Here is a 144,179-nt window from a genome sequence, read left to right as displayed (position 1 = left end):
GGATGTTTCATTCTGTTTTTCCTGCAGTTTCAGCTCTTTGGAGACATTGACTGCTGCTGTAAATCAGAGTAGTCTTGGGATTGAAGAAAAAGGACAGTTGTCATGTGAAATAGGGATAGAGATATTTGTTTTATTCTGTGTGGCTCCACTTTCTAGTCATAATGACAATACTTTGAATCATAATAACATGATAATCATAATATCATTATGATAACATGAATCATCATAATGAGTAGTAGAGTACTTCATAGTAAAAATGCTTTGAATAAAACCTTGCTGCTCAGCGTGCATAAAAAAAATCCCTAAAAATGGATTCCAATATATTTGAAAGTAAGAACTTTCATTTAGAAGCATGTAGAGTTCTAGCATTATTTATAATTTGGCTTCTCTTAATCATAGCTTTACTTTCATGTGGTGGTTTTAAAGGAGAAACTTGTTATCTAGAAGGACACAGTTCTTCTTAAAAAAAAGTAGATGGATGCAAACTTTTGACATGAAAAGAAGTTCTGAGAAAGGGATTTTCTGTGGTTCAGCTACTCTGGAATGAAACACAGGAATTCATTTTAACAGAAAAAGTAACTGCAGTCCAACCTAACATTTATGCCTATTAGTCTTTATAGTACAAAATTGTTAAATATTAGTATATCCTATATATCAACTTCCTTTCTTAACATTATATTGGCTCTTATTACAGTACATGTGTTAAGTACCTGCTGGCCCCAAAATATTCAATTCCACTGACTCACAGGTTTTGTTACTGCAGCTGCAAAACATTGCTTGACCTGTAGCTAAGGCACAAACATAAAATTACAGGCAGAATACTGAAGAGAATTTAGGGTTAATAATACACTGCTACTGAAGCTAAAAGGGAGTTTGTCTTCTATTTCAGCTGAAATGTAGAAAGTGTATTGTCAACAGCTTTTGAAAATCTCTCTGAAAAGATGAAAAGAAAATTATTTAAAAGAAATGGAATTGTATGTTCTGTCAACCCCTCGTTTTTTCCTTTGCAACTTGAAAAACTTATTAAACTTGATGAAAACCAGCAAAAGCTTTGGTTCATTAAGTGCCTTCAGTTCAAGGTCTTTCACTGACTGCCTAGGCACTGTTGCAGGCTCCTACTAATTAAGCATATAAAGAACACGTGATTTGTGCTTAGAAAGTATTTTTTACAATTAATTAAGGCAATCTTATAAAAAAAGTGTAATTTTTCTAGGAGGAGTTCTCACTTTTTGAAATTTTGGATAATGAAGGGAAATGAGTAGTGTTTGATAAATCTAATTCTTATCCATTTGTGTAAAAAGAATGTAAAAAATATACCTCTTTCTTTAACTTCTCTTGTAACACTTGATTTGGTGTAAGCCAAGTTTATGTTGAAGTAAGAGGTGGTGTTTGTTTTAAGGCTATGAAAGCTTCATTTCTTGTAATGACAGTGTAGAGAACTAAAGAGGCTAAAAATGAGCAATTACCTACTGCTTAAGATGCTGTGCCATGGCAGCCGCTGCACCAAGGGATAATCCAAACAAAGGCTTCCTCATCATTCCCGGAAACTGCTCCCATTGTTCTTGCTCTGGTTCTGCTGCTGCTGTCAGGTGATCATTGGCACTGAGGCTTGCCATTCTGAACATTTTCAAGAGCCCCACATTTGTGAAAGAGACTGAAAGGTCGTAAGAAAATCTGAAGAAGTTTTGAGGATTGCCTCACCCAGTCCCCAGCATGGCTGAGCACATGTTTTGGACAATCAGAATTAAGACTAGGTTTGATCTCTGTAGCAGACATAAATACAGAGCCTAAGTAAAGTGGGCTGGACATTTACAGCTGTGAGACCTCAGAGTAATTTCCTTTAAGTGAGTGGGCTGTAAAAATATGTCTTACTCCTACACAGACTGATTTTGTTTTCATGAAAGCATTTATTTTTAATATTTAACAAAAAGAAGTTTATTCCCTATAAAATATTAATGTTTTGTTCAAGTTTCTATCTTTTTTAATGCTCAGTTCAGCCAGCTGCAACAGAAATGAAGAAGCTGCTCAAACCCCAGCAGTCAGGGGCACTTCCTTCTGTCTTCAACATGGTACACAAGTGGTTGATGGGATGGTTGGGGTGCTTGAGATTTGGTGTCTGCATTAATGCTCCTGCTTTCATTCTTTTGTGTAATGAATGTATTTTCATTTTATGTAAAATAGAACAATTTCTGCAGGAGGGATTGCTTCTTTTAATGTGTACTGCAGAGTAGAAGAATCTCCTGTAGGAGACCAGAAGTTCAAGAGGATTATTTTATTGAAATATTTGTTCTGACACCTATGCTGAGAAGCACTGACCTGAGGTCCCAAATATTCTGGCTGTGCCATTTGATCTTTGAATTGCAATTTGCAAGGTGAACAGCAACACTTTGCTTTCATTTTTTAAAAGTAGTTTTGTGAATTTTAGTTCCTCAAAATGAGACACATTTCAACACTTTCCCTCCACTTCTCCTCTCCTTTCTTCCCTCCTTTCCTCTATCTTGTTTTCTTTACATCTTTCTCTGTATTCAGCAAATAAAAATCAAACACATGAATATTTTCAGTTAAATTTTTGGCCTTTTAGCATTTTTACTCAGCTGTAAAATTATTGTGAGAAGCTGGGTATAAGAAATATTTATGAGTATATTATACATACCTGTAGTGAATAGTTAATTTAATAAAGACAGGCATTATAGGCAGAGTTACCCATCTCTTTTATTACTTCATTTATATTTTTATGTTATTTTGCAGTTTATTTCCACCAATAAAAGTGTTTGCTGCTACACAGTACAAATTGTCTATTGTTCAGATTTCAGGCACTACAAGTTTTAATTGATTAGTTTAATTGAAATGCATGAAACTAACAACATAAAAATGTTGTTTGCCTTTCAGCATTAGATGCTTAATTAATGATTTGGCAGATAGGACAAGTAGGGAGGGTACTTCCTGATGGTGGATAATTCATTAAGCTGAGTGCCAACAGAAAATCTAAAATCCCTTAACTGCCATTAATTAATTACCAGGAAATACCTGGCTCGGGTGGAGGGGGTCATTAGGCTTGTATTCCACGTAAAACTGTGAAAGGTGAAAAGAAATCAAAATAACACAGGCAGTGCATTGTGCAAAGCCAGTAGAGAGCCCCAGCTGTGTCCAGTCACTGGGGCTGTGCAGTGACACAAATGGGCCACCACAGCTGTCCTAGTGACCAGCACAGCTCACAGACACAGAACCAGAACCTTTGGGTTTAGTGCACACTGCTGTAACCAGATTGGTGTTTGCAGCAGGGCAGTGCTTTTCTATTCATATTTGAGAACAGTTTGGCTCGTTAATACCTCAAAGCAAAGGCCTCTTGAATGGTCTAAGAATGTTTAGGCAGTGGCTTCTCCCCTAACACCCATTCACACAGGAAAAAATTAGCTTACAAAACATGTTACAAGATATCAGATTGCTAAAGTGTGTCTCTGAGTTTCTTCTTTTATGTTGCAGTCTACAGTTGCTCATTTATTACTGTAAATTGCTTTACTAATGGAGGCAAAATAATAGGTAGTCCTTGGTAACAAATCATGTATATTTCTCTCTGATTATACCATATTTTCCAATATATCAAAGGAAAAGGGAGGAAAACCTGATTTCCTCCCACCCCCCAACAATCCCTTTCCTGAGATGTGTATGTAATTAACCAAGAGAAGTCTTGGTTTTGATTGAAATAGAATCTTTAGTCTGAGGTGTGGTGAACATGTGATTTGGTAAGTTCATTATTCTAAAATACATTCATTTCTGCTCACACAAGTCCATGTGAGAGGAGGACCAAGCCCAGAGAGGCAGCTTTAGTTTCCTTCTAATGAGCATAGCCATCCTTCAGGTGACAATAAACACAGGTAACGAAAATTGGGAACTTGAGCTATTTTACGATATGTAAAGATTTTTCTGTAAATACTGTAAAGATTTTTCTTTTCTTTTGTGGATTGTTTGTGTAAAATTGGGAACTTGTGCTATTTTATGATATGTAAAGATTTTTCTTTTCTTTTGTGGATTGTTTGTGGACTACCTGAGCATTTTGAAGTAGGTTACAATTTGCTATTTTTTAAAAAAAAATTATTGGTTAATGTTGTAATTGTCAGAGGAGATTTCCTCTCCCTTCTTCCCTCCTTCAACAGCAATTGAAAGTTTTATTTGGAATGTACTCACATGCACATAATTAAAGTTCAGTATTTCAGGTGCTTTGGGAGACCAAACTTATTTCAAATTAAAGTAATAAAGGTTATTAAAGAGAAGAAACCTAATCCCTAAAATATTTCATATCAGAAGTGAGTATATATGCAGTTATACTGATAAATGCCTTTCCAATTTTTAAACTTCCCATTAGTCTGTACAAATTTGTCTTAAATACAACAAATCCTGGAGTGTAATTAAGACAACAGGAACATTCTAAATACTCAGGATTTTCACCTAAATTTTTAATTAATAAAGCTGAAGTTTGGTGAGGGTTTTGTGAGATCAGTTTATGTACACAAAGACTCTTCATACTGTTCAGAAGTAGATTTGACAGAATATTTGAATTTGCTTTACCCAAGGAACATTTCCACCACTTTTCTTCACCAGGCTGTGCAATAATTTTTTTCCACATCCTGACAGCATCAACACCTGGTGGGTGAGCCCTGCAGTTTTTCCATCATTGGATTTTCAAGAGAATGTGTGTGCAGAGATAGGAAAATCCCTTTAGGCGGTGGTGCAGAAGGTGGAGACTCAAATGGGACCAAGAAAGAAAGGGGGAACTGTAGGAAGTGTACAGCAAAGTAGTTCATTTCCTTATATTTGTTAAATGAGTGAGTTCCCACACATTAGTTTAGGCCAGACTTGTGTTAAAATTTTAAGTACCCTTGAGGATCAGCTGATACCAGGCTTAGATAACTTAGGGCCACTTTGCCTTTTCTTTAATAAAATAAATCAGATTTTTTTTTCCAGGATGCTGTGTCTCAGCAAAATTTTAATGCCTTTAAGAAGAATAGGAATTCTAATATATCTTAAAAACCCCTGCCATGGTTATTCAATGGCTAGTTGTTTAAATTTAAGCAGTGTTCCCATGGGACAGGAAAAAAACTGCAGATAAGAAACAATGCAGTCTAATGGTAAAGATCTTATGATTGTGAGCTTTTCAGTGATCAGTCGAATCATTCATGTACTTTCATAACAGAACAAGATATCTTGTACTTATAAATGAAGGGTGGATATTACTGCATAAACTACACACAATGCCTTTCAAGCTCTTTGTTTAGAGGCTGTCTAAATAAACAGCTCAGATCCCTCCATCACAGAGATGAGTGGTAGAACTTCAAAGGCAGAAGGAACCTGCCCACTTTATCTCATCTAGCAGAGATACAATGGGACAATGAATACAAGAACATTTCTATTTTTTTTCAGATGTAAACCTAAGGATAAGAAAAGAATGTATTTTATTGTTTTGTTTTCCCTGTAGGGCACAGCTAGGAAATATTATAGTGTACTTATTTTTTTAAAGTGAAGATGAAATTGCAGATTTTGTCTGCAACCAGATCCCATTCAGAAGATACAGCCATATTTCTTTCCAGCTAAATTATATTATATTATGACAACTAAATTATATTTCTGCTGAAAAAGCTAATATCATATGGCTTAAAACTCAGAGCTGCTGATAGCCTTGTCCTAATCTTAAAATCACCAAAGCAAGTGACATAATGCAGTTATTAGGAAACCTGATTTTTTGACGGAAACTACCTTTAGAAGTTCGTATGGAGAGTAACTGCAATAAATTCTTAATGAGGAAAACTGACCAAATGTTTGAAATTCTTTTTTTTCTAGAAAATGTAGAGAGGGTTTGAATGTCACTGGAAATCAAAAATAATGAATTGTTCAACTTAAAGCAATGTATTATGCTATGCATTACAGAAAATAAGTCCCCCAAGTTTCTTATAGGCAGTAAATTTTTTAAAAATAATTCCTTGTTCAAAGTTGCTTTGGCTCTAGTCACAATAGTATGTTATGCCCTTATTACTTGGTTCTAGCAAAAATGGCCTTCAGGTTTGCCAGCAGAAGTTCTGATTAGAAGATGTCCTTAAATTTGCAAATAATGATTTTACTGTGACGTAAAAAAACCCTATTTTGAGCATATGAGGCTCTGGGGATGGAAAAGGTGTGTAGAAAGACACACTTTGTAACTTACAGCTACTGTTAGAGCAGGAAGAGTTCTTGCTGAGGCAATAAACTGCAGAAGGCCCTCAAATTGCTAATGGGAATCTTGGAATTTGAGTTCTTACAGATTCCTTTGGTTGTCTTAGCATTTTATTTCATTATTGCACACTGAAGCTTACTAGGAAATTAGATAATATGTGGATTTTATTTATTATACTCATTGTAATGCAATTAAGTCTTTATGATTCAGCTGGCAAATATAATGTGGGGAGGGATTATAGGAAATTTCAGTTCAGCTTCCCATGTATGTGTGTGGGAGAAATATGAGAACATTATTTCATTTTTATACCTATTATTCAGTACATTTCCCATCATACTGATTTTGTACATTCAATTGTACATTTGGTGCAAATTGCCCTGGCATTTAAATGAGTCTGTGGGTATGAAGTTTTTAAGCCCTTTTTTCTTTAAACATACCTTTGCTAAGAATCTTTACTAAGACTTTTCAGCTTTAACTTTCTCTTCACCAGTATCACATGCTTTTGTATAAGTATTTATTTTCTAGCATAAATGATAATAAATGCAGTAAAATACTTATTTTTTTCTTTTAATAGTTGGTAAAGAACACAGAGTATATCTTTCAAATAAAAGCATTGTTATGAAACTTAATTTTATGCCAGTGCTTTAATGTCTGCCTAACACTGGGAGTTCCTACAACTATCAAAGACCAGAGAACAAGAATAATTATACTTTTAAAATAATTGGCTTCCCATCTCAGGCCTTCAAATGTACCCATTCTCTCTTCTCCACTGTAGGACTGTGCTGTTTTATATATATAAATATATATATATACACACACACATATTTATATAAAATAATGCTGTTACACAGAGCACTGTGTGTTATGTATATCCAAGGTAATGCAGGGTGGAGCAAATGTGAAGTTTGTTCTAGTGTATCTCACTCTAGTGCCAAATTTCAGCTGATAGCTGTTCTTCAGATTTTGTAATTTTTAATGGAATCTACAGTGTTAGCAGTCAGAACACATTGGGGATATCTGGGTATATTTCTGTGAAAAACATTTCTATTTTCAGCACCTTTACTGGTGCTGAATGATGTGAGACTGCACACAGCTGGAGTTTCAGATCTTGGGGTGCTTGCAGGGTTGGAACTGATGGGTTGTGTTGTTTTTTATCAGAAAACCAGATAACCTGGACAAACATATCATTTGCACATGTTGTCAAGACAATGTCAAGGCATAGTTCCATATACTAAAAGAAAATAATATAATACTTTATTAAATTCAATTCAGCCAACTATTTTTAATGAATGTTACTATTTGTATACATTTTTAATGTATAAATACTAATAATTAGATGAAAGGTTTCTGTGGCTTGAAGTAATTTGCTGTTCTGTAAATTAAATATGTTTTTCATTACTCTGGCTTTTTTGCTGACTTCCAATTCCACCGTTTTTTTCATCTACTATCCTTAACTCTTGTCTTGAAGGAACTCTGCTTGCTTTAAAGACAATTGCAATTGTCTGGTATTACTTCTGACTTTTAAACAAAGCCAAGCAGTAGCCTTTCTCCTTCCAAAACACCATTGTATTTATTGTACGACAAATGATATGTATTAACAAAATTTCAGGACTAATCTTGAGCTCTATTACACAGGATTATGGGGATGCATATGCATGTCAAAGTTAATCTCACTGGACATAAAACAAGCAGAAGCAAGTCTTCACATCTCTAAATTAGCCTTTTAGTTCCAAGTGAAAAATTTACAATGATATTTCTGAGAAGATAAAAAGATTGAGGCTTGCTTTTAGTACTAGCTTACATATGTAAGGGCTAAAGTGATCATGGCACTAGTTCTGCCTGAGAATTTAGTTCTCAAAGTAGACTCTAGCCATAAGGACAATTTACCACAAAATACAAACATCTTGCAAAAGTGACAGAATGAAAGCCAAATGTCAGAGGTTAAGGAACAAACATTTAATTTCTGATTCTTAATTTTCATTAGTGACCACTGTGTTGGAAGTGAAGAGGAAGCTGCTCTGAACTGTGGATATTCTGGAGCTGGATACAGAAACCTGTGACTGGTGTCAATGTATAAACCCCTCTGGTTCCAGCAACAAAAGTGAGTATTTCCTACCTCAACTTGAAATTTGAATGACTTGACTCCATACAGCTCTTCACAGGGTTCACAGAGCTATTTTTAAATAGCATAGACGCTGTCATGTTCTTTATGTTATTTAGTTTGTTCTGGCTTTATAAAACATGAGTGTCAGCTCTTCATCACAAACTAGGTCCTAAACTTTTCCTCCTTGATGATATTTCTGTTTCTAAATAACTAATCACTTATTCAGAATGCAGAGACTTCCATTAAGGTATGGCAATTTTCATGTAATTGGAGAGCACCACTTCTCGGGTATTTTGACAAATACATACAATGTATGTGACTGAACTTAAATGCGAATCTGTGGAAATCTTTGCTTTTGGGGCAGGTTCCTTCTTGCTATGATCTGCAGCGTTCACTGATGATCTCACAGCTGACATGTGTCCCATCCTATTGCCCATGTTTTCTTGTTTTACTTCATCAGTTATGTCACTCTTCGACGCTTTTCCTATTGCATTCTCATCACTTTTCTTATCTCTTTCCACATTTGTTTCCTTGTGGCATTGCCTCATTCAGTACATTACATTCTCAAAGTTCCTTGACAGCTTCTAGATTGATTTCTTTTTCTTCTTCTATGTAAAGGTTTTGTTTGAAGCCCTTGATTTATTTTCCTCTTGTGCCAGTTCCTTTCCTGCAATTTCAGCTGTACAGCCCTCTTGCAGTAGTATTAACAATTCCCTGCCTTTAATGGCTTGCACACAATTTGGATTTTTCAGTCACTTTCTGGGATGTTGTATTCCTCAGTTTCTAGCATTTCTTATTATATCTGGACTTAAATTCATGTTAACCTCAGCTCCAATTGATTCACGACAAGTATGAGTTTTAAGTACACTGAGTTTTAAATATACCAAGGGAATCAATCTAATCAAAACTTATTTTTCAAATTATTTCTCCAGCAAAGCTTTTCCATATCCTGCTCCAGCCTCTCTATCTTTCTCCATCAACACACCCCCATACATGATTTGCCCATCTTAAACTGCTTTTTAAAAATTTCTGTACTTCATACAGAAAAAGAGGAGAGTTTCCCATGCTATGTGTACTTTTAGCATAAATTATTGTCACAGGGTAGTTTTTGAGATTGCCCAAAGTATGTAAAGATCTTGTGCTAAAAACAAGGGAAGAAATATTTCCTCCATGAAATTCTGTTGATCTCTAGAGATTTTCTTTGAACTTTTGTTTCAGAAAATCTTTCTTTCCACTGTTCTAAGTTATATATATACATTGTAATTTTTCTAGGCTTACTAGAAGTTCATTTGCTTATTTGCATCATTTCAATGTTAAAGGCATTTTTCACATTCAAGATTAGGAAAAAATCATATTTGGTCCAACCAAATATGTGAAAATATAGCAATATTTGTCTTTATTTTTGCTATTGTGAAAATCCTATTTGAGCAAAAGTTTCATGAAGTTAATTAATTTATTCAAAGTAAATACAACTTTCAGAGAATGCAGGTTTGGTCTGACTTGTGACCAAAATAGCGGGAAATGTTTTTAATACAGAACTTCTTATTACAGCAGTTCATTGTCAGTTAAGTAAATATTTTACATTTTCTACAGCCTTAAAAATAACATAGCATGATTAATATAGTGTGCTTTTCCATTAAAATAGCATTTATCAAGAAAATGACACCTTCCCCTTCATTAGGAAGGCTGAGCAAATAATTTAGAATTTATAATGTAGGTTTAAATTAAAATAATATTGTCAACTTATGACGGATACAAACTTACATTTTAAACTGGAATTCCAGGGAGAAGTGAATTTTCAGAAGTGAGTGGTGCTGCACATTAAGCCAATCTGTACATACTGCCTGAAACTTCCTGAGTAGAACAGACCAAGTTTTATGAATATCTTTTGTTTCTTTAATTTTTTTAAATATTGTGGCATTTTTTCCAATATATTTTTTTAATCTAAATGTAGGGCAGATGAAAAGGCAATGCAGAAGCTGGGAGAGAGTTAAATCTTCTTTCTAATTGTAGACACAGAATTTAATCTGTGGAAGGAACAGTTCCTTCCTTTGCCTTTTCATGCTCTGTTTCCTCACTCTGGAGACTTACTAGACCAGACCAGTTATGGTCTAAAAATGACATTAAATTTGGAATCCCTGCTAGAGTTCACCAAGCTGTCCTGAGGTACAGCTGTTAGAAAATGTGCTGCTCTCAAATTCTTCATTGCATTAGGTAGAATTAATTTTTTTTTTCCCAGGATTACATTTTTCTTCTGTAGTATTTATTGCACTCTGGTTTTGTGGTTTTTGGTTTGTACTCTAAGTTTTGGAAGAGGAGCTAATGATTTTATTGCTACAGAAAACAAATTCCAACAATTTTTATGCAACCGTTATTTTTGGATTTGTGGCTGATTTTAGCTTCTGTCATTTTTTCCTTTCTCATTGAGTTTTCCCAGTGTGGGACACACACTATACGGCAAACTATAACTGCAAATCCCAGGGAAAGGCAGGGGTAATAAGGGATAAACACAGCATCCTGTTAGGAAACAGTGCTGCATAGACAAAAACCTCCTTCTCCTAGATTCATATTGGTCAGAGAAAATATGTTGCGCTCATATTTAAATCTAGTTTCTAGCAGGCCTGTTCACTTGTTCCTGCACTGGGCTGTATCTTGTCATTTTATGTGCTGATCTCTTCTCAATTCCTATTTAATGTTTTATATGTGTTAATGTTTTAATATATTGTGCCAATGCAGTGAAGCTGCATTGGCAATGCTTAAATTGGCACGAGAGGGCAAAAGTCAGATTTCCCTGCTCCAAGCTGTAGTTCCTACAGACTACAGGAAGTTTGTGCCCTGTGAGGCAGGAACCTTGCTCAGTCATAGAGGTGCAGGTAAGAAAGCTGCTGGCTCAGTAGGACAGCAGGGCAAGCAGTAAAATATAAACTAAAGTCAGTCCATCTACAACCTGAGAATCCCAGTTGTGAAGGTGGACTGACCCCATTTTCTTCATCAAAATTTAAACTTGCCTACATGCTTGTGCAGTCTGAGAAACTGAATTAATAGTCTCACAACAGAGAGACCAACATGAGCCCTTTTTCCTGCCTGCAATCCACAATCTTGTGTGAGTGGCTTTGCGCTGAAGCCTTGCGGGGCTAATCCTTGATGGCAGTGTCTGGCCCAGAATACAGATCAGGTGCTGCTCCACTGCTTTGGCTTTGGTTGTGAACAGTGTGTCAGCTGTAAAAAAGCTGATGTATACACCTCTACTAATCTCCCGAACAAGGCTCTGATGAAATATGTCAATTGGAGCTTCCGCTAATTTTAATTAGATTTCCCACTGGGAGTGTTAGCATGAAGGCACCAGTATTTTTTGTGTGCTCTGTCTAATGTTTCTTAAGGCTACTGACAGGATCCACAGTGGAGATAAATTAACTGCAAGCAGAATTAGGATTGCCATGTATCCTGAGGGGTCCTCAGTTCTTTACAGGTTCTCAGTGTAGGCAGGAAGGCTTTACAAGGGTTCACATGAAGCTCAAGTAGGCATGCTCTGAAGAAAACCAGATGATGAGGACAATTCTGAGAATGTGTTCTTGAGTGAATACAACTTTGTGTTTGTTTGTAATATGTGTAACCATGAAGGGATTAAAAAAAGAGGCCTGAATGAGTGCTATTGTTAGCAAAAGCAAAACTCACTGCAGAATAGGAAAAAACAACTAATGAACAAAAACAAACTAAGAAACAAAGGCTAAGCAGGTGCAGAAAAAGAAAAAAAAACCCTGAAGTTTATTTAGACATTTTAAATTTTGAAAGTAAATATGTTTCCTCATTGCTCTGAAGAACCAGATCATAATGACACTGATTTGCTGTCCTTCTCTTTGATGCTTTTGGCTGCCAAGTTGCAACAGCAATTGAGTAATTTTGCTGATGAGAGGGCCATTTTCCTCTAAGTTTGAATTCTCCCCTTTTTCTTTTACCTATTTTTATGGGTACTTCTTTCTTATTTAGGTAGCTGTAGGGACTTTATTGTAAGTTTTAGCCTTAAAAATGAATTATGTGATGAATTCCACTGTCATTAGTAAAACTAAGAATCATTTAGGAAACCCAAACAAAATGCAAGGCACAGGGGAGTTAGACATATATAATAGGAATGGGCTTCTGTCATGGTCAACTTATACTTGGAAGGGACCAAATAATAAGAGAAATGTTATTATCTCATTTAAGAATGTGGGATGAAGAGCAGACCAATGATGTGACTTGACTAATGGTGTAGGTCTGAGCTGGGAACAGAATCCAGACTGCCTGACTCCCCAGGCAGGGCATTAAACAGATTGCCTTTCCCTCCTCCTTGAGAAATAAGTGAGGGCTACCTGTTTAACAGCCTGGATTTGGTGAAATACACACTGTATATTTGATTTAGTGAATTGTCTTTTACCACGATGATGGTATTTTCTAAAAGAATCTATAGTGAAACTCACTGATTATAAATTATTTTTAGGTTCAGTGTGTCACTACTGTAATGATATTTCTTTCTAATCAAAGTGACTGCATCATGTCAGAAGACATTGGTGTTTATCTTTCAGGCAATAAGCACCAGAAAATGCTGCACAGGATTTCTGTTTTTCTAAGCAGCCCTTGTTAACATTTAACCCCGAAACACATGGTTTAAGTCTGAAGGAGCAAAAATAAATCTGTTGCCTCTGAAATGGTTTTAAATATATATGCAAAAGTCTGTCTTTTTGGACTCAGCATTATCTAGTGTGTACTGCAGAAAACTCCTTTAAAACCAATCACGATATAGCAGCACATGTCCTAAAGAAATGTTCTTACAGTTTAGCTCTATAAAATCCATTCTTCATTTGTGAATTAGAATTCCAGCCCTGCTGGAGGCTGAACTGGGTAGACTTTAGCCTGAGAGATACATAACTTGGTAAAAAGAAATTGCCTAAAATTAAACCAATCAATGTTTAGAGCAAACTAGGGCTCACAAAGGAAAAAAAATATGTTGCTTAACTCCATGGAAGGTGTATAGGAGGGTGAACAGTACAATCTGTAGAAATGGGGCTGAAGTGGAACTTTCTTTACTTAGTACAGTAACTGTGACAAAAGCTGGAGCTTGCACATTATGCATTCCCAGACATGTCCCTGAGCTATCTTTAATGAATGCTTTCTCATTAATTTAAATGCTGCTAACATGCAGCTAGCAATAAGATAATTGAAGAAGTTCTTAATTTAGAAGCAGGCTCTCTGGTTATTCCACATGAAGTAGCAGAGCTATAAATTGTTAAATTCAAGGCAGAGATATGAATTTTCAGAGATGCATTTAACAGCACTAGGGAGGGGGGGGTAGGGGAAGAAAAGAGAAATGCTCACTGCTCTTTAAAGGAGGAAAGTGACCATGGGTTTGAAGGACTATAAATTTATTTTCCTAAGGCCTACTGTCTTCCAGCAGAGACTTCATCATCATGGCAATTAAAGCTTTTGGGGCAGGAGCTCTCCTTTTGTTTTGTCCTTGCACAGCACTAAGGGTGACAAAGTTCTGGAGCATTAAATTGAGGGACCACAGTAATTCACTAGGAAGAACATTGGGAAGACTATAACATGAATGCAGGTAATACATCATTTCAAGGACATTATATCAAAGGAGATAAATTCCTTCTTTCTTCTGCCAGTGAATTCAGGAACTTTCTACATCTGTTGCTAGGACACCTGCCATCCAAAACTTGGCTTTGTGCAGAGGGTTACCTCTCTTCCCATTCATTTGAATGTTTTCCCTGGATTCAATCCTGAATTTGCTGTCAGTTACCTGTAATTTCTATTTTAGCAGACATGTGAGAGTGAGCCAACATTGTAAAGCAGCTCATGTTGAAATATTTTACTGTAAAAACTTTCAGATGTAGGGAAGTTGAGAGGCTTTAATCTGAAACCATAAAACCTGTCTGCTTCCTTACTGGAGGTTGCTCCAAAGCATTAAGAACTGAAGATTAGAACTTCTACCTCTATGAAAGCTGAATTTAGCTGGCTTTGCTTTTGTGGCACTTTATATCAATCTTGTAGAGAAATGATTCAATAGGAATTACTTTTGAAACATTTTGAAATATTTTAGCAGAATATTTTATCACTTATTCTTCTTTAAAATATCTTTATCACATATCTTTTCACTTATCTTTATCACTTATCTTTTTCTTAGAATATCTTTATCACTTATTCTTCTTTAGAATATTCTTTATCACTTATTTTTCTTTAGAAGAATAAGTGATGTGAATATGTAACATCTACCTTTTTTTACCTCTGCAGCAAAATCAAGAGTGTAGTGACCTCTCTAAAAATGTTTAAAATTGGAACAACTCTGGATTTTCTTTGGTTTTAAAACAAGAAAAATCCCCATAATTCTGCAGTTTGTTTTTGTAATAAACCAGGAAAAAGAGTTCAATCTAAATACTGTGTGATGTAAAATAACTGAATTTCAGCAAATCTGGCTTCTAGCCTGGCTTTGTATGACCATATTTGTCTAACACAAATAATGCAAAATTTAATATTGTACTGGAACTACATTCTTAATTGTATAGTTCTTTGTGTCTAAGAAAAAATCCCAAATAAAAAAAAATTACATTGAAAAGGCAAAGCTTAATGTCATTAGTTTAATATCCAAGTGTAACAAGCCTATGGATAATGAACTGATATTTTAACATACTGGGATATGTAAGGAAGCTGTTACCCTGGCCATCTGTACCTAAATCTGTTTCAGAATGTTCTGTTTTTCCTTTAGGAGTCTGCTTTCTCAGCTGCTGTCAGGCAGGCACTGCTGGCTGAACTCTGTGTGTGCCGGGGGATACAGCTCTGACCATTTCAACACAGCTCGAAAGGTTTCCTCAAATTGTGAGGGTAAGGAATAGAAGAGAGATTCTTCTGTGCTCTTTAATGTTCCTGCCATAAAGCAATCCACTTCAAGCATCCTTCTGACCATTTCTCATGTGCTGGCTGGCACTGAGAGAGGAGAAGTCATCCTGTGGCAGCAGGAGTTGCACTCAGTTCTTAGCTGGAGGCTTGGCTGTGGAGCCCACGAAAAAAGGAGATGTGGAATGAGGTTCTCAACAGGTAACAGAAGGGAGAAGACAAATCAGGGTGTTAAAGATGAGTCCTTGATGTGCTGCCTGGTTTGAAGAGGGAAGACGAGGGGGCACCTCTTTGAAAAACAGATGTAAAGGCTATTTTGCAAACCACTCTCTGTGGTTTGAGCCAGGGCACTGCCAGTTTGGAGCTCTCCCTCCTGCCTGCCCACTAGAAATGAGACCACAGTAGGAATCTGTTTGCAGTCGATGAATTTTGATGAAGTTTCTTATGTTCAATTTTTCTTCTGTTGCATCAGCTCCTTCTCAAAGATATTTTATCTGTAATTTAAGAATAGATGTTTTCATTGTTTAGGATTATTCACTAAAGACTTATGTTGATTTACATTTCTTGAAAATTATAAAAATGATAAAAATAAAACCTCAGGGTTCAAGTCTGCTGTTCCAAGTTAGATTAATCTCTTATACATATACATATACATATATATACTTAACATGAGCAGGAGACAGCTGTGAATTTTTTTCTTTCCTTCTTTTTTATTTATAAACAATACTCTTGATTTCAGCAGCATATAAATGACTATAAATGTTATAATTTTAACTTGTCTTGAAGACTGAACTTTTCTTGGAGATTATTTGAAAAAGCCTGCTGGATTTACACAACTCATGCAGTGGGACATTGAGCTGCTGCTGTAAAAGTTAAAGAACAGAAGAAATCACAACAGCCATCGAATTCCCAGTCTTTTTGATGAATGATTCAAAGGAATTCATTGTGCTTACAGTTCAAAACCACAGTGATTAATTCTCAGATTTTTTTGGAGATAACATTGTTAGCAATTTTCTCATTTTGGGGTGTCAAAATGTCTGACAATGGGTAACATAAACAGCAATACAAGAAATAACCCACTGTAGGTTTTTCGGGTGTATTTGAGAGCACAATTCATGTCCAAAATCTCTTGTTTTCCACTGAGGTTTTCTAAACAAATCTGCTCCTTTTTTTCCAGTATTTGATGTCAATTTCATCAGCTACTCCAACACTCAGGTTCCTCATCTGAGTCCTGTTCTCCCCAAATCTATAGTAACTATTTAAAAAGTAAATTAACACATATATTAATGGATTACATGCCTTGATAACACTGCATGAGATGCTGTAATTCTTTTGTTGTACCTTATTTCTTCTTCCCTTTTTATTAATTGGATCAATTAAGATTATGAATTCTTCTTTGATTGTTATCAGGACAAATAAATTGATATGTGGAATTTGTTGCTTAATAAGTACTCATGAGAATCAGTGAAAAGATTTTTTTTTTTCCTGAGAATTCTATGTTGGACAGTTTTGAGTTTCCAAAAACATAAGTATCATCTGGTTCCTGGAAAAAAAATTTGAAGCCTTGCAAATTTCTTCTTCAGCAAACAGGCAAAGTTTTCACATAATAAAAACACTTTTGACAAAGAGAAATGAGTCCCAAAGTTAAATTGCAATATTTGAGAAGTGCATATTTTTAATATAACAATTGTGGTGTGAAAGCAAGTGGTGAAATTGGAGTTTAGAAACCATGGGTTTTTTTCACAGCATTCCTGGCTTCCCTTTGACTTTACAGCTGGCTTCCAGTTGATTTAGTGTTTCACATCAAGTATATTTCTAAATGAATTCTGAAGAAAGACTTGGGAATTGTCAGATGATGGAAGATCAGTCTTGATCACATAAAATTACATTTTCCTCTTTAATTAGGAGAGCAAATGAAAATTCACCTTGGCATTTGTTCAGTTAGACCTATGACTAGGGAAAAATTCACCTAAAGTACTTGGTCTTTAAAAATCCATGATTCAGATGCTAAAAGGTTCATCTAGCAACCCTACTGGTTTTTGTCCAAAAATGGGCTGAGAGCTTTATATGGCACATAAAGCCCTGTTTTTCTGTGGGATAACTTGGTGAGTTCCCCACAGTCACTAAGAGCTCATGCATGTTCAGCAGGTTCATCCCCATCCTTCAGCAAGGGAGAGACTTTTCAAACATTGCTCAGAGCTATGTGTACATTCTTGGTCGTCCTTTGACAGAAACAGTTCATGCTTATTTTGGGTCTCATGACATATTGAGCAGTACATCTATTTAGAATTAAACCCTTTGTAATTCCCATGTAAATATAACAGGGTTAATGTAAAGGCACTAACTCTGGCCTTCCACATGCCAGTTGGTAAAATCCAGTGATCAGTACCTTTGATCCAAACCTTTTACAGATGCTTCCCTGAACATTCCAAAGCAACCTATTTTTGCACTGGCATTCTACACCAAAGAAGGTATTTTGGTGTGTTTCATGTCCTGATGCTTATACACACTGTGATAATTTCTGCCACAAACAATGTTTCCACTAACTGTGAAAGAAATGTGCGATTTTTGCTTTATACATCCTGGATGGAACATCAGAGTGCTCCATCACAAAATCCAGTTGCTGAAGGTTGAGCATCCTAACCGAGGAGAGTTTTTTTCCCTCTCCCCAGCACTGAGTGCTGTTGCTTTGTGCTGCTGTGGGGCTCCAAGGCTCTGTGCTGGCTGCTTTTTATTTTTTATTTTCTTTTTTTTTAAGAGAGAGGGCAGTGTTTGGGGGAAGTTTGTTTTCTGATAAAATTGTAAACCCTTCAGTGTAGCAGCAATGCCTCTCCAGATTGCTCCATCGGTTATTCCTGTTCCTTTCTGGAGTTTTGAACTTTGCAGAATAAAAAGAAATCATCATATTAAAAAATCTACTTATTTAAGCACCGGTTATCACTCTTAAGGTGGAGTTTTGTGTGAAAGTTCAGTCTGGGTGAAAAAAGATGGAACAATGCAAAGCACATCATCTCTTACTGCAGCCAAATATTTGTAAACTGAAGTTGCTGAGAGTGTAAGTGGTAACAGTCATCTTGCAAACAGATGGGACAGTCCTGTGTTTGTGAACTTTTGCCCCAGGAAGAAAGAGGGTAAGGGAAAGATGAGAAAGTACAAGAAATGCTTAGTAATTATTACTTATTGCACAGCATTACCTTGAAATTATTGTTTTGCTCAGGCATATGTGTATAATATTCATCAAAATAATCTCAGAGTAATTCAGATATCACATGTAGGTGTAATTTTGGAAATTGCCACTGGATGTTTGTATCATTTTTGGGTTGGTTCCTTTTTCTTAGTCACAGTACACAGTGTGACAGAGTGGTCACTAGACTATTAATGATGTCATAGATCAAATTGCATTCTATAAACAGAAATTTACACCCTGTACTTTCAACTGAATGGAAAAATAATTTAAAATTTGCCATAAAGAGACTGCACTTTCTATATGTTAAAATCTGCTTTGAGGTCTTAATAAATTAAATTCATAGAGTTTGTGAAGGTGTCTTAGAGTGATCTAAAATTTAGATGAGAAAGTAATATATTTAAGGGTAATCATTTTTCTGTGCAGTGATGTTAAATGCTCATCTACTTTGAAGCCTGAACTTGGTTACAGAATATTTTAACTTTTGATGGTTTAGAATTCCCTGTGCACCTTGGCTGCCATTAATGAAAGATGTTGGTTTTCATTGATAGGCTTTTTCATATCCTGTTTCATAACTGGCAATATCCCACTGTTTCATACACAGTGAATCATTAAGACTTCCACATGTGGTTAGGAAGGAAATACTTTCTACAGAGGTTTGTGCATGAAACCTATTGGTGGGTTTGTTCATTCCCTTATGTTCTTTGAAATATGCTTTATTACTTTGCAGCACCCTAACAGGGTCATCCTCTGTCTGAAACTCCCTTGACACCATTCCCCAACCACTGCAAGCTGCCCACAGGCTCTCACCAGAACCCCTGAGACACAGCCAGCACAAGGCAGCTGGGATGACCTGAAATTGGTGCTGAAGGCAGAGACACTTCTACATTCAAAGCTCCTGCTTCCAGTACAGAGCTGGTCAGAGCCAGGACACAGCCCATGAAGAAGCTGGGAACAGCCTTTCCATCCTTCAAAGTACTCACCAAAAGTAAGTGCTGTTTTAGGATAAGGCTTAACTAACTTAACTTTGGATGCTGCTGCCTCTTTCAAAGTCCAGTTTCCAGTACCAAACTCGGTGCTTGTGTTTGTTTCCATGCACAATTTAATATCAGATCCACTATACCAAATACCATGAATACTTTAGCTTTTCCAAGAGCTTTACACCTAAAATTTTTTATGTTAGTGAAACCAGCTCCTTCATGGAGTATCAGTTCTTTAGTTCATGAAAACACTTGTATAGCAGGGAATAACTTGTATAAAAACTGTTGAGTCATAATCATTTAGGGGCTTTGGTGACCAACAACCCCTCACTGTTTTCCCTGCAGCCGGGTCAATGTGCCTGATGCTATGGAGAGGCCCCTTCATATTTGTATTTTCATAAAAATTTTAACAAAACCCCACATTTACACTGTGAAGATTTCCAGCATTGCAGATTGCAATGAGAATGAAATATGTTGTTACTGTACTGTCTCAAACACACAGTTACTGCTGTTACAGCCCCTCCATGGAGCACTCTGCCCATGTGGATACCCTCTTCAAGAACTTCATGGCAAAGTCTGGTCAGCTATTCAACAAAGGTAAATTTAAAGAAATTTAATTTGTGTAACCAGCCTCAGACTTTGTGACAAAGTGAGTCAGGTAACCACTGAAACATTCTCAGCAGGAAAGGGCCAAGAGGGTGGGAAGTTTGGTAAAGACCATTTGTAAATCTTATTACTTCCACTCTACAATTCATAAATTCCAGCAGCACAAAAGTTGTTAATTTAAAGGTACTCCCAATAAAGGATAGACTATTTTTAAGCATTAGATTAATTATCAGTCCTAATTGTGTAGCTAAGAGCTCTAATAGGCAGAAAAAGAACAATTTCTTGCTAGCAGAACTTCTGAAAAAGTTTTCAAGCTTGTTACTCTAAATTAAATGAGCATTTTTCAAATGCAACCAAATGTTCTGAATTAAGGTCATAACACTGAAAAAAGTAGTTACTAGAACAGTGGAAAAAAGCAAGCTGCTTTCTGTGGCTTGGTTTCTTATAGAAGACAAAGCACTGATTACAAAGGGTCGTTGACATGGTGGCAGAACATGAAAGAACTGCATTGGGGATTGGAGCTACTTTCAATAACACAGCTGGAATGACTTTAATAGAACTCTCAAAAAAGCTTTTTGGGATATTTGGAACTTGCATGTTCTCTTGATTTAAGGTATATTAAAAAGTTCTGCAAATATATTCAGTGTTACTTAGCCTTATAGTCTGTAGATAGCATAACAGAACTATTTTTAATTTCCATGGGAATATTCTTATGCTTATTTCATTGTGAGTTTCAGATGAATGTTTGTGTTTCTTGTGGTTTTCATGTATATACATGTGGTTTTAATGAAAATACAGTGTAAAAGCTGCTCATGTGAGCACTTGATGCTGGGAAAGAAAATAAAAAAAAGGTTGAGGTTAAAGATAGTGTCAAGATCTTTGACAGTGCTTTCTTGTAAAAGTCTTTACCTTTTTGAATGTAGAAATATGAATGCTACAAGAAATTCATAATGGTTTTATTGGGCTGCTATTTATTGTTTAGAAGTAAATAATGTATGTTGCCTTAGTATAACACTGCACCAGTTGTGACTGGCCATGACTGGGTTATTCAAGCTCTCATTCATTTTAGCCAATTAGTTTGGCTGCTTATCAGGAAGTGACTTCAGTAAGGAAGCACAGTAATTCAATTATCAAGCACTCCCTTTCTTACCCTTCCAAGAAAATGCATATGAACTCAATGTAAGAAAAACATTTATTTGCAGCTTCTTGTCTGTGGTAACTCATTATGCTACATACAGTATGATTCACCCCAGAATGCTTATCTGTCATGGAGGGTGGGAGGAGGAGAATGAAGAATTCTAACACCACCTAAAATATATCATTGCCTTGTAGGAAGTGAGACCATTTCCAGGAGGAATAGCTCAGTTATCTGTTTGGAGGAAATTCCTCCAGCCCCTGAGCCTTGTACCCTTTGTTCCTGATCACCTTGAGACATGCAATTAGAAAATCTCCAGCTTGGGAACCATATTGTCCTCAGGGCAGCTCCTGCTCCTTGTGAAAAACTCATTTGGGATTGCTGAAATAGTAATTGTGCCCTCTGAATATTATTGTTAATACATTTTAAGAAACTGAAATAACGACAAGGATTGGAGTGTTCAGAGCATTTCACAGTTACTGGTCAAAGTTCACAATCCCTTGCTGTCAGTGAGAAGGAAAAAATTAATATAAGACTAAATTCACAAGATTGAGTGACAGGCAACAGAATTATCACTCCTAAGAAAATCTATAGAGAAAATCTAGCTTTGGAGAAAATTTCAAATGTCTGTGAGTAATTTTTGATGGTCTTTACTGGTTTTATTTCACACAATTAAATTCACAAAAAAGAACTATCCATACTTTGGGTTGGAAAAGACCAGTGTCAAAATCAGCTGTATTTTTATTCAGGAAGACAAGATATCTTCACTCTGAGTGTTGTGCATGGCTTCAACATGCAACAACCTGATGGAAGATCACCATTTTTATTGCAGAAGTTGGAAAGAACTCCTTATTTTTTTTAATATCAGCTTATAGCAGAGGGACCCTCTAGTTGTTTTGTGGCTAAGAGTACATAACCTCTCAAATGTGCTTGTCATGTGTGCTCAACAACGGGCCAGCAAGGTCTGTGAAATAGCCATGCTGCAGGTAACATGAAGAAAGCTGTAAGCTGAGCCTAGAACTCCTGAATCCAAAGCTGGACATTGATCATTCTGGGCAGAAATACAGAGAAACAAGAATAGGCACTTAGCTGTAGGACAGAACAAGTTCATCCAAAGGGCTGTGTTGTATGAACAGACTCAAAATAATTAAATAAGTAAGAAAGAGACAATTTTCCCTTCTTTAAAAATAGGATTTGAAAGATGCTATATCAGATATCTTTCCAATAGTTGATGTTTTTCTGTACTAATTTAAAGAAACAGGCAGAATACCAACTTATGGCCCTTTGGGCTCTCTCTTGCAGCAAGCTAGGATTTTCCAGCTTCTCCACTTCAGATACATTTGCCCTGTGTTCAGCACCATAAGAGTGTGGGGATTTATTTAGGAACCTAAAGGAGGAAAGAGATCATTGCAGAGGCTCGGGGCAACATTGGAAGGAAACAGGAATGTCAGCCCATAGTGTGGGTTCTCTGCTTGCTTTTTCTACCTCTGTTGGGGTCAGGACTGAAGGCACTCAAGATGATAGCTGGCATTCAGACTCAGGTGTTTATTGTTTCTTACCAGTGTCACAGCCTCACAGCCCTGAGTTCTGCAGTCTTTCATTAGCAAGGCACAAATTAGCTAACTATCTCTTGTTACAAGGACTTTTAAGGCTCAACTATCCAATAGAGCAATGATACTTAAATTATTTCCTCTTTTAACCCAATAACTGATCCCAAAGAGCCTGCAATGTGGACTTTTCTGTCCAATTACAAAATATCACCCAAACCCAGGAAGAAGAAGGAAAAAGAAGGTAAAGAACAACATGTCTCCACCCTAAAACCTCCATCTTGCTTCATATTTATTACTATATTCTAAACCCCCAAACTCTAAGTTTTCCACCCTGTGATATTACACACTTCTAACCAACTACACAACCGTAATCCCAGTGCTATTAAACAATTTTGGCAACCCTCTCCACAGCCCCAGGTCAAATGCAGTGCTCTCCTGCGAGTCTGAACCTCTCAGCGCAGAAAGCCCAAAATTCTCAGCATCCAGGATTCCAACACGTAGCTAAAGGATAGTGGAATTGGTGCTACTAAATATCAGGATCTGGGGAAAGAGGTGGCTGTGCAGGTGTCTGAGTGTGCAGATTTGCAGATTTCTGAGCATGCAGATTTTCAGATTTCTGAACATGCAGGTTTGCAGATCTCTGAGCATGCAGACTCGTGAGCATGGAGATTTGCAGATTCCTGTATGTGCAGATGTCTGAGTGTGCAGATTTGGAGATTTCTCAGCCTGCAGGTTTCTGAGCATGCAGATTTGTGAATGTGCAGATTTCTCAGCATGCAGATTTGCAGATTTCTGCAGATTTGTGGTGGGTCCCAGCAGTGTTGCTGCCCCAGCTGTTGGTTCCCTTGGAAGGGAGCCCTGGTGGAGGTTTGTGCCCAAGGGAGCTGCATGAATCAGCAATCTGCCACTGCTGTTTGCGAGGGATGAGAGCTGGGCTGAGCTCCTGGTGAGCAGGCTGAGTGGTTTTGTTACTGGGACAACAGGGGTAAACTTCAGCTGTGTGGAGACCTTTCCAAGGAGAATACTGGCACGGTCCAGCTGTGAGCAGAACTGGACTCGTGCAGCTTGTGCATCACAGGCACGAACAAATCCTAGTGCTGTTGTGATCAGATGGAGAAAAATATTTGTCATCTAATTGGGCTGGGCTAGGGGAAAGAAAGTCTGGAGTGACAGGCCACATTGTTAGAAATTGTCTGAAGAGACGAAAAAAATTCTTTTGCAAAAATTATCTTGGCAAATTCTCATTTCCAAGAGCAGACAGATGAGTGTTTTAGATATAAGGCATGACTCACAAATTGAATATAAACCTGGTATGTTTTAAGGATTTCAATGTACTGACTAAAAGGACAAAGCCCAAAGCATATCTCTGCTTTGAGTGACATCAGAAAATATGAAAAAACCCTACAGCTTTCTTATTTTGCCCCAAATATGAATACCATATTCATGAATTTTTAAAAAATCTAGGATTATTATTCAAGGAAATAAGATGCAAAATAACATTAAAGATATTACATCAGTGTGCTGTTATTCCTTGAAGGGAATTTAAGCTGAGAGAAGGCAAATTTAGATTGGATATTAGGAAGAAATATCTAATCTGTAGATTAAATATTAGGAAGAGAAGCTGTGGCTGCCCCATCCCCGTGGGCAGCACAGGAGCCACTGAGGCACAGCTCCTCAGAGCTGACTCAACACTGCTGTTCCAGGCTGCTCCTAAAGCTCCACCAGGCTGCTGGAAGGGAGGGCAGGAAACAGCTCCAGGCAGAGCCTCTGGAAGCTGAAGGAGGCAGCTGGAGTTTGTGTTGGAGCAGATCTGACTTCTAGACAGGACTGTGTTGTTTATCAGGGAGAGCAACACTGCAAGGAAGGGATCTGAAAACTGGGATATGCACCACTGTTTGGTGATGAGAGTAGGTTTAATCCACTGTGCTTGAAATGATGAAAGGAAAATCTTAGGGATGAATAAACCCTATATATATAGGTCTAAATGACTTATGACTTATATTGGGCCAAATGACAACATACCAGAGAGAAAAGAATATGATAAATTTTAGCATTTTAGAGTTTTGCTTTTCATAGTCTATATTTTTGATGTGCAAAATATTTTGATATCCCGTTCTGTATTTTATCATAGCCTTTTAAAAATAATGAGCTTTTTCCTTACAAAATAATTTTTTAAAGAATAATTTCAACTTGTTGTAAAAGTAAACAATTATTTCCTTCACTATATCCTTAATACTTGGAAACTATAATTTGGTAAATAACTTAAAAAAATAGTAGTTGATTGATTTTCTTAGGGGGGAGTTTAGTTACTGTATTTCATGGTGGAAATGGAGTTTAGTCTGTAGCATTTGTTTTATTGCCAGTGTCTGTGCTTTTGTCCATTTGCAAAATAGACATTAACCCACATACACAGATTTCAAGTGACACAGTTCTTGAAGGCTTACAAGCTTGCTGTGGCACTTTTGTTTTTTTTTCATTCTTTCAAGCAACCCAGATATCTTCACCGGTTTTGCCTATAAAAATTCTATTTGTGACTCTTTGCTGAATGGTGGGCCATACCAGATATGGAGGCATGTCGTAAGTGGACAAGAACACTTTAACACTTTTTTTTTTTACCATAAAATTATTAAACAAGGACCTAATACTAGAAGATGCTGCTTTACAGATTCAAAATATGCCCTGGGCTGCTGGAGATCTTTGTTTTACTTTCCCATTTGCTACTGATGGGACAACTGTGCTTGGACATCTGCCAGAGTAGATATTCCAGAAAAAAATACTTCATGGTTTAAAATATTTTCTTCCAACAGAAATAAAGCAATTTAAGTAAAAAACTCCACAAACCTGTTTTTTTCTGGAGGAAGAGTGTTCTCAGTGGGAGCTCTGGAATAGCTATTGTGCTAAACTGCCAGTGTATGAAGGGAGCACTTGCTGGTGGGTACTGCTACAGATTTAAAAAACAAGCAAAACATTGAAAATTATATTAGCTGTGGAAAAGGACATCTTGGCTCATAGAACAGACCCAAGATAGACTCAAAGGAGGCTAAATAAATGAAATATTTAAACAACAAAAGATCAGAATGTGTTTGACCCTGTTCAAATTTGCAGGAGAGGTGAAGGTCTCAAGGAGCTTTTCTCTTGCAGATGTTCCTGTATGGCTTGCAGGAAAGAAGAGAATAATCCAGTGTCAGCTAAAAAAGGACCCCTGAGCAAGTTTACTCCCAGGATGGCTGGGTGCTCAGAGACCTGCACTGAAGCGACAGGTGAAAATGGCTCTTGTCATGATTGTTTATGGCTGAGAGCTCAGCTCCTGCTCTCTGAGCTCTGCAGGGCTGGCTGGGTCTGGGGCTCACAGCTCCTTGGGAGCACAGCCTTCTGAGGCACTCAGCCTCATCTGCAGGTGAATTAACTGAGCCTCAAAGCAGAGTGCTGTGATTTTACTGACACATAGTTAGAGAGGCTAAAATATTGTCATTTCTTATGTGTGACATGCTAAGTATTTACAGATAAGGAAGGGAGCTTGCAAAAATATAGTGACAAGCTCAAAGCAAATGGGGAAAAGCAAAATTTTTCTTTGCTGAATTTTCTGTCATCACTAAAATGAGAACATATTGCCCTCACCATGCATTTGTTAGTGAGAGGATCTCCTGTTCTCAATTTTTAAACAGTTATTTACATTTCACATGAGGAAAAGTCTGTTGGGCCTTTCTCTGCATTCAAAAGAACATACTAGATGATATTTCATGTATCTTTAGTATGTCCTTTGAGCTGCCTTGTTTGAAAAATGGAGTATGAAAATGGCAATATAGAAATGCCTGCCAGCATCCTCCTTTAAATTTAAACATCTCTCTTATGCAAGGAAGTGTAATTTTGGACCTGCAATTATTGAGCCAGTGCATTATCTGCAATGCAACTATCCAAAATCACACTGGGTCTAGAAAAGGAGATTCACTGCAGCACCCTGATGATGAAGGCAGTGAGGCAGCAGTGATAAAAACCCTCTGATCTTATCAGCAAGGGAACCCATTTTTGTCAGGTACCCCTCTGTTCTTTCCTATTGTGTCCCGAAGTCAGATGTACATGTAGTGATTTCAGTACATCACATCTTGCAGTTCATTGTGGGCCTGAGAACATAACACAAAGGCCAGGGAAAGGTAATAATTTCAGTGTCAGTTTTCTGAAGGCACCATTAACTTGATTCCTTCATTGTGTATTTTAATGTACTTCAGAGCATCTTTTCTCCCTTTGTTGTAACTTACATTCTCCTGTAGATGTCAATTATTTGTGACTTGAAGAAAATTTTGATTCTCTAGGTGCTCCTTGCTAAACACACAGCATGTCCATCAGAGTGCACAGCTACCTTGCCCTTGATTAGAGGATACGCACCTATCAAGAGTTTTAAAACCTGATGTTTTTCCTGCCTGTAGGTGATAAAGCACTTTCAGAGGCTGCTTCAAATTGCAGCAGCCTCTGAATAATAAGCGTTGTAAAATAAATGTATAGGACTTCAGCAAAGGTAGCACAGAGCCCATACAGGAGATTTAGAATGAACAGTCAGCTGGTCGAATGCAAAATGAGTTGGAATCTGTGGTCTCTCAGTGGATTTTAAGAAGCTGGTGAATGGAACATGACAAAAAGGTGTTCCATGGGCAGACTGCATGGATGCTGCTGGTTTGTATAAATGACAACAGTGCTAGTTCAAGGAGTAGGTGGAAGCAAGCAGAGAAAAGTTGCTTTCTTAAGTTTTATTTATTTAATGGTGCACACCCACCTGTATTTAACCCAAACTCACACTAGTCCTCTACAATTTAGCTAGTTCCAGTTCAGAAGGAAGCACTACTAGGCTAATCATTCTATAGATTGTTGCTTTCAGATGCAACCAAGGGAGACATTTTTAAGAAAGAAAGAATTTTCAACCTTTAAAAAGGTCCTGCTCAGTTCAGTACTTTTAGGATAGTCTGGATGTTTTATCCAAACTGCTTCACTTAAGCACTACGGGAACTTTCCTATCTAGCCTAGACAAAGGAGATAGTATTTAATTCTACAGTAAATACCTCAGACAGTAAGTATTGCTTTAACAGAAATAAGAATTATTTCTTTGTCTTGGCACACATTGTTAGGAACTGGGCTGGATGGCTAAGGAATTCATCATGTAGAATCACTGTAGATAAGGCCAGATGATATCATGTTGTGCATAAAAGAAGGGAAAACTGGGGAAACAAAAGGCAAAAGAGATGTGTGGAGTTGCTGCCCCTTCCTTTCTGCTAAGTGGAGGAAGCCCCAGGCCCCCTCTTAATTTTTTAATTTTTTTTCCCCTCTCACCAGCATGTCTGTGTCTGGAAAATGAGTGGGAAATGTCTTCAAATAGATGGATGTGCAATTTTTCTTTATTCTAAAGTGCAATTCTTTTACAAGGACAGAAGAGAGATTGTTTTTGGAATTCTTCAATCAGAGACACTCCCTTTCTGTACAAGGCATCTCTTTTATTCACTTTCTCTTCAGTTTGTGCTTTTTTTGTTCACTTTGTTTGTTTTTGTAAGACTGCTCTATAAGCTTTGCATGCTAATGTTGTCTCTGGTCAGAATCACAGAATGTTCTGAGCTGGAAGGGACCCACAAGGACCATTGGGTCCAACTCCAAAGGGAACAGTCTGTCCAGGGATTGAGCCCATGACCTTGGTGTTATTTGCTCTCAGCATGCTCTGTATGTTCAGTAATTCTATGCTTTATTTATTTTATGCTTCTGCTGGATTGGGAATAGGATAAATTCTTAGATTTATCTGGCTTTTAATTTGCAGCCACCACTGCATGTAGGAACTGATGGGGATTCCTGCTGCCATCAGTTGTTTCAACAGCACAAAAAGGCACAAACAAGGAGTGCTTGAGGAGAAAGTCAGAGATTCCACAGCTCAGCAGGGAGAGTTCCGCCAGACACCAGCTCTGTGCATCCTTCCTTGCAGGAAGGAGCAATGCCAGTTATCCCCCAGTGCCAGAACAACTTTGCCTAGGAAATGAGTGAGGTAAAGGTTCTCTGAGGCTGCACTTTGTTCATCCCTGTGCCACGAAACTTGGGGACTGCTGCTGACTGCCCTCCTGCCCTGCTCCTGCAGAGCTGGGAAAGGATGCTGGGCTGGAGCAGCACTGCTTCCAGCTTCCATCTTTGGAGAGGGCTGGTGGAAAAGAAAGCATCTTGCAGAGCATAGGGAACTGCTAAGCCCTGGCCTTTGGTGAATACTAAGAAATGGGAGGAAGATTTTATTGGAAATAATAAAAAACATGCCAGGGCTGGAGAAATACTGAGACCTGAGGTGATGGGATGGACAGTAAGGTGTAAAACTCAAAATATTTTGCTGAAATTTAAATAGAAAGTATATTCTACCATTTAAAATGCTTGTACTTCTAAAAAAGCCCTCACTTTACATGGCTTAAAAGATAAAAATATTTTTCCATTATATAATGAAAACATAATTATATAATGAAAACATAATTATAAGTAGTGCTGTTGTTGTCTGCAACAAAAATACATTTAGAGAGTTTTGCTACTAGCATGTTTCTATTTTTGCTTTCAATATTTTCATTATTTCTGTGAAAGCTTCTGATTGAACCTTCTTCTCTCAGAATTTTTTACACATGAATTACAGATCATTCTAATAAGCTTCTTAATTACAGCTAGAGAAGACTATTCAGAGCACTCCTGACTGTTAGAAATGAGCCCATGTGGGGAAAAATAAGAGGTAATTAGCTTTACATGAAAAACAGCTGCTGTCATTTTCCACTGACAAGAGGAAAGGGAAATAATTTCTACACCTCACAGCAAATGCAGACTTGGACTGGAAAGGACTGTTTGGCTCAGAGTCCATACGTTGAATTTATCTGAAATTTTACTAGTTTTACCACAGGTATTTGCTGCAAAGATTTTGAAGGCATTGATATTCAGACTTTCTAAATTCTTGTAGCATTCCATTGCATCATCTGGATTAAGAGTATTCCTGTTATGTTAAATGAAGATGCTTTTTGTAAGAGGGCTGGGAATATGAAGAACAAGGGGCTGTCACTGCAGTGTGCTGTAACCCATTGAACAGTGTAATAAACTAGTAAACTAGAAAAATACTACAATAAACTAGTAAAATAATAAACCAGAAAAATAAATAGTAAAAATTAAAAAAAAAAAAGTGAAATAGTATAAATTAATAAATTAATAATAAACTTGAGCAATCTTCAGGTCAGCTCAGACCGAGAGCTCTTGCTGTGAATTTTTTTGTTGCAGATCGTGAAGTATCTCTGATGGCTGAATGCCTGCAGGCTCTGGAAGCAAACCCTGGAGTAAGGAAACCCTTACTGCAATCATCTGCCCAAACTGTGCCAGAAGGAGCCAGTGCTTGAGGACAGCTGCTGGAGCCCAGCTGGCATCCCAGGATGGGAGTTCTGCTCCGTGTGAGTAACAGGAGCAGGTTGGGTATGGGCCCTGCTCTGTGGCTGCAGAGCCCTCCAGGAAACCTGCCAAATGCACTTTGGGGATCTCTACTAAATTTGCACGTATCTGGCTCCTGTTCAAGGTTAGCTAAGGAAAATGTGATTAAGTATTTGTGTTCCTAGCTCTTCTCTGATGTTTCAGGTCTACATCCATGGGAGTGTAAGGGACAAAATACTTGTAATTTCTCTGAGTCTATATATATGTGGTTTGAAAGGTAGCAATGCTCTGTTCTGAAAACTTTTTATACCACATTAAAAAAAAAAGGCACAGAACAGTTCATTCTACTCATTGTCCCCTTTGCTCTAATTCCCTCATATCTAGCAATGGTTTTTTATCATCATGTTTATTGTGTTAACTCTCTGATGGCTATTTCTGTTTAGTGCAACCTACTTTTTGTACCATCTAAATATTGTTCCCTACTAATTCAGTATTTTGTTGTCTTAATTATTTATATGAAAAGCTGTCACAAAATGGAGCAGCTGTCTATGGACTTCACTGTGCCAGACACCACTTTACAGTGATCCCTGTCCAAGGCATAGAGAACCTTTGGGAGGAGTTTCTCTGCTACAGGCAAACATTTGTCACCTTTCATTTGCAAGTATCAAGGTAAGGAGCTCAGCAAATACATGAATACTTGTGTTCAAGGCTGTTTTCTCCTTTGATAATTTGTGCATGGCTGATGATTATGTATTTGCTGTACAGCTCAGGGATTCCCTGCTGGACTCTGCCCCAACCACTGGCCATGGGCCTACTGGCTCCAAACCAGTTCTCTGCATAGAAGGGTTTGCTCTTGGCTCCTTCACCAGGAAGAACTTGCTTTAAATTGCCTGAATCCACCAATAAAACTTGGATTCACCAGACAGCACCAGCACCTCTGGGCACTTTTTCCCTTATGGCAATTTTTCATTTTGATACTGATTGTGAAATCTGAATTGCCAGGAAAGATCATTCATCTTAAGTCAGGAATTAACAATAGTGTGTAAGCACTTTTCAGAAAACAGGCTTTGATTTTTTTTTTGCTGTTTGTACTTTGTTAAATTCACATAAAACAATGTATTAAGCTTCAAAGGAATCAGCAATAATAATATGATCTTTCCTCTTTGTAAGAGTTTTTATTTATAGTGGTGAATCTTGTTGAGGGGAAGAAAACTTTGAAATAGTCATTAGAAGTACCGGCTGAAAACATATTTAAAATTTAGGGGGCAGTGATGAAGCTGAGTTTAATTTAAAAAGAATCTTGCATGTCATTTGCCTGAAATGAAGCTTGACCTCCATGAGGATTAATTGGAATTGTTAATTTAGGGAGTATGGTTTAAAAGACATTAAAGAGCTGTAGGGTGATTTGATAGACAATTGTGATTATAAACAGGGGCCTGTCACTGCTGCAGTTGCAGTCAGACTCACTTTGGAATGGATTTCATCTAGCTCAAAATGAATTTTGTATTTTCTTGGCACATAGATGTTTAGAGTCAGATCATTAGAGTTTAGAACTTTAACTTCAATGGTGACTGCCAGGACAGGAACGTGCAAGATACACTATTGGAGTAATCTTTGTATCCTGCAGAGAGTGGAACAGGGTTCTGTGCCAATATTGATGGGATATTGATAAGTTTGTTTCAGTATCTTGTGCTATAAGATGATTTCCACTTTAAAAATTATATATAAAGTGTAAGGATCACAGTTTAGTCTGAGGGGGTTAGCATGCTGGGTTTCATTTTGCTATTTAATTGCTTTTTGTGCATCAGTACTGCACTGGAAAATGCTACTTTAGCTATCATTTGTGCTCCTTTTCTACTGCTGGGTGTGAGTTACAAGCAAGGAGCAACTTTTGGATTTCAGGGATTGGATTTACTTCTTCTCTATAGTTACTTGTATAACAGTAGAAATTGTTAAATGGACCAGTTTTAACTCTGTAACAAGGGGGAGTATTGGTAAAGAACTGAAGGAACAGACATACCTTAGAGTCTGTAACAATTTCCGCTGCCTGACACTGGTCCTAGGAGCTGGAGTTCAAAAAAACCTACCTGGAATTACAGGCTGCTGCTTAGAAGTCATGAAGAGAGGCAGCAGATTTTTTTGGATGCATTTTTTTGGTGGATATTCACACACTTTAAATAGGGGTAACAGGCAGAGAGCAGTATTAACACCCAATATTTAAGATCCCCTGGTGTGGTTAAATATTCCTTGGGTTTATTTGAGCTCAAGTTTGCTTATCTACCTCCACCTCAACTGATGGGATAAAGAAGATAGATACACTCAATTTAGTCTCTGCTGTTAGTTCCTGATGAAACAGACATTTTTGGCTTAATGTAAGTATTAATAACTTATTAAAAGGTGGATTCAGAAGACAAGAAATAGGAATATGAAACTTTCAGGTAAATAATTTTGTGTCCAGTCATCTCATATTATCTGTACGAACTTCCTCCAGAAATTCAGCACTCTAGTATTAAATGTAAGTATTGAAAAACACTGAAAACCAGACTAATTGTTAGTAACTCTATGTAATTACTTTCTCCCTGGGTTAATATTTAACTAGCACAGAGTTAAGACATCTGTGAAAGCCAGTTTAGATTGGCTTTGTTATATTACAGCACAAGAGAGATGAATAAATTGAGTAATATTTTATTGATCAGAAACAATACTTTTCTCAGCAATTAAAATGCATGATTCATTTGAACAAGGTGAAAATGAAACAACCAAAAAAATAACTTCACATTTTTTCCATTTTCTTCTTAGTGTAAGCAATAAATACAATGCCATAGCTTCTATTAATCTTATTTACATAGTACAATAAATGAATGTTGCCTGGTTGCCAGCCCAAATGTTTCTTGACATCAAAAGGAGTACATGTTGCAGCATTTCTGCAGAAAAATACTCTTGTAGATCACCACCATGAAAAACCGAATAACATAAATGCCAACATTAAACAACCAACCAAGGGACCCTGCAATGCAGCCATTTATTAATTGTAGACAGTAGCATTAAAAATAGACATTTTCTCTCATTGAATCATAACATGCTGGTGTTACCAATAACAAATATGAGACAACTATTGCTGTAACCCCTGTAGATTGATACAATAAATCCTCACTAAATTAAAAAAAAAAGGAAACAGCAAATAATAACAGGTACTAAACAAATAATAATCTGCATGTTCAAAGGAATCTCACAGCCCCACCAAAAGAGAGTTTACTTCCATTCTAGAGAATATGGACTACAACATTCTGTAAAGTAGAAGAGAGCTGTGAGAAATCAGCATAAAAATTTGCTTTTAACTTATGGTGACAGAAAAACATTTGGAGAAGCAGATCCTTCTCTTAGCTATGTAGAAACTGAAAAAAAGGTGAGGTAGGAAGACAAAATAAGGAATTGGTATTTTCCAATGTAAATAAGAAAACAGATTATCTAACCTCAGCAGGAGAGGGGAAATACAGCTCTGCTATACCATGTGATCCTTCACAGCCAGAAAGATTTTGTTGCACATCCAGCTGACTGTGTTTTATATCCAAAGGGAAGATGGGAGTGGGGAGGTTGTGCCTAGAAGGAAGCTGTGATGTCCACCTAGAAGTAGAGTAATTTCTGTATAAAAACAGTTTTCCCTCCTAAATTAGAATTACACATTTCTCTAATAGAAATATATATTAAATGACAAAATCTGTAGTCTGTTAAATTTGAACTGCCTCTCTGAGAATGAAGCTTAGTTAAAGTCTAATACTGTAGCACACTCTAAATCAACATATATGTGTTAATTACAGCAACAATCCACCAGGTACCATGACGTAATTGTCTAATAATATGCCATAAATGGTTTACAGCATGTTTAAATGGACAGACACCTGTCTGGGCTTTGAGTCTCAGTGGTACCTGAAGATTGTGCAAAGGGAACTCAAGACAGATTTATACCAGCTGATGATCTGGTCCCACAAATGTAAAGCTGCTGCACTGGAGCAGGGATTCTCTGCACCAGTGATATCTTCAGAACAAATGGCACAAATGTTAAGGAACACTACAAAGACCAGCAAACAGAGTTGTAAATAACCTCTAGTCATGTTTTAGCAGACATTGTTACTGCCACTCTTAAATTTTAAGAGACTGTGACATCTGATTGCCAGATCTCGCACTGCTCTACACAATCCAACAGTCTTCAAATCATCCCCATCAACTCACCAGACAGGCCTGCAGAAAAGGAGAAATCTTCATTTGTGCATCCTAGCTGAAATTCTACATTGTGAAATGATATCATTCATAAAACACTTCCCATGTTTACTCTCCAGACATAAGAACTGTAAAAAAACCCAAAAACTAAAGAAAGGTGCAAGTGGCAGGACCTTGCCATATCCTCCTAATGTTTTCTCTGTAAGTACAAAGCATTAAACACCTTATGAAGTCACAAAGTAATAAACACTGAAAATTACCTAGACACTATTGAAGCATAGAGAAAAGCTACTGACAAAAATGTTTATATGTCAAAGTCAAGGTGGTTTGTATACAATAATTTTGTATGCAAAATTATGTCAAGCTAGTCTTCCAATTTTTTGACTGGACTACATGCATCAGAAATATGTCCATTGGCAAAACAGTCTGTCACAATTCCAGCACCTACTTTTTCTTCTGCCTAATTTTGATTTTTCCCCACTTCAAGTAGACTTATCTGCAAATGAAATGTATAAAATTTTTTCTTACATTTTTAATTTTCAGTGAACTCACCTCGTTTCATGCCCTCATTCTTGAGCATTTTTGTCATTTCACTTAACAAAACTACTATTTCTTTAAAGCGTAAAGATTTAAGAAAAATATAAGTTTCTATACAGGCACATTTTCTCAAGACCTTCCTGACAACCTCTTGGTTTTCAGTGAGACCTTTATGCACCAGAAGAACCAAAGAAACAACATATAAAGTACTGCTCTAATTAACTGAGACAGAGATTCAGAATTAACCAATCCAAAATAATATTGAAATTCTCAATCCATAAAGTTTTGAACCTTTGTAATACAAAACTTATACTGGATTTTCCAAATAATGAGAATTACTAACATCAGTTTGCTTGGTTAGTCTGGGTCTCTTATACTGGCTTTAAAGGTAGTGTATCATGTGCACTGTGTTCAGTCTTGCACACTCACCTCAGACAACAAAAACAGCCACAAAATTAACCAAAACTTTGCCCCAAGAACGAAGGAATAAGTTACTAATCATATGGCCAGGGAAATACATAAAAGCAAAATCAGAACAATGCCACAAGGAATTCTGTACATGATCTTCTCCAGCTGAGTAAATTCCTTAAGCACAGTGAAGTTCCACCAGCTGCAGCTACTACAAGTGTCTGGAGAGACTTACAGTGACTCAGGTTACTCCTTCGCTCTCTGGCAGTGAGGCCTCATCAGTCTTGTCTTTGTTAAATCCAGAAGAAACTTCCATACAATTCAGGAGAAGGAGACACTTCTGAATATCCTGAAATAGCTTCAATAAAATTGCTCAAATCTTGGTGCAAGACAGTACATTGCAGTACAGAAGTACATGAAGGCTCACACTGGAAGTGGTGTCTCTGTGCTTGGTGTAAAACAGTGGGAAGAAAACAAACTGGCCAAACCAAAGCAAAACATCAGTCTCTTTAACCAAAACAGCAGTATCTATCTATCTATCTTTGAATTTGTTACCTCAGCTTACCTGTCACGCTTTTTTGACACCCAAATGAATGCTGGACCAAAGAAAGAACCTGGAAAACTTCTTGCTATTATTGCACCTACTTAAACCATTTTGCTTTGCTCTATTTTAGGTTGAATTAAGACAACAGAGTATAGTATTTACACTCTAAGATTCTATAGGCAAATGAAGTGGTTTCAACACAGCACAGTCTTATACAAACTTCCAAGAAAATAAGAAATCCTTCATTGATTCCCTTTGTAGAAAAATTTGCCAACTTTGTCTACACAGTAGAAACTGAAGAGGCAAAGTTTGTATCCTTATATAAATGCACATACATATATAGATATATATGCACAGATGTCCATACTGTATAGATACACAAACACGTGTGTATTTATACACACACACACATAAATGAGAAACGTGTTGGTTTAGGTTGCATCATCCAGGAGAACGACATATCCCAAGGTAGATGAGATCTTCTGGCCATGAAGTCACTGGATCAGCTGTGCACTGGGGGCAGCCCCTCAGCCGTAGAGCTTCTCAGTCTTGAGTGCCAGGCTGTCCATGTCGTGGTAGCCCTTGCCGTTGAGGTGCTCTCCGGCGCAGTCGTGGCCGTAGCCGTAGCCCTGCACGTCGCTGATGGTGGACACGGTGTAGGAGGCCGTGCGCACGGCGTCCGAGTGGCTGAAGCTGTGCTCAAACTGGATCTTGTACTGGTTCCAGTGCCTCCTCAGCACAGCCTGCACCTGTGCCCCCAGACAAAGCAAAATGCATGTAAACCACGGCTCAGGGGCTTCAGTTTTTGTCTCTTTGTTCTTTGTCAAGGCTCAGAAATCCTGGGCAAGGATACCTACCTAACTGCCATTTAGCACTTGAGGCGTTCTGAATTCATCACCACTTAGGTAAGCATCATTTTTCAGCAAATTTGGTGTGAAGTATTTTACAATTGTAAATTTTTTTTTTGTGTGGTATTTTACAATTGTAGTGTACTAGCTGCTCAGACAAAGCACAGGTTACAGGAGGAACAGCAGCCACACAATTTTCTGCTTCCTGCCCTGTGAACTACAGTCCAGCGTAGGACAGATCAGAAACAGAGGTGAAAAAGGTAATTTCTGTTCATCCTTATTTTCAAAAGGCCACATCCTCAGCATCTGTAAATTCATTTACTCTCAACAAACCATAATTTACATTTGCTATGATTTTGGCACAAGTCAGTCTTTTCCAATTTCTAGCCATACCTTAAGCAAAAGACTAGAAGGACAAATTCCTGAACTCCACATTTCTAGCAGAGTTAAAAATAAAGCTAATAAAATAGCTGAAGGCCCCACTGGTTTACATGTCTCCACTGAAAGGATGTGATGTTTGTCACGGCCTTCCTCCCCTCCAATATGGTTCAACACCTGGGCAGAGTGGAGCGATGAAGTGTCACATTCATGAAATCCACACAGAATTAGTCTTTCAGGCCAGATGCCAAGTGGGGAATGCTAACAATGGTTTTAGCTCCTGTTGCTTTTTCAAACATATTTCTACTTAAAAAACCCCTGCCTACAGGTCATTAATATTTAATTTCCTTTTCAGCCAAACTTTGTACAGAAAGCAGTCCTAACTGCTAACCAGTGAACAGTGACTGCCCCAGTTAATTGTTTATATTGTGGGTAAATATTTTTAGGATTTTCCATATGTCTTCAGGGTTTATGTTTGCTTTCCATTTCCCTCACAGAATAGCTCCTTTTGTCTAATTTTACTCTGGCTTTAATAATGAAAAATAAAAATAAATACAAGAAAAGGGATGTAGTTTTTAGACTTCCTGCAGTCTGGTATCAGAAACCTCTGTTGAAAGGAGAACTTCATCTTTCTCAAATCCTTCACAAGGAAATGTTAGAGTAAGGAAAGTAGTATCAACCAATTAACATAACAAATTAGCACTTTGAGGAAAAGGAAGTTCTTTCTTACTGTTCATAAAAACTTTCTAATCCACTCCAAACATCAAAACACAAATTTTCAAACACTGAGAAATCAATTATGTTAATACTTTTGAGTTTCAGATCTTCTTGCTTTTCATATCAAAATTGTGTACTTCTTCAGAGCCTAAAGGCAGAGTTCTTGTTTCAGCATGGGAAGTTTTTGATTAATTAGTATATGCATTGCATAGAACCTTAGAATAGAGCCAATACAGAACCTTAAGTCTTTGCACAATTTGAATCCATCTCCTGTAGTCTATCCTAAAGGCAAGATGAGGATCGTATTCAAAATTCCAGCTTTTCCAAGAGGCAAGCTTGGAATTTAGTTTGGACTCAATCAATCTGTGTTCATCACTAAGCTATGTTATGTTCTATTTGTTCTCCTTTCACAGTCAGTTACTTCAATAAGCTCAGAGTTTGAATGTAGACACACATGCAAAAAATTACACGTTGAGCAATTTTCACTTTAGACAAGACAGGCTGGAAGTGGGGAAAATGCCAGCAACTGGAACTAAATGGCTTAACAAGGTCAAAGGAGTCTCTTGGCAGAGCTGGGAGATTAACTAGGCTTGCCAAATTACACACTCCACTCCTCTCCCACACTTCTCCTGATTCCTTCAGTAACAAATGTTCATCTTATTTTTGCTTGTTAATAGCTTTTTTTAACCAATCCTAACGGATTCCATAGCTCCTGAGAGCCACCAGCATCCCTGCAAGACAAGTGTCTTGGGGCTACTGCCAGGGGAAAGCAGACCAGCTGCTCCATGGCAGGGACAGAGAGCGAAAGGGTTTCCTGTACGGGCAAAGAGCATTTCCTCTCTGCCTGCCCCATGCCCATCACGCTCTCTCCATGCATTTCTGACTGAACCACTATTCCTGGCATTCTTCCCAAAGCCTCTCCAGTACTGCTGACTCAGGACTGCACCCCTGTCCTGCTGTGTGTCTCTTCTTGTAGGGTCTTATATCTTTCATCTGTTCTGTCTTTCAGTCTTCTCTAACGTTCCAATCATTTATAGAAAAAGATGAGAAAAATCAATTACACTCTGTTTAACAATAAGTGTGTCTGCCCACAAAGTGAGAATAGAACTTTCACCACTTTCTCCTCAGCTTTGAGCAGTCTTATGGAGCTGTAAATTCAGCTCAGGAGGGATAGAACTTTGTAACTTCGTTTCAAGAAAGGATGTTAAGGAAAGCATTGAATGAAAAATACTGTAATAATATAATTGTGTTTCTCAGTCATTAACAGAGATGCTGGAAGAATCTTTCTTTCACACCTTATAACTCAATAATGGTTGGTTTTGATGAGTTTGCAGGAAGGACTCCTTCCTGTCAGCCCTACAACACTGCTAGCTTGATTTTGGATATCAGACAAATTAAACAGCTCAGCAGTCAACCAGGAGAAAAAAAACACCAAACCAAACCACAACACAAGCTCATCTATCTCATCTATTGCACAACAGATGGTATAACCTTGCAAACCTGACACTATGCTCTTCATGGCAACATTTCTGTGGAGCAGTGAAATGAAGGAGGAAAAGCAGATGAACCCCACAAGGCTTACACAGATCATGTAGGTCATTATAGCACCTGCTATTAAAATTTCAACAGTAATCTTCTTACTGGTTTATCAGAGATCTGGGACAAGCTTCTCCTCTGACCACAGCCTGTACGACCCCAAAAGCCACTCCAGGCCATCTGAAGCTGGCAAACCTGATGTGTTGAGAGCATCTTACTCTGTGGGCTGCTGGCCCACGAGCAGACTGGCTGTGAGTGTCCTTGGGGAAGCCCTGCCACAGAGGATCCAAGCTGAAGGCTTGCACATCCACCCTGTCTGGAGGAGCTCTGTGAGCAGCAGCTGCAGTGCCTGTAAGAACTGGATTTGACAGGCCAGCCCTGGCTGCTCTGCTCAGCAGACTGGAGATGTTCCTTGGCTACAGTCAACAGCACAGAGCAGCTATTTTTCTTACATTTCTTAATTCATCTTCACTGAAGTGCTATCCTAGCAGATCACTTTTGTTCATTTTTGGCCAGAAGTTGTTTTGCTTGAACAGGATTTGGCTCCTGTTATTTGGTGCAGAACACACTAAAATGTACAGTAATAGGCTAAGACTTAGAAATTAGTGCTTTTAGCATTTTTTAATTGCTAATATCCCTGGCCTGCAGCCCCATTTGCTGGGGCTGGAACCTTTTAGAAGACAAGGAAAGACATTTTGTCTGTGCTGGCATTTTTCCCTACCTACATGCTCCCCTTGCATTTCCTCACTGATACAGTTGTTTATAAAGCAGTGAGTCCTTTCTTGAGCAAGGTGTACTGAAAATAATTAAAATAAATACAAATAGTGATCACTGAACCCAAAAGTGGTTTAAAAGGATAAATTTCCACTCTCTAGAAAGCAAATACAGACATGTATGTTTAACTAAGTCAAGGTCTATGGTCTAAAAATTGAACTCCTTAATTAATAGATATTAAATACCTGTGTCCTCCTTTAAATATTATTCTACCAGTAGACATTCAAGCAGTGATTCACTTATTAGCATTTGTGGGAGTTGTGGAAGAGCTCATCTTTTACCACTGATGAGCCCATGGTGAATTTAGGGGATGACTCAGGTTTGATTTTTCTTACACAGCAGAAGAGGATATGTTAAAAAAATATGAGTTTGTAACAATGAAATATTAACAAATAACAGGAATAGATCTCAAAATCAGTAATAATTTAAAATTAAAAGCAGCCTTGGAAGAGGCACAAGGATGAAGACAGAACTGAGCAGCAGACAGTATTGTTTCATAAAAACTGCAGAAATTTCAAGGGTTTCCACCCCTCGTCCTTAATTTTCCAGTGGAGCAGAACAAACTGATTTTTTCAAAATACCTTTTAGAAGGCATTCTGAACTATGCTATGGCATTGGGAAGGCATCCAGAGCTTTCTGCTCTGTAGAAGGGAAAAGAATGTGTGAGATGTCAATACAGAGTGAGGGCAAGTGATCAGATCCAATCCAGAACACTTAATTATATTCTTGTTTTGAAATAAATGTATGAGCAGGAACTTGAACCTGCATCTACTCTATGCTAAAATCAGATCAAGGCTCCTGCCCCAGCCTATCTTCATCTTTTCTGACTCCTTGGCAAAAAAAAAAAAAAAATCAATGAGACTCATGCATTTGGGTGGGGATACACACAACAAAGACACACAAATAAACCTTCAAAGCCCATGGTAGTTTCATTGCAATTCTGTCAGCTTTGTAGTTGGGAAGAGAAGGAAGGGCAAGATACACTAATCAATTCCAGCATTAGTGGATATTTACCTTTGAGTAAAAATTACTGCCCAATAACACTACAGAAACACACTGGCACAATTTTAGATAAAAACCCCTAAGGGTTCAGTCTTAGGAAAACATCTGGTTACTCCCAAATTTCTGCTTACAGCCTACACTGTAACCAAACTAAATGTAGAACAAATGAACAAACAGATGTGTAGGAATAAGTATAGCATTGTAATTGTTCCTCTGCCAGAAGTGTTGGCAAATTACCAGTTAGTTTTTTGGTGGGGGTAGTTTTGTTCATTTGTTTTGGGGTTGCTGGGATTTTTTTTTTTTTTTTTGCAAGCAAGAGCAACATTAACAATTTTAGATGTTTTTTTAGCCTTCCTACTACTTTGATCTCTGACACTAAGCCTCTGGAAGTGTACTCTCTACATCCTGGGGCAAGAGTTTCTACATGAAAGTTACCCTGTGCACGCCAGGGACCTTGACCTAGCCAAGATAACAGAAAAGCTTTTTAATGCAACAGATCAATACCATCTATTGCTGAAACCTGGCACAATCCTCTAATGTCAGGGTAAGGTCTGTCCTTGGAACTGGCTGATCATGGTGCTTTAAACATGCACTTGTGACCCACACAAATTCCTGCTACAAGTGCACCAAGCTGTTAAGGGCTGACTGCTGAAATGCTGCTTTTCGCTTGTGCTAAAAAAACACTTTTGCAAACCTCAGCCTAAAATTTTCCAAGAGAGCTTCATAAAACAATCCCAGACTCATAGAAAGGGTTTGCTTGGAAGAGACCTTAGTGACCATCTAATTCCAGCCCCCTACTGTGGGGTACAGCCATACCCCAGTCCAGCAACACCTGCTCCTGCTACAGAAGGACCAAGCAGTGAGTCTCCAGGATAACATCTTACACAGCTTCCAACACAGTCAAAAAAACCTTCTGGGTGTTGAACTGCTTTTCAGTGTTATAATATTTATCTGGACTTTATAGCAAAGTGGCAACTCTCTTCAATTTCTTAATCAAGACAAATGTGTATAGCTCAGCACCCAAGAATCAGTCCTAACACACTTAATGGTGCCATGAATGATCCCACAGTCCTTTCCAAGCTCTGCTTTTGGCATCCTGATACTTTGTTTCCTTCTTTTAACTTATACAAATTTATACATAAAATTAAAAATAAAAAATTACCTCACCCTCCTTAATTGCTGAAACAAAAGCATATAAAAAAGAAAAATTATTATAGATATAGTAAAAGCTGTTACTCTACCTCACCATTGAAGAAGCAGAAAATTGTAGCCACCAGTAGACCCTGTAAAATAAAAACAAAGATTCTGCTTTAATTCATATGCTGTTTCAGGTGTGAGATAATTAAATGTTTCTGATAAAATTCAGATATAGATAGCACAGAAAATGATGAACTACTTCAAAAAATAGATCCCTAAAAACATGGGCCAGCTTTCTGCCACCATGTTTCCTTCTCTGAAAATTGGAAGGCAAGTAAATGAAAATCCAGCATACTGAGAAATCAAAGACTACTGGATGAAGATCTCTAAAAAAATGCAGTAACACAGAGACTATTTCTCTTTTATTTGATTGCCATGGCAAGTACTCTGAGCTCAGGTGAGGCAGGGCTGCGTGCTGCTTCCCACCTGGTAGTGCATGAGGATGTGCATCACGTAGTCGTACACCTCCTCTGCGATCCGGCCCTCGGGTCGCCATGGGAACAGCACGAACTCGATGCCAAGGAGAGGGACAAGAATCAGGGTGGCTCTCACTGCTTTCATGTACAGGTTGGACTCAGCCTTGTGGGTGTCTTTCAGCTTGGTTATGAGAACACGAACGATGTTCAGCAGGAAGAAAAGGTTCACCTGTTGGAAAAGGAAATGACACTGAGAAAGAGGTCTGGAAAATAATCCCACACACTGATTTGTGGGACTGGAAACCAGACAACACAAACTCACACGACAACACAAACGCACACTGCTTTCATAATCACCCTGTGATTATACAAGAGATATCAGATAAATATCTTTGAAAGCACCTTAAAGTAACTGAGATGTGGCTCTAACTTCCAGTATCCACACCCATTCCTCACACTCTCTAAGCAAAGTACCTGCCAGTGGCAACAACCCACACACCTTTCTCTTGCTGCCAGTAACAGTGCATGGGTGAAGGACTGATTCTTTTCAAGTTAGTCAAGAGAGAGGATGATGCTTTTCCCTCCTTGCATATAAATATGTTTCTTCAAAAAGCTACTTCTTGTTTTCCAAATGTGAATTCGGCAGACTTACAGAGAAGGTAAAATCAGAGTAATAATAAAAAAATCACCAAAATGCTAGTACAAGGAACTGTGTATGCCTCTAGAAAAACAGTGGATTTGGCTTTCTTACAGTAGCCAACGGTTGGATCTTTTATTCTTTCAGCAGAGCTGCCAATGGGGCAAGCACTGAGATGATGCTTTATGTCATTCCCTTGCACTACTGAACTTGCTTATTTCCGTAGTTAATAAGGCTTTTTCTAGATAGAAACGGTCTATCTCTGTTCCTTCTGTTTGACCAGAAAAAAAATCCTAAACTGTCATTGTGAGCAAGCACAAAACTGATACACACACACAGATCTGTGTATGGGGATACACACACAGAGATATGTGTATGGATGCACACACACACATGTGTATGGATGCACACACACGCCAGGGATTTGGAACCAGAGCCACAGCACCCTAGGGATGATCCCAGCCCACCCTCACCTCCCGTGCAGCCCCTGGTGGAAGCTGCAGCCAGTCCCTGTTCTTATCCCAGGCACAGACAGGACAGAGATGCTCTGGGGAGCCTCTGTGGAAGGGACAGAGGCTCTGCTCCTATCTCTGCCCCCACAGGATTGTCTGCTTTTGCCAACAACTAGAGACAAAAGAGGGGTAGGGGAAGAAGCTGGCAGATAGACAGACAGACAACTCCCTTCTAAGACCTCAGAATTCCTGGTCTAGGAAGAGGCTCTGTCTTTCTGTAGCTCAAGTGCAAGCAGGGGAGGCATTTCAGACCATGGCTGTCACGCTCCACAGCCCTGGCAGAATTCTTTCTGTCAGTTCAGGCTTTCAGAATAAATAGCTGTGCTATTATAGCAACATGGCCCTTTACAGATATGGGATGTTATTTATATTCTACTTACATGCTATTTAAATAACTCCAACAGGAAGCTGTTTTACATAGGAAACTACTGCATGGAGTTCTCCTGGAAGCCTCCAGCTACCTTTAAGCTTTGTTTAAACAGCCAAGGTCTCCTGATTCTTTCTCGAGGGATTTATTTAGATTTTATGTAGCCCACGATCCCTATCCAACTTCCTATGGTACGTGCAGACAATGAGTCCTTCCTCCATTTCTAAATTTAATCTTTCTCAAATCTACTTGTTCAACATTAACACGTCTCAAACCCTGAGTTTTCTGTCCTCTCGTGTTTTGGTAGCGTGACCAATTCCTGTAACACTGTCCTTAAGTGCTAACTGAAGATGAAAGTTGCAGCAGCCAGGCATAAATAGCAGCATCCAATGAGCTGTTTATTTTACAATATGCACAGAGTTTTTCTATTTGTTTCACCCACCAAAACCAAAATGCACAAAATGCAGCATGCAAAGAGTTTGTAAACAGCAAAAAGGGCAAACAGAAAACTGGAGGAGGCAAAGCAGAGGACAGAGCTGAGTAGAACAGGAGGAGTGTCAGTACAAGTATGTAGCACCAATTTTTGATGAATATCTCTTCTGTCAGAAAATAAGAGTGAGATTGGGATGGACTGAACTTTTAATTACAGTGATGAAAGCAGGTCCTGGTTTTAAGTAAGGTGCTGAGTAGATTTTTACATTTAAGAAAAAGTAGGGCAGTGGAACTCCTTGCATGCACATTATCATCAAATTGACTGTGATGGTTTGGAAAAGCCCAAAGGAGCTCTGTTGTGTTATCTGCACAATGAACACAGAGTGAAACAGCAATAGCCCCACAGTGACCTGAAAATTGAACAGGGCAACTGAGCAAAAACAGAAACAAAGGCAGAGAAGGCAATCCTAGACACACACACATACAAAAGGTGTTGGTGCCTATACTAGAAACTCAGGAGCATTTAGGTTTTGGCTTGACAGAGGCAATGAACTGAAGCCAAGTTCCTGAGTCAATAGGGGCTGCAGTTTTTGAATTAAACTCTCCTCATGTTCCTCATATTTCTACTTTTCTCCATGCTGAGTTTGCACTAAGTAATTATAGTAATCCTTTTAGTTTAAATTGTGTTTCAGTTCTTCCTTAGGATGATATAAACAGGCCCTTCTCACTCGAGGCACTCAGATATTTTTAGATATGGGTTGGTAGCCACTGTCTGGCTTTTAGTACAGTTATGCAGGTCCATATCTTTGCCTTCTTGGACAAAACTGAGCTTTTAACTTCTAAACTAAGCCTAGCACTGAGTTCAGCTTAAAGTCATTAAACACAAGGACATGAAAGACAAAGAGGGGAGCACCTGAACTTCCTTCTAGCACATCTTCACTCAGGACCTGCATCTCTAGTGGTCTGTCAGATTGCAACACCAATACATAACATTATTGCAGGGAGAAAGGAACACCCCTGGGATAATATTTGTGTAAGAAATGGCATAGCTAAATAATCCAGAGGCATCCAAACAAAACCAAAAGAGCATTGGCACATCTGAAGTCTACATGGAAATCACTACTGCTTTCACTCAAGTGCAAACCAATTCCTTTTCCCTCCCCCCTCAATTTTGATCAATATTTGTCTAGCATGCAAACTAACATCACCCTCTACTGTCTCATTCCCACTCTGTTTCTTTAATTGTGAATGCTTGGGCAGACAGTTGTAATTTAATGGTCAGTTGAAGACAATTCCAATCAAAGTGCAACCTGTGTCTGCTCCTGTTTCTTTGGCAGAAGAACTGACCACAGTTATGTAACAACAGGGACCATAAAAGCAGCGTTGTTTTTAACTTTATGTAATTGTAGGATTCTCAGTGGTGTACAAGAGTTAAATTCCCATTGGTTTCTGCCAATTCTCCCTGGCATCCACTTGACAGTCCCCTTCACGTTCTTTGAGATCTGCTCCTGCAAATAGAAACAGTGTCTTCCCCCTCGTTATCTAATTTGCAGTTTAATGTTGTTGCTTAAATGTCTACTAAAGCAGGTCATGCTTAGTAAAGTGTGGAAATTGTATCTGGCAAGCAAGCTGCTTAGGCAAATGAGGGTTCTGTTCACAAAGCCTAAACACATGCATTTAATCTAACATCTTTAGCCTTGCCTTGTCTGAATTGAAACAAAAAAAATCTTTTTTTTTTTTTGCTTCCAGAAAGGAAAGCAACTCCTTTAAAGTACTTTCACATCACAGGCAAGATGTACAATTTAATCTGTTATTCCTGCATGTTTCTGTACTTTCACATCACAGGCAAGATGTTCAATTTAATATCACAGGCAAGATGTACAATTTAATCTGTTATTCCTGCATGTTTCTCAAATAAATTTACTCGTTGTACTGAGGCAAGAAAAATACAAGAGAAACACTTTTAGCTGGGTCATAAAACATATAGGAATATCAGGTGATCAAAGCTGTAAATTGCAAAGAGGATGGACAAAGACACTGCCCAGACCAACCCCACAGAGATGATTATTATGCCTTCAGTAAAATCAAAGAACATTCTGAATGTGGCCTTGAATAGAAACAAGACTTGGTCATTTGGGATGGATCCAGAGCATTTGAATCCCACAGGAGTCTGGCCACTTGCAGTGTGATTCTGTGGAGGCCACTGCTTAGAAGGCTGAAAAAATGACCTTGCATCCTAAAATGAGATCACTTCATGGAAGACAGTACAGTCTTATAGCTTTTACACAAATTATTACGTTGCTATTTAGAGCAAATTCTAATACAAATTGTCATTGAAAGAGTTTTACTTAAGTGATATATCTCTGAAGAGACGCCAGAAGAATGGAAGTAACAACCCATGAAGAACCCTATACTTTTCTGTGAAAACAGTGTTTCATCTTCTGTGTAAAGCAGAGAGAACAAAAACTGAAAGGATTTAGATCTGGGTTTAAGCTTACAGATTAAAGCACAGCAGATCCTTATATGAACAGATAGAGCAGACCTGTCTGACAGGATAAGAATTACCAGCAATAATTCACACCCCAAGGGTCACAGCCCTCCATAACTTCATGGGCATTGCTCTGGCTGCTCACACACAGGGGCTCAGGTGTGTCATGGTATCATCACAGTCTTCAAAATTTAAGTTCACTAGTTAATTTCACTGTGAATGAAAAAGGGAGTCACAAGAATCCCAGGATTTATGCAATGGTCTTCTGAGAGAATTCTCTATTCACTGAATGCTCTCCACAGGCATTCATCAACAAGCTAACAGAAGGGGAAAGTGTATATCAGAAACTGAAATTATTTCCATAAAGTAGGAAGGAATTTCCATAAAGGATTTTACTCCTAATGAACTTCCTTTTGTGAACTGAAAAGTGGGAAGGAAAGCCAGCAGCCATGGACTCAGAGGTTTGGCCAGATCAGCTCGAGGTTTCTGCTACAATAAAACAAATTACTGTCATACACAGTCAGGGGCTAATCATATATGGAATGCTTCTATGCTAATTTTGTTAATTATGGCAATAGTTGTTTAAGTGCACACCTATTTCTATTTAGCAATAATCTACTGCCTGAATTCCATAGGGTAAAGCCAGTCCTAGTGCAACTGACATACAAGATTGATTTTTATATGCAGAAATGTCCTCAGTTACTCACCCAGAATTTCATTTAGTAGTAAACAGTGAACAGAGCTGGCATTGACTTAGGGTATCAGACAGAACATCAAGATTTCATGAGCACTCTAGAAACAGAGGAGCTGCAATACCCCAGTGGCCAAAGCAGGCACTGCTAAATTAGTACCACAGCAGGGGCAGACACAGGTACTGGCAGAACCATTTGCACTGGTTTTCTCACAATCACCTGCTGTGATTTCTCTCCATCCCATATTCCCACCCACAGTCAGTCCTGGATCCAAAGCCCCTCTCCCTGAACCTCAGTCAGTCTGTGGCTGCTTGGCCACAGCACAGTGACACAGTGAGGCTCCTAGCAGGGTCCACCTGGCAATTAGTCTGGCCATGAGAGGCATTCTCAGCTAAAGGAAGGATTTTAAATTCCCCTCCAGTACTCCGGGTAAGGTTTAGTCCTTCCTTGTTGCTAGCATTTAAGTGGAATGAAAATCAACATTGTAAACCCTGAGTTTCTCAAAGGAACACAGGCACAGATCCTTAATAAGGCCAAGACTTGTATCTTGTGTGTCTGAGGCACCTGCTGGGTCAAGCTGTAGACTCACAAGTGATATTGACCTCTAAATGTTAGCTTAAGGCTCTTACCTTTGTAAGCTCATCGAGAGCAGCCAGAAAAAAAGGGAGAAAACAAAAATGTTATTTGAAAAATGCTTACCAAGAGAGCAGCACAAATAGGGCCATGGATGATATAAAGCAGATGAGTATCAGAGCTGATCCAACAACTACAGAAAACAAACAAGAAAAGAAAAAAAAAGGCATTTATTAGCTTTGGTGGTTTTTTTTACCTTAAAAAAAAAAAAAAAAAGAAGTTTTGCAAAAGAAGCAGAAGCTACTTACTTGTCATTATAGTATAAGCTTCTTGCAACAGCATGTATGCAGGCAGGGATCAGTGGAAAACCTGTGGAGAAAAAAAACCAGTATTTTCTTCATTATTTTTTCTTTGTTATTTTCTTCATTAGTAAAACCTGGTTAATAACTAAGTAAACTTGCATATTTTGCAGGAATCTTCTGTATTGAAAAAACACAGTATTTTCTTCATTATTTTCTTCATTATTTTTTCTTTGTTATTTTCTTCATTAGTAAAACCTGGTTAATAACTAAGTAAACTTGCATATTTTGCAGGAATCTTCTGTATTTTCACCTCACCCAAACTACATACCTGCAGAGAAAATAAACTAACACGGACCAATTTAAACTTTCTTTTCTTAGACTTCTTTCTGAGGGCTGAAACCTTATTCCCACTGACTTGATAAGAAATCCACAGCAACACACAGAAAAGGCAAATCAGCTTTTTAGAATATAACAAGTCCCTTCATTAACAGATCTTTTCAGGCTGCAATCTGCAGTAACAGCAAATAGGAAGGCAATATTAAAATGGTGGTTGCATGCATGAGCACAGCTTTAACAGTATGGCCAGTGGAGAGCATGTTCTCACTGGTACGAGGACAAAGTGTCAACACCTTGCTGTGTTGAGAAAACAATTTTGAAATTAGACTCAGAAAATTAAGCCAAATGAAAAAAATTAAAATAATAAGCAAATTAGTCATGCGGGGCCCTTGACACCCTGGTGGTGCCTGATCTTCAGGAGCTGCTCAGTGCCTGTGACATTCCAGCTGTGCCTGCAGTGGGACAGTGACCCAGGTACCCAGCCACCTTGGAGCTGAGTGTGCCAGTGCAGGGAGGCACAGAGCCTGCGCTTTCACTCTGTGAACAAACCCTTGGGCATTATCTGAAGTGAGCAGGCTTGGCTTGTTGGTTTTGGTACTGATACCACTTGAGATCTTCAGTTACAGCTATTCTGTGTCTGCTTAGTGAACAATACAGGTCAAATGGAAGTGCTGGAAAAATAAATCCTCAGCCATCTCTAACTCACTTCTGACCCTCCACCCTCAGCACGGCGAGACTTCTCTGAAAACAAACATTCATTCCTGAATAAACATCTTCGAGGTGAGGAACAATGAATAATTACTTCTTAAGGTCTTTTTTATAATAGGAGACTATTTTCTCTATACAAAGGAGGAGTCACTTCCTGACTCCAGAAATGCATAATCTCTCTCTCAGCAGAGGTACACACAGCTTCCTACATTAATATTTCTAAGCTTGTTAAAACACTACAGACAAAGAATTGGGGTGTGCCATGGTCACTCAACGCTACAGCTCAGAGAGGCAAAGGTAGGAGTGCTTGGAGGAGGAAGGGGCTGCATTGAGCTGAAAATGCACAAGGTGAAATCACATACCCCAGCCAAGAAGGTAATACCACATCAAGTGCTGCTTCTCCGCAAAAACAGCCACCACAATCAGTGTGTGCAGGTAAATGCCTTCACACAGCATCCAAAAGTAGTTGCAACCCATCAGGTACAGGTAGATGAACTGTGACACTTTGCAACTAACCTACAGGGGAAGGAAAAGCAAAGTATAACATAAATTTTAAATTTCCAGAAATCTCAGAGCTTTATATGCAAAGTGGAAAAAATACCACTCCAAATAATGTTTATTCTGTTTTACACTACAATTGCATATTTACTTACTTTTAAAAATAGAATTTTCATGACATTGTGATCCCCTACTTTATGGTGACATAAAACTAATAACTGAGTCTGGATTTTTATTATTCAAACACGAGGACCCTGAGATCCTCCAGCCTGGTGGAATGCTATTATGGCATTTTACCTTATTGCAAACCTTACCACACTTAACCATTCCAAATCCTTAAATTCTCTGATAGCAATCCCCTCTCAGTTTTCACCCACCACAACATATAACTACCCCAGAGAACAATTAATGTTTTTTAAATGCTTACAGTATTTCCAGTTTTAACTTACTCATAACTGCACATAGGGATTGAGAGCTTGGTAAATTCTGGAAGAGCCTGGCATTTATTTGTATTTAGCTTCATTCAAAATATATTCTACAGTTCAAATGCTATAAAATAATTTATTGGGAAGTCTAAAATGTGAGGTTGTGAACAAGGAGCAACAGCTAACTTGCAGATTCGGTCACATTAAATCCTTTTTTTTCCCCCTCCTTCCAATATTCCTGGCTGTTTGATTGTTCTATTTCTGCCACTTGGCTTAAAACAAACCAAAACCCGATACTGTTTTACCATTTTCTGCTACCTAACTCACTTGATGATGATTATTAGCAGCTATCTCAGGTATGTTTTCCAGCACACTGATGACTGCTTCTACAGGAGAAAAGGAAATTATCTTTTTACTCGATTCAGTTTCTGGAGTTTTTACCCTAACTTCCACAGAATTAAGATTTCTCTTCCATGTCTAAATAACAATAAAGCCAGAGGTAGGGATTTGTTTATGTATTTCATCTTTAGAATACTGTGTTGCAAAAATAAATTGTTCTTATTTTAACTGAAGATGGCCGAGTTAAAGCCATAAGAAACTAGAAGACAGATCCAAAATACCTTGCAAAACCTTTTTTCCTGCCCTTCCTTGGTGAATTCATTTATCAGCCTCCCTGACACCACCTAGAATAGGCTTTCCTGCAGTTGTTTCAGGGCAAAAACCATTCTGTGGAGCTGGGAAGAAGCATTCAGTGAGCTCAGTCCCACTTTCACTGTTTCACAGGCTGGAGAGTGCAGTGTGCCAGGCACTGTGAGACATCTGCTGTCACAGGGACACGGTGTCAGGAATGCTGCTCACAGCATTTCAGCAGCTCTGCACTCGCACCTCTGCTGAGCCATTCACCTACAAACAAACAGACTCGGCCAAACACTTTCACTTACTGGGTTAGTTGCAACTAATTCCTGGTTGTTGGCAACGGCCGTCAGTGAAATTATTGTTACAACAGAGTTGCAAACAAAAGAGAAAAACAGATTTTTATGCAGGGTAATCCTTTGGCAACTCAAGCTCCTGGAAAAGAGAAACGAGAACAAATGAGTACATGGGAGGACAGCTATGTGTACTTGGGGACAGCTCTGACATTTGGAAATGTTAGAGCTCTTGATTTTACTAACAAGTCCCACATCAAACCTTTCTTCAGGTCCAGAGCAAATTTAATACACTAAAAGGAGGAAAGCAAGTGCATTTATAGCCAATATGCTTACAGTTATGCTTATAGTGAAAATTACTTAAATACTGACGATAATTTTCACAGTTAGAATTTCCCAATTAGCTATCACAGCTGTGCTTGATGAAGCTGTCTTACCCTGTTTCCATTTACCCAGATCTGTTCAGATCTTTTGAGGCTAATTCCTGTTACTCATACTCTCGTCATTTTTCTTCCTTCAGCCCAAAGCTAGAGAAATATCTAAATAAGCAAAGTAATGCAAATCTCCCCCTGATTGTTGTGTATAACTAAGTTATAAACAATTTATAGGATGTAATTATAAAATCCCTAGAGAACTGTATTTAGTTGTGTTAATTTCTAAAGTTTGCTTTTAATCTTGCAATAAAATTAAAGAGAGAAAATCTTTGGAAGGGCTTAAAAAACAAAACAAACCAGAAATTCAACTATATCAAAGAATGTTAAACTTAGGTGCAGCAACTTTCTGTTTTTCTATCATTCTAGAGGAAGCAGGAATAACTCAGTGTAATCAAGGAGGAGGGACTGCTTCTCATTCAAGTTTTTCAGTGAACTCCTGGGTTGCTTCAGAGACAGCATGGAGTGAAGCTTCTGCTGCAGATTGCCCACCCCTGCCTGTCTCCAGTTAATGGCCAGAGAGATGGAGTGCAGCTGACTGACCCTTGGGAATGACCAACTGGGGGAGAAAATCCACCACTTACACACATGCCACTGAGAGAAATCAGAAACACATTCAAAAGGGCAGCAGGGGACTTGTCTAAAATGTCACCCAAGGAGGGGGGAAAAAAAAATATCAAGTTTTCTGGCCTCTTCAAATAGCATGCCTGGAAGAAAAGACAAAGGAGGGACATCGGTGATTAGTTTTTAATTTGAGAGGATAGAAGGGAGACCTTTACATTTTTTCAGAGAAATGCAGATAGCGAGTCTTCAGAAAGGCTGGAGGAGTATATTGAAAACTGCTGCCAGATGAAACAACAATCAAGGTGACCCAAAGGAAAAAGAGGACAGCCTCAAAAGCCTGGCCACAGGGCAGATCTTGGCTGCATCCTTTGCAGCTCTCACAAGGGCAGTGTACAAAGCACCCACAGATGCCTGCACTGAGCTCACTGTGCAAGCCCTGAGACACTCCAAACCCATGGCACTAAAAACAGGGGAAGGAAAAGGAAACCCCTCTAGAAACTGGCGCTGTCATTTAACAGGGACCTACAGGAAACTTTGGTTGCCACGTGTCATTTGGCTGAAGAAAACACAAAAGAAAAAGTTTCCAAAATATGGAAAACAGGGTTACATATGAATTTGAGGAAAAAATATATTGCATTAGGCTCTTTAAGATTTTATTTGAGTCTTGTTTTAATGTCCCAAAAGGGTAAAATTTAATTACTGTAACATGCAGGGTCTTACATTCTTTGAAAATGTATTTTTCTATTTTTTTTTTTTTCCCCTGTATGTTTTATATATGAAAAGAGACAATGCTAGATTCCAGCGAAGGGCTTTGTGTAAACAAGTCCTGAAAAGCTCTGGAATTCTGTCTGCTTATTGTTAAGACTCAAGGCTCAGGCGAGGAAGAGCACGTACAGCTAATGGGGCCATCTCTCCGGGTCATCCCGCAGCTGTTCCTGTTGAATATTCAAACACACCCATCCACACCCACCTCCGCCCATGCATGAAAGGACTGAAAGGATCACCGGACAAGAAACAGAAAGACTGATGACATTTAAAAACCAAGACTGTTTTTGGTAATAAAAAGATTGTTCCTAAGCTCCCCCACCCTCTCTCTTCTGTTATCCTTCCTATAGTCCTTTTTTCTGTTTTTCTTAATGACATAATATCCTTTAATCACTTAATTCTCATGTTTATGATCTAAGTACATTTGAATGACCAACCCCTCAATTAAACCTCACATAAAAAGAGACTTCCTACTATATTATCTATTTCCCTTCTTTTTTTGACTCCTGTATATCTTGGTTATTAGGGAACAATTAATTTCTCCAAAAGAAAAAAATGGTGACATTTTCAAAAGCCTGTAAGTGGGTTTGAGATCTAAGTTTTTAAGGTATTTCAATACTGCAAAACTCAACACTGAGAGCCACGTAAGCACCTAAGGGGAATTATCTGTTCAGATGACATTAACTGAGTGATTTGGGTAGCTCTGTCTCCATAACACCAAATAATCAGTGCTTTGCCCACTCTCTCTTTAACACACTGCTGCTCTCCTCTGTGAATGCTGTCATGGCATTTGATGTGACACTTGATCAACAACTCCTCTGTTTCACGTGGGTTTGTTTGTTGGTTTGGTTTTTTTTTTTGGTCTGCTTTGATTTTTGTGGGATCACCCACTCCCTCTGTGGGTTTGTTTGTTGGTTTGGTTTTTTTTTTTGGGCTGCTTTGATTTTTGTGGGGAGTGGGGGGGCACCTTTGAAACTGCAGCTTCCCTTTATCCTAAATCACTGCTTCTTAAAGTATTCTCTTGCCTCATTTTTCATTCTTTATGAAAATCATACAATTATTTTAACATTTGCAACACGTGCATGATCCCGAGTATGTAACAATGAGAAAGCAGAGACACTGCAAGAAGCTACTTTTATGTCTCAAAGACGAGTTTTCAGAGATGTTCAGAGTTCCAAGTTTATGATCAATTTCTGTTAAACCAAGAACTCCAATGCACCTGGGGACAAAAAGTCACAAGCTGGACAAGTATTTCTAAGGAGAAAATTTCAGAAAAAAAAACCAAAATTCAAAATGTAAACATAAAATGCAGAAAAATTTTAGTCCTAAAAAATAATTCAACTCCCAAACAGTTGATATTTCCTTTGGGAAAAAGTTGCAAATTTCTAGTCAAATCTAAAGATATCCTAATGATCAGAAATCCAGCAAATGTTGTCTGGAAACTGTCAGTTGACTTACAGATTAAATGTTTTGGAAATGACAAATTCAAAGACACCCCCCACAATAGGAAAAAAAAAGTCCACCTGTTAAAGCTATGAATAATTATCCAAGCCTTAGCTGATACATAATACATCCTGGTATTAATCTAGGTCCTTAAATACCCTTCTACTACTAAAAATACTTTAGAGGAACTGTACATCCCAAGAGAACAGCTTGCAAAGGACTTTCTTTAGCTTCCTTTGAATTTTGTAATTTCCTTTTATATCCCAACATAACCACAGTTAGAAAATGTGGTTTGTGGGTCTGGATTCATTCCATGCGGTCTCTGAGGAAGGATGATCCTGCTCCCAGAGAAGGAAATCCCTGGATGGTTAGACAAAGATGACACAGCATGGCAGCACAGCAGATCACCTGATACTGCAGGAAGTGCCACAAGCAAAGATGAAATTACTTTGGTTTTCATATTATGGTATAGAAAAGTCATGCTTAACTCTCTGTGGACTTATAAAATCATATCCTACTCCAAAACCCTTTTCTCTTCCCCTGTGTTAAAGCATTTTTCCTGTCCCATGAGATATTTAGTTTGCTAAAATTTGTGACATTTATTGCAAGAGTACTGACCATTTTTATGCAAAATCAAAGTTCTTATAAGGACTTGGAGCCATTTCACACATTGAGTTTGTGGAAGGAAAGTGAATTTGGAAAGGAGAAGCATTGTTTTTACAGATCATACAAAAATAAATGGATTGAAAAACAGTTATATGTGTTTTCCTCATGAAACGAGATCAGAAAAAACTGAAATGTCATCTTGAATAGTGGATTTTCAAAGGAAAGGCTACAAAGTTGAAACACTCCTGTTTGCTGGGGATTTGCAGGAATGCCGTGACAGCCTGGGGAAGCAATGCACAGCTAAAGGGGAAGCACTGCTTTCAGACAGACTAAAAAGTCTGTCTTTTTATTTTAATCAGCTATCAGCTGCCTCCACCTAATCAAAGCCCACAGCATGAGAGGAGCAGCATCCATGGCAGTGTACCTGCTATTGGTATTTAAATGTCAGGAGGAAATGGAGGCTGGAGCCAGGCAGCAGGGTGCAGGGGCAGGAGAGTGTGAGCAGCAGATGTGCAGTGCCAAGGAGAAGGTGTTTATGAAATGATTAAAGCAGGCTGACAAGGGCAGCCTGCTCTGGGCACAGCAGCAGCTGGCACAGGGAACAACTTGTCTTTCTCAGCTCTGCCCATGTGGCAACACTCCTGGGTTCACCTTTTCACCAGGCCTCAGCAGCTTCTTAAAAGAAAAAGGAAAGAAAAGGAGTCTTTCATAGGGAAGCAAAGAAAGTTCACCAAATGTGAAGTAATAAGACTAATTTAAAAGGCCTGTGTATTATATTATGAGCTGTTGGGACAATGGTGACACACTGCTCTAACTTCCTTTCAAGAAGGTGACATAATTGTTAGTTAGCAGATGACAAGCCTGTCATACACAATAGAGTGAATCAAAAAAATGGGATTATTCTTATTATTTCCATTTCTACTGCAGCTCTTAGCCTTACTTCCCTTGCAGTTGTCATATTTTGTGAGCACCACTTGGGAATGTTACTGTACCTATCCAATGTCATCACTATTTTGGTTTCCACTTGCTCTTTAGGTCAGTTGATGCTTGGCATTACACAGAATCATAGAACATCCGGACTTGGAAGAGACCCACAAGGATCACTGAGATCAATTCCCAGCATCATGCTGTAATTTATCACCAAAAAAATCCAGACATCACAAACCCAAAATGAACAAACATTTTATCATTTCCTATTTTCAATATATTCTACAGCTTTTGGGTGGCAGGTTTTTGATTTTAGATTTCTGAGAAAAGAAACCTCCATTTTTGCTACAATATAAAGTCCAGTGGCAAATCTCTGTGTTGGCTTTCTTCACCTTCCTGCTCCATCTAAATTAATTTTGGATGGCTGTTGTTCTAAAGCACTGAAACCAGGATTGTGGCAACCACTGGGATTTGATAAAGGATTTTAAATATACTTACTTAAAATAAAAGAATATGCCAAGAGAGATCAGAAGTGATGCAATTGAAAGTCCATGTCCGATGATGGCCAAGTAATACAAGTTCAGAGCAGTCTGCAACACAAAAGCAAAGCCAAGTGATTCAGACAGAGCTACTGCTGATAAAGCACATATTTATACCTCTCTTCTTGCAGTTAAAGTGATTACAGCACTAATAACGAAAAAAAAAAAAAACCCAAACATTTCAGGTAATGATGGAACAAGTCCTTTCTCAGCATTTAAAGATACTTCCTTCAAAGTGAGCTATGATTATGGTACTGGAAATTCAGTTTTTATTGAGCATTTCAGGAAGGGCATAAAAAAATTGATAATGACTCAAAAATAGTGAAGACTATTATGCTAAATAGTAGTAATTATGTTTCATATTATGTTATGTTAAATAAGCCTACTACCAATTATGGAATTATGAAAATATGTGTAGATACAAAAGGTAAAAAAAAGGAATTGGTAATTTAATATTTTGAATATGGTCATGTTATCATTAATTCTTGTAGCTCAATATATTAATTTACTCATTAGTTTTATAAGAAAGTAACTAACCTTTGCTTTCAGTCACGGAATCTGTCTAGCAAAAAACCCTTGTTGCAACACATATAAGGTTATTATTTGGCACATAAGGAAATGAAGACTTTCAGGTTGAACCTTATACTCTCACAATAAAGCACAATTATTTGGGCTCCATAGGGAGAGTTAGAGAGCATCCAAATGCTCCTCTACTGCAAACTCTGTGTATCCCCTGAACTTACCAGTCCAAGTTAGGACAGAGCAATTGCAGCTTGCTATATTTACTGACTTTTGAGATAATATAAAAGGATTACAGGTAAAGCTTTAAGTAGGTTGTAAGATGACACCAGGGTTAACTCTTGATGTGTGCTACAAATTTTCAAATTATAATTATTTTTTAAAATGAGATAGCTTCCTCAAAAAAAAAATATCAATGCAATAGGTATAAATGGAACTTATTGTGAAATTTGGAAAGTGAACAATTTGTGAGTGAGGAAATCAAGTGTTACCCCACAATGCTAAAATTTGAGATGTATAAATGACAATTCTATGACAGGGCCATATCCTGTATCACTCCCTCACTCAGTGGCCAACCCAGGCAGAGGTGCATTTTAAGGATTTAGAGATTGCCCCACAAATCAGAACGTGCACAAAAGCGTGGTACAGCAGGGAGCACTGCTGAGGGCAGTAAAAACGAGAATTAACAAAGCAGCACAGCCCCAGTTACTGCGCAGTGTCCCACCCACCTTCCAGGCACAGTGAGGAGATAACGCTGCTGAGCAAAACAACACACAACTGCAGCAAGGCTGTCTTTGGAGCTCTTATTCCATACAATGGCTTCAGGTTTGTGACAGAGTTGAAATATGCTGGCAAAACAGCCTGAGGGGAACTACCTCACTGTTCATAAAGAGGGATTGTCATAGATCTGCTCCTTTCTGAATAATATCCTCCATTCCCAGCCAAATATTAGCAAGAATCAATGAATTATGGCAATTCTGCTAATAGAATTAAACTGCCATTACAATCATAAACTCATGATTTGAGAAAAAGCAATAATAAAGTGCCTTATCTTCTGTAACCATCTTTTGGCCAATATGGTTTTTAGGCAAGTACCCACAGGCATTCAAGAGCAATGGTGCAGGTAGTTAGAAACTATTACAAATCAGATTTCTTGACACAGTCTGCAACTACTGAGCCCTTTAACATGAGGTCTAAATTAATTTACAGCCCTGTTCTGGTCTGTATTCCTGGTTCTTGGAAATTTACAGTTTCAATTTACTGTTTCTTCCCATGACTGAATGTTTCATAAACATAAGGAATATTAGTGGACATACAGAGTTGGGGAATGGGGAAAAATGTGCAATTTTGCCCATTGTATCCTCATATATCACAAAGTAACTCTAAGAGTTCATCTAGAGATTTTGGTTTTTCTAAATCTTTTAATGGATGGGCATGTTCAAGATAAACTCAAGTCTAAAAAAATAGTATCCATACATAGACCCACACTAGTACAGAGCCGACTTTTGATATATAGAAACCTGTAAATGTTCCGGATGGGCATGTTCAAGATAAACTGAAGTCTAAAAAAATAGCATCCATACATAGACCCATAGTACAGAGCCGACTTTTGATATATAGAAACCTGTAAATGTTCTCAGGTCAGTTTCTTGACATGGGAATGCACTCATTCCTCTCCTACCTTCACTTTTTCATGAGTATAGATATTGCACTGGGTGTAGTTTGTCCAGGTCCTGTTGCTTTCTGGGTGTCTGAACCAATTCCCATTTGGGTCACAGATCTTCGTAACTTTTTCTGCAATCAAAGTTGACGGAATAAAAAAAACAAAAGGAGAAAAGTGAAAGAAAAACACAACAGTCAGCACTGAAATTCTCTTTCCTGATGCCAAGTATTTAATAAAGATTGGCAAACAAATGACAGCTTTATTAATATGACTAGGGAGACTTTGCTTGTTACTATGAATTCTGAGAAACTTGAGGCCGTTGCTTTTGCTTGGCAAGGGCAACCGATGATGTGATTCTCCTTAAGAAAACAAATAGATTTTCCCTCTCCAATCCATTAAGTATCAAAATACATGGAACTAACTGTTAGAGAACTACCAGATGAAGCAACAAGAATATTTAAATGTCTTGCTTAACATCCAAGATGGAAACTGAAGCCTAATATCCTACCTGTATAAATTAGTATTGGACAGGCAGGAAAACATAAATAGCAAAACTGCTCAAAGAACCAAACTGGAAACACAGTGATTTCTATCATCAAATAGAGACATGGAAAGAGCCTGGGAAATACAAAGAAATCCATGATATTTTCCACATGCTCACAAAGCTTAGCCCACAGAAACAGAAAATGATTCAAAGTGGGAGAAACCCTTTGTCAACTTCAACCGTTAAATTGAGGTAAAGCAGTAAGTCGTATTTCTTCTTGTCTGTCAGAAAAACTCATCTCCAAGAGGAAAAAAGTGCAATCTAACTTAAATTCCTACTGCCTAATCTACAGAATCCCTCAGGGATGCAGGTCAGAAAAGAAAATAACTGACTTGTCAGTTTTCTGTGAGATAAAAGGAAAATGCAAATAACTTGTCCTGAGTTTCTGAAATCCTGGAGCATTAATGACTTGAGTGAGGGAAACAAGAGACATCAAGCCCGCAGACTCTCATTTCAGTGAGAAATATGTTGATGTAGAAGTCCATGCACTCATACCTGATGGGTTGAAGTCCTGAAAGTAGTCAGGACAACGCTGCACGGACACGGTTCCGGCAGCAACGTCACTCCAGCACAACCAGCCATCCCAGGTCCTGTTGCAGTAAGGACCTGCAAAGAGAGAGAGACCTGGGAATAAAATAACTCTTGCTTCAGAATGGTCTTTCAAAGGTAAGATGTAGGACTGGGTAAGGTAGGTTTGCAGCAATGGGGAAAAAAAGAGAAAAGATTTGGCAGTGGTTGATTAAAACTTCACTTAACAGAGACAGTTCCTTATACATACATTTCTTTGAAGACATTTCAAAATCTTTTCTCCTTCAACTTGAAATGGCCTACATCTACAACTGGCAAACCTCAGATCTAGAACATGGTGGGAAAAACAATGTACCTTAGTAAAGAGCCTCACCCTTTCAAAGTCGGCTTTACTGAATTTATTTCTATTCTGGATGTACACCAAGCCTGTACATGTGTTTGCTCATGCACAGAAAACACAGCGGTATCCCAGAAGCCATGAGAAAGCCTGGCTGGGAGGCAGCCCCAGCTGCTGTGCCTCAGGCTGGGCTGAGCCTGCAGCAGCCACTGCGGACAAACACTTCCCTAAGTGCCCCAGGAACAGGGAATCCAGTGTCCCTCAAGAGCCTGTTCCAATGCCTCATTGCTCACACACATTTCAACATCTAAATAAACGTCCCTTGAGAATGAGCTGGCATGTCACAAACAGCTTCTTTCCCAAAAGGCACACAGAATGACTGTGTGCCTCCCTACAAATTTCAAGATGTTTTTATAATCTCGCTTCAGTTTCCTTTTAAAGGCTGATTAATGCCCCCATCTCAAAGGCTGCAGCTCTCAAACATCGTGTAATTCCTCCTCATCTGGATATTTTCCAATTTGCACAGGTCCTTCAGAAGCTGTGAGGCCTCCTTATGCTGTGGGCATGAGCTTACACTGCCATACCTGTACCCATTCCTGATCTCCAGGCACTCACTTCCTCCAAAGAAGCATTTCAGAAGGGAAAAATCTCTTTGTAGAAGAGCACAATCACCTTTCCTTGCCTCAAAAGCCACCCAGCACTTCCAGGAGCTTCCAAGTGAATACAGCAACAGGTAGGGTGGCTGAGGTCAGCCCTGAGTGGCTTATCAGGGAAAGCAGTAATGACACCAGCACAACCCTCAGAGCAGGGAAACCGTGTGGATTAAGATACTTACAATTTTTAAAGGCAGATGTGACCAGGCAGACAGAGGTATAAAAAGAGCATGAAATGAAATAAGGTGGTAAGATTAATTAGTCATGATTTTTTTAATGTAGACATCTACTTAAATTAACGTTTTCTTATTTCATCAGAAAGAAAAGCTTTGTGATATATCTGAAGTGGTGCTATGGGCAGATAGCATAATATATTACTTCATGCATCCTGAAGTGATGTTTACAAATAATTGGGAAAATAATGTTACAACCTAAAAAATGATTGCTAGCAAGATAAGAAATAAATATAACTACAGGACCCTGAATTGCTACAATAATATCTGTTGACCACTTGCATAAGTAAAAGCTCAGGAGAAAGCAATCTCTACCTTCTTTCTTGTGAATAGGGTCCTGCATGATCTTCTGGTAGCATTCATACTGTGCTGTCATGATTTTATTCCGGGTAACGCTCAGCTGGACAAAGTCCATGGTGGAGTTCTGCTGTCCTTCAGCTGGAGAAGCAGTGGCAAAAAACTAAGAGGAGAAACAGTTCTTTTAGCAAACCACAAGTACAAGCTCCAACAAAAACTTTTTCAACATCAATCTTTTCAAATATTGTACTTTAAATGTTTTACTGAAAGAGAGTGACCTTCAAATCTTATTACTGACAATACGATTTAGTGTTTTTATGGCTATTCTTGCTACTGAATCTTGATAAACATCTCCTGAATGAGCATAGGGTAGGAACAATTGGCAATATTTGTAAATAAGAATAGCAACATGCATAGAAAGCACGGAGACAGTCAGAAGCATATGAACAGCTTTTGTAAAACCCAGTGAAATATATCAAAGTTTAGTCTAAAAGACCTTTCAGTCAGGCTCAAAAAGATCCTTTGCAAAAAAAGGCCTTCCATATATTTTATGCACTGAAGCATTTAGCTTGTCCAGAGCTATTTGGTTTCTCTGCAGTCAGGTGAACCATAAAGTCAACCCTCAGAATAGAGAATGTTATTCAAAAGACAAGACATCCACTTTGATAGTTATTAAAATTAAAAATTAAAAAAAATCTTAGGAAAGTTGATCTTGACCAAAACCTGAACCTTTTAAATGCATTTTTAATAGTAGTTAAATATTTTATGGGAACTTTCTAAGCTTCACAGAAAAACAAAGCTGCAGATTGAAATACTGTACCACTGTTGTACAAGGGATGAAATTACAATTTCTGAGGGTGCCTCTGAACCCCAGTTAGTTGTCTTCTCTTCCTCTTCCTGGGGTCTGCAGGGTACTGCCTCTGTGTCACTTGTCCACTGCTACTGTTCTGAGCCAGCAGAGAATAGGCTGGGTTCAGCAGAGGTAAAAACTAATTCTGCTCCTTTGCCAAAGGAATTTAACAGATAACAGAAGATAAAGATCCTGTTATGCAGAAACTACATCTGAACACAAGGTTAGCTCTTTCTGTGCTTCCATATTAATAATTTCTGTGGCACTCTCTATAGGGTTGTTAAAACTGGAAGTGATTTAAAAAATTCATAAGACTCACCATAGTAACCAATAAGAGGAGCAGCAAAAATGTGATCCAGATTTTAGTCATTTTTATAACTGGTGCAGTCAATCTTATGTTGTAGCTGAATGAACTCAAACTGCAACAAGAAAAAAAAAGAAAAAAAATTAGGAATTAATGAAAGCCAACACTGATAAAAGAGTTTCATATTTTATTTCTGAACTAAAATAAATTGATGGAGGTGCTCTCCATTTCTATTCATGCATCGTGATGCCATGTGAAATACACAGGGATGCCCCAAAACAAGGCACTGAGTTCCCCAGCAATGAGCTCCAACAGCAGGGTTTTCCTGCTCTGCTGCCTCCAGTGCCTCAACCAACACCTTCAGAGGGTTTGTACCCTGCTGCCAACCCCACAAGCAGCCCCAGACACAAACTGCACTCTGGCCACCTCTGCCTCTGGGAGCCCACAGCAAACTGCAGGTCAGTTCCCTCAAATACACTCAGACTTTCAAACACACACATTTATTTCCCATTTTCTTCCCACCTCCTGCTATTTAGTTTTGACATTTCTGGAATAACTGATCTAGTGAGAAGCCACTTTGTCCCGAACTTCCAGCCTTGCAAGGATGATAGGAGCAATGCAAGAATTCATTGTGAGCTGTAAATTAGTTTCTGTACAAGCAGAACCCGTAGTTTCTTTATGGGTCATTGGAAGAAAACACAAATACCCAAGCCAGGTATGACCACCTTACACTGCAGACTCTTCTTGGAATTGATTCTTGAAGTGAAAAATTCACCCAAATCATGAAATATACACAATTATTTATGAAGCACGTAGAACATCTATTCAGTGTAACCCTTCTGTGACAAGTGCCTCAAAAGGTAGGGAAATGTTGTCAAGGAGTTTTGTCTTTTAATATTTCAGTGTCCTGAAGTATCCTGAGAAGATCACAAAGCTGAGCCTGGAATTGAGAGAAGACCTTTTCTTCTGATTGCTTTGTGGCAAAAGACCTCTGCATACCGAGTTTAGTTATTACAACTACAGCACATTTCCAAAATCCAGGTATCTCACTGCAGCAGCATTAATGAAGCTATTCTCAGCCAAAATAAAAGCAATAGCATGAGCTTGGCTCCCTGGTACAGATGAATTCACTCCAACTCTCCGAATGTGATTCCAGACACATTCTAGGATTTTCATGCCCAAAATCCTCACCCAGCTCAGAGAGCCCACTGGCAGAGAATCCAGAGGGCTGCGGGTGCTGTGCCGCACACAAACCTGCGTCCTGGCCCAAGCCACACTCCCCTCACATCACACCTGCTCTCATCTCTGCAAGTTTTCCTTTCCAGCAGTGATGTGCTGTGAGAGAATGGGGCATGACAAACAATTGGCTGTACAGAGATTACGGCACAAAAAGCTCATTTCACCCCTGTCCCAGTCACAAAAAGCAAACATTCAACATCCAACTCTTCTGCTGGGACTGGGTCCTCCTAATACAACTACAGTACAATAAACAGCTTCTTGCAGGACATATTAACACTAAATATGAGGTCACTGGTGCTTATTGCACAGCCTGCTGCAAAGACAAGAAATGTGTTGTAAAATCAGCTGTGCCTGTTTAACCCAGACTGAAGTTGTATCCATAACCTTCCTTCTATTTTCACCAGTGGCATGCAGTCCTGGAACACTGCTGCAAATTGCACAGGTGAGGCTCTGAAACTCAAATCTGAAGGATCTTAAAACTCTTAAAGGAAGACCAATTAGCACACATGAAATATATCCTTGGTTTGAGCTGCTAATTGCCTGGAAAATCCACATGATAAGAGCTAAAGTGAATGGATAACTTTAAAAACCTTGATCTGCTAGCTAAAGAAAAATTTAAATATCTTTGTGAAATGACTAAGGCTTGACTAAAACCAGAATTTAAAATATATCTAAATTAACAGAAGGGCAATATGAGCTGAATTCTGCATGACAACTGGGGGCAAGTGTGATTAATTCAAACTTATCACATGTTTCATTCATTTACAGCTGTGTCTGTTTTCCTAGGGGAAAAAACCCTGACCTTGTAAGGAAATTTGAATTAGTAAGTTACTGTAAAGTAATTCCATAATATTTTCTCTCCCAAGTATGACAAAGCACATCTGTGCAGGGTTAAAACCCACAAATGATGCACACAGGAGAGGCCGAGAGATGAACCAAGTAGAAAATAGCAACAATAATTTAGGGTGTATTTTTCCACACATGTACACAAGAGTTCAAAATAATTCTCTACAATAGTTCCAAAAATCATTATGCTAAAACAAATGTTGGATGAAAAATTTAAAATGCACGTTTGTATATTGCTCTCACTTAGCCTTGCTTATTTTAATTTATCTAGAAGATACAACATCATATAAACACAGGCAGAAATTATCTGCTTTGATTCAGAGTCCAAGTTTATTTCTGTTTCACAATATCAAAAGTCATCCCTTAGCTCAGTTCCTTTAGTGGTCCAAGTCCTTTCATACCTCGTAGTTCTGCAGACATTTCCTGTCAACTGCTCCAGTACCTGCTGCTAAATTATTAAGTCTTCCCAGGAGATAAAATGTTAAGTCAAGCCTATAATGCACTTTATGCTTTCTACTCATTTCTCTCAGTTGCTAACATATAGAGAGAAAAAATCCCCAACCACTGCCCTTTTCTAGACATCACTACTTATGGACTTAATTACAAAATGCAGGATGAAGGTCATTCAGATGCCTGTTTGAACTGCAGGAAAGCATTTCTTGCATCACTACATGAATTCATTCACTCAACATTTATTCCAGTTAGTCTGAACAAGACCTTTCCAAGGAAAATTAAGAACTTTCTTAGGGATGGACAGCAATATATTCCATTGACTGAGGCAGAAAGCCAGTACTGCTAAGAAAGTCAAGCTGCTTTTATTAATCATCTGCTCTGATGAGATACAAACCAAAACGAATTCTCTGGAAGTTCCTTCCCTCTCAAAGCTGGGAGGTATTAGGCACACAAGAAATTAATAGTGAAAAGAGACCATTCTTAGGTTTCCTTAAACAATGATGCTTCCCAAGTTGTTCTGCTATTGTAAATCTGACAAGTCCATCATGGGGCAGAGAGAAGACCTGTACTGGATTGAGATTAATCTGAGTGTCCTGAATGAATCCACTCAGTGACAGTGGGAATCTGCACAAAAGCCAGCAGCGTTGGTGTTTACATGGCAGGTATTGACTGAAACTGAGATCTGACAGTCTAAAAGGGAACATCAGAGAGAAAAGAATGGGGAATTCTAACAGGAAATCAGATCTTCCAGGTTTTGAAATATCATTTTTATTTCTGGTGCACGTTTGTGCATTTAGTGAAGACTGGGATAACTTAAACAAAATAAAACAAGAACAAAAAAGGAGCTGCAAGTAATGATACTCCCAAGGCCTGTGTTGTGTTTGTCACTGATAGCAGTGACACCTACTGAAGAACGAGGAATTAAAAAGGAACTGCAAGCTGGACTTAGCCAAAATAGTCACTGATATAGCTTTAACAGATGTTCCCATTTCTCTTCCTCCTGCTTTCTCTACAGAGCCATCCTGCCTCATCAGCTGTTTCTACTTTTAACTTTTCCCCATCCTCCCAGGAGTAAGTGGCACCCTTGGTGATCTCCAGACACTTCCCCTTTCAACCATACAGTAAAAGGGTTAAAAAAAAGGAGTCATTAAAAATAAAAAAAATCATTCTTTGAACTTGAAAACCACATTTTGTAAAAAACAAAAACATAGACAGCTTCCACCTCAAGCAGTTCTCAAATCTGACTTCAAGCGAGAATGCAACTCTGTGGGAGTGGGACAGGAGGGAGAGCTTATGGCACTGCAGGTCCATCCATAAATGCCCAAACATTTTTCATTAATTGGTAATCTTTAATTTGCCCAGAAGCCAACAAAACAACCATTCCCAATGACAACAAAGGGAAAGCCACAAAACTTGTGCAGTGTGAATTATCTACCTTGCAGCGTGCTGTAACCTTGTAACACTGGACTTGAACATGTTTGCATACAGATACACGCCTTCATCTGAAAATGGGGTCATAATGGGTATTTTATTGACACTTTGCTGCTTCTGGTTCTTTTTGGATGGAGGCATACAACTTCAAGTATTTAAAACCTCGGGCAGTGTTTGGTTGTTTCAGCCCAACATAAAGGCAAAACCTTTACTTTTCAAAGTGTCCCTAATTTGAATTTCTGCTCAAACTGCACTGATAATAAAAAACTCCCCCAAACCAACAAAACTAGTAGCCTCAAATGGAATTACAGATAGAGCCTCCACTTGTATCTTCACTCACATAAACTTTCTGGGAACTACATCTCTGACTAAAAAGGCTTCACAAGTGGGCAGCACCAGCCAAGCAACAATACACACCAGATTCACCGAGTCCTGGACATGGACTGCGAAATCCCCACACTTACGTTAGAGAACAATGCAAGGCAGTCTGGAAATCTTCCTATTTGGGTAATCTGCCTTTTTCTGAGGGAATCACTTCTGCCAGGATTTGAACAAACTGCTCAATGGTATCCCATAATTGCTCACAGCTGTATGTGTGGGAATTACTCCATTCTCCTGACAATTACGGAGCTTGAAAGTAAAGGTAAATAAAATACAACATTCTCTCTCATAAAACACAAACGTTCTCTCTCTACCTTTCTTTCCAGAAGTTTCCCTAGGAAGAAGTTTTGGCACAATGGCATTTACTGTCTTCTTGAGGATTAAAAGAAATAGACACAGTGGTATATCCCAATTTATCCCCGAGTTTTCTACAGCACCTTCCTTGTGCAGGTGGCAGGTCAGCCCAGCAGGAGAAAGTCCTCCCTGCTAAATTCCTGGGCCGTGTGCTGTGCTGGTCCCATGGTGCAGGTCTTTGCAAGCAGGAAATTGGGACTGGCTCACCAGGATGTTTCACATCTTGTATCCTCTTTATTAGCACACTTTTTGCTTTTGTTTTTGCACCGCTCTGGCTGCATGTCAGAGGCCTCCCAGAGATTGCAGAACCATCTGCATATGAGATTACAGAGATTAAATTACTCCGGGGTGCTTCTTCCCATGAATAGCTTTTGGCAACCATTCGGATAAGTTTTGTCACCTGCACCCAAGAGAAATTACTAGCAGTAATTGGCAACACTCGTGGCCAGTTCCAATAACACCTAAAGTTGTAAGAACCTATGACAGAGTGATAGTGGTGCTAGTTTTCCTCTATTTTAACTAGCACTTCTTTTGAGCAGTTCACAGGTGTGGATGACATTGCAAGTTATTCTGAGGAGGTCCAGTTAAAATCCAAACCAACAAAAAAAACCAAAAAACAAAACTGAGCAAAAAGTGCCACCACAACAAAGCTCTTTAAATAAGATTTTGGAGGAGGGAATGTCTACAAGGTTCTTCCCCTGGCATATTCTGCAACATCTGCCCTTGGTCAACATTTCTCCTCTCCACACAGCAGACTGCAGAGTAGATTTTTTGTGGTTTTGTCCATCACACCAATTTTGGCTCTATAAAACAGGATTTCCACTGATAAAAATGGTTGAGTATTTTCTCCTTGATTTTACATTGAAAAGTCTTCTCTTGGCCCTTGTGCTTTCCATGCTTCCCCTGTAAATTATGAAGGCTTTGTCCCTCCTTGTCCAGTATGATGAACTTCCTACTGACTTCAGGACACATGAATCCAGGAGTAGAGAGGGTGCAATGCCATGAGGAAGAATGGCAAGGACTCACTGAGGGTTATAGTTACAAGTCAGCAGGGTATCTAACCCTGCCAAAGAAATGCAGCAGAGGAATTTTAAAAATATTGATGCAAAGTAAAATTATTTGTCTCTCCTGAGGAACTAAGTTGTTAAAGGAAGGCAACAGAGATTCTGGCAAAATAAAATCTTTACCAAGAGACTGCTGGGGCTTTGCTGTCAAGAGAAGCAACTGTGATTCCCAACAGTTTATAGTTCCTAATGCCTCCAGAGTTTCCAGTGAGTGTTATTTGACTACTATTGTGTAAGCACATTGTTATTCCTTATTTTACAACCTTAACCCTTTTTACAAGCCCCAACCCAGCTGTATCTTGATGCCTAAAATCCATCAGCACAGCCACATGTGCTGCCAGGCATAATTCCCCATGTTCACTTCAGAGTTCTGTGAGCCACAGCACTGAAATTCCAAAGTAATCACTCAATCACAAAGCAAATTAAAAGGGAGGCTGCTCTGCTGAATGAAGTTATCTGTAAAAATCCACTATCAAACATCCCAGAAACAACTATTAACAGAAAGGAAGGTGATGGCAGAATAGTGAAATATTAAATTCTAATAGCTGATGGGTCAAGGTAGTTTAGTTTTGGTACTTCCCTTTTAAAAAAAATTTAAATTGTATTATATTCCTGTTATAATAATTTTTTAAAGTGGGTTGAAATATATCCAGTAAACTTCCCTGAAATTTTACTTCTTCCAAAACAACTGCTGTGATGTGGCATGGATGTTCCAATTAACATGCTATTTCAAATAAAAGGGAATAGCTCATGACATTTGCTCTTTTCCATGGATTTCATGCTATTAACAAGTTGGAGAGTTCCCACATTGTTACTAGGTATGTAAGTATTGTTACCTAATACATTTATATATGGATGATACTCTTAGCCATAGGATTTAATTTTAGGTAGTCCTGGCAGGAGCAGAGAGATGCACTAATGAGCCTCATGGTCCCTTTCGACCTCAGAAATCCTACAATACATGTGAAAACCTAGTAGAGTCCTCCAAAGAAAATTTCTCCACCTTCAAGCAAAATTAGTTCTGTTTTGAATTAAAGCAAAAGCAGTATGAATTTATGAATTCATCAGACAGACCTTAGGACTTGTGTAACACCCCTGGTTGAGATGCTGAAGTGGGGTTTTTTTCCCAGCCAGTGCTGTTTCAAGGCTGCAGAGTGTACTGCTGCTCTGTGTGCCCCTTCCAGGCAGGGCTTTCTTTATTTGAATGACTCCTTTTGATGCTGTTTACCAAGTAATGACCCAAAAGAGACCCAAAGGTTTCTTTGTGAAAATGTTTACAGCATGAAGCAATTTTCTCAACTGGCTGAGTTTTAAAAGTTTTTTGTTATTTCTTCATTGACACATGCTAATTTTACAAGAACAGTATTTCCACAGTTCAAAGACTTTTCTCAAGGTCAGAACAAGGCAGTGGGAAAATGGGTTAAGCAAAATGTACCAGGACAGTTGTTTTTTTCAGTTTGCCACTCAGGCTTTTTCTCATTGGCCCCAGCCCAGTTTGGCAGCTGAGCACATCCTATGAAACTTACAGGTTTTACACCAATTTTCTTTGGATTCACATTTGGAATCTAAATGTGAATTCAGTACATTTAGAATTTAGAAGTATTTAGAATTTAGAAGTGTGAATATTTATGCACCAATATATTCTCATTCAGTTCTAAATAAAGTGATAAAGATTCAAAATACGATTTTTTAAATGCAATTGTTAATTATCAGGTGGACAGTGGCACAGCAGCAGCTCAGAGCAGGATGGGGAGGGAGCAGGTGGCCAGGAAAGGGAACTGCTTTTGCCAGGATAAACAAAGGGCTGGTGCAGCCACTGCATCAGAACCGGTGTCCCAACTTTGGGTTCACCTTTGGTCAATGACTTGACCAGAACTGATGAACAAAGTGCAGCAACAAACTCTTCATGGAAATGTCAGAAGCACTATAGTCTTCTGGTTTTGTGTTGCACTTTTTTTTTTTTTTTTAACTTAAAAAGCACCCCAAACACCAACCAAACAAAACCCCAAAACGAGAACTAAAATATCCCCAAGGCAGCTTTCACTCGCAATAATTTTAGTCTGGCAAAGGATGAAATTTCAGATGGAATGTTCATGCCAAATATTTGCATTTTCTCTCATTAGATATTTCTGATGCATTTACTAGTCAAAAAAACTTCAGGTAAATTCAAGGCAGCTTTAGAAAAATTAAGCTTGGTGTACTTATATAAAAGAAAATAAACCACCAGCTACTTCAAAGCCTTTACCAGGTCAACCTAAGTCACCACAGTTCAGAACATTTCCTCCTAAATTTAAAATTTCACATGCCAGAAGTCAAAAGTGCAAGCTCTGGAATATTTCACCCTTTGAATATTAGACAATACATGTTATGCTGTGCTAAATTATCAAAACTACTAATCCATCCTGTAGAAAAGCCAAGAAAAAACAGCAGCCAAAACCAAACTTTTGAATTCTACTGGTGTGCAGCTTGCCTCCCTTACTTTAATTAGATGCAGATATTCCCCATCTTTCCTATGTCTTTGCATCACTAAAATGGCACTTTAAGCTGTGCTCACACAGGCTGTAAAGAAGTGAGACTCAAAGTTAAACCAGAGGTAGATAATCTCAACAGTATGGAAGGAAATTACCTTCTGTATCTTTTTCTACACATGCATATTGGTATATGCATTTGTTGAGGTCCACACAGAGGAGGGCAAAGGCTTGGGAATGACCTCTAACAGGAGAAAATCAGGGATGCACATCACCAAAGGGCAGACTAAGAACACAACAACATCAAAGCTTTTCTCTTTACATCTAGAACCAGAGCCTGCCTTTTTATCATATGTACAAGGAGATCCTCTCTGTCTTTCTCCTCACAGACTGGCTGCCTTAAGATGACTTAAGAAGTGATAGAAGGTTTTCCCACCCTCTGCCCACATTTCCTTCAGAAGTCATCTTAAGGCAGCCATAAAGTAGGCAGTGATAGAAGGTTTTCCCACCCTCTGCCCACATTTCCTTCAGATGGTATGTACCAAGATATTGCTAAAGCAAATGGGTATTTTGCATCAATATTATTTTCTGTCAATCTGAGTTAACATTAGCTTTGCCAAACTGAGCAAAGTGTCACCTATGGCTGTTTCTAAGTCTTCTAAATGGGAATTACCTTCAGCTCCATCCACACCACAGGAATACCAACATAAGCAAAACTCTGACATGGGCCAAAGCATCCAGGGAAAAGAAACACTTTGCTAGAGATGTTGTCAGTTTAAAAGTAAATTACAGGATCAGGGAAATTATCTAACCATCTTAACAAAATGAGATCCCTGGAACAGAGGCAAACTGCAACCCAGTGGCTGCAGCAACCCCTCTCAGTATTCCTCATTCTGATCTGAACACAGAGCGCAAAAAATAACTGGCAGCAGTATAAATAAACTTGAGAGTCTCAGCTTGTTTTGCTACATATGATCCCCCAAAGGGCACTTATGACTGTTTGGACAGGCAATGCCATTTTCAACCACCTAGAACATATTTGAGTGCTGATCTTTATGAACTATCATTGCTAATGCGCACTTACTTTTAAAAGAGTAATTTCTTTTTTGCCTGAGCTCAGTCTGAGTATCTAAGTAGAAATCTTTATCACTAAGTAGAAATCTTTATCACTAACTGAAATAATACATTTCTATATCTTTTCTGAAATACCACTTAGGCAAAATTTTTTCCACCTGAAACTGCATATATTCCTTACCTGAAAGTAAGAAGCTAAGCCTTTTCTAATTTTCAAATTTGTCCAGCAACTGCATCTTGAAGCCTTAATTCCCATTTTGAAATACTAGAGAGCAGCAATGCTGAAAACTGGGCAGGCACAAGAGCTTCTGCTGCCGTGAAGAGTTTGAACTAGCAGGAGCAGTGGGTGGGGGAGCTGACAATTTGGCTGGCACAGTCTGACAGCCACACACACACACATTTCTGGGGGTCAGCACAGCCCTTGCTGCCGTGCCCAGAGCCAGGGGCAGTGCCACATCCCTCCCTTGTGCACGCTGGCTCTGTGTGCCTCACTCGCTCTCTGCATCCCACGCTGTCACACAAAGCCCTGTGCTCCCTGCACAGGGAGGCAGAGCTGTCACGGACAGTGCCAGCTGCAATCTGTAGGAAGCAGTGTGAATGTTTCCATGAATTCTGTTGAAGATCATATGCTCAGGGTGTGGCCGTGGGAAAGACCAGTCTATCTTACACGCGGTCCCTGAAGTCCAATTAGTGTTCCTTTAATTACAAACAGACTTTTCCATATCCTTTTGCAGCATCCCGCCCTCTCTTACCTGAATGAAAACCAAAACAAAATACTGTGGATGTTAAAAATGGTACATAAACCAGACACAAAAATCTCTATCTCGATAAACTGGAGTCTCACTTGATCAAGAATATGAAATAGTACATATCAAATATAATAAAACATTACAAACATTATAGCTACAGCAGAGGAATGTGCATCAAGCACAGCTATTCTGGTTATGAATTGCATATATATTTTATTTGCACATAAATTTATTTAAGCACATTTTCTCCCCTCCAGATGTAATATTAACAATAATATAAAAGGCAGGAAATGTAATGGAAAATCTCAGTTTTAAGCTTGTCAAAATTGCAAGCAAATGAAAATTTTCCTTCCAAGCATGGAAAATATTATATGGCTTTAAATAGGTGTCCATCTTTTCTGCATACTCACATCCTGCATTTATTTTCCTTGAGAAAAATAAACCTCACAGAAGCCTCAGACTGATTTCACACTCCAGAAAACAGTCATTGGCAGAAACAAAATGCATGGAATTTGATGGGAAGCTTTTATAAGGATGTCTACCCAAATTAAGTTTAAAAAGAATCATTTGAGTTTGTATTTGCACAGAGCAGATCCTGCCATCCTTAAGTCAGTATCTCAAATGCCAGTGCAGAACTCACAGGCATTAGTTTGGCTTTGATGCACAGCCTGGACATCAAACTTGCAGGCATTACTTCCCTCAGACTGAGGTACCAAAACTCACTAAGTAATGCACTTGGCATGCATTTTTAATTTTTTTCCCCTGTATTCTTTAACTTAAGACACCTCAAAGGCTCATCCATTTCATGCACCTGCAGAAACTCTGAACTTGCACCCCTCAACTGCGACCCTCTCAAAGCTGTATTTGTATATCCTGTCCCACAGAGCATGTGAAAACTCAAATTTCATCTTGCTGAGAAATTCTGTTCACAGCTGCTTGCTTGGCAGAGATTTGGATGGGGAGGGAGGGAGGAGGGAGAGACAATTTTCCAAGCAATGGGGAAAAACAGTACAGAACTTTCATCATCAATGGCCTTGACATGGCTGGAGCCAACGGAAACAACATCGCCCAAGCGGCTCCATGCGAGGGAACCATTCACAAATAAAACATCTCCTGCATTTATTTCTATCATGGTAGCTTATGCCAAGCTTCCTTTGGTGAAATCCAGATTTCTCCTGCATTGGCTTCCTCCTGCTGTTGATAGAGCAGGATATTTGCTGAAACAAGCAGGTGATGAATGAGTATTCTGAATTAATCAGCATTTATGCTGGAGAGAGAATTGTGTTCTCTTCCGAAGCTCTAAGAACAACTGGCTGTGTTTTTCCAAAGGAGAAAACAAACACAGGATTTCTGTACTGAATTCTAACTGGATGCAAGTCCTGCTGGCAGGTGAATTCCATAACGGGTACATGTCTTACTGGCCCTGTCAGTGATTTTATGGAAGCAAAAATGCCTGGCAATTGGTACAGGCCTACACCACACCAAGAACAGGCAACATTTCATGAGGCAACTTCTCATTGCCATAACTCCTCCAGGATTCCAAAAGAAATGCAAATTTGCAGGAATTAAAGCCTGGTTGGTTTCCTCCCCAAGCAGTAAATATATTTCCCTTTCTCAAGAGAGCATTAGAAAACAAGTACTGCACAAGTCTATTTTACTATCACTCAGTGATGAGTATAGCTTACAGAACCCACAAAATCATTTTTATTCTTGGTGTTCCCTTGTGATATCCCAAGCCTTTACTGATTCTGCAGTGCCAAACACTTCCTGCACATCATTACAAGACTAGTGACATTTTACTGATAGCATTAGTTATTCCAGATATCATACCAATGTATTATAGAGCAGGAAGAAAAATACTTTTAGCTTTGTCTAAGCCAAGAATGGATTAGATAAAAACCCTGATCAAGAAGGACACTGAAAACTTTATCTGTATTTTGGGTTTCTATTCTAAAAGACATAATTTCCCAAATATTAATTCAGTAAGATGTTGAGATATCAGAAAGCATCGTTTGCAACCACCAGAATAAGTAAATCCACTCTCTTGTCATTGCCACCAGACAGCTTCTATCTATCTTTGTAATCATTGTTGATCCTCAGGCTGCTTCATTACACCACTTTACAAAGCTTTGGAGAACAGAAAGAAAATTTTGATGAGTGTTTTTAAGGAACAGAGAACTTTAAATCTGGAGTGGCCATCACCCAGAGATCTGAACTCTGAACCCCACTTGGCTGGTGATCTCTGAGGGTCAGACATTACATGAAATATTACATCTGTTGGGAATCAGACTACCAAAGTGATGGGAAGTTCAGTCTAATCCAAATGTGGGAGCCAAGTCAGCTACTGAAAATAAAAATGCTATAAAATGTAGAATCATTACCCTGTGAAGAAAATGGTTTCACTCCTAGCAAGAAAATCATAAAAAATAGCCCTTCAATGCAGTTTTCTTGTAAGGTCACAGAGAAGCACCAAAAAAAAAAAAAAAAAAGAATATGAAGGACAGACAAGAGCAAGAGAATTTAAATAAACTGATTCTAAATCAAAGTTGAGTTGAGAGTCAGTTGATATATTCAGTAAGGGCTTTGTGAAGGAATTCTTAAGGCATGTGTGGCTCTTACAGACATATCTATTGTGGGTGGTATTTTAACCAGCTTCGTGTCTGACAGTCTGTGGAATATAAGTAGATTTCAGCTTCTAATACAGATATAATTTTCCTTCTTTATAGGAGTGAGTACCAGTGAGAAAGTGCAGTGTGTTTAGAACCAGTCCACTTATATTTACAGTTGTTGAGAAGCCTACAAAAACTGGCAGTTTTGAAGGCCATAAGTAATAAAACCTTTAATGTGTTGGAGAAAAAAAAAAAAGAAAGGAATTTAAGCTATTTGCCCACCACCACATTGCACATTGTGTCACAACTGAGGTTTAAATATTCATTCAGCAACTGGCAATTGATTTATCATTCATTTCTGTTGGGATTGTCATCAGAAGGACTGCAAATGGAGAGTAAAATTCCTTGGGTTAAGAGAAAACCCAGAGAAATGAAAAGTCAGGAAAATATAAACCAATATTTCTGCTAGTAAATTAGCAGTCATTTATCATCTGCACCAGCTTTTCACCTGGAGTTGTGAAGTACTGTCTCTGAGAGGGTCTCAGGACAAAAATCCCTTCTAAGGCTGTGGTTTGGATATTAATGCCTCTCACCAGGGACACCTGAGTTTAAAGGAACATCTCCCACAAGGAATTCTAAGTGTGAAATGCTATGTGTGACTCAAGTGAGACAATCTACCTGAACACTCTCTTTGCTCCTAAGAAACACGAAGGAGACTCTTCCCATGCTGAGAAGGCACCACGACCTAAGGTGACCTCCTGCCTCCAGCTCTATCCCCTTCTCATCTCTTTTACACATCATCACAAAGCAATCACAGCTCTTAAGCAGGCCATCCTGACAGAGGACAAGAATATTGAGGAAGGACAGGAACCATGAGAAAATCACTTGTCAGAGAATGTATTCCTAGACAAAAATGTGAAAAACCCTACAATATACCTTAAAATATCTTGTGTAAAATGTTTGTGCTAGGTATCCATTTAACACCACAGCACATTCAAAATCCAACACCTGATAATTACCATTAATGGGGATAAATTTAAAAATCTGCAGACATCAGAGTCAAGCCTTCACTTAGATTTTGAAACACTCCAACTAAAAGTGGTTTTGAAAAACTCTACGGTCCTTTTAGCTGGGAAATTTATTCACAGTGGTCGAAGTACACCAAGGAATTCTCAAATCTCTGCACTCCAAACAAAACAAAGGAACTGAAAGGGTGTTAACTTCGGAAGCTAACTTGAGCTTTTTAAGTACCAACACCATCAGCTATTTTGCTCTCCAAAAAATACCCCAGAGACATCTCCAACCTACTTGCTGGTGGAGTGGAAATGGACCTACCCAGCTAATTAGGATCATCCTTTTAAAACTGACCTTTCACAATAGCAAAAGGTGATCAACACATACAAGTATTGCAGAGAGCACAGAACCATTAGAAATAAACCTCTGTCTCTCATTTTGCCTTCTCCAGCCTGCAGGTGGGGCAATCAGTCTCTAGTCCAGCCTCCATTTACACCGTGGTTGCTCTCAGTTGTAAGTGCACTCAGATCAAGACCAAAGGCTAAATTTAAATTCCCTGCCTCTCACAGAGTTCCTCTGAGATGCCCTGAGGGTGTAAGAGACACTTGCCAAACCTGCCCCTGATGGATCTGCTGCATCCTGCTGGACTGAGCCAGGCCTGCTGGGCTTCCCAGGAAGAAGCAGGTGCATGAGTGCTGGGTCATCCCATCCCACCCCTAACATGGAACACTACGAACCCTTCCCCTGTTAGTGGCTTCCCTATAAACAGCTGAGCTGAAGGAACAGGAATAATAATAAAAAAAAATTAAAAAGAAGGAAAATTAAAATTTGATGGAGAATAGAAACACACACAGCATCCTGTTCAGTTTCACTGAAGTCACTGAGTCATTATATGGCACAACAAAAGCAAACGAGTCAGAAACAAAGGTCCTGAGAAAAGGGGGTACACACACTGGGCCACCTCCAAGGTGCAAATAAAGGGCACACTGCTACTTACAGCTTTTAGAGAAACCCCAACAAGAGCCAAGAGAGAAGGATGAAAATTTTTGGTGATCTCCCACCACAGATCTGACAGCTCACCTCAGCAGGGCTGTCAGCATCTGGAACATGACTGGAGCAGTTTTGCAGTGGCTGCAGTGCCCCAGCCCCAGGACAGATGAGCACTGGGGCTGTCCTTACTTTGTCCTGTTTACACAGCCCTTTCTGCAGGAAATGGCTCCTCCCAGGGCTGAAGGGACCAAAAGAGTCAAGTGATCTTTAAGTGCAGAGAGGAGGTGGAGGAAAGGGTGGTATTCTTTCCCATCAAAGATCATTTTTACTTACATATGATCCTTTGTTGAGCTTAGACTCTTGTTTCTGAGGCTGTAATTGACACTGATGAGCTTTGCCAAGCAGCCCTAAAAACAGCAACTCTGAAGGTATAACCTTACAAAAGTAGTACAGGAGCACCCTTCTCTGCTACCCAAGGGAGCTCCAAGAAATGCATCTTGGTAGAGACAATATTTGGCAAAGAGATTTGTATACTCAAGGGGAAATGCTATTCTGCACTAAGACCAGGCTGTGAATCTAGATAGTCCTTTGAACAATTATTAAACTGGTGCTCTCAAGTATTTTCACCACATCTGGAAGAGCTGAAAAACCCAAAGAGAACATGCACTAAAAATACATAAATAAATAAATAGATAAATAAATGAAGTGCATCCACATTGCTCTGTGAGCTCTAAGTTTTGCTCAAGGACTCTTCCATGGGCCTTCTGGTGACTGTTCAGCTGGAAATTAAGGGTCCAAGAGATTTTTGTGAAGGCAGAAAGGGATATCCTGAGTCCCAGCCACCAGCCTGACAATGCAGCTTCCAAAAGCCAGGACTGTGGGGACCGTGTTAGGAGCACACTGTGGGGAGTGTGTAATCACTCATTACTGCCCTGTGTGCTCATGGAGCCTTCTTATAATTCCACTTTAACTATTAAAAATGTTCTGTTTATGAAAGATCCTACACTTTAAGCAATAGGTTCCTACTCTATAAAAATCAAACGATGACTTTAATTACATCCTGTTTCTCAATATATTCAGGTAGTGAGCTTTGAAAGGTACACTGTGTAATTCTAATATATTTATTGGGAAAAACAATTTGCACAATTTAGGCTGTGGAAAGTCTATTTCTAACTTCACTTTCATTTGTAATTGACCTCTGACTAGCGTAACTTGAAATTTTCTTTATGACAATCTGTTCTAGGCTTCAAGGCACAAAAAACCCAAAAAAAAATCCAAACCAAAATTCAAGGCAAAAAAGACAAAAACCCCACCCAGTTTATGTTAAACTCTCATTGAAAACCTATGCCTCTCCTGCTGTTTTCTACCATAAAATATTTTTTTTATGGTAGAAATGCATTCTCAAATGCATTTCTCTCAGCACCATCCACTCTCCTGCAGGACTGTGACATAGGTGGAGATGATCACCGTGGGACTGGATTAGTTTCTTGGCAAAAGCATTTATGACGTACTTGCTGCTCCATCCTAAGGTTTGTCAGCATTCTCTGTCCTAGCTGGATCTACACCCCAGAGGGACAGCTGAGGAATTATTGCAGAAAGCCAGTGTCTGAGCTCTGGATTTCAGAATTAGCTGCATTTATGTCCAAGGGATGAAATGCTTCAATAATTTCTCATTATTGCATGCTACTTCCTATTTGTACTGAAGCTTATAAAAGTAAGAAAGCAGAGCTGCCTAAATTGTAAAACTCCAAAATTTCTAAAGGCAAATCTTTACACTCTTAAGACAAATTTTCATCCCATGCAAGAGTTAAAGAGCTACAAACTCTTCAAAACTCTGACGTTCTCTAAGCTGTCTCATTTTTTGGTGCACCTAGCAGTTAATTTGAATTAAGGTATTTTAATTTAACTGCAGAGACAGACTTGTTGAGACAACTACAAATGTGAGTCTTCACACATTTATCATTCTCCCTGAGCTACTTCTCACAGCTTGATGGCACATTAGGAACTGACTGCTCCGTGGCATTTCTGCAGGGTTACTCCCCTGAAGTGCCTTGTGCCTTGCCAGCCCTTCCTGCCCAGAAGAAACCTGGGTGTGATCCTGGCTCTTCCCTCATAACCTTCTTCATTACAGAAACTGTGACCTTGTTTCATTTATTCCTTCTATACTTCATTGGCCTTACTATGAGGCAAAACACATTTATTGAAATGTAACTAACTTATCGAGGACATCAAAAATTATTAGAATGCACAATGCTTGATGCTGAAATTATTAATCCAATTTCTTGTGGATGAAGGAAGAAGCAAAATTTTGATCCTGCCCTCAATAACCCAGATGTTCAAATGGTCTTTGTGCACAGCTCCTCACCATTCCTGGAGAAGTGAAGTTGTACTCTGAGCAAATGCTTAGACGGCAAATAAGAATTTTGTCGCTCTGACAAAATCTGACTCTGTTTGACCCACAAGTTTAGTAAAGTAAAAAGGAAAGTTAGGGAGTTGTTGTTGATCAAGGCTTCAAACAAAACACAAGCGTGCCTTCCTTTCTGTGCTAATTCTAGGAGGAGAAGGAAGTAAACACAATTAATGGCTGATAATTATAAAAATACTGTGTTTCTTTATATAGTGCAGCATATAGCTTTCATAAACACTGAAGATGTTACATTCCACTCCTTTCAGTCAAGTCTGGATAATATTACATACTATCATTGTTAGCTAAATGTGTAGTTAGATTAAAGATATGTGAGTCTCAAAGTACTAAGTAGTTCCCAAGACCATTAAGGAGAAATTATTTTTTTTTTTTCTGTAAACAAGTCATTGAAAACAATTAAATTCAGTTTCTTAAGGGGTCATATACTTTTTTTTCCCCCATTTCAGGAATCACCATGCACAAGGCATATACAGAAATTAAAAGCAGGACACTAAAGCTCACTGGTCTATATCTGATTCAGGATGGGAAATTCTATGTTCTGAGTATAAAGGTTTCAATTCAATTACACCTGTGAAACAATATTAAGTATTCTAAAATAAATGAAAAGCATGAATTGCATTGCAAAAATATAATATCCTGACCCCTGAAATATTCTGATCCCTGAAAACAACATGTCACTGCTAACAAATCAAAAACATCTGTTTCCACAACATTAATGGGTCTTAAGAGCAATTTGTTGTGGAGACTAACTTTTAAAAACTTAAGGAAAAAAAAAAAAGGAATCAGCAGGATGGGACAGAAGGTAACAGTGGGGAAAAGAGCTCAATCCCAGTATCTGGAAACAAACTGGCACATTTTCTTCAGCTCATTGGAAACCTGGCACGTTTGTCAGTTTTACAACATTCTCCAGCTGCAAGGTACAAATATGCACAGAACATGGTATGAACATAGAGTATGATCATATACAGACCCCCTGGAACCTTTCAAGCCTGAACATTTCTGGTCCTTGTGTTATAAAAGTTACCTAATAACCACTTAAAATTTGTAAAAGCTAAACTGCTTATTCAGTTAGGTGCAATAGCCAGGAGCCAAATCACAAATTAGGAGCAAAGGAAAACAAAATCAAGTTTATCAACAAATACAACCATCTTTGACTTGAGACCAGATTATTAGTAGCAAGTTCTCTCTGACCTGACTCATTTTGGAGACATGTGGTTTCCATATGCTGTTTCTACAGTTGCAGATCTGCACGTTGGGACATAAAAATTTTGTACAAATTTAGAGTAAGTGGGGTGAGACGGTGCTGAGGCTGGTGCCCAAAGACTGGGAATGGATGCACAAATTCAGCTCCTCAAATAAGAAGCTGCATAGTTGGATAAGCCAAGTAGCTTTTTTTATATTTAGTGTTCTTGCAAGCTCCATCATATTATGAACAGAGTGCACAGAGACACAATAATTTATTTAATAGGAGCAATTTGAAACTAAGCTTATGAATATTTGCTGAATTAAGGCTGATAAGATGATGCTACAACAGGTCTCAGTGCAAAAACACTTATCAGTTTACCAAGAGCTAGACTTACCCCCTCAGAAGTGAATATATTTTCCTGTCTCTCACCTAATGCAGGAATATGGTTAACACTTCTTCATGAGCCACTGCAACAGTATGTAGATGCTAGAAAAATACATTTTTTTCCCCCAGTACAACACCTTTAAGTAAATAATGATAAATTCTAAAAGAGCACCCTAAAACATTCTGTAACCACAAGTTATGCTGATCAATGCTTCCCCCACCTCATATTCATCATACAGCTAAAGGCTTTCCTCCTAAAAGAGTAATTAATTTAACCTTATCAGATTATCAAAATTTACTTAAGGAGAATATGGATGTTGATAAATAAATAAAATTTAAACCACACATATCTTATTAGTTTACCTATTACAGAAGGCAGGAACCATAAATAGGAGTCACCACTGGAAAACATCTATTTGTCCACACAGGTAATGTGTGGCAAATGTGTTTTTCTTTGAATGATTATGTTTACTGATTTATATCAGTGAAGGATGACAAACATTTCCAGTGAGCTCAATCCTACTTCCCTGAGAAGAAAACAAAAACAAGGAGCAGCACCAGCTGCTTGGCAGGACTGTGCTGGAATGATAACATGGTCTCAGAGCGCTCTTGCTCAGGCCATGGAATTAATTACTGGTGAGTAATTAATTCAGCCCCAGCACTGACTGTTGCTTCACCTTGCCCAGCAAAGAGCCTGTTTTGCTCATGGTGCTCAGTGCCTTCACACAGAGCTTCTCCAGAATTAGTTCTGCATGCACTGCACATTAGAGCAATATTAGAACTAAGGAGGGGACCATGCCAAACTATGAAATATGTACATCTAGAAAAGATTTGTGGATAAGGACAATTTGCTATACCACTAGCATAAAACTCTGTACTACATCTACCTGAAACAAAGCAACAAACCCTATTTTATTTAATAATATCCACCCACTAATTTGAGTGAATCTTCATTAGCGATCCAGTTCTAATTAGAAAATTAGTATGAACTGGTTCTATAGCTCATTCTGCAAAACTCTCATCATCCTCCAACTTAACAGACTCTTGTTCATAAAAAGATGCACTTATTTCTAAGAGAATGGAAAATTATCAATCTGAATTTAAAAAAAAAAAATAACAAGGGAAGGGGACAAAGAAACAAGCTAAAATTATACAAAAGTACTTTGTTATACAAAGTGACAAAGGACGAATAGCAATCAGAAAAAAAAAATTAACCCGAAAGGCAAAAAAGAAAACCAACAAAACCACACACCCAACAAAGCCACACCACATCAAAGAAACTCAACCACAAGCTCCTCTGAAACTGTGTGATTGTGTAGATTTCTACGCTTTCTTGGATAATGTTCCAGATTTGTTGGAAATCTGGACAGGACTTGCATGAGAACAGGCTTTCTGATGATATTTTAGATACTCCCAGGTTATAAGTCTGCCAGAAAAAATGCAAGAGCAGCCTTTTTCTATAGTAGTTTTGTACTTGGATTCCAACTCCACCAAAAGAGGAGGAACTGCAGAGTTGTGTAAACTTAGAGAGAGATCAGTCAAAACTTCCCATTTTCCTGACCAGTGCACAATATGGTACAGCCTGAATATTGGGAAAGACTCAAGAGAACTCTGATTTCATTCAAGTCACTTCAACCTTTTCTAGTTTTGAAAATGTATTAATTGGTGCTATTTAAAACAAATGCCTGACAGGAGTCACAGCACTATTCAGTTGGTTACCAAATGGTTTTCTAATGAAGAGCAAGGATTTCTGTCTTGAGCACTGTGCTGTGAGCCGAACAGGAAGGATTCCTGCACCTTACAGATATGGCTGGTAAATAAAGCAGGATGTTGCAAAGGTTACCTTCCTCACAAAAAACAAGGAAAAAATTAAAGTCGTTACAGGACTGTGAAAAGGGATCTTCCATCAGCAACAACAATAACATGCTCTCTATATTTTGGAAGGGGAAAAAAAAAGCTAACTTAACAACTGATTTTTTGTTACTCTTTAGTGCTGGCAAAAAAACTAGAGGCATTTCATTCCTGAAAACAATGACATAACCACAACTTCCACTCATGTATCTTGCACTTCTTTGCAAGAGATGCAACTTAGAAACTGGTGTTCTGAAAACCACGCTCTTGTGCAGTCAAGACAAAGTTAATTAAAAGGTCTTCTGGGAGAGGAGATTCCTGGCTCAAACACCTTTTGTGTTTTTGACATAGGCTTGCTTCTGTGCTTTGTTTTATTACAACACATACTCTCTGGTTTTATGGGGAGAGAACAGTAGGTTCTTCCAGAGGGTTGCAGAAAAGTGGAAATCCTTTATCTTGACATTTGTGGATAAAGACAGCTTTGGAAATGCAGCTTTGGAAAGCCCTAGACTCTTGGAGAATAGGAAAAGGAATGAAGACACATTTGGTTATTACACAGATTCTGGCAGATGCAGAGTCAATAGGATCTGAGGAACACAAAGCCAAATGAAAATAATTACTTCCATCTCTTGAGGTATTTACCTTTTCAGCTGGGTAAAAAGGTCTAGATATTGACAATTGCCAGGAGCAGCACTGGCTTGTCTTTGAAAGCTCAGGTTCTGCAAAGTGGGGCAGGAAGGGCAGCTGAATCTCTTCAAACAGAGAAGTTGCTAGATAAGTTGGTGCCCTTCCTGTTAAGCCAAAAGGGCCCCAAACACACAGAATCCATATGACCCATGACATCATCAAACACTGGAAGTTGTTAACCAAATGCCCAATGTCAGGAAACAACTATCTGTCTGTGACAAACTGAGTTCTTCCCTCTCTCTAGGACTGGAACTAATTTATTTTCTGTCAAAGTTTGCTTACAGCCTTTCTCTCTCTTCTCTCATCAAAACAAGCATTTTCAGCAGTCACTTGCAGGTTACCCCTCTGGCAACCCAAAAGAAATTGGTTTTAACCTGCTTTGTGGTCCCCCTTACTGGAATGATATCTACCAAAAAAAAAAAACAGTGCCCTTTGAACTGGTCACCCTCTAGGAAAACCCAGCTGATGTAAAGAATCATCACCTGTAATTCTTTTGTCATGCCCAGTGCTCCAAGTATTTAAATGTTTGCTTTAAAAAGTTGCCAATGGATTCTGGAAATCCACATGTATTTCTTGGAGCTTTTAAAGTTGACCAAAACTGCTTGCATTCATCCACATAAGATCATGTGCTGTTTTAGGAGGAACATCTCAACTAATGTGCTGCAGTCAATTGAGACAGAAGTACTGTTGATTTGAATTAATTAGTTTCTTTATTTTTACACTAAGCAGCACACATGGCCCTTCCTATACCAAGTGATACATCAGTTTTGGGTTTTTTTTAAGCAGATACAAGTAACATTAGCAAATAACTACTGAGCACCCTCTGTATCTCACCTTTCAAAAGCAGGAGTGCTGTGGACCCAGTGTACAAGAAATTTTCAGCATCACATACTTACTCTTCAACATTTCCTGCTCAACCCTAGTTTTCCCCCCCTCATTTTTAACTGCTTTTAAAGGATTTGCAAACCTTTGACCTTGCTTCATGCTCTGAGCATCATCCACACAGACTCACTAAGTGTGTGGACTTGAAGGATTTTGTAGGTTTGAAGACTCAAAAGGAGTCAGAGAGCTGAGGAAAAATGACTGGTCTCTAACAAGCCATTTGCCAAACTGGACAAAAGCAGGATAGCCTAGAAAAGCTTTCAAGGAGCAGCATTAACTCCAGCCTCACCCAGAGCCACCTCGTGTCTGTGGATATGTCCCCTGTTCCCTTGCAGGCACATCCCTGCTGTGTCCAGCTCGCGTGCGAAGGAGGCAGCCGTAGCCACGCCGAGGGATCCTCGGCTGCCAGACTTCCCCTCTCAGCCCTGCTAACCTCAGCCCTGACCTACAGTACCCGCAGTTTTCCATTCCTTAGCCTCTCTTACGCAAATATAGCCCAGGATTCCAAATTGGGCTGTGTTTATTCCAGGAACACAAAGACAACCGTTTTCACGTCTAAGAAAGTGACGTGTCTTGATAAAAAATTGAAACATTTTCATACAATGCCGAACAAATGCAGTTTTCATCAGCACCCCAAATCCCTATGGACTGGTTTCTAGTCTATTTTACTAATTCCTGGATCCTTATGCCAAATTCATGTCTTCCCAAATTTGTCTGAATCCCCTCTTGCTTGAGCTCCTTATTTCAGATTAGCTGGAAACCATCTCCAATGTTTGCAACTGTGCCCATTAGCAGGTATCTTTCTGGCAGAAAGTTAATTCAACTGCACACAGAAACAGTCCACAATTGTTGCTTCAACTAGGTGCTATTTTTCATCTTTGCCTTTTAAACAAAACTGAACATTTGGATTCCAAGTGTTGCAAACCATGGAAAATATCCTATATGTCAAAAAGCACTGCTGCAAATAAGCTGCTTTCTTTTCAAAATTCAAAAGCAACATATTTTTCTTTTAAATGATCTACCTAAATTTTCCAATACAACAGCCACATCACAAGATTCTGTGATTTCATTTTGCTGAGTACATTAAGGCTAATTTGCAGTTTGACAGTGAGAAACTTCCTTACTTTTTATTTTGTGTCATTACCAGTGATGATAAGTAAATACCCAGTACTTAAAAAATCCATAAATTTCTTATACATATTGAAAAGCAGATTTCCACAGAGAAAAAAACTTCATTTCATTAAATTGACCTTTGCTAGAAAATGAGCAGTTCATAGCCTTACAACACCAATTAATAACAGGGTGCTGACAAACAAAACAAGCTGGTAAATATGAATCTTGTTCATAACAAGATTGCACAAGAAAATATACTGTAATGGCCCTGTCTGAACATCCTGTAATAGCCCATTGTTCCTCTCTATTACTGTCATTCAGCAGTTTTTTTTAATAGCGGATGCGTGGCAGCGGAGGAACCAACGCAGCGTGGGGCTGCACGTGCACAAATCCTGCCCCATCCTGGAGGTGAGGAGACAGCCCTGGCACTCCTGGGCTGCTCACTGGATGTGGAGTTCTGCACAACAACCCCACATGGCTGCAGAACTCGAATGAGACAAAAATATTCAGCTGTAAGTGCCTGAATGGTTTGTAAACTGAGAAGGGAGTAGAATCCTTTTACCTGTCAAGGGCAAATTACAGGGACAGCAGGAATGAAGAGTGGAAAAATCATAATTCTGAGAGATTGTGGAGTCTTTTAGACAATACATGGTGGAAGAAACAGGAGGTGTCCTTCTGTTCCATAGATGAAGAGGAAAGGCGGTAATAAAGATCTTCCAAGTGTGACAACTGGGCATTTCACCTGCTCTCTGTATGAGGAAATTTGAGCTAACAGCACTGCAGTTACTGACACCTTAACTAGACCACAGACTGAAACCCAGCATCTGGTTTTGCTATCGAATTAAAATACTGAATAGACAACTGATTTCATATTCACATTCAAATCTGTGAATTCATGCCACAGACAAGTAGTTGTTTCTCACCAGTTAAAGGAATCTTTCTGCTTATCGAAGTCTGACTGACCACAGGACACCTGACTGAGCCTTGTCTCTGCAGTAAGAGTCATGCTAAAGGCAGCATCATTGCATTTACTGATTTGTTCAGTTCGCTTTCCTATGGGAACAATATTTTAAGGTTCAGACTTTTTTTTTTCTTTTGTGCATTTGTTATTCCTTCCATCACTTTGTCTTCCTTGCTACCAGGCTTCATTGTTTTACTGTTAAATTGTACTCAAGGAAGGAGGAGTTGGACAATGTCCTGCTTAAAATCTGTAAATGTTTAAAAATATAAAAGCTCAGAATTGTATGAAACATGAGGGATAAAGAAATTGTAAAAATAAAACAGAACAAAACAAACCTCTGGCTTTAAAAAAATTCCACATTCCTGTATGGTATAAAGCTATTTTTGAACACTTTGGTTCATTCACATGCATTCCCTGAGGAAGCTGAGTTATCACCCATGACTCTGTCATGCCAGTTTGTCTTCACTGGACAATATAAACTTCTCTTCCCTTGCCTATGCTGACTTAGAAAGGTTATTGCTCCCTAAAACCTGCTTTGAACCAGGGCTTTTTTGGTGCTGTGTACCCTGGAGGTGGCAGCAGCCACTTCTGTGCTCTGGTGCCCCAGTGCCCCCACAAAGACAGCACAAGTATTTTGCCAGCCTTCCAACAAACCCTGAATTACTGCCATGTCCTTCACTGCTCTGTAATGTGACTCTAGGAAAAGCTTAGCATGTCAGCAGACTATTTTATCCCTGCAGCCCTAAATAAAAAGTGTCCAGTTAAACTACATTGTCTGAATTCTTCCCCTGGATTGCATGCACAGTTTTCAGAAGAGGGGTCTTCTGTAGAGAAAGAGCTCTACTTCTGCAAGATCTTCTGAAATAACAGAGAGAAAAAGGAAAAGAAAACCCAGGCCCAGCAGCTACCCCAGTGGATCATGCTGAAAGGTTAAAAAACATCTGAGTGATCTTCCTAGGTACTCTCAAAATGCTGATACAACACATGCAGCAGGCAAGGTTGGGGGAACAAAAGGCTCTGAAAGGACCATGCAGTGATTTCCATAATCAGCCCAATAATGAGACTTTAAAGGGTTGAAGATGGACCAAGATCACATCCTTTAGTCAGAAATTAAGAATTACCAGAATGAGAAACTAAAAATACATTTAAATAAATACGACTGTACTTCAGAGAGAATTGTTTGAGCTTCCAATTGTAACCATTACTCCTGTTTTAGATAAAACCTAGACTGTGGCAGCAAGTAAATATGAAACAATAATCTGTTTTCACCAGTGTGTAATCTGTGGCAATGTTAATTGCACTTAGGACATAACACACACAAAATTACATCTGATATAATCTTTCACTTTCTCTAGGGAAAAACGATAGAGAGTGAGATCCTTGGGTTCTGTAGGACAAGGAGAAGACTGCAATAGCAGAGTTTAACTTGATGGGAATTCTTACTCTTATTTGCATATTGGTTTCTAAAGTTCTTCCTTTCTAGGACTATAATTTCCCATTTGCTTTCAGCAGAAAAGCTTTCATTTCCTGATGCACACATACAATTAACAGATTAAAACAATTTTTTAAAATCCCTCTTTACCCACTTCTTCTAAAACTGGAGAGGGAAAAAAAAAAAAAGCCTACCAAAAACCAAACCAGACCAAAGGAAAAAAAAACAAACCCTCCCCCGCAAGCCCCACACTAGGCTGGCACGAACACAACCACAAGAAAGGCAGCAGCTCAGCTCAGTGTTCAAGTGCCTACTTAGCATGTGCTTTTTTCCCAGCTGCTGCCAGCCACACACAAACCCAGCGCAGCCCTGGTGGCCCTCCACGCATTTTAATGCAATAAACAACACATTTAATAAAGAATGAAGAATGTGCAGTGGCAGCCACGCAGAGAGTCCTTGAACAGCGCTCAGGAAAGAGCCTGAATTTGGCTTTCCTGAACTCGTTGAAGCTTTTTGCCCAGAACACACCGAATCAACGCTGAAGAGGTTCCCCGTGGTGATGGTACGGTACGCACGCTCTGCAAGGAAGATGGCTCTGAAGTTCACCACGGTCATTTATGGAAAGGGTTCCCACCCCCACCTTCCCCTTCCAAGAAACTGGACGTGTGAAGACAGACATTTCTTTGAGAGGAAGGATAAGGCAGAGGCTAATTTCATCTGCATGAGCCAGCATAGGATAAGCTGTTGGAAATACTGTCAAGCCACATTCTTAATGCCTGGCAAAGTGACTCACTCACAGTCATCACAGGAAAGGAAGTTGAATAGAATCAAAAACGGAACAGGATGGGGGCTTAAACAGGAGAAAGAAGTGAGAGAAAGGAAACTGGATTGTTTAAAGTAGGCTGAGGTTACAAGTTCCAAAACGAGATTATTTTTAAAATACACATATAGAAGATACATCTGTAAAAATATATATGCATATGTAAAAATACGTTAATGCATGCATGTATTTGCAAAAAAAAAGCTTCTTTCCATTTCAAGAGAGACTTGTATTTGTGGATTTCCTTCCAAAGATGCCTGCTGAGGTATTTGTTTCTGTTTAAGGTGGAATTAACATGGTCTGAGAAATAAAAAATCCCCTCTAGAAACCCACAAATTTTTAACGACCACATTCCTATTCCACTCAGTATGAAACTTTCAGAGTATGGAGCTCCACACTCACATAAAAATCCACCACAATACAACATTAGTACATCATTCCCTAAAGAAACACTAAGCAATAAACCAGTCTTTTTTATTTCCCCACACCAAAAATTTCACCATTGACTTTCAGTTGAAGCTCCGTGACACATGGCAAAGTTTCTCTTCTCCAAACTTGTTCACTGTGAGAGTTTGGATGATTAGCCACCTCACATACCAATTTCACCTAAATCAAACACAGACAGTATGTAGACTGTCTCAAAATGTAAGTCACTTGAAGAAGCACCTCCTTGACTTCATCACAGCTGAAAACTCATGCAAGAGAATCTCCACCAACAAAAAGAACCATTTTGGTCCCCAAAGAAGATGATAAAAACATTTTTTTTAATGTCATCAAGGCAATACTGAACTGAGTCACAGCTCTTTATGTTTCAGCCACACCACCTGTAGGTACAAGTTCTGACCGTCCTTTTTCATGCTCAAGGGGACACACAGAAAGATGAATAGACCCATTAAATCATATAACTAAAAAAAACAAATTTCAGACTTAAGGAAGTATGCCTCGTCAAAAAATTATTGTGGAAAACTGTATTAAGAGAAATACTTCTAAATGCTCCTAAAAAAGCTTATTTCTATTTGTGTAATAGTTCTTATTTAATCCCCAGAGTGACACCTGCTGGATTTCACTAACTGAAACTAAAGGGCAGATATTTCCATTATACAGAATATTTCAGGATAATAATTGCAAAAACGTGCCATTTTATCAATAAAGGGCTGTGCAGCAGAATACTTTCCCTCCATTTAGAGTACTAAATAAACACATAGATGCAACCACAGAAAAAGGAAGTATAATGTCTAAAAGTCTTAGTCATTTCTGAAAAGTAAATTTTTAAACTTCTATCTAGGAAGGATTCTAGGGCACAACATTTGGTGACAAATTATATTAATTTCTGAAACTATTTATATGGAAAAAAATACTTTTAAATCCTAAAACAAATTAGTTCTGGTATAACAAAAATGTTCTCAGTACATCCTTTGTTTTACTGTAATGAAACTCTAAAACTCAACCAGAATTGCCAGCATTGGGATGAGATAAAATTTATGAAAACTGATTGGCAAGATTTTACCACTGTAATGGGGGAGGAAAAAAATAAGGAGAAAATCTAAACGGTAATTCAAAGAGTGATGCTTTGTGCCCATACAAACATTCAAGATAGTGCAGTTTTCAAGCTGAGAATATCAAAGAATAGGTGGAAAAGATGATGCAGTTTTTAGGAACCTAAGATATTCAGCCTAAACACACAGCTGATGGTAAACAAGAGTGTATGAGGGAGGTGTAGGTGTTTTGAACATAGTAATCAAGAGAAAAACATTGCTAATTTCTTTGGTTGGCTCCTTGTTCATGGTATTACATGGGAAGTCAGACTGGTATGGGCTTCATTAAACAAAATCATCACCAATTTTTGGGGGCTATTTTCCAAACGTAGCCTGTATGACCCAGACATAAATCCAGAAATGCAACAGTTTTATTTTCGAAAATCCATTTAGAATGGTCAGCTACAACCTAAAAATCACCAAAACTGCCAGAAGAGGCTGTGTGACACCTAGGATATACTGAAAGATAACAGCCTCAAACACACATGCAAATTTACCACAAGAGTCTGATTTCTTTTCTTGACGCAAGAACATGGCTTCTCTCCTGGAAAGTCTTTTTTGGTGCATTAGAATGAGTTAAGTGCATTTGAAATGCATGTTTCCAAAGAAAAGCAACTCGAAATAGATCACTTTAGGACAGCATATACTGCAGAAATGATTGAAAGTGTTTGCACAGAGCTAGGGCAGAAAAAGGATGACTTTGCTGGGAAAATGTAAACAGTATAAACAAACTTGGGAGACTGAAGCATGAGAGACAACTGTTAAAACAAAACTTTGAAAACGTGAAAGTTTAGCCTTTCAGCTCTGCCCAGATTCTAAAATAGAACAAAGCGTTGCTAAAGAGAAATGGTCTGATGGAAACCAATTTCATAAGATCTTCTATTGTACCACACCGGCTGTGGAATTCTCCATTAAGGTAACAGGTAAGAAAAAGGCTATTTTCTGCGCTCTTTGTGCAAGTTTTTTACACTGGAAACATCAGAACTGCCAACATGAATACGAAAGGTAAAAATAAGGGGTTGTGTCCACATACAGAAAGCTTTTGAAATGTTTGTTTTGTTTCAAACATTAGAAAGATGCAGCATTCAGATGTATGCAATTCAGAATACTAGCACGTGTGATATCGAGTTTTCCAAACAAAGGATAAGGTCTAGGGTTAATTTCCTTTGAAAATTTCTTTGTAAACTTAGGTTCTCTCTTTAGTTGCTACATTGGCAATAATAGAAATCGGCATGAAATGGACCTGCATATGTTGTATGTAGAAATAATATACCAAATATGTTATTATATGTCCAATACACATAAACACATATAAAAGCACACTTATTTTACTGCCTAAAAGTTATTTGTTTGCCAACTCGCATCTGTTTTGGTAGTAGCAGTATTCATTCCCTCCTCGACACAGCAGTACCAGGGATATAGTTAATTCCAGAGCTCTGACAATTTGCTACACCAATCACTTAAAATACTTCCCAGGGACAGAGCAGTTCCACGAGCAAGTAAAGGCTGTTTTCAATAAAGCTTGGCTGAGGAAGCTGCTCTGTCTCAATGACAGAGCCGCCCAGCTTGCAGAGCAGAGGTGGCCAGGGCACCAGGTAAGACAAATATTGTGTGTGTGCCACAGGGGTGGCAGCTGGTCTGGAGCACTGAAGGGATTTTGGTACCAAATCAAGAACATCGTAAACACATTGGCAACAGATGGGAACAACTTCTAAGGGAGAAATCCTGTTTTGTTTTCCTAGCTTTGGGCTTTCCTCAATGGTTTTAATAGATAGCTTATGCCCAACATTTACTATAGCAGTGACTAAATACACTTCTTTTAAATATCACTGAATACATGGTATTATAAAAAACATATCAGTATAAAACATATCATTTCTTCCAAATTATCATGGTCCCATTTCAAATGCATGACTGCATGGCTTCATGGACTTCCGTGGGTCCAATCCTACCCAGCTCCTGCACAAACCAGGAATGCTACTGGAGAAAGATGACTACCTCAAATGCACAGAATATAGAAGCAAGTTAGAAATTGTATGCGTGTCAAAGGAAATTTTTTAGTGTGCTTTCTTCCCTCGGTTTTGTTCTTAATTGTATCCTGGTCTGTAATCTGAACAGCAATTCCCAGATAGCCCACGGAACAATCCTGGGCTCCTGGACTAAGTCCCTTTAGTGACCCAGGTAAGGCATTGGTCACCCAGCGAGACACATGCAGATCTGTTTTTCAACTGATCACATACATTATCTATTTTTCAGGTCATGTTTTTCAACCGAAGTGCTCAAAATTTACACAAATTACCAAAAAAAAAAAAAAAAAAAAGAAAAAAATAAAACAGCTGCCAACAGACAGCAGAATGTAAAGTGCCTGGATGGATGACCATGTATGTATAATTCCTTCAACAGAAAAATATCCACATTTAGGAATGTCCTGCCCTTTGACAGCCTGTGGAAAAGTTCCCACTGGCTCTCAGTGGGCCAGGATTTCAACAGTTGTGTTGTACCAAGAAAAGACTATTCAAAGGGACAACTACTACATCTCTTAACACAGAGAAAAGCTCCAACTGATCAGAAATTCAGTGTGCAGGAACATTTGAAGCTGAAAGGACACACATAATGCAATTCTTGGACCTGCCATCTATCTTAGATATCCAGGTACTTTGTTTTGTCCAGTAAAAAGTGAAAGCACCCTGTTGTGTATCAATGCCCTGCCTGTCTCTGCTTTAACCTGCAAAGAACATAGATTCTGACATCCAGCCTGCAAACACACACACGCCTGCCGCATCCTGGGGGCAAACCCACTTCAACCTACACCAGCTGCTTGTGAAGCACAAAAAACAAGAATCTAAATCATTTAGCTGGTATACTTCTAAAGACAGTTGTTCCCACTTGCACTGATCATTAAAACAACATAAACACCTTTTATGTGAAGTGCCATCTCCATTGACAATGTCACCAAGTGCCTTTTGTGCGGAAGATTTCCAAAGTTGGAGAAAGACTTTGGGATTACTCCTATAGTCAGTGAAATAGATGAGAGTTTAAGCAAACTAGAGAAGAAACACCATGCTAGTACAGATTAATTTTCCTAATTTTAAGAATTTCAGGCAGTACCACAGCATGTGTACTTTAAAACACATCTGTTTTCAGATGTGGTCTTATACTGATCTAGATCTACAGTTCCTCCTTCCAATGCACTGAGAGGAGCTCAGATTCAGAGCCCATCCTGAACAGGTTTCAGCTATTAGAAGTACTATTAGTGCAAGGGAATGGCAAGATCTCCAGCAGGCACAGTAAGACTGGGAAAACTGCATTGGCACAATTGTAAGAGCAGCAAAGTCCATCCCCAAGATACCTGGCGTAAGTTTATTAAGGCAAAGAGACAAAAAAAAACCCTCAGTTATTTTCATAATTATTTCATTCTCTTCCCTTATAAACTGCATGGATAACTGAAGGATTCATTGCAGATCAAATCCAAGTGTGATTTATTGCCTAACAAGATTTATTTTCCTGGTTCTATGGCTCCACTGCTTACACACACGAGCAAATGACTAGAATTGGCAATCTCAGCACTGCAACCGCATTTGTAAATCCAGAGGGTATCACACCTGTTCTGGAAAGCTTAAGGAGCAGCAAGACTTTTAACTGCCTATCAGCTGGTACTCGAAGGCACGGAATCACACACTCGCCACCGTTCAGTAGTTTCTCGAGGAAAGGAAAAGTGGGCAATCAGCTGTCAATAAATCAGCTCGGTGTTTGCGGTTAAAAACCTCAAACAGCAACACGCCGGCACGCCTACAGGCTTCAGAGCAGCCCAACTTTTCCTCAAGCAAACAGAAAGCCCAAACAAAACAGTAGCTTTATCTTTTAAGTTCTGTAATTACAACACAAAACCTAATTATGAAACAACTCAAGTATGACCTCTTTCTGGTACACTAAGTTTAGAGAAATACTCAGTAAGCAAACCTACACCACTTTATCACCTAATTCAGCCTCTATTGAAAGAGCTGCAGTTGTACTGAATTAGTCTAGGACCCTTTTCAAGTCAACGTGCCTCTAATTCTCCGCAGATGCAAAGACAGGAATTTGGTTAGTTAATGTCAGAGGTTTCAGGCAGAATCTTTACCGCGCTGCTTTAGGCATTTTATCTCTTTATCTATCTATCCTACCAAGAACAGACGATAACAACACCAGTTATAAAAATCAGCTCAACACCTCGCTCGCTAAAAATAAAATAAGGTTTTCCTCGCAGCCCGTGTGGGCGCGGATTCCGCATCCCACGCCGAGGTTGCAGCCGGAGCGCGCACACACGCGTGGCTCCGGCTGCGCTCGGGTGGCACCGAGCCGCTGCTCGTGGCTGAAACAATGAAACCGCACTCACCGCGAGCGCTCCTGCCAGAGCGCTTCCCGAGGAAACTGCGGGACTGTCTCCGATAAAGCTGTGGGTGCTGTCTCCGATTAAGCTGTGCGGAGCTGTCTCAGATGAAGCTGTGTGGGAGCTGTCTCAGATGAAGCTGTGCGGAGCTGTCTCGGATAAATCTGTGCGGAGCTGTCTCGGACAGAGCGCTGTGCGGAGCCGTGTGGCTCGGTCCCTCCGCGGGCAGCCGAGAGCGCGGTGCCCGGCGGGTGTAATCCAGAGCCCGGGGCTGTCCCGGCGGAGCGGCGCTGTGCGGGAGCGCCGGGAGCGTGTCCGCTGGCAGCGCGGAGCGGCGGCAGCAGCGAAACATCAGAGCTTCCTGTTACATCACCCGACCCCGCCTGCGGCCGCCTTAAGTTACTTTTCTCTCCCGAATGGCATGGCCCGGGGAAGCCGGGCTCCCATGGCATTCGAGCCCCGGCGCTGCCATCTGCTCCCGGCCCCTGCCCGCACCTGGCCCCGGGCGGCTCCGCTCGCCCGCCCGGCGCTCGGAACTGCCCGCAAAACTCGCTCCGCTGGAGAGGAGGAGACCACGGGACCTGTCCTTTCACGTATGGAGCCACTGAGATTCGTCCTCCTCCTCCAGCTAGACCCATAGAAACAGATTAGTTTGGACCTTTATTCAAAGGGCACTGGAGAGATGCATTCCTCCTCAGTGTCACCGACCTGACCCACCGCCTCTGCCAGCGGCTGCGTGACACCCCATAGCGTAAGGGCTGAAAAGCTCTGCACAGAAATACCTTCATGTATTACCTCAGATGTAAGGCAGCTGCAAAGGTCAGATTCAAATTTTCACTTACAAACGGGCACATCATTTACAGTGCCACTATTTTTTTCTTGGGTGCAAATCAAAGTATTTAAAGAAATAAGTCTTTGAAGTATCAAAGGTAGGGGGGAAAAAAAAAAGCAACAGGAGCATTGTTACTGATGATCTCCATGCTATCTTTTTCTAAAGACACCGGTGATTTGAAAGCACAAGTATGAATGGTTTGAAAACTGCCATGAGAGAGGACAAAACAAAATTAATAGCATTCTTTCTACAAGCTTCAAAGAATATTGTAACAGAAACAATCAATTTTGTACAATCAATTCCCTGTACTATGGGCAGGGAATATGTGCCCTCTAAACCAATAACCAGTCACTTTATGCACAGGACAACCCTATGCTGAACAAGCAGGGAAGTTCATGGAGCATCAAACTCAAATGACTGTGACAGTACTCCTTAGGGAACCCCACAAAAGTCTCCCAAAAATCACACCGTGACAAGGATCTATCAAAATTATAACACTGAATTTGCTCAAAAAACAACATAAAATAGTCTGCTTGTTTCTTGCTACCTACCACTTGTCCACTTTTTTTTCCCCCAGCAGCATCATTTGTGGAACTCACTGTGAACTGAATGAAGGAATTTACCTGGGCATTGAAAACATTTTCCTCAAGAAGGAAAACAGCAAGAAACACAAAGCGAAGGGGGAAACCCCTCCCCATAAAACAAAAAACTTAAAACAAAATCCAGCCCCAATCCAGGGTTAGGAAAAATTGGAAGAGGGAAAAGAGGGCCAGGAATACTTAAAATTCAAATGGCCCCTAGACAATACAATTTGTGAAATCCCACTCCAGGGTTACCAAAAAAGCAGGTTTGGATACTGATTTGGCACACGTGAGAGTTGGTGCTTCTAGGATCTCCCATCAACAGGAGAATATTTGAGTGTTATAATCAGTGAAGAACTAAGGACTGGCACTCTAAACCTCTAGGCAATGTTAACACATATAAACTGGGGATTAGCTCTTATTCTGAACAGTGATGGAAATTAACTTCTCTAAAAGACGTGGTGTCATCTCAGATACAGGAATATCATCAGGACCAATTAGGTCTAGGTTGTAGATTGCAACAGGGTACATTATACACTCTAGTTTAGATAATCCATGTATTCCAGCCAAGCTCACAGCTCCTTTTTAGATGACAGGAATATCATCAGGAGTGAGCCTGGTGGCACTGCTTTACACCAATTAGGTCTAGGTTGTAGATTGCAACAGGGTACATTATACACTCTAGTTTAGATAATCCATGTATTCCAGCCAAGCTCACAGCTCCTGAATTAGCTGGATACGTATTACACAGGCTACGTTTGATTTGGATGGTCAAAGTCAGTGGAGTTTTGAGTGAGCATTTTTGTTTGTGGTGGTGTTGCTTTTTTTGTGGGTTTTTTTTTGGTTTTTTTTTTCAGTTGGTTGCTTGCTCTGGAGGGCTTTGGGGGTTATTTTTACAAAGTTTTATATTCTACTGATTTAGGTAACGTTAAAACTTAGTTTCTCGTGCCCTACAGATACCCGAGACCCCTCAGCTGGTGCAGTTTGCACTTCTGAGAGCAGCGTCTCACCTGCATCTTCCCATCCCCTGGCTGCCAGGAGCATAAACCACACCCTTACATGCCGTCCCGCTTGCCGACAGCGAAGGAGGATGAGAGCAGTGTCTCACCTGCATCTTCCCATCCTGGCTGCCAGGAGCATAAACCACACCCTTACATGCCGTCCCGCTTGCCGACAGCGAAGGAGGGAGCAGTTCAAGGAGACCTAAATGTGCAAAGCTCCCTGCATTGGGACCAAAGAAGGCTTAAAAGCGAGAAAAGAGCGTAAATCCGGTGAATTCCCCGTGTTCCATCAGAGCCATCCCGCCCCGCGCTCGCCGCGCCGCCGGCGCCCTCTCGCGGCCGCCCGGGGCATAAACGCAGGCGCGGAAGCTCCGCACAAGGATCCACCCCCTTAATTAATTCAGGAATTAATTAATTCAGTAATAATTAATTCAGGAATTACGCTCTGTGTAACCACACAATTCTGCTTTACCTGAACCTCGCTCGCTCTTTGGAGACACCATTGAAAACAACAGGTTAGGAAATGTAAGCCTTAGGTCCCCTTCACTAAGTTTCAGAAGGTAGAAGCTAGAAAGAAAAGGACTTGCTCAAAATGTAAATAAAAATCTATCAGCTTTGAGAGTGGATTGGAGATGCAGGAGAAATTCTGGCTCAAGTGAACCAGAAATAAAACTGAAGCAGGAGGTAGAAAATGAAAGCAGAAAAAGGAGGGCATACATGTAAAAATGTGAAGAAAAAAAGAATGAAGAAAAGGACTATTTCTCAAAGATATTTTGTTTTGTCATTTGTGTGGATTAAGGGCACATAACAAGTTATTGCAGGTCAGATGATATATGGAAACTCCTCAAACCTCTGTGAAACTGCTTCACCTTGTTGGCTGTTATCACACAGCATGGGAGAAATTTCACAGCACTCTACATTTCCTCTCCAAAGCCACTGGAGAACATTCTGGAATGAAATGACTGGATGAATGGACTCTTATCAAGTGGAACTGTACAGTCACTCTAACATTAGCACAGCCTCATGTTCTGACTGCTTTGGCATTCTGGCCCCTGATCCATACCTTTTCCTGTGTTGTGCCTCTGTTCTGTCCCTGTTCATCCTTTAGTTGCCTTTGGGAAATGCGTGGATCTTTTCTTCTTAGTCTTGGATTTGATTGTTCTGCAGCTATATAGGTGTACAGGAGCAAGGAGAAGTGAATGAAGCAGAAGGGCACAAAAGAAACCTCTTGCTATGTTGAAGATCATATCACAGTGCAGTTTGGACTTTTTATGGGAAAAAATAGCTCTACGTACTGTAGAGCTAAACAAAAACAGAAACAGCTGGATAGCTGGTGTGGCAGCCAAACTGAGTGCATACACAGCTGAGAGCAGCCTGCACTCTCGATCAAACCTTGATTATAATCAGGTTTTTACAGTCTGTGACACTGCAGCCTTGATTCTCATTGCACTGAGTAACAACTCTGACAGATGAATCACGGTGAAATGTTTTCTCAGTCAGTTGAAACAGAGGTACTCTGGAGATGCTAGCAGTACAAATTCCCTTCTGTCTGAACAGTGACACAACAGAGACCTTGCTGGATCCCTTAATTGCTGTTATTACAAAATGTACTACAGCAGCACAAGAAGTTTCTTCAGTACAGGGTAGGAGAGGATGGGAGAGTACCTGTCAGTCCTGTCCTAGCTACGGCAGTCCTGGGAGCAACTGATCCCTCTCAGGGAGGAGACCCTGTTAGTTGGCAGTAGAGCTCAGCAAGAAGGAAGCTTATGAAATGGAGAGCAGCCACAGAGCCAGGGGTCTGCTGGGACAGAAAGGATGATTCTTTCCCTAGATTTCTTTTCCCATGTAGGTTTTGTAGGTGTTGAATCCAGGCAGCCAGGGACAAGTTGCTGGAACAAGAGGGAGCCTGAAGGAGAGACACTGTCATGAAATGACACAGGAATCACAAGACAATCTGCATACAGATCCATCTTTTCTTTCCCGTCCTTCTATATCTATTGTCTCATTTCAAAACATTGTTTTAGAAACTTCATCATTCTAGTTTGTAATCTAATCAATCTCAAAGCTTACAAATCCTTTTCAATGTTCTTTGTGGGATGGCTTAATGAGTTTCCTTGTCTTTTACAGGAAAGCCCTAGATGTTTTAGTTTAATGCAGTCACCTCAGCTCGGTCTCCCTTTGAGGCACATCACGTAATCTAGCAATTATGTAAGTTTTAATACTGCAGCCCATGGGAAATTTGTACAGCTAAGAGTGGAAGATCAGATATTTTTACTGGCTTGACCATAAGATGCAGACAAGGGGAGGTGCAGACATTTGTGCCCTCACTGCATCCCTAGCCAGGCAGACGCAAGCAGTGCCAGTGTGGAAGCAGGGTAACCATAAGGGCAAATCCTGACCCTCCCACCCCAAATATGCCTAAATCCACGCTCCCTGGGGAGGCCACATGACTTGCTGTGCTCAGGCAGGTGCCATGGGACAAGTGGAGAGTTCTGGGAGTAGTTTAAACCATGGGTTCTCCACTTATCTGCAAGGAGGGATTCCAGCTGGTCTGAGTCTTTACCCCACTGCTCTGCTGCTGTGCAGGGCACCCACACCTACAGACTCCGCTCCTGGTGCAGGAAAACCTGGAGAGAAAGGGCAGAGGGATGAACCAGAAGAGGAAGACAGCAAATTGAAACTGAGACAGGGAGTCAAAGAGTGCCAGGTTAATTCTGTGGAGTTTACAGGTTTCCTGGCAGAACTGCACTTCATTTGTGTGGTTACTGCAGTGGTAGTCTGTGGTGCTTATACATTTTACAGGACAAGGCTCTACGTAAGTGCTCTCTGCTGTACACTGCTGCTCCTTGAGAATCTTTCAAGTCAGAATTAATGCATCCTAGATTGAAAGAGCCATGAAAGGACTTCAGCACCAGGAAAGAGATTAGGATAAAACTTCAATATAAAAATCTGATTTTACTTATCCCCTTATTCTGGTATTTAGAATGCATAATTTTTCACAATTTCAGCAGTAAAGCTTAGCCATGGGTCTAGATCAGTAACAAGGATAAAAATCAATGACCCCAACACATACAATTTTAAATATTAAAAAAAATTTGCCACACAGCTTTAACACACCCTTTATGGATTTTGGTGGGTTAATTCCGATTTCATATTCATTTTACCGTACTGTAATTATATTCACTTTAATGGTGTTAAATCTAGCCTGCACAACCTAAAATAAATCTGATTAAAACAAATCCAGTGCCTATTTCCTTTTTATAGCAATACATCTATCTTTGAATCGATAATTGAAACAATCGTGCTTGGCTGGTGATTATTCTTTCAAAAGTATTATGCTTTCTTTAGTACAAAAATGGAATTCAAAAAGAATAATGGGGTAAGAAATTAAATCTGAATTTTCTCTGCATTTTAACCATTCACTCACGTAGTTTGTTGTCCTGCTGCAGCTCTGACAATTACATACAAGCAAATTGCAATTTAAAAGTCTGTAGCAAAGTAAGAGGTAATGTTTATTATCATGATTGAGGAATACATAAAAAAAATAAGCAGCTTAGTAATATATAATCAAAATAATCAGTAAATATATTTTAATGGTGTACACTGAAGGTTTTCATTCACAGGTGAAGAGCAGTTTACATCACATTTCCATTAAAAAAATCAAAGTTGCATTATTTCAGGGATGATTTCCATATCCACGGCCTTTACTGGCTGTTTCTTTCTTTTTTTCTTGATTTTTATTAATCTTCTTTCACCTTTTTTCTTATTGAATCCTAAAGGTAAAATTAAAGCAAGATTAGAAGACATCCAAGATTATCAGAAATAGGTGACAAGCTTGTTTCAATTAATCTTAAAAAAAAAAAAAGAAAAAAACATTGTCTTACCTAAAATCTTCATATGCCTGACCAATGCCAAGTTGTGTTATTGCTGTTCCTTTACACTGCACTTACTGTCCCTCCTTCTCTAGCTCTGTCCCTCTCCTGATTTCCGTTTTCACTTTTCTGAGACTCCCAACTCCTACGTGTGATCAGGCCAATCCTCACTACCAAAAGTGGCAAGAGAATGTTTTGACCCGCACAATATTTACCTCTGAAGGATAGCCGGGGGCAGTATCACTTCCCATACCTTTCTTGCAGATCCTCAAACACGACTTTCTGGAGATGAAATTATTCTCATTCCCACCACAACCGCTGTAGCTAAATGGGCGACACCTTCCACTCGAGAAGTTGTAGAAAAATCTTAATTCTTTGGCTCTGCAAAGCCCTCTGTCCATGGGGGTCATGCACAAGGATGGAATAGGAGGAGGTTCTGGAAGTACCAAAAAGATAAGGTGAGACAACACTGCAGCATTGCAGTTTTATGTCAATATTATTTGAAATTTTTTGCTGACAAATTTAATTCTGCTCTCCTGAAAATCCAAGCTACTTGGCATAAGCATCATTTTATGATTGCAAACAAATAATAGTGCAATAAAACATAATTCTGTCTTTGGATTGCCAGCAAAAGTTTACCTGAAAGCTGTACCTTTACCTGTGTTGTGAGTGATAAAATTGCCATTTCTGCCATAGGAGAGAGCACACAAATTCATTTTGAGGCGTTTCAAGTGAAGCATTTGTAGAAAGTGATGTGAAATAAATTAAACGTGGACAGCTTGAAAAATATGGTGAATATTTCTAATAATTAATGGAGTGAATCACTGCTAGACATTCTGGAATCAAGGAGAAGGTAAAAGCATTTCCAGTGTAAGATTCAATATCTCAGTGCTGAGTTTGTTGAATGACTACAGAAAACTTGACCTAAGTAACAGTGTCTGTCAGCAACCATTGAGCAGTTATAAAACAAGAGCCTGCAACTTGCAGAATAAAATAAAAGGATTGAAGGTGAAGAACAAGTCCACAAATTAATGGAGATGCTGGTGTGTTAGTGCTGCTGGCAGGATTTTACCATTCCAAGGAGAGGCTGGTGGTTTGCTCCTTCAGGGTGGCTGCAAGTGAGAACTGAAACACTGGAGGATGAACCTGAGGTAGCCAAAGGACCTGGGCACTGCAACAAGCCCAGGAAGAAATCCGTGCCAGAATTCCCAAACCTGCAAGAACTCCATCATCTATCATTCCAGAGTGACTAATAGACAAATGGGAACTGATAAAATTGCTGCACAGGCTGCAAGAAGCTGAATGGGAGCCATTCTATCACCAGTTATGTGGGACCCAAAAGAGCATCATTTTTCCTCAGAAAGCAGCAGAACTGGGTACATAAATGCAATAAATGAATGCATAAATGCAAGTGTGAACTCTTGAAGACAGAAAGCCACACAGAAGGAGTTCAGTGGGAAAACACAGTAAACATTTGAGGAAATCATTTGGGTTACAGCAAAGCTGAAGACATCCTGTGGTCACAAAAGTGGGAAGCAGATAGGCTGCTGAAAGCAAGAAGTTATGCATTAAAACCTGGGCAACGAAGGAGGCTGAAAAAACATCCAAAAAGCATGTGCTACATCTTAGGTGTATTACATGTGGTACAGCTGCTAAAAAAAGGTTCATCTTAAATGTATAATAGCTGAAATGGTGTGCTGAAAAAGTATGACAAATAGCTGGGAAAGAAATAGAGTGGTGTGTTAGCAACATCGCACTATTAAAAAAAAAATCTGAAATTTAAAAACCGAATAATGAGTTGCTTTTTCGAGACAGACTAAATTAGTTTCAAGTTATAAAATAAGAACCTCTTAACTTCTTTTCACAATTGCAAGACTAAGTTTCACTCTGGGTTCAGAATAGAAGTCCACAATTGATAAAATCTATATTAAACCTGGTGGGTTTTTTTTATAATGAAGATGGTAGTTAAATTAACCAGGGAATGCTTTTGGTACTGCTCTGAAAACTCTTGAGCCTGGAGCTGATTTCATCTCTCTGTAGCTGGAGAGGATGTTAGTTTCCAAAGCAAATGTTCAGCATAGCTCACCTATTTAAACCTGCTAATTTCTGAACACACAAAGTATAGAGCAGAAAGGCTTGCCAGTGAGCAAAGGGCCAAACAGCACAGGCTTGTTAATTATAACAGAGAATCCAAATACACACTTTGTAATGTACATTACTTATCTGTCACGTAGAATTCTCCAGGGAGTCCACAGTCCCCTCATGAAAGAGCTCCCACTATGACTGCAAGATTTGGGGGAACCATGGAGCCAGCGATGAGGCAAGCAAGGACTGCCTGTGCATGTACAGTGCACCAGAGAGAGCCAGGTGCTATTCAGAATCCCTCTTGTATTCTTCCCCAAAAAATTATGTTATTCCTTGCCTATATTACTGTCACATAAATGCCCTAAATACCAAACATTGTTCCTTTTTTATGTTCAAAATACCTGCATGTTCTTCACTTATAGATAAAACCAGCCTGTGAAGAAAACCTCTTAATTCTGCTACCTAGAGCCATTTTTTTCCAACAAAACAGTATTTTAAAATAAAAACTAAATAACTTATCATAATTTCCTCTATGATGAAGAGTATAAAATTATAAATTTATTTGAATGTATTGATTACTAAAAGACTTGACTTCATGTAAGCAGAAAACATTCCCTGTATCATTTCCAGAGTGTCTATTGGCAGGACAATGTGAAAGCCTGTGAGACAGTGTGTAAACAATGTCATCAGATCATTACAGCAGGTGAGTTGTCTCTGTTCAGCTCCAGTTCCTAGTGCTGTATTTATGGATGTGATGGAACAGAAAATTGAGCTGTTATGCCTATTCTTGAGTTTCTCTCCCAAATTATTCCATTTCACAACCCCATTTTCCTGAGAGTTGTTGAAAAGTTCTCTCCTGCTTATTTTTTGAAGAAAAAAAGAAAGAAGTAAAAGTCCCACAAGCCACAAAAACACACAAAAAACCATTGTATGGTTTAAGATTCAATTCCTATAATACAGCCCTTTGTTGAATCCCATCGCCCTGAGGTATAAACACATGACATGATCATAATCTCCAAAAAAATCACAGATTAATCTCAGAATCTCTGAAAAATGCACATCCAGATACAGACTCATTTATCAGAAAGAGCCCCAAGCTCTGCATTGCAACAATAATCCTTATCCCTCAGGCTTTGCAGGGCTTGTGTGACAGCAGACTACTAATTATTGACACTAGAAAAGTCTGGAATTATCTCAGGAGGAAAGGGAAAGTGCAGTGAGCACTACTTCTGCCTAGACATGAGTGTGTGACATTCATGAAGCTTCAGGTTTATTGCCAGATTTTCAATATGTGCAGACTTCAGCTCCTCATTTCTGGTTGCAGCAAAGCGAAAATAAAAGAATCTTCAAGTGGACAGGCTATTACAAAAATAACGAGTCATCTGCACTTGACAGTAATCCACAGGTATAAATTGGTGCAGATCCATGAAAGCAAATAGAACTGTGCCAATTTATACCAGCAAAAGATGACCCTGACTCTGTACTCACAGGACCTGCATCCTTGTGCTATTCCAAATTTGCTGAGCTGAAAATTGACTTTTGATCCTGTGTCCCACTCAAATCTCACAAATCAAATGTAGGTATAGTGCTTGCAATTTTCTACCACAGATCACATGAAACGAAAGCTTTGATTCTTAGCCTCACTCTTTCTCAGTTTGCAGAGAGTAAAAGTTATTATAGATGTTTCAGCAGAGTGAGACCAGAACAACCTTCAATCTCTGCAGAAAGTTCATTGCTGAGAGTGCTAGAAACTTCATGTCTGTATCCATGGTTTGCTTTATTTGGCCATAGAACAGTTTAATCTTCTGAAGATCAAGAACTATATTGTAAATCTGAAAATCAGATATTGTTACAGAGTTACACATACCAAAAAACCCCTTTTTTTATTAAAATCAAGACGAAATATCATGTCAATTGTGAAGTGAGGTATTCTATAAGAGACAACTCCTTGTAATTTTTTTTTTCATGTTTTAATGTAAAGTAACTAAATTATATTTAATTTTTTAAAAGATCTTTGAAAAAGATACATAGCCAGGCCAAGATACATAGCAAACAGAATTTGACTTTACATATGAGGTGAGGATCAGGGTGAACTGTTTGGGAAGCAGTGGCTGATGCCCCTCTCCTCAAGCACAGGCAAATTGATCTGTCACTGTAATAGCTTAGTCCTTACAGAAAGTGAAAGACAGTTACCCCACACATTTATGTGACTTGTCTCTGCCTTGGAACTTCACTTGATAGCTGCACCTCTAGAAACACAGCAATGGAGACAATATTCTCCATGTCTCTGTGGAGAAATCAGCTGTCAGCTTTGGCCTTCCCCTCTAGTTGGATTGCACAAAAGCACCTGAATGTAGCCCATTCCAGCAGCCTGAAGGGCACAAGCTGATAAACAGAACAGGAGCAGGAGGCTGCATGAGGCAGACAAGAGCAAGACAAAGTCACACAATCAGGAAGAACCTGTTGGGCCTTCAGACTTTCCACTGAAATTCCCTGGTCCTTCCACAGCTGTGCTTCTCACCCAACCCCTTCTGCTACACTGACTCTTCGTTCCATCAATCTTCAGTTCTCTTTCTCCTACCCTCAAAGTCTGCTGTGCAGGAAAATTCTCTATTGCTGACACAATCAAAACCCCTTCCATTTCCTCTGAGAAAACATAGTGAGGCATGCTCCTTTCCTGGTATGGGTTAGCTGTTTGGAGGATTCAGGCATTCATGCTATGAATAAAAACCTTCAGGGAATGCCCCTTAATACCCCCAGACTTATTGCCAGACCTGATGTAATTCACATAGTTTTCAGTAAAACAGGCTGCCAAAAGCTTTACTGTTTTATATTCATTCATTTAAATACCAGAGTGCATTGATGCTTCGCATGTGGTAAACAAACAACACAACTGTACAGAAACGTGCATCAAACCAGCAGTGCCTGTAGATTACAGTGCAGGCAGAAAAGAAGGTACAACACACACTCATGCTTTATTAGACACTCCATTCTAAGCAATGGCGCAGGAATGCCACCTACACACTTGTTATCTTACAGAACATACAAAATGCAAAAACCTTAGTGAGTCTCTGTGTCATCACTCAGTCCTCAAAAGTGCAAGCAAGTGCAAAAGCAAAAAACCAACATAAATACTTGGTGAGAATGCTCAGGGTCTTCCCAACTGTTTGTTGCTTCCTCTTGCACAACTGTGGATCATAAAAACGACACGCTTCAAATTCAATCACCCTGTACAGTGTGAGCAAGCAGCAGCCACCTACAGTGGACAGTGTCCAGCTACTGATGCTGTTAAAGCCTATCCCTCCTCAGCAAAGGTCCAGAGTCCCATCTGCATTTTTATAATACATAGTGCAAAAATACCTTGGAGCAACATTTTAAATTAATGAAATTAAAAGTAATTAAATTAACTAAAGTGTTTAAAATTAAGTCATACTCACTCTGATTAGACTCAACCCAAAAGTGAGTTTAATATGGTCACAGTGAAAACACAAACATTACAGTATTAAATATATTATACTATGCTATGTTCTAAAATGCAAACGTCATTCTTTTTTAATGGATGAAAGGAATTTAAATCAATTCCCTATTAGATCCTCACAAAAATATTAATTCAGATTGAAAGAATTATGCATCACTGCTTTTCCTCTTTGTATTAATCGGGCCTTTAGGAGATTCACACTTTTTTAAAGAGAGACGTCAGTCTTCCACTTGCTGATATTTATGAGAGATCCACAAGTTGACATATTCTTTTGCTTTGAGTTTCTCTGCTTATCAAATCCTTTGGCTAAAATCAAAACCCATTCTTTAGTCTCAGGTATGTCAGTAAATGGGTTGAAACGGAAATGCAATCCATATAAAAGACTAAAAACTGCAAAAGCTAATTCTTACCAAAAAAAATGGGGAACTGGTTGGGCTCCTCCTCTGGGGAACTCCTGTTCAGGGCATTGGACTTGTCATTTGGAGCAGCTGGCAACAAATTAACTAAAAGAAAAAAAAAATAGAGACAGTTGATGTTAAACAGTCAAGGGTGTAGACACATCCAAGCTCTGGAAATCAGCTGTGGTTGGTACCTGCCAGCCCTGCTCACACCCACTGCTGATGCCAGTTGCCAAGCAACATCTCTAAGGCCTGAAGGCTCAGGAAACTCAGGTTGCTGAAACAACTTTGCAATGGGTTCCTTTTTCTTCCTTAATTTTACTGATGCAAAATTTAAATCATACACAGCTTGGCAAGGTTATTTGTATATTGCCAGCAGACATTCTAACCTTTGCAATTGTAAGCCTTTTGCAAAATAAGTATTGCTGGCAAGAAAGTGGCTCTGAAGCTTCTTTTAATGTTAATGACTTCCCTGTCCTAAGGTATTTCCAGTGACATACAAATAAATGGGGAAAATCAGTGGACAAATCAAGGAACAACAAAGGCTTGATTATGAACAGCAAAAGGAAATTCTTACCAAAAATCCCAGGAGACTGGCTGGGTGCTTCTGTTGGGGAGCTGCTGTTCACAGTGCTGGGATGTTCTTCTGCTGGGGAACTGCTGTTCACAGAGCTGGGATGATCTTCTGCTGGGGAACTGCTGTTCACAGAGCTGGGATGCTCTTCAGCTGTAACAGCTGGCAATAAATTTGCTAAATAAATAAAAAATAAAAAAGAAGTGAAAACTGTTAAGAAAAACCAAACAAAAATCGGTATCAATGATTCAGTATCTCAAAAATAAAAGCTTTGATCTATTTAGACCATGGCAGCCCTATCTTCTTGTGTCCATGCAAATTTACATAAAAGTGTTATTTTAGACTAAAGTAATGAAAAATAATATTCTGCAGCTTTTAGTCCAGAAGGTAAAAGTGGAATCACAGCCCAGGAAGAAATGTTGCAGCAAATGTAGGGGAACGCCACATGGGTCTATCTTTATAATCTAAAAACAAAAAATCTTTAAAAAGAAGCATAGTGGGTCTTTTCTACTCTAAGTGTCAATAAGCTCAAGTTCCCCTTGCCAAAATGACAGCTTATGAAACAGTGCTGGAAAAAGGCCCACTAGAGACAAGCAAGATAAAAAGGTCTGGAGGCTCTCGATGGGAAAATGTATTCACATCATGAATAAAATGAGGCACTTGGTGAAGGGAGAGGAGCTCTGAAGGTTACTGTATCCTGATGTAGAATAATTTATTGGAATAAGCAGGACAAGGAAGGAAATGACTGGTCTGTGGTCAGTCTGAATGGCTTTGGTAGCCTAAGGTGCAAAGCCAAGTCATTCCCAAGGGACACACAGGTGTTCCATGAATCTTTGGTGGGAAGCTAGCAATACACAGCGAGTTAAAAATTCCTATATGGGCACCTCTTTCATTACAAGACTTGGTTTGAAAGGACTACTTGCAGACCTTTGGGTTAAAAACATACAGAAGTGTTTTATGGTACTATAAAGCCAAACAAATGGCAGATTTTAGCGTAGCTATCATGAGAAAAGTAAAAACATAGGAGTCATGTAATATTACTTAAATAGTACCTACCAATTTTTTACTCCGTACTTTATATTTTGGTACTTCTATTTAAAAATATGTATAATTATTATATATTTCATAAACAAATTACTGCCACCTCAGGGCACCCTAAATTGCCTTTTTTCCATGCAAAACACCTTCAAAACACACCATTTTTTATACAAGAGTGAAACGAAGAGTGATTAAAACCAACTCACAGCTGTCTTGGCAGGTAGTCTGGCACTCCTCCAAAGTCCTGAAGTTGTTCTGGTTTCCTAGGCACCCACCATACTTGAATGCCTCACAGAGTTTTGTCTCTTTGTTGTAGAAGTACCTGGTAAAATACCCTCGGCAGACCCCCGGCTCTTGGGCATGGAAGCAGAAGTCAGGCTGGCCTAGAAACAATCCTAAATGATCAGCAGGGTGGGGGAAGAAAAAAACTAAAATGCATCCCAAGACAACAGCAGAACTGGAGAAACTTTACAAAATAAACCTGTGACTTTGGGCTAAAATAACTGCTGCTTTTTTGTGCTGTTTTTGTTCTTTATTTAATTGTAATAATATTTAATTAATAATAATTTTAACATAATAATAATAAATATGTAATTATTAAATACAATAATTATTATAAAACCACTAAATATAATTATATATATATAATATATTGTATTATGATATATTATTTAATTATAGCAATTATTTATTTTGTTCTATTTTTAATTATTTATATTTAATATAAACTGGATTTTTTATTTATATTTAATATAAACTGGAATTAAATTAACTGGAACATTAGAGAGCTATTTATTGCTCTGTTCATGTAGCCACTAAACTCCATCTTGAAAAATTTCAACTGATGAGTCCTTAAAATTCCAAAACATTGACGTTCTAAGCTGAAAATTAGTTTTTATTCTGATTTTGAAGAAAGCCTGAAACTCAGCTGGATCACTTGCACCTAAGTACACATCCTTGTTATTTATGTTTCACTCAATGTTAACACAAAGCAATGTTCAAATATAAAAAAAAATGAAGGAGTTTAAAATAGAACAGAAAAATTGCATCTAGCAGTGCAATTTGTCCTTATAAAAGGATACTGGAAGCAGGGAGACAGAGCAGCTATTCTACATTATTTCAGTCCCAGTTCTGAGTTTGCAATCACTAACTACAATATCAACCAAGGAAAAATTAACAAATGAATATTGCATAATTTGACTGAATATCACAGCATGATATCACATCCTTTGGCACGGAAGAAAAACACACAGCCATATGACAATCCCCAGAAGTCAACTCCTCACCATATTCAGTTTTTTCCTTAAAAATAGTATGGTTAAAATCATCGTAGCAATAATGAAATATATGGGAGGAATTTTCAGGTTCTTGATAATAGATATTTTGAAATATGATTATTTGAGCTGACTTACTGAGAAAAGTCTACTTAACCATCATATAAGAAAATCCTAGTAGGTGTAACATATAAAGGCCTTGCTTAGCTGTGAAAATTCACAAAATACTGAGACTAAAATGGTGTGCAGCCAGCTGTCACTAAATATATATATATATATATATATAACAATTACTTTGAAATTCCTAGCATTTTAGAATTAGAATTTAGGTTATCAATTTGCAAAGAAGTTAATGCCATTACTCCTATTTTAGGTAGGTACATATTCAAATTCATTGCTAGAACAACATGATTATTAGAGGGTATTAATGCACATTGAATTTATACAAAGTGTTATAATAGCTCATAATGAGTGTTTTTCTAAGAATTAATTTGCAATATACTGCATTTCAATTTTTATAATACTTCATGAACAGCAAAAAAAATATTCACAGCATGCAAAATTAAATCACTAAAATATTCTTGAATAAAGCAACCAAATCAACTGTTTTCAGCATTCCTGAATGGCTTCATTTTGATTCTTCATTACAAATGTCTTTCTCTGCCAGTAAGTGTAATCCACAGTTCAGGTGCTCCACCTCTCTCACTACGCAAAGGCAGCACAGATTCTGAAAGCTAAGCCCACACGGAGCAATAAATATGTGTGCAAGGCACGTGCTGTGCTTTCAGCTGAAAACAGCGGTGAGACAAGTGCCTAGACAGGGAGCAGCAAGGCTCCACCAGGAGTACCTGTTCCATCTCCTAGGAGCTCACAGACAACAGGAGCTGCAGAAAAAATTCTCTCAAACATTGCACAATACTGTGAGATAACACAACGAGATTATTAGATAGATATTAACTGAAAAAGGAAGGCAGATAAAAATAAGAGTGTGCAAAGCAGGCTACAGGATTATGACAGATTCTTAAAAACAGGTGTCTTTAATTTAGAATAATCTTATACTAAAATGGTTCTTGCAGGCTCTTGCAAATAAAATTAAGTCCAAATTAGCTGAGCTCATAGCTAACTTTCATAGTCACTTTTGAAGAGAGAGTTCACAAAGGCAATACAATCCTAACCACACAAACCAGTACTGTACTTCTAAATGCCACATCTTTCTCCAAGGACTTGAGATTCAAGACTACATTATTGGAAACAACAGCACATGAGAAATAATGCTGATGATAGCCATGGGCGGAATTTTATAGGATGTGTTCTGGTTTGTCATTAAAAGCAGGGAATTAGAGTCATCCCTTAAAGGAAGTAGTGCCAAAGACTGCAGTGTGTGTGGAAAATCAACCTTAGTAGGTTCCACATATAATCACAATTTTTTTTAACACATTAAGACTAGAAAAGACAGTAGAAAACAGGAAAAGAAAACCATCATCTCATATGAAAATATTCCAAATACCATTCTGTAAAGACAGGTGATTTGATTATAGCCTATTTCAAAATGTATTTTCAAATGTTTCCATTCCTGCAAGTTGCTAAGTGCACACCCATTCGAGAAGTCCTGAGTGGAAGGAGGGATGAAGGAGAGTAAGCAGAAAAGGAGGAGCTGACTCGTGAAAAAGTGTACTCAGGTCTGTGTTTGTGGAGTTCTGGCTGCCCACAGTTCTGGCTGGCCCCATCATCCAGGTGCACATCTCCAGTGTGCAAAGGGGAAGGGTAGGGTAAGCCTTCACAAGCTCTGAGTGTTAAAGTGAAATATCCTCATTAGGAAGAACAGTTTCCTCAGCAGACCAGCTGTGTTCCAGTAAGGGACTCCCAATACTTTAGCACTGGCTATTTTGGAAGTCTGGGGTATCAGGAATTTAAAGTTCTGTTAAAATTCTGTCCCTTCAGGAATGGGAAACTTGCTCCCTTGTTTGATTTGCAGTTAGGGCACCTGGCCTAACCTCTGCTAGCTCCTCCACTGATAATGCTTAAAGAGCTCTGTTTCAGAGCATTTTTTCCCTACTTTTCTAAAAGTGAAAAGGCATTTAGTGCAAAGTATTTAGCTTGCTGTCAAAATACACGATAAGAGCTCCCCATTGTGGCTAATTATACCATGCCTGAATCTCTGCCAAGTCCCTCTTTTTACTGAAGAAAAAGAATCATGATGTATTTATTTTGTGGAGAAGAGATTGCAGCTACCATCTTCAGTGACCACTACTGTCCTCAAAGTCTTTGATGAAGACAGAAGATTTGGCCCAAGAACTCATTTTAAACTGGCATTGCTGCTTTTGTTAGAAGATAAATTATATATTGTTCCGAGCTAACAAAAAAAGAAAATACATTCGTTATTGTGGTAGAAGAATCTTACATTACGATGTAAATATAATTACCTTTCTTAATTTTTGCTAATGCCATCTTCTGAGGAAATTCTGCAAGATAAATAAAAATAAAAGTATTTAGCAAAAGCAGACATGTTAAGTCTCACCTGTGATACCAGTGTGTTTAGCAGTGACAGTGAGCAATGAGAAGCAAGAATACAGAATTTCTTCCTTTTCTTTTTCCTCTGTATTTGGGAAGTAGCACAAAAGCTCATTGTGGTGAACTGAAGTATCATTTCCTTTGTCTAGGAGGACCTGCTGTATTAGAAACTTGAAAATATAGCAAGTACTAAAATCAAATTATGCCAGTTTGGAATTGAACAGGGAAATCACTCCTCTTGCTACTGCATCCAGGATCCTGCATCATGCCATCTCAGTCCTCAAAAGAGGAGTAATTAGCAGACTAACAGGCTGACTGCTGTAGCTACTAATACAGCTCATACTTTGGAGCAGTAAGGCTTCCCCCATCCTACCCAATTCCCTTTGCTCTGCCCTCTAGGGCCTGAGTGAAGCTTTCCTAGTGCAGTTAATGATATTAAGGCCCCTTTGGCCAATTATCCCCAGGTATCCCAGGGGGCTGTAGATGAAAACTTTGTCTGCATGGTTCCCTCCATGCACGATCTGGAGTGACGAATTGTTATTACCATTTTTAATGCAGGAGCCTGGGTTTTATTGTATCAGCTCAAGAAACTGGGTATCATAATTCAACACCAAGCACCTTTTTAAAGACTGAAAACAAAACTTCGCATTGTAGAAGACTGTCTAATCATAAAGCTGCAAAGGAGTCCAAGGGCAGAGCAGATCATGCAATGTCTGAGAAAGGCCGAAAGTATTTTGACAGCTGAGAGAAAGGTGGCCAGCAGCTTCTGGACTCTGCCTTAGTCACCTTTTATGCATTGCTTCATAATTCTTGTTTTGTATTTTACTGCCCTTTTGAATCATAATTCTACCCTAGTTTTCTCTGGAAACCTGCTGATGTTATATTTTCAAAGCAGATCTATTGGGTAGAAATTCTGTCATGACACATTTTTCCTTCCACCTCTGGGACAATGCAGCTGTTACCCTTTAAAAAATATTAAAGACATGGCACACACTTCAGAGTGATGTAGCATTTCTTTGAACAGGTTTCCAGTTTTTCCTATTAGTAGGAGGCTTGGCCCTCAGCATTTAAACCCATGACCTAAACACGGACACGCACATCAGGCCATTTCACTAATCTCACTCAGCTGTCCCCTTCAGGGCAAAATCAGCAATCATACTTTGGCATGTGATCTCTACTCTTCTGGCAGAGAACAGGAAAATTTTATTGTGAGTTTATACAGGCCTAGAATATCTTAATCTTAGTACCATGTCAACAGTGTTTTTGCTTCTGGTTTCAGTCAAAAATACAAATCCACATCTGAGTTGTTTTCTTTTTTTTGTAAACAAAGTCTATTTCTTAGTAGATACACTCTAAATAATAGACATTAAAATTGCCATTGTGACCAGAACCATTTATCAGCAGGTATTTTCCTGTAGTAGTAAGCTTAACTAGTCTAAAATGTATATTCACTACCTTGAAAATTAAGGTCTTTGTTCAAGTGATGACATTTGTGAATATACTCACATCCAGCAAAAAATGGAGCCTATAGGCAAATTCCTCTTAGAAAGTACCTTTTCATTCCCTGAAGTTGTGAGTATTGGGCACAAGAAACAAAAAACACAGCTGATTTCTAGGAAGCTTGATTCAGAAGTACTCATCTTGAATCTGAACATTGTCTTGGAGAGCCTTAGAGTGGCCTCTCAACTCTGACGTCCATCAGTTCTGCCTGGTGGCTTATTGATTCCAAACTGTTAACAAGTTATCCCAATCTGGTAATTCCCTCATGCTGGCTCATTTATTCTTGTATTTGTTCTGAATATTGAAAATCAAAAGCTTTGACCCATCACATTATTTCTTCTGAATTTTTGCATACATTAGATAGCTGCACTTGAGCTGATTTTTGTCAGTACTGGTCTTCACATTCTTCAAAGTGATAATTTAGTATTTCAGATTTTTCTTTATTTCTAAGCACTTTTGTGTCACTCATACTCTCTCTTCAGACTCATTTCTATAGTCACTAAATAGTCATCTCCTACAGTAATAAATGCTGGAAATGTAAGTAAGATGAATACAACTATATACTACAATACTGCACAGACAGAGTTAGAGTTAAGAAAAATTCACAGAATTATACAGGGTTTTGCTGTATTGTTAGCAAAAGAGATTAATTTAAAGGTTTACTTTGCTTTATGCCTGATGGTCTGCAGCACACTGTAGGTAACACCAAATCATTTTATCTGCTGTTATCCATCCAGAGAATACAGAGATCACAAGCCTTTGTTTCTCCTCTTCCTCCAGGCAGATCCAGCTCTTGGAGAGTCTTGGATCACTGTTACTCATACACAGAAAAGAGTTCATGGGCTGAGTACCAAGATGTAGACACTAAGCCAGTTCTCATTTTAAATAACTTTCAGTTTTATACTCTAGAGTTATGCCAAATATATGCCAGTACAGGATTTGGTCTAGCAGATCTGTTCCAGATCCAACATGTGTGTCCGAATCGAAGTAACACCGAGTCCCTTCCAACTCAGCTTATTCTGTGAAAACAGCAACATCAGATGGAAGAAATAATGTGATAAATCTTCACGACACCTGATTATTACTTTGGACACTTCATTCCAAATTCTGCATCTATCAGCCCAGGCTTTTCCCTTTTATTCCTCTGTCTTAGATTTAAATTGAAATTGAGGGCAAACACTTCAAATTTCCTGTGACAGGAAGTGTCAAGTTTTGGATGAGATACTGGCAGGTGCAAATAACCCCACCCCAAGCACAGTAAAGATGCTGTGGGTTCTGCTGAAATCCCAAACCAAATATTAGCTGGAAACACCAAAAGCCAGCCTGGTATCAGAGAAAGAAGAGCTAATTCACATCCTAGACTCTGGGTCTTTCTGAAACTGAATGCTATTCAAGGAAACAATTTTCAATTTTTTATCATGAAAGACTTTACTCTTTAAACTTGGTGGAGTCATAACTAGAAACAGATTAATCATCTGTAATGAATTCCTTCACTGTTTGATTTTCTGCCCAGAAATGAGATCTGTTCCCACACAATCTTCTCTAAGGAAGATTTTTAAACCCATGACTTTAGTTTTATCTTACTTTGGTATTTTTTTAAACTCAGGTATGATGAATCAAAGACACAAATAATACAGTTTGGTGAAGGAACAGTGTTGTAAACAGCTTTTATCCTTACCAATTGCTAAAATACCAAATACAGGTAAATGAGCACCAAAATATTAATCTGCACTTCTGGAAGTATCTGAGACTTCAACATAAAAAGAAATTCATTAATATAAAGGTTCTTTCCCTTTCCAGCCACTTCAGAAAGAGTTTGCTTAAGATCCGTTTCAGATCCAAGTAGGACAGAGGTTCCTGAGCTTTGTGCGTGCTCTCATTTAGGGCAAAATGCTTTTCTTCATGTCTTCCTTTTTTTTTTTCTTTTATCTTGAAATGCTAGATTATGTTGTTTAGTACCTAAAGAACTGTGATTTCCACATACCTCTTTCTTGATGGGATGCCATTTTAATAATTAATATTATTTTAATATCATTACCACAGTGTTTACCCATGTATTGCATCTAGAAACAGAGCAAGGCTATGACTGATCCTTGCCACTTCTTCCCTGGAGCACCTCTGAGGTGCTGAGGCTTATCAGTGGGATCTGTCCAGACACCACCAAAAGGTAAGTTTCAAATTAATCCTTGGAGTTAAATGCACTGGAAAATTGTCATCCACTTAAAAAAATCAAGTAGCGTTTTTGACTTTGACAATTTTTAGTGAAACTTTGTAGTGGTTTTTTTTTCCATCCTGATAGAAAGAGCTTTATAAGCATACAGCTGTTTAAAAGCAAAACCTAACTGAACAGAAATTATGGTGGCACCAGCATATCAGAAAAATAGATCTGAAAGGTAAATAATATCTTGAGTTAATATGTGGGGAGTAAATAAAATGTGTGAAGTCTCTTCTTGGGAAAGACCAAAGGCATTAAGATCAGGGATGCTTTCAAGGAACATGGAAATGGCTTACTAACATTTGCAGATTGATAAAATTAGAGGCATTAAAACTAACAAACACTCTTGAAATACTACTTTGGGTAATGTGCAACCAACTCCAGCCATTATTGTAACACTGGGGTGGGAGACACATACTTTGAGATTTCTAAATAAATTTAGCAACAAGATGCAGAATAATTTTGATCAGGAAATACAGACATGTTTAAAAACAGACAACGTAACAGATTTAAAGCCTGATCTAAACACTATGTAGACATAAATTCTGGAAGAGATGGAAAAATAGGTAAGAGACATTTGCATTTGTTGCCAGACAAAACCTGAAGCTATAAATTACCTTGTCACATACACAGCCAGGTTTGGTCAGAAAACCCAAATAGGAGCTTCTGAAATCCATTTTCTAATCCAACATTCCTTGGAAGTATTTTTTGTAACTTATAAGAACTGCCTGTGCTTGCAAGAGGCCTATGCTAATACTAGAGGATACAAGTCTAATTTTCATCCAGGTGTGTGAGGAATATGTACAATGCTGAAAATCTTAATTACAAGGATGAATTTTAATAGCAAAACCAGCATTCACAAAGCCCTCGGTGCACATTGTGCTGTGCATCATGTTAGATCTCATTTTCTTCTTTCCTATGATTAACTGAGGAGGTTTCAACAAAACAAAATTGAAAAATGCCTATAACTGGCATTTTTTAATGAGAATTATCTACTACTGTAGTAGTAATTATGCTGAAACAGAGAAGATGGCCAAAATTTTGGACAACTACAGCTTCTCAAGTAAAGGACAAACCTGGGTTCAAAACTGGCGTTAGACACTCTGAAAGCAATAAAGGACATCTTTGCTACCCACCAGCTTAGCCCAGCCTCAAAATCAATTTCACTTCAGAACTCATCCAAAACAGGGCTCTAGCTAGAAAATAAGATTCCTTGCATTTGTGTCTCTATTCCACAGGTACACTACAAAACCTACCCGTCTTTCCACACCCTGAATGTCTGCTTGCACCATGTAAAATAATTCAGTTGACTACAACCTACTTGGGAACATAACTAGAGGAATCATATTTCTGTATTAATAGGAACTGAGGAGGGCTTCTACTTCCCAAATTCAAGTGGTATGTGAGTGAGAAATAACAGATGCAAATGAAGACTTGGTAGGAGGGGTGAGAGAATGGGTACTGGCCTTTTGCCACACACTTCTCCTGGCATTCCTCCAGCGTTGGGAAGTTGTTCTCATTGCCATGGCATCCACCATATTCAAACACTTCACACTTGCGGCTTTTGATGTTGAAGAAATAGCGGATGTGGATGGCTTTGCACGGGCCCTCGTCTGCTTTCATGGCACAGAAGGAGTGCACCAGCTTCAGTGGTGGCAAACCAGCACCTGGAACACAGAGGAGGAGCAGAGCAGCTGAGTTAGTTGGCTGCACACTGCACGGTGTAACTCCCAGATGAGGTTGCTTGTGTGCTCTGCTAGAGAGGCACTGCACAACATCTGTCTGCAAAGCTCCCAACGCACTGAACAGCTGTAAGAAGAAAAACGTCATCTGCATTGGAACACAAATTCTATTCGATCAATTCAAGTGTGTGGCTTCAATTTTCCACCAAAACAGCTCATAGCATAAACTTCAACTCCTCATCACAAACCTTTAAACAGCTATGGAGTGTGGCTTAGTCACAGGAGCTGGGGTGCAATGCTGAACAAAAACACACAAAGACCACCAGGGCAGAAAGGTTTGCTTGGGCTCTCTTCCATGCACTGCTCCCAGAGAGCTTGGCTCTAAAGGATCTGCCAGGGAACAGTGTGGGATGGCCAGAGGCCTGCAGAGGGCATCCCTCTCCTGTCAGATGGCACTTCACTGGGACACAAACCCTGCTGGCACCACGGACAGGCACCAGACTCCTTTTCCTTTCATCTCACTGTTCTTGCATTACAGCTTTTGACAGCAAACAACTAAAAAGTCAAGGCAAAAAAAGCTGAACATTTTCCAATTGTGTAATTTCTGTCTTCCAGTATATATTACGTCAGGGAATGTTCTATATTAATTTTTATTTGCATTGTGAATAACACTAGCAAAATTTCACCCTGTCAATGTCTATAAGGAAATTCTGACCAACAATCCAGTTCCTGATACTGTTCCCTTACAAATATATGGTTTACTATATTTTTCTGTTTTACTTTTCCAAGACAGTATTTTACCCTAGAGGGTTTTGAAAGCCCTACAGAGCTTGTGTGCTTGCTATAGGAGCCAGAAGAACAGACCTAAGGTTTTTCATTCATTCTCCTACAGCGAATTAGAACACTGATATCTCAGAATATTTAAGCAAACATAACTATCTGTGCTCTTTGCAGTGGCTCAGGAAGGAGGCAAGAAAAAGAGGAGTTGAGTTTACATGATCATGTAATCATTACAGATTACTACTCTTACTAGTTTAAGTTTCCAGTTTTATTTAAAAGAATCCACAAAAATCAGTCTTTATGACATGGTTAAAAGGGAAATTTTGGCATCTAAAATTTACCTTATTATACAATCTTCGAATTAAATTCTAAGAGCTGAGATAAATCCTCAGAAGTACTGAGTTCCATGGAAGTTTACTGTTTTATTCCATTTGATTACAACTATCAAACTTACAGAAAAGAAACAAATTTCAGGACTAAAATATTTTCAAGAATAGCATTTAAGTCCTTGAAAATCTAACAACCTCTATTACATGATTACTACCAACAGAACAATTATAGCACACAATTAGATCTTCCAAAAGTAGACCATTTGGTGTTAAAATACATATAAAAAGGACTAATTTGAAAATTCTATTTAAATATTCAGTCCCCAAATTGGTTTGTGACTTAAGCCATATTGAAAAAGTACATTTTCAGATTTTCAATCTGGGTATATAGATTTGAAAACATTATTGAAGGCCATACAATAGGAAATACTGATGAAATAAAATTATTAATTCTAAGAGATGTTAGATTTGCTAAATTTGCTGTGAAGCTCATCTTGCTAAACAAGGTTTCAGAATGTTTTTTCTTTCCAGTTTCATCAGCTCTTCCTGAGCCCACAAAGATTTACAAGTCACAATATATGCCAAGTTGGACTTCAAAGGTTCTAAAGTCCTACAAAAGGCTTGGAAATCCTTTGGAAGGGACTTAAAAAGGCTCAGCTTAAAAAGTTGAGAGGATACTGCATTGCAAATTGAAATTTTGGATTTCCCCTGCTCAGTACCAGGATAAAAATGTCTTTAAAACACCAAAGTTTTCAGTAAGTTATGAAATGTTAAAATCAAACACTCAGAGCTCCACAGAAACCAGTCCAACTCAGAAGTGGTTGGGGTGAGGGCTGGCAGCTGGGTTGTGAACACGTCATTTTCTTGGCACCCCAGCAATGAGATCCCCTCTGTGACCTCTGCCAGTGACCCAGTCCAGTCTATAAGAGGTTGTGAAAACTCCCCAGGTTTCTTAACCACTGAAATTTCAGACACACAGTTATGTCAGCTCGTTTTCTTGCTGCATTGCACCACCTCAGTGTGGTGAGCTATCCAAACAAAAACAGCATGCAAGCATTGTTGCAAAACTACACCAAGAGGATGAACAAATGGCTTAGCAGAGTTCATCCTGGGAGCCTTCTGCTCTCCGCTCCTAGCCCACTTCCTATCAGACCCACGGAACAACATCGTTGTTTTGGTTACCTCCTGAGGCCTTTCCCCTGCAGTCACAGGGATGCTGTTAACCACTGTCAGATGTCCTGACATCTGCTGAGAACATAATGACTAACTGTGTCACACTTCTTGGCAATCACTCAGCTTCCTAGGAATGCTAGAAAGCTGCCATAGTTTGAGTAAAATCTGTACCCTGTCAAAGCCCCAGGGGCCAAACCCTCCAACTCCAAACAGTAACCAAGTGACTCTGAAGAAAGAGGTCTCCAAGGGATTCGTCGGAACTGAATCATTCTTCTGTCTGGAAACAGTGAAAGAATTCTTCCCCATTATTTTACACCTGGGAGCACTTAACTCACACAGATGATATAAAATTAGCTTTCCTTCTCAGACTAGAGCAGCAGATGAGAAGGCAAGCAGTAATATTTGCCCATAGACACACATCTGCCTGTACCCATTTAATTTGTGGAATATTGACACAAATAATTCCTAGTGTAAGGACTCATCCTCTGTTCTTGAATACTGCGACAAAGTGTTATTACATTTTAGGTGCTGTGTGAAAAGCACAGGATATGACATTCAGTGAAGATGTCTGTCAGGAAATTCAGTGAAAATTCCTCAGCAGAAAGAGAGGAAGATCACACTTGAATTAATGTTAATGGAGTTTCTCATCCAAGTGAAGTAAAATTCCAAGCAATCTGAAGCAGTCAGTTCTAGATTTCACTACTCTCCTTGTAAGACAGCCCTTTTTTTTAGTAACATACTGCCTGAATATTCTTTATTATATAATAAAGAATTTTTACTTCCTTCATGCATAGACAAAACAATTTAAACCCATATATATACACACATGGTAAATCAGTTTAGATTTTCCAATCCACCATTCATGTCTTGCAGTTCAAGGCTGTTGAAGGAGAGAAAGTTGTTTCCTGCACTCTCAACCTTGATTTTGGGCTCCCCAAGTTCAGTTGCTTCCTTGGCTGCTTGAAGCCTTGGTGGTGCAGCAGCTGCCCTGCGCTCACTGCATCACTTCTGTAGCCCAAACCTCTGTCTGCTTTCTTTTTATTAGAAGATTTTGTCTCCTCTTAATTATCTCCACACTAAATAAGCTCCTTTCTTCTCATCTTTTTATTGGCCTTGCTTTCTAATCCTCTCATAACTCTTATTTGGATGATTCCTATTGGTCTGGGTTCCTGGTAAAATATGCTGCTGAGAGTTGAATATAATCCCCTACCTGACACATTACTAGTGACAAATACAGTGGAATAATTACCCTTTGGGTTTTTTTCCATAATCCAACACAAAATCACTTGCCTTTTGACATTGACTTTAACACTAATCACTTAAACATTGAATTAATTTTGTGATGCTCTGTAACTTCCATTGATTTTCCAGCAAATAGAACCTTGTTATACAGGTGTTTCAACATGGATTTTCCATCTTGTATTGATGATTGCCTTAATTCTCCTTCTTAAGTATAGCAATACTACATTTATCATTGAAAACAAAATAATTTAACCCCCCACATTAGATCTGGTTCTGTTGTATATTTATTACTCATCCAATTTAGACATCTGGTCCAAATATATAAAGAAATCCTGTATAATTGTAAGACTGTACTAGCCTAAACCAAGACATTTTGTTATAAGTACATTAAATAATGATTAGAGCTGGTGTTCAATGTAATGACTTCTTTACATCAGCAACATGAGCACTAGACACCCATTGCTCTGTTTAACAGCCACTGCACTGCCCAGTGCTAAGACCAAAGTAATGCCCATGAAATGACTGCAAGGAGAATGAGCTCCTTGCAGGTGTTTTTTGCCACTCCTGTCTTCCTCCAGTCCTTCACCCTTCCTGCCTTTTGCAGCTGTCAAACAAGACGGGGCCAGGACAGCTCCTACACAGCTCAGCCACTCTCACCTTTGTTGTCACTCCCATGGCAACTTCTGGCACTCACGGGGACAGTTTGGACACCACTCCTCATTTCAGTGCAGTCATTTCACTGACAGAGCTCTAAAAAGCTGCAGCCAGCCCTGAGCACAGGGGCTGTAGGTGATCCAGGCAAGGCTCTGTTATCACTTCACTAGAAAGCCGGGCAGTGCTACAAAAGCAGGAGTAGTGAATAATCCTCTTACATTGGTATAAGTGAAAACAATACCTTTCCTCTGGATGTAGGCATAACAAAAGACTCTAATTTGGCTTTCAGACTCTTGTGGATAATCTTGTGGCTGCTTGATAAAAAGACCTCCTTTTAATTAGAAAATGAACTGATTTCTATACACCTGCAGCACAATAAACATGCATAAGCATTATGGAGGAGCTGCTTTTCAGAACAGAGAGATATAAATTGGGAGAATAAAGAACATGAATATTTTTAAATTTTTATATAAAAATACTTTGTTTTAGTTTGCTTAGGTTATGTGTTCTTAACTTTATGAGAATTCCCATGGTTATCCTTAATTATAAAGATATGCTGTCATCTTTCCAACCTTCCTTGGCAATGTCTCCTTTTGATAAGTGGTATCAATACTAAGCACCTTGTCACTAATGAATAGCTGTTTCTTTTCTCTCCATCTTTGTCAATTTGACAGCTTCCCACCCACACACTCTTCAGTGCTCTTCCTACCCTGTGTTTCCTGCATTTTTTTATAGGCAGGCACATTTATTCTTGGCAAGCTTTCACATACGAATAAAAAGCACATTCAGTTTGTGAGTCATTTTCTTCAGGCTTTGGAACATCAGCTAAAGTGCTGCCTACCACATAAGGGATTAATGAACAATACTTAGAACCTGGTTATTTTTATACCTTTCATTTTTGTTATTACACTTATCTATTGATGGGAAAATGACAGATTTTGCTGGAAGAGAACAAATTAAAAATATTTTTATTACATGAGGCTTGACCCTGCAGTCTTGATTATTACTGTAATTAAAATAGACAAAACCCCACCTCTCAAATTCACAAAGCACTTGTACTCAATGTGATCCAAAAGCATGACATTAAAAATAATGGAGGTACACAATTAATTTTATCATTGAATACCTGAAATTTATGGAATGCTGGGGTAAAATGTCATTGCTTTATAATCATCTAACTTCAAAAATAAATGCTATCAATCATACTGCAGCCCACAAAATTTCATCATTTAAAGTCTGAGATCAGAAGTTAAATCTTGAAACCACAAATAAAATTTTAATTAACAACAATCTAAATATTTAGTGAAAAGAGTACAGCAAAAGCTTTTTTATTGTAAACACTGCAACTGAGTTCTCAGTAGTCACAACAAAAAAACCAGGATTCTAGTTTAATATCTAAGCCTCACATCTGATGGGTTTTTACTTCAGAATTAAAGCCAGAAGTTCAGAATTGTTTCTCATACTAAATCAGTTAGTGGTCACATAATCCTAAGTAACCAGCTGCAAAATAACCAATGAGAAAATAATCCCCAGTAAAATGACTATTTAATTTCCTTGAGATTATTTACTTATTTTCTTTTATAAACAAAGCAAATAGAGGAAAAAAATTAAGCCATTAGATTTCTTGTTATGGTGACAACGTGTGCAAGCTGATTTGGCCTTTACGACCTGCAAGCTTGGCTAAGAAGTCATACAGCACTAAGAGTCGTGGGGCAAAGATAAATGTGACTTTGCCCTCAAACAAAAAGGGCATTTTTGTAATGCAGAGTTTAAAAGAAGCAAGTTTATTCTGCATGAACCAGTCTTTACTACTCAGCCATTCTAGTCATACACTTAACCTGGAACAGCATATATATTAAATTGTAGTGACTAATTGTGACATGGTCCTATCTTAGCATAGCCATGACTGTGCACAACAACTATTTCTGTCTCAAAGAACACTGCTGCCAAAGTCTGATAGCAATAATCTGGATGGAAATAAGACAAAACATAACAAAAATGTTCCCCTTAGCTACACTTTCGTTTGCACTTCAAAATCAGACTTGTCAAACAAAAATCTCCACTTCAGAGTCCTCTGCAGCTTAGGGAAGTGATCACATTTTCAAGTCACTTCCTCAAAGGAAAAAGGAGTATTTTAATGTGGCCCCAGCAGTGTATTTTTCCCTCAGCTTTCTCATAATTGTTTGGGAGAATTTGAAATACCCTTCACAATGATATCCAGTCTAGAATTCTGATAGATCTTAATGTCAGTGAAGTAAACAATGATCTTACCATGGTGAAAAATCAAGAACATCCCCATTTCTAACAGTCACACTGCTTTTCCAACAAAAATTTTCAACTGGTGAGTTTTTAGTCATAGAATTGTAGAATATCCTGAGTTGGAAGGTATTAACAAGGATCAAGTCCAACTTCTTTATTTATTCAGTGATATCAAATCACTTGGGCAATACTAAGACCTTCATTAAGGTTCAGGAAAACTACCAGGACAGTAATTGTATCATCTTAAAATCCAACTTTGCAAATTGACTGTGACTCAAGAGATCTGTGCGTGGAACAGAGCAACATCAATCTACAATGGTATTAATCATATTTTTGCTTTTTCTGTGTGAGGAAATAAAGCCTGAGTTAACCAGCTCTACGTTTCCTTGCCTGAACATTGAACTTTTCCGTGCTCCTAAAGCACAGCTTTAAAGGAATCATCTTGACATCTAACCCAGTGTTTGATTAGGATTAGATGTTCCAAATAGCTTGGGAAACAGAAGTCCCAGAAGAAGGCTAAAGCTTAATAGATGATTATAAGAATCTCTCTCCTTGTTAGATGCTATTTTTAGCTTATTCCAAATTTTCAAAGTTTCCCACAAAAGTTCTCAAGTACAGAAATACGTCTGCAGTGCATTTTAACATAGTGGGCTTTGTTTGAGTGGTTTTTGTTGGTTGAGTTTTAGGTGTTTCCTAGGATCTCTTACCCACATGCTCTTCTTTGCTGCCATCCAGCTCAGCAGTTGTATGCCCAGGGATCTCTTACCCACAACATGCTCTTCTTTGCTGCCATCCAGCTCAGCAGTTGTATGCCCAGCGATACAGAAGAGCAGCAAGATAAAGCGTGAAGATGAGGAGTGTTCCTTCTTTCTTCCCTTCATCTTCCCTGTATGACATAAAAACAGCAATTGACTAAGTCAGTCCTTGAGCATTCTGCAGTAGTCGTAAGTGGGGCAGTGCACAGCCCTGTGGGCAGACACACAAACTGGGAGCTTTGGAGACAATGTGAGCTCTTTTGGTATAATCCTCTTGTAAGCACAATGAAACACAAGACAAGGATTGCAGTTGTGCTCAGCAGATTGCAGGTCTCCTATCCCATCTCCAGTCCAGGTTAGAAGCACTGCCATTGCTTTCATCCTAAACCCCAGCTGAAATCACCTTCTGGAGCATATCACGACACAAAACGTAACACTCGGTACTTTTAATGTCCTGGCATTAATTACACAATATGGCATTGCTTGCCAAGTCAAAATATTGCAAATAAGTTTTTCTCCACCTGCAGAGCCTAGATTCATTGCCACAACATTTTTAACAAATATTTAATCAATTTATAATTACCAAGTTCCCAGACTCTTGAGTAAGTTGCATTTCAGAGGAGTCAGTGAACTTTTTTGCAACATGGACTTCAGAGCTTTAAGCAGGATTTACTATCTTGTGCGTTTCTTTAATACTGAGAACCTGACTTAAGTTCAGAGCTATTTTTCGCTTTAAACCAGTGCAATCATTGACAGAAGAAAAACACTTTTGTTCCATGGCAGCTGTCATATTCAGGTTGTTAAAGATGAGGTTATGCACACACACGTGAAATTAACTCCAGAAAACTTTTGCTTTAACTTTTTGCAAACATATTGCCCAACTAAAAGTTCCTTAAGGATCTCTGGATTTTAATTAGAAATAGACCCAATATCTTTGTTACCATCAGATCAATTCCTTATTCATAATAGGGAATAGAGGGTAGTACCCTCTTCTCTTCAAGTACATTACTGAATTTCTTTTTGCTACGTTAATTAATATTAAGTAAATAAAACCTAAAAATCTAAGGGCTAGGAAGTTCCTAGACTTCAGACAGTTTGGTCTTGAGTGTTTTTTTTACATGCCTGTGAAGACAGCATGGTCTTCACCAAATCAGAGCCACAATTCTCATTTCTCTCCAGAAAACTTACCAATTTTTCCATCTTGCATATTCAGTGTTTTCCCATCTTGCAGCATATAATAAAAAGGAAATTAATTCTTAAAAACAACTCTTGGTGAAATAATGAGCAGCACTAACTATTTAGGTAATCTTGAATTTGACAATGCCTTTTAGAAGGCTTCAGTATATAATATCATAAAAAACACTGAGACTTCTTGTTCTCTTTCTTTTGTAATGGAAGAAAAATTTTGGTTTTAAGGGAATTTCTACCTTAGCCAAAAAAACATTACCATGGTAAATTCCACATCATAATGCGTTCCTGCCAAAACAAACAAAAAATTGCATGTCTTTGATTCCTTCTAGACTCAAATATTAAGCTTAACATCTACAGCAACAAATAAAAGGCTTTCCACATACAGTTTGGCAAAACATTTTGCAAACTAATACAGATCTTGTTTTGTGCTTTTAATCATGATTTTAAAATCTTTCCTCAAAGACTATTCTTTAATTCTGTGAACAAATTCAGAAATTATTGTTTTCTAGCAGAGATGGAATAACCTCTCTTGGATTAGAAACCAATGCGCAACTTTTGAAATACCCTGTAAATGGAAAAAATGAGTAAGAGCTACAGTATTTTTCAAAGAAACAGAAGTAGCCTCTTTCATCACAATTCTAACTGGAACTCCAGTGTTAAAATCCTTTATATACAAAGTTTTGTAGCACCTAACCTTGGAGTAATTATGCATTTTTTTTTCCAAAGATTGAGGAAAAAAAAAGAGTCATAACAATCTTTTCATTCACCCCTGATAAAAAGTCCAGTCATGCTTTAAAATAGACAGTAACTCTGTACACGGTAACCTGAAGTTGTCCAAGACTGTCTTTGTGATTTGAGAGACATCTGATTTATTATGTTAGTTTGACATCAACTAAAATTAAAATAAATCCACAACTAATAAAAATGATATGGGGAGAAACATTGAGTAAAAAAAAATAAAAATCAAAGAACTGCACAGACAATTAGCACTACAATATAAACAAAGCTGGTGATAGTTTGACATGGTCTGGGCTCACTTAAAGCAAAAATATCATCAAATATTCAGATTTGATACTTAAAGTAATAATTTTCAAACTACCTGGCTCCAGTGAGGTCACTGGAATAAAAAATTACAAAATGCAGCTTTTGAAATTACACGGGAAAGAGCAAATTTCTAGCACATTGTTTTCCTTTCAAGTAATCATTGGCACAATTGTGGCTCTTCATAAAGGAACTTGCTAATTATCCACAACATCAGTAACCCATGGATTAATTCCATGTTTGTCCCTGAGCCCTCATTTTCCGTGTTTGACTTTTTCCATGCCATCAAAACTCTCACTAGTTCAGCAAAACTCTATTTGAGTTTGGGTTTTTATTACTTAAATTGAGGCTTTGGTTCCATCTTCTAGGAACCCACAGAGCATAGATTTAGAATGCAAAATTTAGTAATCAGTTTTTAGTCAGTTATCCCATATTCTCAAAAGCCTTTCCCCAAGCAGAACACAGGCAATCAGGCAGAAATGGAAATCCTTCTAAGTTCCTGTATTTTTTTTTTCATTTGGAAATAGAATTCTATGTATCATGAGCTACCACACAGCATTGTCACTGTGTGTTTGTGAGGACAAATTACTACATTTGTACAGAGAACGAAACCCTTCCCAGGGCACAGTATTTCTGTTCTTCTACTCAACTCCTACATTTCCCTTAAAGGAAGGGTCAAAAGTGTGTCAAAAGCTGGGCATCTCCATGCCTGGGCCAGTTCCCAACAGGAACAGCGCAGGCTGTGCAGCAGCATATCTGCCTTGCTGCAAAGTGTCCTGAGCAAACACAACCTTCTTTATCTTCCTGCTACCCTTCCCAGGAGGTCACACAGTCCCAGAACTTCGGGTCAGGTCTGGGTGGAGGTGGGATGAGTGGGGTGAAGGTTTTGGTAATAAAATGCCTAAATCCTTCCGCAGTTTAATTATTTCTTATTATTCCTGAAGGAAGAAAGAAATCCCAGATCAAAGTGTACTTGGCACTGGATTTTCAATTAAAACCCAAACCCTCTAGAAAAAGTCCAGGTTTTCTGACTGGATGTTCAGCTGCCCAGTAACAGAACTTTAAACCTGTAAGCCTCTTATGATATTGGTGTATTTTTTTAAGCACTCTGATGATTTTGTTGTTGTTGTTGTTTTATTTCTATGGAGTGCAAAATTCAAAACACTTCATCTATGATATTTGCCTCAGTAAAATGTCAAATGCATGCATTAGTGAAAAACTGTCTGTCATGAGAAAAATAGGAAATGTTTCAATGTTAAATAGGTCATGTTTAGCTGTCTGATTATTTCAGCTATATTCTGAAAATTTCTGAGAGTAAATAAAGCCTTTTCCTCCAGAAGGATTATAGCTTAGGACAGCCAGGTGTCAGTCCAGCATTAATATTCTACATCATTGTGTCATTAACTTGTATTTCATACAGACAATTCCTCAGGAACTGGCACTCTACTGCTCCCAAACTCCCCACCTTTTAATGAGCCATTTTTTAACAGACAACAAGAATGTTACTTGACAAAGGAGATCAAAGGTCTGTGGTTAATAATTGGCACTGATTTATTTACTGAGTTAATTAAATGCTTTAATTTAGTGCCATTAGCTTCCCTCAGGCTGAAATACAGATAGCCAAGGCAGGCCACAAGCATCAAGGAAGCTCCCAGTAACAAATCCTTACTACCTGGCCTTAGAGTCAAAACTTTTTCCTCCTGACACCCAAAACAAAAACAGAAGGAAGACCAAGATTTTTAATTTTTGCCAAAACCAGAAAAATATGAAACTGAGTGACTGTCTTGTTCATGCAGTTTGCAGCCCTTGGAGACAGGAATTTTTTTATTTTTTTTTTTAAACCTAGCAGTCAACACCAATTTTTATAGTTCCCTGAACGTTTAGTCACAAACTTTTTTTTTTTTCCCCAGTGCGACATTTATCTCTAACACGCTAACTGGAAAAAGAAAAATAAAACTAGCATTTCCCATAGTAGCCAAAAAAAGACATCCTTAGGAAAGGGCCTAAAGTGACATTGCAATGATGGTAAAAGTGACTCATTCACACTGACAGCCCAGGAAACAGAAACACACACACACACAAAGGCAGAGGATATAATTAAGTAGAGGAATTAATAGCAGAAGGTAGGATGCGCATGGCCAGAGGTCCATTTTAGCACAGCCTAAAATTAAGGATTAAAAGGTCTAACTAGACAGGATTATAACACTTCTGATATAAAAGCAGACCTTTTTCAGTTCACAGTAGTTCAGAGGCACGGTCTTTGTCCTGTGACACCTTGCAATGCCTACTAGGACTCGTGTGACAAAAGGTTTCACTAGTCTTATCTGCAGCATTGTGTCTCAGCTGGCAGAGTCAGTTCCCTAAAAAATTATTACATGTGCTGGTTTGGAGCTGTTTTCTCATTCCCTCAGCTGTAAATATGAAGAATGGTGTGAGCAAGAATTGCATCACCTCTGTTCTGATGGTGGTACCTGAGTCACAGAGGAGCTCTCAATTAAACTGATTTCCACCAGAGCCTTGTGCTGTTACAGCAGCTTTGTAAGTTCAGGCAGTGCACTGTGAATCACGAGCATACAAACATTACTGACTGAAAGAAAAACCTATGGAAATCCCACCCCCCTCATCCCAAATTATCTCCCCTTTTCTGTGCCCTGCTGTAGCAGCTCTCAGTCTGTGTCAGTCCTGGGACCAGGGACTCCATCTGCTTCCTCCAAGAACTTGAAATGCCTGCTTGTCATGAAAGACAATTGTGGTTGGTTACCTACCTTTCACCATTTACCATAAATGTTCTGTTGCTGCACTATTCCAGTCTCTGAAATTACCTAGTGATAGCTGGGAAGTGAAGTGTAAACTGGGAACTATGGAGAAAATTTGGAAAAACTAATGTTTTTATTAGCTTTTATGCTGAAAAGTTGTATAACCTGATGTCACTGGTTCAGATTTCAACTCCCACCTTCTTTCTGCTTTTATGAAGATTGTAAATGCTTCTTTCCAAGAGCACCTGATAAAAGAATTGAAATGGAAATTTTAAAACACCAAGTTAATTAACAAACCCAGTGGAATAAGTCCCTTTTTTTAATATGCCTATGGACCTTTTGCCTTTTCATTTTCCTTGTTACCTTCTTTCACTCTTGTTTTAAAACTGTTTTCTATTTTCCCAGCTTAGGTCCAGGACCTATTTTTTCCCTTCTGCTGGTCTGTTCACATGTGGCACTAGGTACTTCTGCCATCCTGTCTCCACTCAACTTCTCCTGTGACAAAGCTCCAGACTCTCAATTCCTCCTCCACTGAATTCTTCTTGCGTGGCTCAGACGGGTGTCCCATCCATGGTACCCATGACCCAAGAGCAGGGAAATGGATACAATCAGGTAGGCAGAGCTGTAGTGACAGTAAGCCTTGGCTAGAGAAGGCTGCAAACAATTTTCCTAACTCCCTGACCAGGCAGTGCAGAGCACCCAATACAACAGTCAAAGTGAATTATTAGTTCTGAAATGAAAACTGATTTATTAAAATAACTGCACTTTTCACAGGACCACTGGGTTTGTCTGCAGCAAATCACATAACTAACTCATTTTCATTTTGATTTAGCTTTCAAGAGGGAAAAGAAATCTTTTACTCCTCTATCAAAATATTTTTACATGTGGACTAAAGCAAATAACTTGCTTACATAATTTAATAAATCTTAGTAAACATAACAAACCCACTACACTCAGGCCTGAACTGCTCAGACAGAAACTACCCGTTGGTAGCAAAAATATTGGCCATCTGATCTTATTTTCAAACACGGAATGCTTTCAGTGTCCTAATAAAAACCACTCCAGAGCACAGGATCCACTAGCAAAACAAACAAGCAGCAATATTAGTTACATATAAGCACTATAAAGTGTCAAATCTGTTTTTTTTTTTTTTCCTAGCAGCTTGGACTGGAAAAGTCCAGTCCATGCGTTTGTCTCAGCTGTGCTTACAGATAAACAGAAGTGAATTTACATGTGAATTACCTTAGCACAAGCTGCTTTTCTGGTGGAGAGAGGAATTTCAGCACTATGTTATATATATATGTAGCCCAGTGGTGTGTAATTTCCCATTTGCACATGCTGTGAAAGCATGACACTCAATCAGGTGCTGAAAACACCACAGGCAGGCACAGGAGGAAGCTGCTGCCACAGTGATGTCTCTGGTGACTGGTTTTGGTCATACCCATTCACCTTCTGTAACCTCACCATCACATCAATCACATTTTCACACATACAGGGGTTCAAAATACAAATTTCCATGGTCTGTCAGGCAAGTTTAGCTCACCTGGTCTGTTTCCCCAGCTGGAGACACCACAGACACTTTTCCTGCAGTGGATTTGTGATGGTCACACAGGTTAGAAATGCTGAAACTGCCTTCAGTGGGAATCACCCAGGATTCAGACTGCCTCAAATTATCACCCTACAGCCACTTTAAACCAACATGAAATAACAATGGCATGGAAAAAAAGGATTGTATTCCCTTCATCTCCCACAGTGCCAGCTCCTCTGGACACAGAGGAAATGCCAACAAGCTTTGAGAGACCTCACTTAAAGTTCATAAAGACAGTACCAACTGAATATTTCCTTTACATAAAATCTGTATTTCTAACTTACTTGCTGCAACTACTCTTTTCAATGTAGTTACATTAAAATCAGTTCTCTTGGAACGCTTCATTTTCTGAAGGAAGGTTCAATTTTCTGAAAGAAACTTTAACTTTCTTGTGATCCAACTCACACCCGAGAGTAAGCCTAGTTTTATTTTCTCACTAAACTGTAAATCTAGTTACCTGATTCAGAGCTTCACTCAGTTATTCATCAGGGAAGATGGCAGAAATACTAAAGATGGGAAACAAACAGCTGTATTAACAGCACAGGAAGTAATTAAGAAACTGAACAAAGAGTTGTGAGACAAAATGAAAAGGATTAAAATAAATCAATTTTGCTGTGAAATTTTTTGAGGGGAAAGGAATTATACAAGTCTCCATATGGTTTTGCTTCATTCTGTCCCCAGGGGTACTCTGTCCCCATTGTAAAGTTAAATTGGTTTCATAAGACAAACATAGAGAAGTGAGTAATTTGTCCCTGTTTTTCAAGAAAGTTTTCTCTGGTTTCACTGTGAAGAATGACTTCAGATAGGTGAGAGCCCATCAGCCTCTTCTGACTCTCTAGAGAGAAAATATGACTGTTCAGAATGCAGCCCAAACTAACAACACCAGTAACTCACGGAATTTGACAGATTTTAAACACTTGGTTCCAAAATTGAGATATGACAGTCATGTAAACCTCATTGCTAAGTTCTACTGATTTTTTTTTTTTTAAATTTTAAAATTTATTTTCTTCTTCCTATACACATGCTCCGAGTCCTTCTGGCAGCCAGTCTCAAAATGGACTGGATGCACACCAACAAACTCATGACAGTTAAAAAGCACTTAAAGCAGATACCACCTTATCTTACAATGCAAGCTAGAATTACTGCCAGAATCACCTTTTTAAGGTAAATGTATATATTAAAGCAACTTTTCAGAATATGAAAGACTGTGTAACGGTATTTATTTTCCAGAGGAGATGTTCTGAGTCTGCTAGGATACTCCTTGTTTTACACCCTTGCTTTGTTTCCAAGATCAATTTTCCTCCGATTTCTTAAAATTTCCTCTTCCCAGGAAATCTTCCACCTTTCTGAATGCTGTCCCTCACTTCCTTTTAGAGCTAAAATAGAATACCAAAAAGTGAAATTTTTACAACTGGGCTTTGAAAATTACTCTCCAATGAGATTAGGGATAGATAAGCTCAATGCCATTAAATTTCTATCTGTCCTGAGTCAGAAACATAAAGCTCTAATTCAGCATTTATAATATTGCTAGATGAATAACAATTAAGTTTTCATGAGCAATATTAGTAAATGTGGGCGCTGCACTAAAAAGCTAAATGCACCTTAAATGTCACATAGCTACACCAGGGAGCTTTAAAACCCAAAAATTACAAACTATGCAATGCACAATGTGAGGACAAACACACAGATTACTGAAAGGCAATTTAAAGGGCACTCAGTGATTCTCTGCCATAAAGGTAATAAAATTTTCAAATAAATGGATTCATCAAGCAATTGGCCACATGGCTGCTTTTTAATTAAATGTTTCACATGGGGCATTATTTGACAGGAGAAAAGGCCAGAGCAGGATGTGCTTTAACCACCTTTACCTCCTCAGCATTGTTCTGTGCACGCTAAGCACAAAGTAAACTTGATCATAATTCTGAAATTCAGCTTAAAGAATAATTCAGAGGAATCTGCTGTGGATACAGACACTCGTTGCCTTCACAGACAGCAATAAATGTCTCCTAGTGAAATTAAAGGGCAGAAGGTTCCAAAGGGCAAATGCTGACAGCTTTGCCCAAGTAGGTGCCTGGCAATTCCTCCAGCACGCCCTTGCTGTCCCTATCTGCACTGACAGCTGCACTTCCTGTCTCTGTGCCTGCCCATAAGACACTCAGGAAGGAAGGTTTATATCTCTACATGTTTCCCATGACACTTTCATGGCTAATTCCTGGAGCACTGAGTCAGACTGACCATCCACACACTCCTCCCCCAAACCAAATTGCTGTTTTTTCTCCCTACCTCTAATTTCTCATTGTTATGGGCTTTTTCCTCATTTAAATTGCATTTTTTTTAACATATTACCCAATTCTAGCAGTACTTTAAAATACAGGCCAGTATCACTTATTTGTTTTACACAGTTACTAAAAATGAAGTTTAATAATAATAATAAACTTCAAGTTTTTTTGGGGTGCAGAGTGCGTTTGTTACACTGATACAATTGGACACCTCATTCACTAGTTTGTTGTAAATTTCAAATATACTGTGAGTGAAATTGGCTTATGTCTTAACAGCTTGATATGATTCTCCTAAAATCTTCCTGTACTTCTCAAAATATGAATTGCTTCAGAAGTTAGTTGCCTCAGACCAATTTGAAACAGCCTGGCATACCACTCTGCGTGAATCAAGCCTCTTGGATGTAACAGTGGATAAAATGCTTTTAAAAAAAGCAAGAGTTTTTCTTCAAACTCAAGCTATTGATAATTTACTCAGCTTTAGGACGGCTTCCTTTCCAAGAACTGACTTAGAGCTTAAAATACCTGAGACTGAGATTATGGCAAGTAAATGTTAGTTGTATTAATCATACAAGTAAATTCATTGTCCTGCTGTTTCAAATCTGCAGAGGAAAAGAAGTCTCTCCCTTTTTTTGCAGCGCTCTCTTTTGGACTTTGAATCTAAACATCTGACTACTGCATCTGAAGAAAAGCCACCAGCTGATTCTGCTTTCGGCAGCTAAAGGAAAAATAACTACTCCGTTAAAACCGAAAGTCTGCTGCAAAGTACTCACCAAACTCCTAGCAACAGCTCTTGAAGAAAGAGGGAATTCCTGAATCAGAGCAGAGCGTGATCCTCCCCTAGTAATCCCCGCTGGAGGGAGGGGTGTGGTGTAAAGCTACCGAGGCAGGGCTGCAACCCGATCTGGCTGCTGCGGGCTCCTGCCGGGGATCGCTCCGCTCGCCGCCTTTGGAGCCGCCGCTTTGACACGGGCCGGCTCTGGGGAGCAGCCCGAGATCCCCGGCAGCGGCGGGAGTGCTTCCTCTTGGAGGTTCTCGTCTGCCTGGGGTTGGGCTGGGAGCAGCTGCTTTCCAAACAGCACGGGCTGGAACGAAGTGCACCTTGAAGCAGAATGAGGGACTGTGAGATAATTTGGTCGCTGTCCCTGGCAGGCTCTGACATGGCCCGTGAGGATGCCCTATTACTCCTTGCAAGTTTAAGGGATGCGGTGTGATGGACATCCCAGGCGGTGTGATGCTGTGTTTTGTCTTTTTAAATGAAGCTACGCTGCTCACCCGGCTGTCTGAAGATCCCAAAGGCTATTCTGCCTGCAGCTACAACATCCCATCTATTTAAACATCACACCAGTACGTGCTAAAACTCGAGTTCAGGGTCATTAAGAGTACCATGGCTGATGACAGGGATGGGGACCTTCAGAGACCTTGGAGTTGTGCATGTAGAGACACATGTCTCAGTTTTGGACACACAAGATGGGAATTTCCCAGGTAAGGAATTAAGCAGTAAGAAAGACAGAAATAGCAGCTGAAGCACAATAACTTACACAGTCAGTAGCTGTAACTCATTGTAATTATTTCTAGGCAAAGACAAACAGGTAGTTAAATCACTGTCATTGAAGGTTATATTCAGCTGTTCATCACCATCATGAAACAGACTGGCAGTTTGTCCTGGTCAGTTAATGGATTAGCTATCTCTGACACAAACAGAAGGGCTCCTGACAGCGCCTTAGATCTCCTGGCTGTTGTTCCTGACTGTAAAAATGTCTTTAATACTTTTCAGAACAAAGCCAGTAGTCAGCTGAGTCTGCTTACTATTAACTGGGTCAATAATCAGATGGATTAACTGTCCTGAAATGGAGTAGAAGCACTCCCAAAGCAAAGGGACAGCTCAAATGCTGGGGGCCAGGTTCTACCCTGCAGTTACTAATTACCAGCTCAGATAAAGCAAGAGGCAAGCCAGCTGCAGAGGTCAGTGAAAAGGAAATGGGCACTCTGTCATTTGTGTCACACCACAGCAAACGAAAAACATTGTGTTAAGAATTAGTGTCTATCAGTGCAATCCATAAATCTGTTTGAGGGTCACAAGACAGTCCAAAGCAGATACACCAAAATTACACCATGATTTAAAGAAATGTCTGTACATTTACAACAGAAACAAAACAAACTCAATAGATTCCAAAAAATGTACATACTTCTCCACTTTGATAATGTGCCTAGATGGATGAGCAAGAATCTGTGTGGATAGTTTCAAACCTGCTCCACTCTACAAGCAATTTACAAAGAAAGCTGCTTTGGTTTTAGTTGTACTGGATGCTGAGTGGTCTGAATTTAGAAGTCCATGCAAATTTATTCCGAATCTAAGGACTGGACCTGGCCATAATTTCAAGTGGATTTTTTTTGTTGCTGTTTTAATGATTTTTTTTAAATGAACACCCACAGAAAAGAATTTTTATCATTTGTGTCAATATGTTCACATCAGTCTTTTTCTCACAAGATTTCACTCAGGTAACTCAAAGGAATTTTGAAGGGTATAGTCCACACAGACATGAAAAATAAAAGGGAAAACTACAGTTTGAAACACATTTGACATCTTATTGTCAAATAAGGGGAGAAAAACATATAAAAGTACTTTAAAGAACATATAAGAGAATGAAAGCCTTATTTTGATTAAAAGCTAGACTAAGAAATTGGGTAAATAATAAACTGGGATGAGAGTAAAAATGCCTTCATATACTTGAAGAATGCATACTCAAAAGAAAAATTCCAAAAAAGCTATTTCATTTTCAGATATGCAGTTTTGCTTTCTGTTCTGTTGATGCATCACCAGCTCCCACATGCAGTCCTCCTAATTTTAGTTGCCCTACTAATTAAGTTTTTATTATAACTACAACATAAAAAGCCTCAGTTGAAACTGGAATCAGACTTTGAAGATGAAAACAAAACTGATTTGAACCTTTAGTGTGATCAGAGGATTCCAGTCAGCTCTGACCTGGCCTAGACAATCACACTAATCTCTGGCCTGCCCTGAAGCCTGCTGATAACTCCTGTCTGTCCACAGTGGAAAACACCCCTACCTGAGGAGGTACCAATTAGCAGATACATGCAATAGTACAGCTAGAGTAAACTAAAACAGATACCATGAAAAAGATTGTTTGTATATACTTGCATTTCTCAGTACTTGGCTCCAAAAAGTTCAAAGCTGAGGTGATTAGAATTTAGTCTTCTGAAAGTGCATAGAATTATTCCCAACAAGTTAGGAGATCAGGGAATTAAAAAAGGAAGGTCTATGTAAGAGGTCAGCATCATTACAAGCCTGATGAATAAACAGACACTGCTTAAAAAGGCACACTGCCAGCTGCCCTCTGACCACAGAAAAAATCCCTTGACTCCACATTGTCAGCTGGGACCTCTCACAATGAGGCTGCTTCTGGTGACAGCCCCACTTTTTCCAAGAGCCAAATCAGGAGACAAAGTGCAATCCCAGGAAACCCCTTGGCCTGGAGCTCTGTCTTGACTGCTGGCCTGTGCAAAGTAGGCAAGGACAGCAACACTAATGGTAAAAGTCTTTGCATCTGCAAAATGCTTACAACACACAGCTTAAAAACTCCTGACTCTTCCTTTGACCCAGCAGTGGCTTCAGGCCAGGTTCTCCACATTTCTCTCCACCATGTCCCTGTACTACACAGCCTATGTTTCTAGTGGCAAGCTGGTTTTTTACTGACAACACTGAGTGCCAGCAGGAAATGGAAGGTAAGAGGTAATAACCACCCTAAAAGCTGCAGAGGACTGGGGCAGGGTCACTGTCCCCTGCAATGCCTGTTACCAGTTTGAATGGGTGCTCATGCTGACTGAAAGGGAGGGAGGGAAAGACAGTGAACTCCAAATTCAAATTTTCCTAACTTGTACATTTTTATTTGTATCCAGTGCATGAGTTTTTAGGAGAATATGCTATTCTTCAACATAGCCCTAGTTAAATGTTGCTCAGAAATTAAAATGATGCACCGATATCCAATCTTGTAATTGTTTTACTGTAGCAGAACAGAGATAAAGCAACACAAAATGATATTATAAATTTTGTTTGTGCAGACATAATAAAATTAATATTTTAAGCTCTATCATTTCTGAAGCAAGATTCGCCATGTCACACAGTCGTGAAAACACAAAGGCTTACATAAGCTGTTCTTGAAACAGCTGTTTCTCGGTGAGGGTGTGACATTGAGTAGTCAAAGCTCGAGCAGAGTCTGTGATGTCTTGTTGCCCTCTAGCGATGCCACTTGATTTTCCCTCTGCTTAGGTCTCAGAGCTGAGAGCTGTCTGCCTCCTGCCTCCAACAAACTTAATACTTAATACTTCTATTAATATCATAACTTCATACTTCTACTGGTGCTAGGAGATGGGACAGCACGGGTATTTCTGAATCCCCATAAGGATAAGGAGCCCGAGATCAATCTGGCAGGAGAACCACCAGCAGCACAGCTGGCTCAGCCCAGTGGGCCTAAAAGTGAGAGCTAAGATGTGGCAGTCACTGTCACCACAGCCACACAAAACCCTACCTAGGTTCTAAAAGAGGAGCATAGAGAAAGAAAGGAACATATCTTAATTTCCTTTCAGTATGAGTTTCACAAATGGCTCAATTATTGGTTTATACCTGTTCCATTATAGTGGCCTCTGTAGTATTTACTATTTCAAAGCCAATAAAAACGTGTGAATGGAAGTGAAAGATCTTCCTTAGTGAAAGCAAGATCAGAATCCAGCAGCTGTCACTTGAAGAGCTGTCTTTCTGATGCACTCCTCTCTCCCCTCTAATTGTTTCTTTCCTGTAACTTTCTGATCTTATTTAAAAACCATGGCTATCTCAAGGGTTTTCTAAAGACTGAAACTGAAATGAACATAGAAGGTGACTATTTTTCCTGAAAGCAGAGCATTGAGATAGCACAATGAGGCAACTCCAAAAATTCAGGCTTTGTTTCTGTCCTCACTCCAAAGCAGTAATAACTAAGTAACACACACCATTACTAACGGAAATGTAGTATTTAAACATCTTTAAAAGGGAGAATCTTTAACACATAACACCCAAATTTATTTTTGCTGGGGTCTTTTTTCATGGGGCTTTGTGCTTTGAAATTCAAATCTTTAACAGGGCTATCAAAGGTAAGTTGGATAAGCAGACTATCCTAATGTGCTTTATTTCTTCAGGGGTGAGAAGAGGAAAGGAACTGAACGATGAATGAGAGCAAAGTGGTTGTCAGATCAACTTCTTACTAGTTGAAAATCTTCCCAAAGTTGAGCTGCCCAGCCTGTTTGAACAGCAGCAAGGAATGCATTCAGCATCTGTCTTTCTGATCTCTAGGCCCAGCTGTCTTAAGGTGAGCAATTGGGTCTCTTGAAATTAAACTTCTGCTTTGCCCAGCAGAAGTACAGAGGTTCTGCAGTCAGCTGCTGCTGTTGTTCTTTTTCCTGAAAGAAGGTGAGCTTTTAAAATTTTCCCTCCATCAAACCCAGGGCTTAAAAAAAAAACCCCAAAAAGGCTCTCCTTTTATTAGGCAGAACACTTGGTCATCTTGTACCCTATAGAAACCCAGTATTACTATACCACCAGAATATAACATTCCCTGTGTTGATACCAGATGAAGTAGGGGTTAAATACCCAGCACATTGAATAATCGGAATGTTGTTTAGAATGAGCTGGGAAAAGCAATGCAACCCTAAGGATTTAATTTCTCTTATTTTCCTGTATCATAATCAAACTACTGCCTCTTGCCAGAGGACAGATGTGACAAACTTGATAATTTCTTGTTTCCATCTGGGCAGCTGTTTCTCTTGTAATTCTTTGAATTCATTTTCATGTGCATTTCTTTTTGTTTATGACCTTGCATAACTCATATACTTTTTTTAACTTATCAATTTCTTAAGAGTAAAACTGGACAGCTTGGAGCATGCTTTGAAGTTGAAATCCTGAAAAATTAGTTCATGTCATTACCTTTTTTAAAAGCTCAGAAATAAGCTACTTCTGTAGTACAATTACAGGAATCAAAGTACAAGGTATATCATGTGACATTTAGAATAATGTGGAGATGTCAAGACTCATATCCACTAAAAAAATTGGATAACTAAGGGAGTAGGGGGTCAGGTCAGAATCAAATGACACGCAGTTTTAGAGCCAGCAGCTTTATGACATGCGAATTTCATTAAAACCTCACAATACCTTTAACCAAAATATAAAAAGGGATGGCTTATGTGAAAGGACAGTAAGCATTTTGTCACCTTCCCTACAAAAGGTTTCTTATTGCTTTTCTGTCTGTTTTGTTAATTTGAAAAACTGAAAGGACTTTCCATCATACATCTGCATTTAGATCTGAGGTAGATCATAACTTCAGCAAAATATAGTAGAAGTATTGCCTACTGAATTCTGTTTTGTTAAATAATAAAAAAAGGTGGGGGGGGGGGGGTAGGCTCATGGAACAAATTGCCTCACTGGACAAAACACTTGTTCTAAAATAATATATTCCTTACTTGGCTCAGCAAATGCCTATTTCTGAAACAGATATGGATTAATTCAATACACCATTCTTCTTGATTACCTATTTATCATCCTGTTCATTCTCCCATGGCATTTCTAATTAACCTCTTAATGAGTCCACTGTTGCACTAAACATCTTAGCAAACAAACAGCCTTTTCCATTCATGTCCTTTAGTGCTCATTTCAAATGCAGCCTGAGCCCAGGACTGGCTGCCTCAGTCACTGGATGTCACTGTTGCAGCACTGAGAGCTTTGGTGTTCCGTGTGGAAATAGCCAGCAACTACGCTTGTATTTATTCCTTCATTATTATTATTTTTGGTTTGCATTCCTGATCAGGCTACAGTCAGTGTGAGTTTTATCATAAGTTATAAATATTTATAAGTACTCAGACCTGAGGATAATTTCTGCTTTCAGAGGAAAATATTTCATTAAAGTTTTAAAACTCTTTCCTTCTTAATTTAAGCGGGCCCATTTTTATTTCCACTGCTCTAATGAGAGATTTATTTCTGAATATCTTTTTATGTATGCACAATATACATATTTATGCCATTACTTATATACATACACACACCATACCAGAATAATATACTTATTTATGAATACATGTTCACATATGAAATTCATATAGTATTTCCTTAGTCATTCAAAAATAGTTTCTGGTAGGTTCACAGAAGCTGTAAATTCAAATGATTGACTGTTGCAATATCTAAAATACCTATCCCTTGCTTTAACAAAGCTGAAACACAGCTAAATAATGCAGGAAACACAGCTCAAATGCTCAGGGTGTTTAAAATGGACTAATTTAAGCATGCATATAAGCAGATTACATTGTCAGAGACGTCTTACATGGATTTTTCCAACCCCCCTTGAAATGTATTCTAGCAGCACCAAAATAATCAATTAGAAGTACACTCTGACAGTATTACTTAGCTGTTTCTAACTCTTGGTTTAATGAAACAAATGGAAATTAAATGGAGTGTGCTTTTAGGTAGAAAACCACAAAACAAGCAGAACTTCCCATTCACTGAACTTTCTACTGATTTCTCAGAAAGCTGTGGGCATGCCTGTGTTTTATCTTGGCGTAGGATGAAGAGAAGTGAAAGTTATTTTCTTTTCAGAGGATGTGACTGGGAGGCACTGGTTACAGTTGCTCCTCCAGACTGCACCCAGGCCACCTTCTGCGTCATTTTGGGTTTTGCTCTATGCCAGTTTCCCCCAGGCTGAGCCTTCCCCTGTGGTGTGGCTGGTGAATAAATCAGGTGCAGGAGATGCACAAGCCATGCCATAAGGAGCAGCAGCAGGAGTCCCACAGCACACTCTCAGGAAAGTATTTTAAGGGTTTGAGTATGTGATGGAGGTGGCAAATGAGGACACCACCACGTGCTGCCAGCTCTGGGGAGCCTGAGCAGCCCATGAGAGGCATTTCCTGGCAGACAGAGCTGGACCCAGCCCCAGCTGCCACAGGGCCAGACCTGCTGCCTTCTGCTCCCCCCAGCCCCACCGTGGGTACCCCGGTGCCTCCCAGCACCCCTGCCCCACTTGTCATTTCTGCTCCATCACCTCCTGGCTGCTCATGCTCCAGACACAGGAAGGCAACCAGGCACACAAGCAGGAAACCTGTTTTCCAGTCTGCTAAAATCCAAAATAAAGCATTACCAACAGCTACTGTGATAAAGACCTGCACTTCCTGGGGCTGGCTGCTGCCTCCCCAGCTCAGTGAGTTGTTGCCTTCCTTTTGGAGAGGAAAAGGCTTCTCTAGAAATCACAGAGACAGCCAAGCTGTTTGGGAAACACTACCTAAACTTTGGCTCTTATCAGTTGCTATCTAGTATCTAAGACAGCATCTCCAAGCAAAACAAACATTTCAAGTGTGCTCAGAAGAAGTCATTAGACAGCTAAACCAAGCCACTTGTTCCTGTCACAGTTCCTGCAGTGCATATCTCACCAGGGAACAGGGGACAACTATTTACACAGTGCTTACTGTTGGTTTTCTTAGTTTTTGTAGACATGGGGCAACTGAGAGGTGTTTTAAAAGATTTTATTCCATTATCAGTCTCAATGAATAGTGAGACACAAGAGACTTAGAACTCAATACCATTCTATCAGAAGATAGCTTATTTATTGGTTACAATACCTTATAAAATGTTTTTTAGACTATAAGCTTTCGCCACACAATGCTGCTATTAGTAAATAATAGCATAAATAATTTACTTCCTAAATCAGCACACCTTTTCTCTAATTTGCATACAAATATACAAAAGTGCATAATCAATCAATCAAGTTCTAAAAATTCTTCGCAAATCCATTTCTCACAGCTTACAACTCTCAGAACTATTGTCTGCCCTTTACCAAGTTCCTTCCCTCCAAGAAACTGGAAACAATTTGTGTTTCACAAATGACAGAGCACTAATCCATCTTCAGCAAAGCTTACGTTGCCTAGCAGTAAGAAAAAGATATTCATTCTTTTAGTATTTAATATTACTTTTCTGGTAATAGAAAATAAGTAATAAATAATGAGATTAGACACGTGGAAGAATAAACACCAGATTGCCCTTCAAAAAAGGGACAAGGTCTGGAGTAGAAATGAATGACAAAAATATCTTGTTTGAAGTCCAAAACTAATCAATCAAGAGAAGACTGTGCCAAACAAAGAATACTCTGTACACTGTGATACTGAATCTCATGACATGATAACAGTTGTGTGCCACAGGTCCTGTCAGACTGCTCCAGATGGGAAAGCCCTTTCCAACTCATTAGGCAAAAGCCCCCTTGGATGACTGATACCCATTAAATTAGTCAGTGGTAAAATAATTCCCTCCTTCCTTCAGAAGCCAAATTACTGCAAGGAAGATGCTGGATTCAAAATATCTTTTCTGTGCAACTGCTTCACGGCAAACACACCAAACAGCAACAAACCAAAGCAGATCCTTGGCAAGATCACCTCTCCCAGGAGACAGAAAATGGAACATAATTCCTTCCATGGGAGTTTTCCATTTTGGCTTGATGGTTTCAAAACAAAGAGTAAACATCCGGAACGCTGAGCAGCCAAAGTCTCTCAAGTGTGCGCCTAACTCTAAACACAAGTGATAACTCTGGAATAAGGCAGTGCTTTTGAAAGGAGAAGAACACAACAGGTTGCTGCAGAGAAATTTCCTGATGCTGCATTCTTGTCTCATGCAGCAAGTTCAGGCACCTTGGTCTGCTCAGTAACTGGATGAATGAGTCAATCTAAACTGTATCCACAGCAGTTCTTTAACAGAAATGAGTTAATGATGGCTGACGTGCAAGATTTACTCAGGGTGCTACCAGAGGACAAGTCAGAAAGGAATCTGAGAAGTCTGTGGAGGACTGAGAACAATGCAATGATCCTGCTTCCCTCACTAGAAAGAAACCCAGTATTTAAAGGTGTTTCCTAAGCACATCCTTAGTAAAGCAGAGTTTGACAGGACTGTTCAGAACACTTACAAAAGCTGTATTCACAACATACGGAAAACTGTGTGGATTTTGTGGGAAAATCCAAAAAATTATAGTAAAATCC

General features: G+C 38.9%; 2 protein-coding genes across 10 annotated transcripts; both read right to left on the bottom strand.

Moving 5' to 3' along the window:
• Positions 1-32,722: 32,722 nt before the first annotated feature.
• Positions 32,723-95,369, bottom strand: CALCRL (calcitonin receptor like receptor). The gene is made up of 13 exons (XM_041403339.1): positions 95,045-95,369; positions 62,737-62,836; positions 61,586-61,730; positions 60,015-60,125; positions 58,994-59,106; positions 56,753-56,844; positions 51,534-51,660; positions 50,032-50,185; positions 48,632-48,692; positions 48,450-48,516; positions 42,633-42,851; positions 42,251-42,292; positions 32,723-36,503 (listed from the first exon to the last, which is right to left on the bottom strand). Exons 2-13 carry the CDS (start codon positions 62,785-62,787, stop codon positions 36,282-36,284), a joined length of 1,404 nt encoding a protein of 467 aa, XP_041259273.1. The 5' UTR covers positions 62,788-62,836; positions 95,045-95,369; the 3' UTR covers positions 32,723-36,281.
• A 5,547-nt stretch (positions 95,370-100,916) lies between these two features.
• TFPI (tissue factor pathway inhibitor) lies at positions 100,917-135,035 on the bottom strand. 9 transcript variants are annotated; one of them, XM_041403609.1, is made up of 10 exons: positions 126,460-126,486; positions 125,283-125,402; positions 117,864-118,064; positions 112,595-112,633; positions 109,104-109,292; positions 107,968-108,036; positions 107,863-107,928; positions 107,298-107,390; positions 101,578-101,760; positions 100,917-101,225 (listed from the first exon to the last, which is right to left on the bottom strand). In XM_041403609.1, exons 1-10 carry the CDS (start codon positions 126,476-126,478, stop codon positions 101,113-101,115), a joined length of 1,092 nt encoding a protein of 363 aa, XP_041259543.1. In that variant the 5' UTR covers positions 126,479-126,486; the 3' UTR covers positions 100,917-101,112. The 9 variants fall into 9 exon arrangements, with proteins under 9 accessions (XP_041259543.1, XP_041259544.1, XP_041259541.1 ...); XM_041403610.1 differs by having other exon boundaries at positions 100,918-101,225; positions 101,540-101,760; positions 107,863-108,036; XM_041403607.1 differs by lacking the exon at positions 126,460-126,486 and adding an exon at positions 130,457-130,475 and having other exon boundaries at positions 100,919-101,225; positions 107,863-108,036.
• Between the last annotated feature and the right edge of the window lie 9,144 nt (positions 135,036-144,179).

This window comes from Onychostruthus taczanowskii, unplaced genomic scaffold, assembly GCF_017590055.1.
Source record: "Onychostruthus taczanowskii isolate IOZ18803 unplaced genomic scaffold, ASM1759005v1 scaffold20, whole genome shotgun sequence".
In the NCBI taxonomy this organism is placed as follows: Eukaryota; Metazoa; Chordata; class Aves; order Passeriformes; family Passeridae; genus Onychostruthus; species Onychostruthus taczanowskii.
The sequence above is the reverse complement of the archived record's forward strand: the minus strand, read 5'-3'. Positions and strand labels throughout refer to the sequence as shown.

Coding starts and splice junctions, on each gene's coding strand:
- TFPI (XM_041403604.1), bottom strand. Junction 112,634..117,863: donor GGAGAAGTGTGTGGCAAAAG/GCCAGTACCCAT, acceptor TTTATCTTGCAG/AATTTCCTCAGAAGATGGCA. Junction 108,037..109,103: donor GACTACCTGCCAAGACAGCT/GTGAGTTGGTTT, acceptor TTATTTATTTAG/CAAATTTATTGCCAGCTGTT.
- CALCRL (XM_041403339.1), bottom strand. CDS start 62,787: ATGACTAAAATCTGGATCACATTTTTGCTGCTCCTCTTATTGGTTACT. Junction 42,852..48,449: donor CTATTTGTGCTGCTCTCTTG/GTAAGCATTTTT, acceptor CTTTTCCAACAG/GTGAACCTTTTCTTCCTGCT. Junction 36,504..42,250: donor TCTGCTTCTTCAATGGTGAG/GTAGAGTAACAG, acceptor CTGGGGGCACAG/GTGCAGGCTGTGCTGAGGAG.